The sequence below is a fragment of the Stegodyphus dumicola genome, chromosome X1, assembly GCF_044657685.1.
Source record: "Stegodyphus dumicola isolate Sdum_Otavi_A_Nest chromosome X1, ASM4465768v1".
Classification (NCBI taxonomy): domain Eukaryota; kingdom Metazoa; phylum Arthropoda; class Arachnida; order Araneae; family Eresidae; genus Stegodyphus; species Stegodyphus dumicola.
Genome location: NC_140780.1, coordinates 246424242 through 246568420, shown reverse-complemented (window position 1 = coordinate 246568420; position 144179 = coordinate 246424242). Strand labels below are relative to the sequence as shown.

The following is a 144179-nucleotide window of genomic DNA, read 5'->3' as shown; positions in this document are numbered from 1 at the left end:
AATCAATACTAAAAACTACATTGCAAATTAATACAATACATGACGCAAACATATATATATATATATAACTTTAAACTTCAAAAGGATAGATCAATTGCACGGGTCTTCGATAAAGTCCTTGAGAAGTACGAATCAAACATGAACGCACATACCCATCCCTACCTTTATAAACTTCTTCTATAATTCCAATAGGCCATAAAAATTTTGATTTCGTCGACCCCTCTAGCAATACAACCTCACCCTTTTTAAGATTCCTTTCAGGAGATGGATTGAGAAAAGTATGCGCAGACCGTAATTCGAGGAGATAATTCTCCTTCCACTTTTTCCAAATTTGTTTCAAAAGATTAGTTTGATACAGTTTTCTCCTAGTCAAAGTCTGCCTGTTCAATGGTTCATTCCTAAAAAGGTCGGCGAAATGCACAGGATAAGAAATATTTTCTTGCCCTGGAAACAAAAAATGGGCAGGTGTAAGAGCTTCTGGCTCTTTTATTTCATTGTGGACATAAGTAAGAGGTCTATGATTTAGCACTAACTCAATTTCTGATAGAATAGTCATCATTTCTTCAAAATTAAGAAGAGCCCTTCCGAGAACCTTTCTCAAAGGATCTTTGATATTTTTCATAAGCCTTTCATAAAAACCACCCCACCAAGGCGCGTGAGGCGCAATATATTGCTAAGTTATGCCGTTTATTGATATGAAATCTTTCAATTTTGAATCTATTATAATTTTTGCTAATTCTTTAAGAATTTCATTAGTGGCTCTAAAGCTCTTAGCATTGTCGGAAATGATAACTTTACAATTTCCTCTTCTAGCTAAAAATCTCCTTAATGACAAAATAAAAAATTTTTTGACATATTTGTGATTAATTCTATGTGCACAGCTCTAGTAACACTGCATGTAAATAATGTTGTATAAGCCTTTTGAGGCGTATCCTTTCCTGATTTTATTAAAACTGGGCTAGTGTAATCTGTGCCAGTTACAGTAAAAGGAGGGTTTTCAGTAATTCTACTTTTAGGTAGTTGACTAGTTATTTGTTTAGCTGGTTTCAACTTATACATTTGACAAATTAAGCAGTTACTTAATACTCTTTTTATAATTTGTCTACCTCGAGGAATCCATAATCTATACCTAATTTTGGCTAGCGTAAATGTAACTCCACCATGAAAAATTTTATTATGTTCTCGAATAATAATTAACTCTGTAAATTTAGACTGCTTAGGAAGAAGTACAGGATGAGCTTCATCCTTTGTAAATGCTCCTTCTTCTAATCTTCCTTTTATGCGCAATACACCACAACTGTCGAGAAATGGGGCTAAATTTGAAAGTGGAGAGTTTTTAGGAATCGATTTACCATTTTTAAGGTTCTGCAATTCTAAGTTGAACTCTATGTTTTGCTCATGTTTTATCCAGTCAATTTCAGCATTTTGAAGTTCTTCTGCTGTGAGGTGACCTGCAATCGTTTGTCGTTTTTGAAGTTTATTAACAAACCGTTTAACTAGTGCAGTTACTCTTAGTACTTTTAACAAACAACTATATTTCCTTAAATCTAAAATAAATTTCGAATTTTCTACCAAGCAGTTATTTTGCACTGTACTTTCAAATTCTTTTTTTTTAGCTCTAAATCTACGTCTGTAGATTATAAGTTCTCTCTTTCAGTAGACCAGTATTCAGGTGATTGGCTTAGCCACAGTGGACCGTGCCACCAATGCTGGTTTGTAGCTAAATTTGCTGCAGAAATTCCTCTGTACAATATATCTGCAGGGTTATCCTGACCAGGGCAATGAGCCCAATTATTGGTATCTGATAAAGATTGAATTTCTTCTATTCTATTTTTTACAAAAGTTTTGTATTTACTAGCTTGTCCCTTAATCCAACATAATGTAATCATCGAGTCGGTCCAAAAATAACTAGAAGTATTAAATTTAAGACATTTACTTACTTGATGGACTAATCTTGCGGACAATAAAGCTCCCATTAATTCCAGTCTTGGTAATGTAAGACCTTTCAGAGAAGCTACACGACTTTTAGAACAAATAAAACTGATACTTATCCTCCCATCTTCAGATATAGCTCTTAAATACAACACAGTTCTATGGGCTAAAAGAGATGAATCTGAAAAAGAATGAATTTCAAATGAAATTAATTTACAGTTCAAATTTGAAAAATAACATCTAGGAATTTGGAGATCTTCTAAGTGTTCGATTTCACTGCACCACAACTGCCACATGTGATCCAGTGACGATGGAAGTTTGTCATCCCAGTCTATGTCATGAGTCCACAGTTCTTGTAGAATACACTTCAGCTTTATGATGAAAGGTCCAAGAAATCCGATAGGATCATAAATACGACCCACTACACGAAGAATAATTCTTTTCGAAGCAGTTCCGTTCTTGACAAACTTTGATAATTCTTTTACGTTGAAAGCTATACTGTCCGTATCTGGATCCCAAACTAAACCCAACACCTTGGATGGTGAATCAAGTCCCATACTTGAGCTCCTTTCCTCAGCGATGTCGAACTCAGCATCTTTCCACAGTTTCATGGAATTGGTTTCCCATTTCCGTAATATCATCTTTTGAGAATTTCTACACTTTCAGTCGTAATTTTCAAAGCCGCTTGCAAGTCTTCTTCGCCTCCAATCAAATCGTCGACATAAAACCATTCTGACAGTAATTTGCAAGTATCAGGAAATTCTTGTTTACATTTATCAAAATGATATTTCAGAGTTGCAGCTAATAAATATGGACTTGGTTTTAGTCCAAATAAAACTCTACTAAAGTTCATTTCTTAATATGAATTAGAACCGATATCATTAGTCCAGAAGAATCTAGTAAATTTTCTATCACTAGGATCGATCAAAATTTGTAGATACGCTTGCTTTATATCCGCTGTGAAGGCGATTGTATTTTGTCGAAACTTTAAAATGATTTCAAATAGATTTGGATACAAGTTTAGTCCTTTAAATAAACAGTCGTTAATCGAAAGTTGTCCTCCTTCATGAGAAGAACCATCAAACACGATTCGAAGTCGACTAGTAGATTTGTCCTCGCGAATGACCGCGTGGTGGGGTAAGTAGAATGACTGCTCAGAATATGACACTTCAATATCTGACGACGAATTCTCAATAATACCTTCCTTACGATAATCATCAATTACCCTTTTATAATCCTCATGAAAAGCTGTATCATTTCTAAATCTCCTAACCAGACCCTCGAAACGTTTCCGAGCTACTTCTCTATTATTTGCTAATTTCTCCTGCATACCTGGTTTCCACGGCAACTTTACACAATATCTTCCATCTACGAACCCAACAGAATTATTAAATTCATCAAGTATCTCCTGTTCCACGAAAGTCAAACACTCCGCTTCCTTGTTTTCAATACCTAAACTTTCCAGTTCCCAGAAACGCCAGAGTTCAGCTGATACAGTGCTTTGATCATCTAAAACTAAGTTTACAGCAGCCGTTTTACTCATATCACCACAATTTCCTTGCAAGGACCATCCAAGTTCTGTGTTTACAGCTACCAAAGACGTATTTAACCTTTCAAAACCTTTTGTCAAATTCCAATAAAAATCTATACCTATTAACAAGGAAATTTCATTATCATCTGACGCTTGATTATATCCCCACGTTAAAGTTAATCCCTTGGCTTCCATTTCAGCTCTTCTACTCTCATTCGGCAAATTAATCGCAGCCCTCGAAATTTCATTCTATTTCCAACGCCTGTATTACGACTTCTTTTCTATCTAAAATATTTCGCAATCTTACTTCAACTCTGCGACATGTTTGCAAGCAAGGATCCTTTGCTCCAAATGAATAAATCTTTAATGTTTCTGACTCTAGATATTTTAATCCCAATCTCATAGATACATTTCTTTTAATAAAACTCTTTTCACTACCGTTATCAAACATTGCAATAACTATACCTGACGATTTACGACAAACAATTTCTGTCCTAACACACTGCAATAAAATCACATTCCTATCATTTACAATTGAATTCGAAATAATAGGCTGAATTTCCATTTCCTTTGGTTTTTCTTCTTCCGGTTTTGAATTAGATTTACACTTGCTAGAATTTTCAAATTTAAAACAAATAGCTTCGTCGTGTCTACCAAAGCAGAATGAACACTGTTTAGCATTACATTTTTTCACAAAACAGTTTGTGTTACAACATAACAGACATCTCCTTTCCTTAATTAATTTATCCCTTTTTTCCTGTACAGTCATGTTTTCACATTCAGTCTTACAGTGACCTTGACCACAGAATAAACAAACTTGGGAAGTTTTCGCCATAAATTCTGTTACTGACGCGTGTTGATTATTACGACTCGGACGGAAGTTTCGTTTCTGATTTCGAAAATTGTTCTGTTTGTGTTGGTTAGAATCAAAATTATTATATGAAGATACATGATTAGACTTAATATGGAATTCTTTTTCTCTTGCACTAATAGCATTGTGTAAAATCTTCATCAATTCCTGTAAATCATGACAATTATTTATATTTTGCTTAGTAAATTCAAGAGTCAATTCTCCTGACAGATTTTTTAGTATTATGTTAGTCAGTATTGTTGTGTATGTTTCCGATTTGACATTTAATTCCTCTAAACATCTAATTTGAGTTTGGGCTTCAAAATAAAGGTTACGAAGAGCCTGAATGTTAGAAGCATTTTTTACAGGTGCCAGATTTAATAAATTTGACAAGTGAGCATTTATTAAAATGTCTCTTTGGCCAACTGTTTCAGGAATTAATTTAACAGCCTGTTTATAATTCTCTGGAGTAATTGAGAATCCTTTAATGCTAGCTAGGGCTTTACCACCTAATAACGACTTTAAATAGCAAAATTTGTCAACCTCAGTTAAATTAGAATTATTATGCACAGAATTCTCAAACTGATTCCAAAAATCTAAATATTCTGAAGGCTCACCATAGAATCGAGGAAGCGAAAGTTTAGGAAGTTTAGTTCTGTTTTCTAAATGCAAAGTTTTATTTTCTACGCGAACATTTTCTGGATTTCCTGTTTGTTCACCTGACTGATATGGAACCTTTCCAATTGATTTAATTTTGTTTTGCGACTTTACTTTAACTGGTATTATTTTTTCGTTATATTCATCTACTGTGTTAATTTCATCCTTAATTTCTTGTTCTTCTTTCAACAATTCATCAATGTCACTATTTAGTATGTTAATAACTTCAATTTTACTGTTCTAAATATGAATCACATACATTTATGTCAATATCTGATTCATTCAAATATCTGTTTATTTTTTCTACTAACTTTAAAGTTTGTTCACGATGTGTGTCACGCTTAGTTTGAAGCTTTAACAATTTAGCCATTTTCACAGTCTCTAGCAACAAATTTTACCCCTCAAATACTTTAACAATAAATTCTAATTCTAGAATTCTAAGAAAACAAACTGTAATTTTCAACAACAAATCACGCTTCAAGCATTAACAACAAATTATAATTCTAAGAAAGCACAACATTTTCTTACTTGCAAATACATTCGAACTTCCAAAAATCTATGCAAACATTCAGTAATGCGAAATAAAGTTGTAAATTTTTACCAAGTTGTAACAAGATAGATAATAATAACATAACTTTAATATGTTGGCATTAAAGTTTTACTATATGCATAAACATAGTCACATCTTCTTTCCAATATGTTATTTTGGTATTTTCTTTTTTTTTTTTTTTTTTTTTTTTTTTGGTTTTCTACCTTTGTAATCATTGTAAGGATCAATGAAATTATGCCTTGAGGCTAAGGGCCGAACAATATCATTTATTTATCAAGTTTTGAAAATATGTCTTGGAGTAATAAACACCGTTTATTTCAAAACGCTTGATACATTAATTTCAGAACTTTTTTTGTGTGTGAAATCCTAAAGTGGTTAGAAGTATCAAAATATTCCCAAATTCAGAAAAAGATCGAGAATAATGGATTTTACTATGCTAACTGACACTCACCAGTGGTCCATTACTGTTCTAGATGACTGCTTATATTAGCACCTTTTCGAACAATTTACAGTTATAAATTATTTTCTCAAATCCTTATGAAATCTATCATAAATTTTTTTGTCTTTGCAATAAGAAAATTTATTAATTAAAAAAATCTCTTGTTATACTAACCCTCTCATTTGTAGATTAAGGCCAGATGGCTTTAACATTTGTCGAGTTTGTGGAGCATTCTTTTATTATTATTATTATTATTTGTTCACTGGCCCAAGAGAGGGCGCTACCAGCTTTCTTCCTCTTCTCCACTAGGGAAAAATTCGAACTGGTTACTATATTCTTGGCTGCCGTCGGTGCAGCACGCGCTCACCTCTCTTCCGCTTCGTAGCTTCCGCTTCGTCTTCGTAGCTGTGATATGACTTTCATGATTTTTTACCTACTTAGACTTGCTCTCTATAAAAATGCTTATCGTGCGAACTGTAATCAATGTGACTGTGTATCAGTGAACGTTTATTGAGATACATATCTTTTTCTAGTGTTAAATAAAAATGTTAAAATCCTCGAGCCAAGCTATCATCATTTTATCTGCAGCAACTCAAAAATGGCATCCATAAACGAAAACCATAAGTTAAATACTGAGGTAAAAGTTTTATTACATTAAACACAAGGTGGCAGTATGATGTTTTTTTTTTTTATCTCTCTAATTGCTTACGCGCATAATTTTAGCCGCAACATTTTTATCCCACGTAGTTTCGGTACAGACATTCCTTATCAAAATTCTTTGACGAAAGAACTTGTTAGGAAAAATTAAACATGGAATCGATTCGAATGTGAAAGTTTTAAAAATAAGCGATGATTTATTAAACTCTCAAAATAAATATTTTAATATTATTTTAATCTTCAATAAAACCTCGAAGGATCTGTCTTTCGCTGAAGCACTACATCTTCTGAGCCATAGCACTGCAGTTTCCACTTAAATTTTAGCAGCAACATTAATGTTTTGATGAAGTTAGACTAATTTACAATGAAATCGCAATCAGCATTAAATTTTATGACTATTGCAACTAATTTTTGTGTAACTGTTACATTGTAAAAAGCTATCTTCCTCCTCATAATTTTCCCGCAATATTATTCTATTCACTTCTTCAGCTGTCTAAACTAAAAAAATATGGTCATTCGAGACTACTCATCCATTTATGAAACTAAAATATTGTTTCCAAAATTTTCTCATTTTTCTGAAACAATATATTATGATTTTCTCCTGACCGTAAGGAATTTGCCTTGGGTAAGTAACTGGAAAAGAAACAAATTAGCTAAGAAAGGTAAATCAGAAATCTATTCTAAAAATGAAATTTTGATTGTTAACATTCACCTCTGATTCACATCAAGACAACGTTTCAATATATCACACTTAAAGTGAAAAACGTATAATCGCTATTTGCAATAATTTAAAAGTATTATGATCTTGATACTGCTTTCATCTTCGGTGTCGTATGGCCGATTATTTTATTTCCATTAATCACGTTTCGTAATCATCTTCTTAGTCAGAATAGCGCCTTTTAGTTTAGTTAGACACAGCATAGAGTCAAAGTAACAAGCGACAAAGTCATTTAAATATGAATCAATTGATTTAATTAATTATTTTGCCGTAGTAAGGTTTCCTTAAGACATGCTTTACCTCCTGGTTTCCGTTGATTCCACTAAAGGGGTTGAACTGAATTTTGTTTTTATTATTTTGTAGAGACATTAAGTATTTTGGAAGCAGGAAAGATGAAAAATTAACAGCGCCTTCGCCGAAAATCGAACCACGGACCTCTGGAATACCGGCCCAGCGTGCAGAACCACTACACCACGAAGGCACGCTAGGAAGGCGGGAGAAATACCTTATTATACTCCCCCTTTTAAAGAGCGACTGGGGTTTTTAGCGGACCCAATCGCCAAATCCTGGGAGCGGAAAATCATCATCCAACACCCTTTTCGTTCGGGCGCCACTATAGAGACAATAGGTATTTCGGAAGCAAGGAAGATGAAAAATTAACAGCGCTTTCGCCAGGAATCGAAGCACAGACCTCTGGAATACCGCCCAGCGTGCAGAACCACGAAGGCACTCTAGGAAGGTGGGAGAAATACCTTATATTTTGTGTAGAATAATAAAATAATCAAATAAATAAAAAAGAAGGTTCAAAGTCCGTAAGAATTAAGCCGATTAATTAATCACAAAAGAAGGTAATTCCAAGAAAGGGTTTCAAAAGAATTTTTAGTCCAAAGGGGCAATTTTCCCAGAAGGGCTATTAATTTCGTTTTGGCATTTTGCGTTGATTCACTGTAAACGTCGGTTCACTTTTCAAATTCTTGCCACCAAATATTAGAGCCCCGTATTATATTTAAAGAAATTAAATAATGAAGAATCTGCATAAATGTATATATGTTTCTCGCATTGTGGTAAAACAACGGTACCTACAAATTTTCAATAACGTACTTCTCCAACCGAATATGGGCATCCGGAAGCCCAAATTTGGAATTTGGAATTGGTTTTATTATCTACGAGTATTTCATATTTTGTAAAACATTTATGAGTTTTCGATTGAGAAATTTCGAAAAATTATTTCCAGCGCGCGAGATTGCGTATCCGAAATTCTACAGACATGCTCTTTTAAATATTTTGTGATATTGCTGTTGAATTGAATTTTATGGTTTAAGTGCGAAGAACATGATATTTAATAAATAAAGGTAGCACACAAAACGTTAAAGAAACGCCCCTTTGAGAGTGCTATAAAATCTGAAAGCTTTCAGAATTTTTTTAATCATTTTTGTTTTATTATTATTTATGTAGAATAATAAAATAAAAAAAGCTTTGCATCAAATAAAGAACAAAAGAAGGTTTAAACTCCGTAAGAATTAAACCGTTTAGACCAATTCTTAGACAAGTGGTATTGATTGAATTAATTAAGTCATGGCAAAGCAGGGGAACGGAAGGCATGCGATCGTGGAGAATGTTTTAAGGAAAACTGGCTCGTATTCATGTTACACTTGGGAAAACCACGAAATCTCTCCTTCTTCCAGGTTGTTCGTCGAGACTTTAACCCGTGTTAAACACGTAGTCTTTAGAGATTTTACCGCTGAACAGTAGGTGGGCGTGATACCAATACAAAAGAACTCATTTAGTTTCATTTATTCTAAGGCAACATGTGTTTAAAAGAAATATATTTGTGTAAAAGAAATGCTAAGAAACACAGTTTAAGAAAAACTGAAATCCGAATGAATGAATTTTAAAAAAAAAGATAAAACGATTGTTTTTGAAAACTGAAACCAAAAACATCAAAAGTAATTACAGGTGTCTTTTCGTTGCTATTACAGAGGCTGTTCACACACTTTTTAGACGATGTCTATTGTACTCACAAAACTAAATTACATAAATTTCTTGTGTTTTAAATGTTCTATTTGACATTCCTTATTCTGAACTTCCTTATTTTCGACACCCTTTAATTGACATCCCTTATTTTCGACACCGCAATTTCCAGGATAATAATGCCTTTTGAAGTGGCAGAAGAGGTATTCCATCCCATTCCTCCCGAACAGCTTTCCAGAGTCCTGTTAGGGTTTTGGGACAACGTTTGGATAATGCAGTTTTTAAAAGTCCGTAAGCACAAAAATCCATAGGTAACACATCGGGAGATTTAGTAGAGATATCAGTGAAGGGTATGGCCTTGATACCAGTTTTTTGTTCCATTTCTTTTAGGAAATTTACAGTGGATTTTGATGTGTGACTGCTAGCTCTGTCCTGATGGAGTCTCACAGATTGATGGCACTGCGGGTAAAGCGATGGTATTTCATTCAGAAAAATTGGCGATAAAATATGTTCCTGATAGTATTTGGAGTTAATCTTAACATTTTTTTTGCACTCTCTTTATTTTTAACTTGCCCTTGTAAGAAAAACCAGCAACAATCATGAATCCCTTAGAAAAACTTTCTTTCGATTCTTTGAACCATGTACTTAAATTTTTTTCTCCCCTTTTATGATAATAAATGGCTCTTTTTTGTTACAATCATTTAAATGCCCCCATGCTTCATCTATTGTGACAATTGCTTTCCATTTTTCTTTGAATAATTGTTTCTCATATAGAATTCTGCAGCGTGTCCTGCGTTGAGCAATATGCTTTGGAAGAAGACGATGCACATTGCATTTTTTCGCTTTCTTAAGATTTAAATCAACGTTTATCATTTTGTTTACAGTGGACTCCGAGCATTGTAATGATTTTGCAACTGTCCTTTGACTAAAGGGATTTTCTTTTAACATTAAACAACGTACCTTTGCAATAGTCGAAGATGTCCGTTTTTTCCTTGGATACTTGTTTGGAATTTTTGTCCCACTTGAGGCTCCAATTTGACGTTTTTTTCCTTTCTTGTTGATGGTATTACCTATCGACGCTTTAGATATCACAAAACCATGACTCTCACATCGTTTTTGGATAACGGAGTATGCATATTTCTCCTTGGAAAGAGCGTAAATGTAGCCTTCGAACCACTGCTTTGTTAAATTCGCCATTTTGAATGAAAAAAAAAAAACTTTCAAGCCACAGGCGATAATTTTGACTTTTAAGAACATAGTACAATTGCAATTACTTCTTTTGCAGCAAACGATTTTTTATTACCGCTTACCAAAATCGTCTAAAAAATGTGCGAACAGCCTCTGTACTTATTCTTGCTACTACTGACAATTTATTCAAAAACATAAATGCTAAAATGTATCAAATTTACGAAATTAAAACATTGAAATTCTCTAATTTAATTCATAAAACCTGGAGATAATAATAAATAATTAATAAAAAGCAGAACGTAAAGATAATTGAAACCTAAGTAAATCTTATTAATTATGAAATTGTGCTCATATTTATATACTTGAAACTGTTATCTTTACTTACGTTTACTTGAAATTATTACTTGAAGTTGTTAACTACTTAAAATTGTTACTTTATATAAACTTTAATTTCTTAATGTTGATGAATAGAATAAATATTATATAAACACTTGACTTTCATTTAAACGGTCTCGATTGCCCTAGAGAACCTCAAACTAATAAAATCGCCGTACTGACATAGTATAGACAGCCGTATCGCCGTACTGACATAGTATAGACAGCCGTATCGCCGTACTGACATAACCGGCAACTGAAGAACTAACTAAACTAAAAGATGACTGGCAAAATAAACTGAAACGGACAGTTCGTCTCTCGATTCCTCCTCCGAGGAGATGTGTTGGCCTCTCTAACAGGGTCATCTCAACTCGTATTCAGAATAAAGAATTCTAAACATAAAATAATACATATTAATACAAAATATGCAATTTGTATCATAACGAATAACAAGAATATATTTCGTCTTTAAGCGATTATTCAGTAAGTTCAAGATCATTTTTTCATTTACATAGAATAGTTCCTTGAAGATCTTCAAGGAGATCCCATCTGGCCCCGGCGCTTTATTCTTTCTCGTGTCTTCAAAAGGTTGTTGAATTTCCCGAATGTTGAATAAAGAATCATTGTTTGAATCTGGAACCGTTTTTGCAATATTTCTAATTTCTCCGTGTGTATCCTTGTTCATTATATTCTTCATCTTTCATAAAGCGGAAATTCAAGATTTCTTCGGGAGCTTCCTTTATACTGTTCGTCATTGAGCCGTCATGTTTTCTTATTGCAGTGGGAGTTGTTAGATTTAACTACTTAAATGCGTGCCAAACTGACTTCACGCAGTTATAGTGTCCCATAATTTAGACCAATAATTTCCTTATGCATATCTGATATTACTTTTTAAATAGCCATATATTTGTTAAATAAACGTCTCTATTTAATTCTTTGAGGATCAACTGAACTTTTATATTTTCTTCTAAGCTCACGTTACAGTTCCATCATGAAGATAAATACATTTTTTAAATCCTCAAACTGGAACTGGAATTCAGAGATGCTTTTTCACAAATATCTATAATAATCGAGAATCTGTTGCTTATGCATATGTTTAATTCGTAAATTAAATGATTGACTATGAAAAATATTTTCCAAATCTCAAGATACCGTAATCCCTATTCAGCTGCATGTATTTTATTATTTTTAACGCAAAAGTAAAATGAAAGCAGTACATTATTCTGAATTTGCCTGTATTTTTTTTTTCATTGTTTCTATATTTTTCTGCAATTTTTTTCCTTTTGTTTTAAATTCAGGACTTTTGCATAAAGACACCCTTTCACAGTAGATATTATCGTAATTTCAGATAATTAATATCGTTATAATATTCAAAAAAACAATGTTAGTTCGTACTCTGTTTAAGCCAGCGTTTCATAATTCTCGTTTTTACTTTTTAAGTCACGAAATCCTTCATTAAAAAGAAACATTCTTGCGTAGATACTCTGCTGTGGAATAGGTTCAGGTATTTTGTAATTCAACTACTCAGTAATTTAGTTATTTATTTTATTTTATTTTTGTGACACAGAATGCAAAAATAAAATTGCTCACTTCAGATTTTGTACGTAGCAATGTTTTCGATGATCCTTTAAAAAACAAATTTAAAAAAATTATTTAAAAGAAAGGAAGAAACTTCGCTGCATACATACTTAGTGATTAGGAATTGATTCAGGTATTATTAATTATACAAAGTTATAAAAATCTTTCTTCTAATGCCCCTGTGATCTCTATGTAATAGAAAACTTATAGTTCTCTATTATTTAAATTCTTATTTTAGCTAGTTTTATTTATTTTCTCCTTTTCCTACCTAAAAGCATTTAAAGTGTATTTATTAGATCTTGCTTATAAACTTGCATTCGGAATTGCAAACTTTAAATTAATGAAATTACTTTTATTTAGCCCATCTCAAACTTAATTGAAGCAGAAAGAATGCAAAAGAGAAGTATTTATGCTACTTTAATTCCATATTTCATCTGAGTCTTATGGACTATATTTTCAGCTTTCTTCCAAAGAGAACGAAATTTCATTAGATCAGTTTAGTATTGATTCATCCATTTGATCGTTAGTTTACGGTTTTTCTAATTACATCTAGTACATCTGCAACTAATATATCTGAAAAATAGCCATACAGTAAATAGTAGTTAAATTTTGCAATTTCAAATATTTTCAGAATGCAAACGTCCCAGAAATGCTAGTGCTTGTTAGTTTTACACTTGAAGTGCCTTTTAGTACCGCACTTTCAAATTGTTTATCAAATCTACAGAAATAAGATAAACATGAATAATGGCTTGAAAAATAGAAAAGAGAAATCATTTGCTGGTCCCGTACCTTAGTCCTTTATTCCATTAAGATAGAAACTAGCCCAACAAAGTTCTTCAAACAAAACATCAGAAAAAGAAAAGTAACCACAAAAATAAACAAAGTAAACCTTGCAGGCACACAAAAAACAAAGAGTGGAGTAGACATTTTGATCATCTACGAAAATGTAATTAGCAACAAATACAATCAAGTTTTACATGAGAATAGAGCTGAAGAAGACAATGATAGATCGAATTTTATCCAGTACTGAGAAAGTAGGGAGAGGCTCTTAGCTCTTAAGAAAAATAAAATACATGGGTAGGAAGACTTTTCTTATTCTCCACTTTAGAGAAGACTTTTGATCTTTGTTCCTTAATGAAGTACATATTGCTTCTCTGATTTGAGATAAAATGCAGTTTAATTTCATAAATGTTCTTTTTTTGCAGTGAAACCAATTGCAGTCACTTAAATTTCCTTTGATTAAGAACTCGATTATCATTATTTTAATTAATTTTCTATTATTGTTTTTTTATATTACGCAATGTAATAATGCATTGCTTTTTGTATTACATTACTGTCTAAATTTTGCAAAAATCCTCTAACCCATGCTTTCTTTTCATGACTTTCCTCAATGAAAAACGCATTAAGAATCTTCATTTCTGTCAATATAGTCTTAAAATTTAAACTCTTATTAGCACAAATGTCTAGCCTAAATATTATGAGCTTTCAGTTTCCTGTCATCAGTGTAATTTCAATGTGATTAGATTAGATTTATGGATATAAAGTTTAGATTTATGGATAGATTAGATGTATGGATATTAGTTTGAAACTAACAAATATTAATATAAATATGTTGTCTGAGACAGGCAGTATTCATTTTTCAATATTTGTTTTATTCATACTTGAAAATTTAAGAATAATTTTCTCTTTCATTAGCAATTTTTATTTTAAATATGGCATTTTGTGTGCCACAATACATAATGCACAATGTTTTAAGACTTCCCTATACATAAATCTTTCTTTAAAATTTGTATCTTGATATCAAGCGCAAATGGTAAAAATATATCATTAAGATAGTTTTAGGCAATTTATGATACAGTTCCTTACGATTAATCTGGTTGTAGCAGGCAGTTATAATTCATAAAATAAATACGTAACCAAAAAGAGTTAAACAAGATTTTCTCGTAAAATGGAAATAAAATGGCACGCGGAATTTGTAAATATAATTCAAACGCAATAATATACGATCTTCAATTTACATCGTAACTGATTAAAACCGAGCTTTGTATTTTAAATTTACGCTGGTTATTTACATAATAACAACAATAGCACAGAGCATAGCTTAAGATTATACATTATTTTACACATTCTACTAACCATTCTGAGTCTAATTTGGTTTTCCATTAATGATTTTGGAGTTTATCGTACCTCACTGTCTTTAACTGTACTCTTTTTTTATATTCGCATTTTGGAAACAGGATTTATTATTGCGCATATTTCATCTTATTTGCTTAAAATGCCCTTACACATCAATTTTATTCTATGTTTATATTTATTGAGCTAATATTATATTATAGTGAGTGTCTCAGGATTGTTCTTTTCACACAAGAACAAATTTAGCATGCTCATAACCTGGTCGAAATTCAGCACGTTAAAACTTCATCTCCCGTCCGTTGATAGCATGGGAGAAACGCATATGGTGTGATTTTTCTTTATTAAATAAGGGAATTCGATCCATAAGAAAATGTGATGTTCAATTCTACTACCTGCACAAAACTTTCGTTACCAATACTAAAATTAATACATTATTCAATCTATTATATGTTTCTAATTTTTTTGTTTCCCTAATTTTTACAACTCATTTTATTTTCTGTTTCTCTCATTTTCTCGGTGTTTTTAAAAGGAACTAAAAGTGTTTTTGGCTAAACGCACAGATAAATAATATAGCTTTATTCATTTTGGTTTAAAATGCATTTCATATATATCCATGGCTGAAATTTTTGCTTTAGTTTTTCGGACATTACTTTTAAACGAGATTCCACAAAGATGATTTCTCACTACTTCCCCTTCGCCTTTCCCAGCCTCATACATGATCACTTCTGATCGACTATGGCATTTGTTCTTTTCACTTTATGCCCCTGATTTACCCTGCATAGCTCTTTGAAATTCGTATCAAAGCAGCAGCTCCTTTTCTTAGAACAGAAACAAGGTTTAACTACAACTAACCATTTACGAGTTTGATGATATGAAATCCCGATTTTACTTAGCATTTCATGAAAAATTACCACTGAATTAAACATTTTAGAAGTTTTGATATTTTTTAACTTATTATAATAATTTTACAATTGCCAAATATTTTACACAATAAATCTGAAAATATATAAGATAATACAATACAGACAAACTAAAAAACGAAAACTTTTCAACGCATTCTTTTTATAATGTAAACGTTCATTTTCCTTGCTTTTCACGTGACGCCTGTTACTTATTTAAAATTTTAACATTCTCCTATGTCTTAAAATTAGAAATTAAAGTTAATGACCTAAAACTGAAATAGTATATTACAATACAAGTGAAAAAATTGATAGTTTCGCTCACGCGTGTGTCGGATTTGCGCAATACTGATGGGGTTCCACAAAAGTGTTGTAAATATTATGGGGTCCTGGGGGTCGTGAAAAAATCTCAGTGATAAAAAGGGGTCGCCACTGAAAAAAGTTTAAGAAACCCTGGTCTAAAGAAAAATCCTCACCCCACACAGAAAGGAAAACTGAAAAATAATCTACCAGTAATGAACAAATTATATAACTATGAAGAATAGAATAAAATATGCTGTGCACAGTTTGAAGAAGCTATTGTCGTCCATTAAAATCTACATCAATGCCGGAAATTCAACACTAGAAGAGCCAATTTTCAGACTAACCGAAAACCGCCATTTGGGGTCAATTTGACCCTCATAAGAAATGTAAGTAGAAACACAGTAAATGATTGAAATGATGCTGAAATGAAAACATAAAAGAGTTTTTAGAGGTTTTTATTTATTTTTTATACTTTAGAATTTTTTTCGTGCAATTAGTGCAAATTAGCACACAATATCTTTCAATGTAAGATTACAAAAACAAAAACAAAATCTATGAAAAACAAACAAAAGATACAAATGCAAAAAGTGGAAAAAAGGACATATGCAAAAAATTACAAAAAAAACATAAATTGGGAATAAACACACAATGTTTTCTAAAGTTTGTTATACATTACAGCAGGTGATACAATATGAACGCTTGACAGTGACAGCAACACATTTACCACAGATTGGTTTCTGGCATCCCTCACAGCTGACAACAGTCTTGTTTTGTCCCTTGCAACTTAGAAATGCACATTTCTTTTGTTTAAGTGTGTGTATTTGAGCAGTTGGGGGGGCATCTTTTGTGTAGTGCACCAACTCCTAGTTCTTCCACGAGTGCAAGAATAAATTCTCGACGGGAAATAGAGGTGGCCAAGGATTCTTTGAATATAATCCAAGCATTGAGTGCAGCAATGTCAAGGACGTTGTAAAAACATGTACAGGCCACCTGCGACTTCCACTAATTGTACTATATTTCCTCAGCATCTGATCTGCGACATCAACGCCACATTTTGTACTGTTGTAGTAAGTGACAGTGTTCGGTTTTTTCTTTATTTTGTCGTCAACAAACACATTACTGTGCATCGTGCTCAGAATCACGACATTCGTTTTGTTCTTGCACCTATATATTGTGAGTGTTTTGTCTCCATTTTTCAGTGTAAAAGATGAATATCGTGACGAAGAAGTGTCACGAGCAATAGGGGATAATTCTCGCTTATTCAGACGTATCGTCCCGACAATTGCGGTTTTTTTTCGCAGAAGGTTCATCTGCAAGTTTCACAGAAGTAAAAGAATTGTCAGTTGTGACATTGAGTCCGGAGATTAGATGTGGTTGCATTAATTTGAGAACTACACTTTCCCCAAGTTGTAAATTAGTTGGTCGTTCTTCATCCTTGGCCAGATAAGTATAACCATTCAAAACATATTTGGATTTTACATCAGTTGCTAGCCAGAATTTGATGCCAAACTTGTCCGGTTTATTCGCCATGTACTGGATAAATCTACATCTTGATTTACAAGGCAACAATTGTTCATCAACGGTTATTTCTGGTCCAGGATTATAGCATAAATAACAGTTTTCCATTAGCTTGTACCAGGTTTCAGAAGCGAGAGCAAATCTGTTAGTGGCGAGACGATCAGCTCTGGTGCTTCGGCATCGAATCTGAGATACCACATTATTTCACGGAGCCGATTGCGTGACATTGTTTCTTTGAACACAGGTGGTCCCTAATTCTTGTTCCACAAATAATCTGCACAAAGTTTTGAATGGCTTAGTGCTCCACGGGCATACAGGAGTGCAAAAAAGGCATCAAGTTCTTCCAAAGTAACATGCCAGTTACTATCATCTCTAACTTGGCGTCGTGCCTCAGCAACTGCACATGATTGAATATGTTTCACCATTGATTCACTCACCATCAAACGCCACGCTGAAGCAGGATTTATTCTTATATTACGACGAGCAAACGATTTTGGCCCGCTTGCAGTGGTTACAATATTTCGAGCTGGCGTGCGACCTGAAGTGGAAGGGATGCTGCTAAGGTTCATAGGGGTCCAGAGAATACCACTGGATGAGGTATACTTCTCATTACTGCTGCCAGCAACATTGTTGCCTCGTCCTTGACCACGACCACGTCCGCGTCCACGTGAGCTTCCGGCTTCCCGCATAGGGATCACATTTCCAGAATATTCCTCGACATCGCTATCACTGCTTTCAGAGAGCGACGCATTCTAAGTTCACATCAACGTTAAAATCTTCATCACTGCTATCATCACCACTTAGTATATCTGATTCCAACTGTTCAAGGAGGGCAAGGCACTCTTGTGTACTCAATCCTCTTCCTCTCGGCATTGCGATGGAGAGAGAATATGCTCCGTTCTGGATTTTATTTTTCTCCCCTGAGTCATCGCGATAAGAGCTGCGTGTTTCCCAATGCGCAGAAAATGAAAGCTTGGCATCGGGAATTCGAAAACGGACATTCGCTTAAAAATATGTCGTTTTTCTTATGAGGGTCAAAATGACCCCAGTTGGCTGTTTTAGGTATATCTGCGATTATTTATTTAAATAATTAACGTAGAAATATGAAAAATTGGCATAGTATACTTGGAAATATTTTAGAAAAATTAAAAAAATATCAGCTTCGTAGCTCAACTGTATGTTAAAAAAAAACGCGGAAAATTGGAAAAAAAGGTTAAAATGACCCCAACGGCGCTTCTAGTGTTAAGAATGAACTGCAAAAAAAGTGCTTTATGATAACTCTGTAGAGTATTATTTAATTTTCTAACCCGTTATTTTCAGTTAAAGTACATTTCCTTTCAATTCTCATTTCATTTCTCTGCCAAACGCAAAATTCCAGCACGCTCAAATTAAGTAGAAGGAAGGTGTATTTAAAGGAAGGCTGTAGGGTTTTGATTTATTTTTCTAACAGTTATTTTTATTTTGGAACAATCCTTTCCTTTATCTTCTAGTTTCATACCTACATCTTCCTGTCAGAATGAGGTTTGAGGCTTAAGGTTTATGCAAATAAGGTATAAATGAGTATTTAAGCTAAGGTTTGAGTGACTTCAGTAGGAGAGCTTGTTCTACCTTTCGGCTGCGTTGTTGCTATTATCAGGCATTAAGTTCAAATTCTTCATAACAGATGGTACTAAATATCATATTTTATTCGCAAATGAATGAAATTTAAAAGAATTTATTTAATAGAAATCCGTTAAATATTTTTCTGACGTCTTAAATTTAGTTTTTTTTTTCAAAATGTTCATATTAATAAAAAATTGCTATTTTTGAAAATGGTAGTAATATTGTGATTAAAATGTTGAACTAAGAAGTCGTACTTTGACATTAAAAGTATAACAGCAGTCAAAGCGGCAGTTTTTAGACACAGCTTCCATGAATCGTTCACAGATTCAAGTCATTCATTAATCACATTCTTAAAATTACTCAATTATACAGTATATTCATAAATTTCATTTCTAAAAATCCTTCATACATTTATTAATTATTCTTTAATTTCATGCATTTATTAATTACATTGTTGAAATTACTCAAATATGCAGCCTGTAAAATGTCAGAACTAGTAATGCTGTAATTTCAAATTTTTACACCTTTCTATCCTGCACCGCGACGACGGCCAATCTGACCACCCTATCAATATAACAGAATAAAAAAAGCTTGCGAAGAAAAAAAAAGACCTTTTTTTATATCATACAATTTTTTTAATAAGAAAAGAACATTTTTTAACTAAAGTATCTTTACAAACATGCGGCTAATATATTATTTTTTCGAGTAATAGTTGAAGGATGCTGTAAATAGATCTTTCTATACTGGGAAAGAAGTCTTCTGTATTTGAATTTGACATTTCTGAAGCATAAATGAAATATAAACAAATGGTTACCTAGTTGATGAGTTAGTTGGCTCCAAAGATGCAGTTCATTCAACATGGTTGTTAGTATACAATTTACGTTAACATCCTCTTGATGCTACTCATCTAGGAAACCGTCATGGAAAAATAAACACGGTTTCTATTCTCAGTAGTTGCTAGCCAGTTTAAAAGTTCCTTGAAAACAAATGTACATTAAAGCGATGAAGTTTCTCATACAGACTGCTAACCCTGTTTTTAAAAGTCATCTAAAGAACGTTATACGCAGACATCACGTCTCTACCATTCGAGAAGTTAACACGGAAAAAGCTCTGAAAATATCACAAATTTTTCCAGAAAGTGAATCAGAAGACGAATAAAACATAAATGCATTATTTTATCCTCCATCAAAAGAAAATGTTTTATTTCTGCGTGAAAAGGGTGTGGTGCATTTAATTATGGCAAAGCACACTAGGGCTATCTGCCTAAGGGGAGGGATGCCTTCGCGGAGGACTTTCTAAGGGAAACTGGCTCGTATACACGTTACACATGGGGAAAACCACGAAAACACCCATGCAGCCAGCCCGTTCGCGGGATTCGAACCTCAGACCGAACTACCAGTGTTTAGCGACTTTACCGCTCGGCCGCTGGTGGGCCTGCGTGAAAAGGGAAATTATGTTTTACATTTCTTTTTGGATCAGAGTGGTCTGTTTTTATATCGGTGGCAAAAAAACTTTCAGTGAATCAAATGCTTTTCTTACATATCAATTACAATCTTTAGAATTCTTCTGGAATGATAGTTTTGAAACATAAAGGTATGTTTATACTATTTTAGTATTTTTGAGCTAAATAACTACATTCTTAATTGTGAGAAACGTTTGAATAAGTGTTCTGTTATATGTATCGTAATATATATTGGCATTTTGAAATAGGACCGAATCGGGACATTTTTCAATACTTTCTTCAGGCAGAACACGAAATAAGAGTGGAAAAACGCTCGTATAAACTGTGGAATTTCCACAAACAGGCTAGAGAAAAGCTCATATCTGCTTTATTCAAGTCTAAAGCCAAGTCAAAGTTCTCAAAAGTTCATCATTCTATTCATAAAACTAGTATGAAATTAGTATGTTTCAAATTTGTAAAAATGTGCGAGAATAAAACATATAGCAACAACCTCGATTTGAGATTTGTCACATTAAATTATAATCTGATTTGAGATAACCGTCACATAAAATCGCGAAACAAGGAAAGTGACAGAAAATTTTCAAGGCCAGAAAATGTATTGATTCAATTAATGGGCTGGGCTGGGCTGCAAGAACTTTAAAATTTTACAAGAAATTTATCTTTATTTAAAAACGCATTTTCCAGTTAGAGTTTGATTTCTAGTCGGACCAAAATAGCAACGAAAAAGTAATGAAAAACGTGAACAGACGGCATTATCTTCAATGGAAAACAACTTTGACATCTTGTTTAAAATCCATTTATATATTTAAAGAAATTATAATCGGTATCAATCTAAAAAGTAAGTACTTTCAAATTTGCTTCGTGAAATTTATTCAATTTTCTTGCTTATTTGTGCAATTCAAATACGCTTATTTTTACAGTCAACGAGCTTCCACCGCCTAAAATCCCTCTTAGACGAAATTCAAAATAATGTTTATGCTGTTTTAATGCTGAAAGAGGCTTAGTATTTGTTTCTAAGAAATAGTCTTTCAGTTTCTATATTAGTTTTAAGGATTCAATGTAGTAAGTTTTCGTATTTACCCCCACGCAATTTTTTGTCCAGTGAACGGTGAATTTAAAATCTGCCATTGTCAATCCCACGTTTCCGTATTTCTTTCCGCTTCGAATTCTATCGCCTTCTATCAATTTTATCTTCTCTCCAGGCCAATATTTTCCACTACAATCCCACACGCTATGCATCAAATCAAAATGGATATATAAATATCTCCCTATGATATATATATATATACATGATGAAAGAAAAATGAAAGACTGTACATAAAAAAAAAGTAAACCACTCCTACCAATTTCAAAACCGACTTCTTCAAAACTAACAATGTAGTTGGAAATAAGAAAAATACGAAAGCTGCGGGGCAAAAATTGAGGGTTTTCGGATATTAAATAGCGCAGTGAGAAAATATTTCCACTTTGAAATTGCAGTAAGGGTAAGGAAATAAGCAGCATATGTTTTGTATGAAAAGATCTTGGCTTAAGTTGTAATTCATAATCGGGAGAGGATTTTGATTAAGAGAAAAGAAACCTAAAATTTTTGTAATCAAAACTACAGCTTGATACGAAAGTCAATAAACTTTTTAAAAGCATTTTTCATTGACTTTGCGATATATAATAACGCAATTATCACAAAAATAAATGAAAGTGCTTGAAGTTTTATTAAAGCATATTTTACATAAGCTTCTCAATCACAATTACACGTACCAGATGACGATACACATATCTTGGGTTTTACCTGACTATATTTTTAACTGACATTTTCTCAGATCAACATTGCGATTTGTTAGGAATTTCAGTCACAACCTGGATACAGATAAGAGATGCATTTGAGGTGTGATATACAAGACAGATAATCACTCCTCATTGACCTTCAATCTCCAGTAACTCAGACCTTCCTTCTCCTGTAAAACCTCTTATTCTCAGTTTCTTAAGACGTAATTTTAAAGACTGAATGACCACCCAGGTTTCTATATCTATAACTCTGTGATTTTTGTACCTGAAGCTACCTGGACACGCGCGTATACAGAGATTACACATTGTCTCTCGAAATCTTTCGAAACGCTGCCCAGGGGCATATAGTAAATATCTCTTAAGAAATATTATTTCTGTTTTCCATATGTTTAACTCATTTTCACATAGTGCTCAATATGGATGGTTGCCACATTCAGTGTTCTTATTTTGTTATTTAACTTTCACTTTCATTTGCGGATAAAAGTTAATCTATTACTTTATCTGCAATTAAAAGGTTTTAGCAATAAAATTCATTTCGGTTATATTCACTTCTGTACCAACTGAATTACTATGCACTGTATCTGAATTAATTGCGTTGCAACTGAATTTCTATGCAAATTGCTGGAAATATAAAATTTTACACTTTTATTGATTTTTATATGGCCCTGTATGCAGAGTTAAAGAAATGTTACACTGAATACTTAGTATTTAATGGGAATAAAAGGTATTACATATTAGTTCGAAATGCAGAATTTCAGTCACTCGGTAAAAACTAGCGGGCAAGATCTTCAGATGAGAGGCTGCGGTCAAAGCAAAATATGTATGTTCTATGTACACCTGAAAAGAAAATGTATAAAAACATTTCAATATGAATGAAATCAGTTTTATATGCTTTAATAATAATAAATGGGCTTTGTATGTTTTAATAATCATAAATCTTGATTCCATGAAGCATTTTATTTTGCCTCTGTTTAGAAAAGACGGATGGAAATTTTAAAATTCCGCCTCGTACGCACTACGACGCAGCATGCCGAACAACAATAAAGTTCAGCAATAGAATCAACCTGCAGGTGCTAAAATTATCTATTTCAGAGATTTTAATTAATACCTCGGCAGATTCATACGAAGTCAGTAATACGAAGGTCTTGTTTCACTTAGTTTTATCCGTAAATAAGGATTCCACTTTCAATTTTGTTCTGTATTTATTTTTCAAGTATATCATAGAAGAAAATCCTTGTTCACACAAATAGGTTTTGCAAACAGGCAATAAAAATTTAACACCTTTATTTGAAATGCCTTTAAATTATTTTTTCTAGAATCTAGAATTTCTAGAATCGCTGTTCTAGAGCATTACGAACTTTAAACAACTGTTCGAAATATCTTCAAAACAAGATAATGTAAGCTTTCCTTCAACAGATGAGCAATTTTAATTATATTCTGTGTGTCACTATTGGCATAGCAATACATTAAAAAGTATACTCAACTATATTCTCTTACTTGCGAGCAATGGCTTTGTCGCAATGTTTCAGCATATGGTAATATCAAATGGAGTAAAAAATAACTAATTGGCGTATTAACATGTGGCTTGCCCAATTAGTGTTCGTTAAAGATTTTCTTCCTATTTCGTACAGCAAATAAAGAATAAGGTAAAAAGCTATGGCGAAAGCATAAAAATGAAAAAAAAAAAATCATTCCTTCCCTAATGAATGCTAATTGAGGAAGCTGACTGTCCATTTTTTCTCACTTCTTTTGACGCTCGTTTTAGCAAAAAGTGGTATAACTAAAATCATTATAATCAGAAAGAATGTAAAATTAGAGAACACGTAATATAAAAATGCTTATAATTCGGATGGAATGCGATGTTAAATAAGAAAGCATCAATCGCCGCTAAAAATTCTGCATGGATAAAATACCCGTTATTTATTAGATATTGTAATATCTAGGAACAAGACGGTAAGAAACCAGAACTTACTACGTTGATAAAAAAAAAGTAATTCGTTTTGATGAACAATTAAGCTAATTCCATAGACAGTGTGCATAGACAGCACTATAGAAGTCGCTGAGGTCTGAAGGATACCTGTAGGAAAACCTTAAATGAGAAAGCATTAAATTAAAATTATAAAAAGTAGCTCTTTTTAATGCGTATAAATCTACTACTCACGAAAAATTAGTAATGAAAGTGTAAAAGTATATGATTAATAAGTAGTATCTGATAGCGTTTAATTTAATGCCTACCTGATTCAAAGCAATGTACATCCTGTTTAAAAAAAAATGGGACGTTTTTATGTCTTCTGTTCTACTGAGACGATTGGCGAGATTTAACTTGCATTTTTCATGTCTCGAAAGCATGACTTGTGATATTCATAGCGTTGTTTTAACATAGGTATTCTGACACAAATCTTTTACTGAAATATACTGGTTTTGTTTTCTTTATTTCGACTCTACAACTCAAATTATGTCAAAGTGCCAAGTTTTGTAAAAAGCAGGAGTATTTTTTAAAAAATTAGCTCTCAAAATTTTAGCTCCTCAGTGTTAGTTGAATTTGGTATATATTTTTTTAATATCTCTTTTTTATTAAACTTACTTGATTTCTTCTTTCACAGTTCGAAATTTAAACTCAATCCAAACAAAATTCGTATCTATTTTATATTTGTTTTAAAAATCTGTATTTTTTAGTAATTTTTTATAAATTTTTCCAAATTTTTTGAATCATAAACTATCAAATTTGTACCATCATCTTAAAATAGATGTATTTTTAAGGCATTCCTGCAAAACATTTGAGGTTTTTATTCAAAATTTCCCAAGCTGTATGTGTTTATATACTAGCACGTTCTGAAATTTGGCGTATTTGTTATCAACGATAATAACGACAGATATGCTTTACGCATGTTAATTAAATTATTTGAAAGTATGAAAGATGCACCTTTTTTCAGCTAGTGCACAATGAAACACGCGAAAGGAAAATCTGTTGCCATAAGTTAAAAATTTCACTAAGTGAATTACTCTCGGTGCAAACTGAAAAAAAGTGCGCCAATATAAATTTTTTTTAATTTAATATTTGGACATCATTTGTGTTGTAGAATCGAAATATGGAAAAGATTCGGTATGCCATTTCAGAAAAGTTCGATTTTATGTCAAAATACCTATGTTAGAACATTGTTATATATAAATCTATATATTCTAAGACATGAAAAACGCAAGTTAAATTTCGTCAACCGGCCGGGTAAAACGGGAGATACAGCAGTGTATTTTTTGGCAAGGCATACTTATAAAGGTACACATAAGCAATAATATTCATAAAGCGAGAGAAAGTTGAAAACTTTAGCTACGGTTTGCGTACCCAGTGCAACAATCAAGAGCCCATTCATAATGGTGTATGAATATTATGAAATGTTCAAAATATAGAATTCGTAAGTTGCATAACTTGCAAATACTAATATCAAAGGCAAAAATCTTATTTCGAGAATATCTAGATAGCTTCGGATTCCATATTATATTTAAAGTGCAATTATTTAAATGTTATAGAAAAATATTTATTTTATCTTGCATTTTTCTCTTCGCAGATTTGGCCATGAATAAATAATTAATTTATATTTATTAGGCAAGTTTGAGAGTTAAACTGTTACTTTATGTTTCTTAATTGCCATTCTGTAATAAACTATCCATTATGGCACAAAAATTGACACATCAAGAAGGAATTATTAGACTACAACGAAATTTTATAAGGGTAACATGTAACATGCTTCTTTCTATGTAACATGCAAATGATTAAATTTTAGAGGCCAATCATTGCTATACAGTATGTCAGATCAGCATCCTCAAGGCTTATAAAAGAGGCGATACAGCAATTCTAGGATTTTTTTCCCAATGGCGGCCCCTCTGCCGACTTCGGCTTGACCACTACAAAGGCCAAAAGTGGCAATTATGGAGGCACATAATAGGTGGGCCACCTTCGCCTCATATGAAGGGGTGGACAGTTACAACCATGCCTTCTCCAGCATTCGAACCCGGGCCCTTTTGTATCGCAGTCAACTTCCCTAACTACTATATCGTCTGGGCGGCAATTGGAGAATATACTTCCGCTGATTTCGTCTGCGAATACAACAACGGCTTGCAAACGGATTCGTGTGAAATATGAGCGTATATTACTGGCTCAGAAAGTGATTGAACCATGTCAAAGAACTGCGTGAAGATAGCAGCTGTTGATCTGTAGAAACGACAGAATGTGAGGACAGAGCGATCGTCAAAGTGACTCTCTCAGCACTTGATTCTTCATCATCAACGATCCGATGTGTAACCGGGCCACCAGTAGCTTTAAGTTAGGCAACTCGGAGAAAGGATTCTGCACTCCCGAAGCGCATTGCACTGACTACCTCTCACTTATGCACACCTACAAATTAGTCTACAGTGGTGCCGTGCTTCTTCGCCTGGAATCTCCCTGATTAAAGTAGTAGTCTACCCAGCGAAGGCGGGTTTGGATATGTCCAGGATAACGGACGTATAGTTACCTGATTTTCGCTTTTCAAACAGTTTGAGAATAGGAAATAGGGTTTAGCAGTTTTATCTCTTCCGCCACTGGTTGGATGTCACCTATAAGAAAGAAAAATTATTCTGTTTATAAAAGAAGTAAAGAAAATTTGTATAGCCAAAATGAAGGGAAACTTAAATGCAATTTTATTTTTCAGAAAACACGTTTGAGTGTTGATCATGATTCCAAAAGTCAGATAAATTAAAACTAGAGACAGGATCATCTCTATGAAATAAGTTTTTGATAGTAATCGCAAAGTCTCGTGGCAGTTAATCTATCTTGAGTATTTTAGTAAAGTATAATTATTTGCAACGAAAAAATTTTAATTTAAATAGTCTAATGGCTGTTAAATTTTTATAATTCATATATAAAACGTTTGCATTCATTTATCTTAAGATATAAATACGTATAATTAAATTACATACCAGAAAGTCCCACTCAATGAGATCGCATTTCTTTGTCTTGAATAGTCAGGTGAGAGACTTATCGGTTTGGTAATGTCGGTTTCGCATTAAACAATATTTCGGAAATTTAAAACATTATACCTCATATTTTACTCACTATCCTAGAGATTGTCTTTATCCTTTAATTGTTTTAATAATGCTGAATAGATAGAAAATTTGAAAATTATTTAAAATTTAACAGAAAATGTAGCGATGAAATATAATTAAGCAATGATGAATATACGTATAAAATGCCTTCACTAACGTACAATGTTATATGCTGTTTAAATTTTTATTGGCTAGCTGTAAGCCTAAACTAAAGAATAAGGCATAAAATTAAATCTCTTTGGAATCTTAGCAGAGCATGGAAACTCATAGAAAAAAATTATTTCTTTCGAAGCATTATCTGTTGATGCTACTCAAAGAAATGCAATATTTTCTATGAAAAACACATAATGCTTTATTATTAGATATTTTTTAAAGACTCTTATACCGAGGCCATAGATTATTGGTTCTGCAGTAATTTTCTTAATTCCGTGAGACAAAAGCATCCGTGAAATTAGAAAAAAGAATTTTCAATTTTCTATTGTGAGTTTAATCCATTAACCCAAGATTACATGAAGCTTCTCATCCTTTCCTCTCTTCGGGTCTCGAAAGTAGACTAACATCGTAACGTCCATATTCATAGTTTTAGAGCTTTTAAAATCTTCAATCAAAAATTACGAGGTAATACTTTGGGAATGTAACATTCCATTGCTTAGGTACTGGCATCTGAATTGCGAGAATATTTAGTACTAAATCAACCTTGAAGCTAAATATTCAACTTCCTTCTTGCTTCATGATAATTCTTGTTAGTATCTTGTATCCAAGTGTTATTGTAGAAAGTTTATATATGCAGCTTTGTCACCAAATGAAGTAAACCTGTATATTTTTCCACACAATGAATTCCAAAATTAAGTTTAATTCTGAATTTCAGGCAAGTATTCCACAAATATTTACGTTTTCTCTACAACTCACCCACTTGTAGCCCACTTAAAAAGAATGAAAATTGAACTTCAGTATACGGTTTAGTTTTTCTCGCACAATGACATGTTATAATTTAAATTTCTTGCGCAAATTTTGCATTGCTTGAAAAAAGCTCTAAGCAGAAAATCAAGATTCCAACTTCTTTAATCAAAATGTAATTCCTCATTTTCATTAATATTACAAAAAAATTGTAGCAAAAGAAAAATAATTTCTCCCTTTATTTTTAATTGATTTAAAATTAATTGACCAAGATGAAATATATGAAAACATTAAGCTGTGAACAAGAGTCAAACGAAATGCAGTTATATATAGCACAAAAGCAAAATTTGTATGGTACTTTCTAAAAATTTCGGATCTTGTGAATAATTTCAATTAGTATCTGTAAATAAGCTCGTTGTATCAAATCTTCTCCTCATGTCTCATAATATTTGTCAAAATAGTTTGTTTTGATATCATAGCTACATGTAAGAATACCCGAGGATTCAGAGGTAGAAGAATTATAGTATATTTCGAAAGATGTAAAGGTCCTTATTTGATTTTTGTTTAAAGTTTTCATCTTTACAAGCGCTAGCCAGATTTCATAATTAGCTTATTTGTGTCTTAGTTTATTTACATAATTTTTTTCTCTTAATTCATACAATTTATGAATTACTAGTGTGGGGACAATTAATAAATTACTAATATGATTTATGAATCTTTTTCAAAAAATAATATTCCAAAACAAGTTTCTTAAAGTGTGAGATAAAATGCGTGCTTTTTGTTGGTCATAAAACTCATGAAATTTGAGATGTCATTGATGATCGTGATTCCAGTTCAAGAAAATGCATTCTGAAAAACTATTATGATTGTATCAAATATATATTTAAGCAGTTAAATATATATTTAATAGTAAGTTTTACATTTTGGAAACTGTGTATCACATACTCCTTTCTTTCAAGTGCTATGGTACTTTTACATTTGTGCTATAATTTCATAAATTTCCTTTAGACAGCGATTCGCTGTACATTCCAAGATTTCTTAGGATATTTTCCTATTTCTGAACTAAAGATGAATAATTATATTAAAATTTCAATTAATCATCATTTGTTTCCTCAAGTTCATTTGCTTAGTTTCTGGGCTCTTAAAGTTATACTTAATGTTTGAAAATAAGAATTTAAAGAAGTAATTACTAAAGCATTTTAGCATTTTCAAAAACTGTTTTGATAATAATTTGTCCTTCTTCTTCTGTTTGATTTACGACTAGCGTGTAGGTTGTTTGGGGCTTTCGTGTTTCTCTAAGTGTGTACCGTGAATGTGAACCACTTTATCTTAAAATCTCCTCCTTGAAGTCATTCCTTTTATAGGCATATAACTCTTATGTGCTTTAAGATAACCCGTTAACTAACCAAATGACGTTTGTCTTATGTTTCAAATAATTTTAACAAAAGAAAAGAAATTTACATGCTGCTGCAAAATAAAAACCTAAAACCTTCCTTTCTTATTCTGATAATGCTAAAAATAATATCGGATCGCATTCCAAAAAGCCTTTATTTAACTCTTGTCAAATAATTAAAAAATCCATATTGTGCATGAAATTAACCTATTATTAAATTCTAACTTAAACTATTGGTACTCCCCTCCATTTTAGCTTTCAAATTATTTAAAAAATCTTTTAGACCTTTAAATTAAATGTATGTATGTATTTAAATATGGCAAAGCACACGAGGGCTATCTGCCTAAGGGGAGGGATGCCTTTCGTGGAGGACTTTCTAAGGGAAACTGGCTCGTATACACGTTACACTTGGGGAAAACCACGAAAACGCCCATGCAGCCAGCCCGTTCGCGGGATTCGAACTACCAGTGTTCAGCGACTTTACCGCTCGGCCGCTGGTGGGCCCTTTAAATTAAATAAATTAGTTTTATTTCCATAAAGTAGTAAATTTCTTAATTTTCATTCATTATGAGAGTAACTATGATAAAAAAAATAGATTGCTAATACATACTTGAAATCTTTTACTGCATTTTCCTTCGCAATTACCAGAAGAGAAACAAATTATTTTTCAGGAATATGGTTTTACAATTGGATTTAAACATGTAAATTTAAATAGGACTAATAAACTTCTCTAGCAAAATTTGCAATAAGCATTCGTGTGGTCGATTGACTGTTACTTTAATTAGTTCAAGCTTACTCCACAAAGGAAGCTCGGATTTGTTATGACTCTATGTCTTAATGGAGAGTAAAAAGTGTTAGACATTATAGTACTCGTATATATATGGATAAAACTTAAAGAAAGATATTAAATGACTCGCGTTGAATCTTCTGTGTTCTACGAAGATCTGCTACTTCAAACCAGAAATTCTTTATTCACAACAGCATTTGCATTATATATAGGATGTAATGGAATAGTTCTTTGTTCAATAATTAAGTCTACTGAAACGTAATTTTGTAAATCCTACTGATTTCCAGTAACTGAATCTTCTTCATGTGTTAGTTCCACAAATGATAAAAATCTTCAAATAAAACAAAAAATTTAAAATATTATGGTTTTAATTTCAAATTTTAAAATGCAGTAGATATCAAGTTTTATATTCAATTTTCTGTATTGTAACAGTAAATTTTAACTATAAATTTCAGTATTATTTTCGATTTATTTCTAAACAAAAAAGGAGTTGCATTATGTTTCCTATTTCTAATTTCTATGCCTCTTGAATAATTTTATTTTATTTTATCTTGTAGCACTTAATTTCTGTATCATATAACAATCAGTTATTATTTGTTTTATTTCATTTTTTCAAGTACAGTGATGTGTAATTTCGTATATGTTCTTTTAAAAAACATACCATTATAATACGTATCTACATACATCAAAATATTGAAATTCAACCGACAAAGCGATGGATATGAATAAAACAATAATTATAATTAATTTACTACTTATTTCGTGACATGTATAACGCTAAATAATTTATCGTAAGATTAACATAAACTCCTTAAATATGCATTAATAACACTTAACTTTGATGTTTCATTTATATATTAATTAAATCTTATGCAGATTATTTTCATTTATCTCAGTTCGTAAAAAGACTTTTGAGTCTAGTGTAAAAAATACTTAAAATGTGTATCTCATGTATCTTATATTGGGGCCATGATTAATTGAAAACTAATACGAAGAGATCTACGTATTGTTTGATATGAGTATGAAAAAAAATATTAAAGTGTATTTTATTGCGCTCAAAGCTCTCTACTTGAACCATTAATCTCTATTCTGTCATTTGGTTAAACAGTTTTGTTAATTTTGCATTATTTAACATTTTTTTTCTTCTTTTCAACAGAAATCAAACACGTTTCTTGTTTTTATTTTTATTGTCTTTATCACGTCAAAATGTAAGAAATAATTCATCGCAAAAGTAAAATTTCTCTTTTACCTTTCTTTCAGAAACAATTACCGGTAGGTTAAACCCATAAACAGTTCAAAGAATTCATACCATCTACTGTTCTGAATTTTGCAAATAAATGCTTAAAAATTTCAAGATGATAGTGTTTTCGATGAATATTAAATTAGTACACAAAAAGGGAATTTCTCAATTTTCGATAGTTTGCAATAAAGCTTTATAAACTTGAAATTCAAGTGCAAAAATACACTCTGTTGCAATATATATGTGTGTGTGTTTGTGTGTCCCCAGAAAGAACTGACCCCCAGCTACGAAACTCAGCAGTAATAAATTGTTAAAGTAGATAAACAAGTGTTAAAAAATTGAGGCGAAAAAAGTGTTTTATTTATTAGTAAGCAAAATCAGTAGGTGTTAAAGCCACCCCTAGCAGCTATGTAAGCCGATACTCGGTTGGGAATACAGTCAATTAAGTTTCCAATGACCCTCTGCGGTAGACTGTGCTACAAACGGAGCAACTGGTCAGCGAGATGGGACGTATTTGTACAAGACTGAATCTGCCTCCGCAGCATGCCCAAACATGTTCAATAGGCGACAGGTCTGGAGAACTAGCAGGTCAGTCGAGGAAATCACCGCGTGGTAGATATTTTGGGGGAAGTCGTGCTGTATGCTGCCGAGAGTTGTCCTGCTGGGAAACAGAGCCTGGAAGACCTGCTAGCATATTCAGAACAATCCGCTACAAAATACTACTTCCTGAGAGCGGTCAGAGTACCTCGCAGCACGACTATTGGTGAATGGATGTCCCGCCTGATGGCTCCGCAGACTGTCACGCCTGTGTTCTGGCTGTGTACCGCTCGGTAACAAATTGTACATTGGACCACTCACCTCTCCGTCTCCAAACACGTACGCGGCGGTCATCAGCGTTGAGAGAAAAGCATGCTTCGTCGCAGAAGATCACATTTCTCCAATCAGACACTGTCCACCTCAAGAGAGAGCAGCACCATACAAAACAAATCTGCCTTATGATGGAGTGTTAACGGCAAGCGGTCTTAATGGAAGACGAGATCTGAACTCCGCGTAAACTAGTTTCCTGCGAATCGTATCCCTAAATATCCCAGGATCCCTGCGAGTTTGCAAATGGCGTTGAATCGATGATAGCGTGACTATTGGTACAGATGTGGCAGCTCTTCTAATTGTGCGTTTATCTCGCGCATCGGTAGCCCGGGGACATCTCGAGTCACTTCGGCGCTTGACTATGCCTTTTATTGAACCACTGATTCCACCAACGGACAACGGCCATATTGCTTCGACCAATATGCCGGTCGATCTGCCTGTTTGACCATACGGCCTCTTTTAACCCTATAATGCGACCCTTCTCAATGTCTGATAACTGTTCGTACCGCCGTTGACTACGTCTTAAAGACATCTTTCTTTACAATGTCTTGTATTCAAACCGTCAGCGCCGTTGCAAATGCTCGCACTCGCCGCACCTGCCCTTTCACATTCCCTCCTTTAGCCATGCCTTCGTGGTGTGACAGTAGCACCCTCGGAGCGTATTCGACAGGTCCAGGTTAGATTCCCGGCGGGAACATTGCTTCTTTTTCACTTCTCCAGCATAAAAAAAACCTAATGACTCTACACTCAGTGCCGCCCTAACCACAGGGCTAAATGGGCTATAGCCCCAGGGTGCAAGCCTTTTGAGGCGGCAATTTTTTATTTGCAATATAGTAAAAATTTATTTTTCATTTTATTAGTTTTTACTTATTTTTAAATTAAAACACTTCTTAAAATATTAAACTGATTTTTATTTCTTCCAAATGTGCTGAAAAACGATAGATAGAGAAGGGCAGCGCGAAATAGGAGTAACACCCTACCGATCGTACTTTTGTTTCAGTCGCATTTGAACTGTCGGAGCTGTACTGGAGTTAATATAAGACCACCTACGTATACTCACCGCGTCGCCACGGCATATTCATTTATCTAAACGTAAATTGTATTATTTTAACAATCCTGATAAAAGATAGGAACATAAAGGGGTCACTGATGCGTACCTTAATATAGATTGCACGACAAAAGTAAAATTGATATAATTTTAGTATTTGTCTACTGAATAAGGTGAATTAAAAATTGAAAATTAAGTGGAAATTATTAAATTATATTATTATCTTCCTAAGGTAAGTGCTTTTCCTTTTACATACACTAGTGGACAAAAAAAAATGCATAATCAAAAAAATGGCATTTAGCAAGATAATATTTATTAATTTTAAAAGGTTAAAAAAATAAATTGGTTTTTTTTCCTCATTTTATATTTAAAAATATATTTACTTTAAGGTATAAAGAAATTAGGTAGTATATTGAACGGTTTATAAAAATCAAAGTGGACAAAAAAAATGCATACTGAAAAAAATTGCCTTTTCCCGCCAAAAAACATAAAAAAATTCTATGATTCAGTGCATCCATGTCAAAGCAATTATCAATTGAAGACAAGGCTCAAATTGTAGCTTTCCACGAGTCTGGAATGAGCCAAATGGAGTTAGCAAAAAAATACTCCGTAAATCAATCAACAATTTCCAGAATTGTTAAAAAATATATTATAAGAGGGTCTTCATCTCGAAAACCGGGATCTGGCCGAAAGTTGTCACTTTCATCAGGTGATTTAACTTTTTTGAAGCAAAATATCTCAAAAGATCCTAAATTAGGATCAAATAAATTGAAAAATATATTAAATGACAGAAAATGTGTTTCATCTAGAACTATTCGTCGTGGATTGTGTTCTATATGTTTGCCTGGTTGTTCTAAACCATATTTAAGTCCTGAAAATGTTTTAAGCAGATATGAGCATGCTAAGAAATGAGTTTATTACACTCAAGAGCATTGGAATAGCATAATCTGGTCAGATGAGACCAAGATAAACTTGTTTGGATCAGATGGACGAAGATATGTGCGTCGTAAGGTAGGGGAAAGATATAATTTGAAAAATTTAAAGCCTACTTTTAAACATGGTGGAGGGCATATTATGGTTTGGGGTTGTTTTAGCTCTAATGGCACTGGAATGTTAACGATCATTGAGGGAAATATGGATTTTTTAACCTTTTAAAATTAATAAATATTATCTTGCTAAATGCCATTTTTTTATTATGCGTTTTTTTTTGTCCACTAGTGTATATGTTAGCTAAAAATTAATTAATAATGATATATACATATTTAACAATTTTATAACAATTTTTTATTCCATTATGTAGGAAGACTAACCATGGAACATAAACGAAAAAAATTATCTGGTTCCGCCAACCGTAAATTAAAAGAAGAGAAAGAGGCGAGGCAAAAAGCTCTCTTGGAAAAAATGCCTACATTAACAAATTTCTTTAAAAAAGGCGAAACACGTTCTATGGATATTACAGAGGATGAGCAACACAAAGAGGGAAAAGAAAAAAATCAACAACAGTATGACAATTATGCCCAGCAATCAAATGTGAAAGAAAAAGAAGAGGACCCGAAACAACAAAACATGGAACAGCCACAGCCAGAAGATCAAGAAAGAGAATATTTAGATGAAGATGAACTTAGTAATATGTTGAGTGTTAATTATACTGATCCAGCATTATGGGGAAGATTAAGCGAAGATAAAATTATAGATATAATGAAGAACATATCTAACGTAGAGGTAGATATTCAAGAACTAGACTTTTCTGCATCTAAAGTGGTCTACAAATCACAGAGCAGGTATGCTACAAAAATGATATTTTATAGACGTTTACAAAACGGAAAACAACAAAAAAGAAACTGGCTTTTATACTCAAATACTTCAGGAAAAGTATATTGCATCCCTTGCAAACTGTTTGGTAGTGCCAATAATCCATTTAGTGCAGGTTTTAACGATTGGAAACACAGTGAAAAAATTTCGGACCATGAAAATTCAGCCCTTCATAAAGAAAACACCCGTATAATTGTAAACAGATCTACAGAAAAATGGGAATATTTCAAAAATTATTCTATTATATCAATGGAAAAAAATACGAATTACTGGAAAAATATTTTAGAACGTATCATCGAAGTCATAAAATTTTTAAGTTCAAGGGGTTTGGCTTTTAGGGGAGAAAATCAAACTATTGGTGATAAACATAATGGGAATTATTTAGGGTGCTTAGAACTTTTAGCAAAATTTGACCCTATTTTGCAACAACATATATTTAATTTTGCAAATAAAGGTACTGGGAATATTTCTTATTTATCTGCAAATATTTGTGATGAGTTTCTAAAAATATTGGGCAGAAATGTTAGATGTTTTATTATCACGGAACTAAAAGAGGCAAAATATTACTCTATAGTAGATTCGACGCCCGATATTTCCCATATGGATCAATTAACCATTGTCGTAAGATATGTCAATAAAAATGGAACACCCGTTGAAAGGTTTTTAAAATTTTTGGAGAACACTGGCCATAAGAGCTCAGAAATGCAAGACTGTATTTTAAAGCTATTATCTGATTTAGATATTAGTCTTGAAGATTGTAGAGGACAATCTTATGATAATGCCTCTAATATGTCGGGTATATATAACGGCCTCCAAGCACGCATTAAATCTAGAAATAATCTTGCCATTTACGTGCCCTGTGCGGCACATTCTTTAAATTTAATTGGACAATCGGCAGCTGAATGCTGCATACAAGCAACTAAATTGTTTTTGTTTCTACAAAACTTATACAATTTCCTTGTCGCATCAACATCAAGATGGGAAATTTTAAAAAAATACGCTAACAGCAAAAAATAAAGTTCCCAAAAAATTAAGCGACACTCGTTGGTCAGCAAGAGCTGATTCAGTGAAAGTAGTGGTTTCGGGCTATGAAAATTTTTAAAATGCTTTAACTAAACTTTACGAAGATAATTTTCAAAAGCCTGCAACAAAAGTTGAAGCCCAGGGGTTGTTAAATGAGTTCAACTCATTGGAAACTGCTATTATGATAGCATTTTGGAGTGAAATATTGGAAACCATCGATAAAACTAATATATCACTTGAAAAAGTTGATATTACAATTGAATGCATTGTTTCATTATATGCTTCTTTAGAAAAATTTGTACAATCGAAACGAAATATAGATTCGTTTAACCTTTACAAATCAGAAGGTATAAAATTATCTGGCTGTTATGAATACAAACAGTTACGGAAAAGAAAAAGACAGTTCGACGAAAATACGTCGGAAGAAGTGCAACTTGATGCAAATGACGAATTCCGCATAAAAACATATTATGCTATTATTGATAAAATTCTAGCAGAAGTACAAAAGAGAAAATGTGCATATGTTGACATTTATTCAACATTTGGGTTTCTAGTTAATTTAAAAAATATAAATGAAGACATAATTAGAAATAATGCTGCAAAGTTGTGCGAAATATATCAGAATGATTTAGAAAACAACTTTATTGAAGAATGCCTACATTTTAAACATGTGAATTTATTGGAAAATACCGAAAATATATCTATCGCAGAACTAAGTTTAAAGACAATAATCGAGTTAAAAATTGAATCTACATTTCCAAACGTAACCACAGCACTGCGCATATTTTTAAGTATCGCCACAACAAACTGCAGTGGCGAAAGATCATTTTCAGCAATCAAAAGAATAAAAAATTACTTACGATCTTCTTTGGGACAGAGTAAACTCAATGATTTAAGTATTTTGTCTATTGAAAGAGATTTATTTGAAAATTTAAATACTAGTGATATTATTGATCAGTTTGCCAAAGAAAAAGCTAGGAAAGTAAATATATAAGTTACATTTGTTTAGATTAAGGTGTGTTTTTGTTCTTAAATGGTTTTTTATTTAATTAAATTTTATTTTTGTTTATGTTATGCACTGATGGAGAATCATATAATAGTTCCGATCAAGTTCTAAGGATTAGACTAAAAACTGATCGGAACTGTCATTATTGAGATAATCCCCTCAAATCTGGGTAAACATTTATACCCATCTTTTAAATAAGTGACTTTAAAGAAAAGTTACAATAAAGATAACAGTTTATTATAAAAGTAATAAATAGTTTTTTTCTAGTTCTGATACTTTTGTTTTGTATAACTTTTCCGACTCCCATTTGCCATTCTGTGTATTTTCTTAGGAAGAAGGGCGCATTATTTTTAGTAGCCCATGGGCGCCGAATTCCTTAAGACGGCCCTGTCTACACTACCAGCTGCGCTCCTAAGCTGCGTTTTATCGCTCCACAATGCTGATTGGTGCTGCAAGTTTAATCACTTACACAGCTCGTCAAACCACATGTGCATGCTGTGTTGCGTAGTTGCGGCTCTCTTTTTTCTGGGTACATACAATTTTGCAACAGATAGTGACTTGAAAGATCTGGCAGTTTGTCTCTGTCTCAGTTCCCGGCAAATAGGCCGGCTTCAGAGAACTTGCTTAGTTTGTAAGAACTTTTTTTCCTTCCTCACTGCATTTTTAGTGTAAATAGTAGTACGTCGGCTATCATCACGAGATTCTGAGTTCGAAACCCGGATTAATCAGATATTTTAATTTGAATTTAATACATGTCACTTAAAATTTGGCCGAAGAATAATCCTGAAAATCGTGTACATAGACATAAAGGATGTAATTTATGTAATGCCTTTTATGAGGTACAAAATAAATCATACAGAATTAAATAATTACGCATATTCATTTAAATTTTCTAAATATTATTTTGTAGCTTTCAATATGAGTTCTTTATAGAAAAACAAATATTTTTGCAACAATTTTATACAAGCTGATTTACTTTAGAAAAATTCCCTAAATAAAATTCTGATAAACCTAACAAGAACATAAAGGATTATGAGACTAGCTTTAAATAAAATTTTGAACTGCTTCGAAAACAGCATTTTAATATATAATGGTGTAGCCAATTAGTGCAACTTCATAATTTAAAATTTAACCTTAACATTTAAAAATCAATGCTTTTAAAATAGAATCTCGTTTATTTATTTATATAATATAGTTCAATCATAAAGGAGCAATAGATATTATATTTGTTGCATTGACAATGTGTAGTCAAAATAGGCGATGGCAGCTTCGGAATGAAAAATGTAGTTCAATTTAGGCGATGGAAACTTCTTTTCTATTCGATTTTCTTTGGACCGTAAAACAGAAACTTTTCGCTAGCGAAGGCGATCGAATACTGAAATCTTACATCTTGGAACTCAAAAGGACATTTGGTCACGCTCCAGATGGATCATTTTCGAATTTTACGTGTAATTTAACTTGACATGATTTTCACATTCATATTGCGAAGTAAGCTGGAAAACATATGAGGTAAAAATTTTGAAAACCGGGCGCCAAAATGTTGAATAACAGTTCCCAAAAAGTGGATAATTCAATTCTGATTGCCGATGGACATTATAAATCAAACGGAACTCTTTAATCTCACAAAAGCTGTCACAGCCGCATGGTATTATGATATATGGTTCTTAGAAATGGTGATTGATGACATAATAGATGACACAGTCGCCTTGAGCTCATGGAGCTAGCTGGCCACTTTGTTAGAGTTTAGATACTTTTTCCTTTCTTACGTCACATCCGTTATGCCTTACATATTTTTTCCAAATGCCGTTTTTTCTTAAGAATAGTGATGTAAGTGTACGCTTATTGTTTTATGCATAGCTGATCTTATACCACTGTTCTCTATCACAAAGCATTAAGTAAGAATCGGTGATTTATCAAACACTTTGTAGCTTTGGTCACCTATGAGTAATTTACAGTGGATTCTGCCAAAGCTCCACGGGCATACAGGCTAAAGAGAATTTAAGTATAACAAATGGAGCTGAAAAAAGTGTAACACTTCCGATTGGAAGTATTCAGCAATGCATCATATCTCATAAATAAAATTTTCATTTTTTCATCTCTAGGAAAATAATATTACTATTTTTTATGCAATTCAGATTCGCCTGCTTTGTCAACAATCAAATTTAAAAACAAGAAAGAATAAACTTTTAAAGCAAAGCACGCCAGACTTTTAATCATTTAGTTATTTCTATATTTCAGTTTCTTAGAATGTATTTGATAGATTCTGCAAAAATGAATAGATATTATACTTTTCATTTTTTTGCTTCAGAACAAATCTGAAAAATGGGTATTTATTAAATATTTACACTCATTTCGGTTATGTTTACTAATCATGTTTTTATCCCTTTACATTGAGATTGCTTACATTATATAGTTTAGTTTACATGTTATTTTTGAATTTTATAACATTGAAATCATTTTAAGAAAATATAGGAAACTTATATTTTTGTATTAATTTGATTTTTGAAGGAAAAATTTCGGCAGTCGATAATCGTTGCCCAGGTCTAGGTAATAACACAATTTTGCAAATTTAATGACAAAAATAGGTGCTTTTGCTGTAGATAATGTGTATAATTAGACATTTAAACATATGTTTAAATCACTGCTTCCGATTTACAAAATGATCGAGTCCATATATTTTTCGATAAGAAACTTCTTTTAATTATTAGAACTTTTTCTTCTAGTTTGTCTTTCATGATTAAAATATAGAAGAAAACTTTTACATGCATTAACATTTACTTATTTTTAACTTATTTTGTATTGCTTATTATGAAAAATAAGAGAGGAATATCAGAAAATTAGAGCACGCAAATCATATTAACTTGAAAACTAATTAGTGTATTTGTAAGGTTTATGTTAATGAATTCATTTTCTTATTTTTTTACTAACACTGTCCCTTGTGTGTCCCTTGTTTTGTCAATTCGTTTAAACCTTCTTCTGAGTTGCTTTGATAGACCGGTTCATAAGTCGCCTTACAGTCTCACTAGAAACCAAGTTTAGGGAAATCAATGAGTGAGTTCCCTACATATTAAATATTGTTTAACTTGGAAATGATTACAACGATATTCTGAAGAGAACGCGTATACATTTACCGTAAAATTATAGAAGTCAGAACGCAATTTCGAAACTTTTTTACTAAAAACATTCATAGTACATGAAATAAACATCTATAAATTAAAAATTAATTAACCTTTTATCGTGATTGTAGCCTATTCTCTTTCCACATCTGTTAAATGTGATCTACGAAATTTCACGGTATTTTAGATTTAAACACTGATTTATACGCTAAAAATCACAAAAATATTTATTTTAAGAAAAAGAAAATAATAAATTTCAACCAAAATCTATACATTACGGAAGCATTAAAATGTTTCGATTAAAAAAAATTCCATCTACTTTTCTATAAAAAAACAGTTTTTTCTGCGGCTGTGGTAAACACATTCACTACAGAAAATTTAAGTGCATTACGATGAGTTTAATAGCGATTAAGTGCTATTACACTTTATTTACTGCGATTACTCTATTTCATTTGCAATAATTATAAATTATATTTCTGATCAACTCAAACCATAGGGTTGTCCGATTCTGAAAGATGTAAAATGAATTATATATATATTAATAGTAGAAAAAGGCTTTTGTATAGATATTAATAGTGGAAAAAGGCTTCGAAATAAAGACTTGCATATAAAAACTATTTCTCTGATTTACATTGTAGAGTCATTAGGAATTTTTTGAAGCAGGAGTCATGAAAAATGAGCAATGCCATCGTCGGGACTCGAACCTCGGACCTCTCGAATACGCGTCGAGTGTGCTGACCATTCCATCACGAAGGCATGCTAAGAAGGCGGGTAGACTTAAAACATAAATTCTCAAACTTAAATTGTCAACAATTTTCTGAACTTTTTAAAAATGATCAGACATTTAAAATAATAAACTTAAAATTTCAAGATTTAGAGGCAAAATTTAAAAGCTATATGCTTCTAATTAGCTTAAGTAATGCTGCTAAGCTTAATGCTGACTTTAAATAATTAACCAGGGTAATCATTTATTTCTAATTTGTAAACATGGGAATATACAAATTAGAATTAGAAGTTCGAAAACAAAGAAATTCGTAAAGTAATCAAAAACGTGAAAGTAGGAAGGGAAAAAAGAAATTAACCACACTTATTAAATTAATTAATTAAGTCGGAAAGTAATACCTAGATTAATTTAGAACTTGGAAAAGAATTCGGGTAGGACAAAATAAAACCTAAAAATAATGAGTGAATTAAATAGACTGTCTGCTTACTTTACGAATTGAAGAAGTATAAGGGAGAATGCAATAAATTAAACAAAAACCGATTACGTTAAAAAAAATGGTACAAAACACCACTTATGTTTGTCCCCACTTTACTGATGAATTTATAACCAACGTATTTAAAGAGATCTAAATCTTGAAGCAAAAGGTAACCAGGCTTTGCTAAATCTCGCTGCGTTCAATTATTAATAAATAAGGTATTGCCTTTCTTTAAGTTATTTCTCTCTGTGAAGCATTTTAATGCATGGTTTTAGGTAATCTGAAACTGAGAAAAGTGCTGAAAACTTTCCTACACTTCTGAATTTCTCAGATTTGGAAACTTATTTTACTTTTTAATTCTTTTTAACTAAATAAAACTTTGTTAAAATGGTAAGCAAAGTTCTGAATTCCACTTTCACTACTTTTTTGAAGACGCACGAAGTTTCAAACTCCCTTTTAATATACACAAAAGATTCTAAATACTTTATTTTGATATAACTAAACTTATATCCAAATTAAAACTCATTTGATTTTTTATAGAAATCCCTAACTGAACTGAACAATTTAATATACTATCTAACTCAGATGAACACAAAAATGCTTTTGATGCATGTCTGAAATCAAGTAAACTCTGTTTCCAAATAAATTCATAAAGTTCTGACCTCTTAAATGACAATTTTGTATTAAATCATGGAAAGTTTTATTTTCTCAAAATGGGTCCACTTTTATAAAACGCACACATTGAATACGGCGGCTACATATTATACTGGGTAAAATATAACATAGACAATAACTGAATCTTCAGATAAAGGGAAGAAATTTTTGCCCTTTTATTTTAAATCACTGTTCTTCTCAAACTTCGTTTGGAGAATTTTTAGAGAATAGCAGCCAAAATTAGGAAGAAGGGTTGGTCGCGTTTCTAGCTTAGGGCGTGAAAAAGTAAAGATACGAACAACCCTCTTCTTCCATTAATAGAGCTTCTTTTCCCCTGTTTCTGTCAAAGTTCCTAGCGTCCTTAATTTGAATAATAATGAAAAGGGACTCTCACGTTCTATCATTTTAAAGGCTTTATCATGAAGTCGGGCTTAAATGGTGGATTTCCGCCAAACTTTTCTTTTTATGGTTATGCTGCTTTTCCTGTTTCTTGAGAAGGATATGAAATGGATTTTTATCTTAAAAGAAGCACATTATTTTAAAAAAACACCGTAGTCGTGTCGAGACAGAGCGACGTTTCTAAAAGTTTCCTTTGATCAAAGTAACTTGAGATATGTTTCAGATGAGAAAAATAAACAATATACTTCGCTTCTTAATCATTATTTACCATCACATTTTGATGTACTTAAAAAAAACGTTTTGCTCTGAATTAAAAGTAAAGAATTGAGACAATCTAAATCACTTTGTGAAAGGCGCACCTAGTCAGATCTTGGACAAATTATAGTTGTAAAATATAATAATCAGAATCCTCATATTGCATGTAAATTAGAAGAAAATTCGGGTTCTTATAGGCAAAGCTGCATGTGGACCAGTGGGCAGGATGTTTGGGGTTCGAGCCTTCAAAGACCAAGCTTTACAACATAACAAGAATAAGATAGCATGGATTTAAGGCAAATTTAAGGAGCGTAGATATCAATCAGATAATAAGGACCATCTGTGTGAACATAATGTAATTAATGAGAAGTTCAACAAATTATTGAACCTGTTTTTAACTTTTTTGTTTTATTTTAAGGTGACAATATAAGCATGTATTCAGTTTAACACAACAGAAGTATTTTATCCAAAATATGATAGTTATTTCATATTAAAAATCTCGCAAGATCAGTTAAACTTATTTTAACGTTTATCGTACCAATTTTAAAGTAATTCCGAGCAAAATTCTGTCATTGTACAGAATGTATTTATGTTATAAATTTTTGTTACTCGTATGTGCTCGTATTACAAGTTATTCATTATTCTTGATAATCTCATATTACAGAAGTAGTCAACGAGTTGAGTAGGAAGTACGCTTCTCCTTTTCAACTTTTATGTTATCTAATTTGTTGCTTAATTTTTTAAATGATTTTTTCCTAAGAAATAATTCTGCAAGTTTTAGCCCCGCCTTTGGTCTCTTATTCTCGGAGTTTACGGGTATGACCGCAGTCCTTTGTGGTCGCATGCAAAATCATTTTTGCATTTTGCAATTTTTAGAGGAGCACACATTAACTATTTTTTAGAGTTATTAATTATCTGATTTTGTATACAGTGTATAGTTAAATCAAGTTTGTAATATCTACTTGTTTATCTTATGGTGTGACGTGTACGTGTAGGAACCGCACAGAAGAAGGGTTGAAAGAACCCTTTATTAAAACTATTTACAACTCACAATGCGTCGACTTGACGCTAACAAACTACGCCTCGCTCGGCCGGTAACTCAAATAACAAGAAATAAGCTAAAACTTCAATGATATTAACAAACAGTAGAATTACTCTACTGGGCTCAGATGACCCTGTTACTTAAAACTGCGTCGAAGTCTGGTAGCAGCAAAGTAATAGCTGTTAAGCCACTTTAAACAATAAATGCAGAATCAGAAGCTCACGCCACAAAGGTACAGTGCTTGCCCATACTCTCTAACTTTCCATTCCGTTCCTTTTGCCGATGTCACCGTGTCTAGCTTACAAAGCTGCAAGTTGTATACCAGCTACCTTCATTTGGTTTCTTCATGTAGCGACGGCTAAGTGACAGGGACAGAAATGTCTAAGTGAGTCCTGGAGACAAGATTTAATACATAAAATAAACATTTTACTCATAAACTGGAAGACTATATACACAATATTTACAACCATTTTCTTTGCATTAAATGAGAGATTAGGACGAAATTAAAATCATGCTATAAACACATATTAGCTAAGCTATTGAACAGAGCTGATGCTAAAGCACATTTAAGCTTTATATAGGAAAATTTTGGTTATCGCTGAGCGTGAAAGACGCAAAAGGGCGAAGATGATGGTCCTAATGAAGAATATGAGGAATCTCGTAGCTGAAAAGTTCAAAGGGGTTCATTATATAGCATTCTTGTGCTTCCTGATAGAAGCGTTCATTAAGTTAGAGAAGCTTCGCCAACGGTTCGATTTTAAGGTTACATTGAAGACATTTGTTACACACATAAAAATTGGCATTTGTAATAATGCGAAGATATCTGCTTTGCACCACTTGAAGCTTCTTAAGTTCCTTATCGGAGATAGTTGCCCATGCCGGCGAAGTGTAAATCATGACTGGCCAGATAACGGAGAGGTAAATAAGTCTCTTCTTGTTCAGTTCCAGTGAAGAGAATTTCCCAATAACTGAGAATAAGCATTTGATTATTTTAAGTGTCCTGCCACGCATATTATTAACGTGATGTGTCCAAGTAAGGCGGTTGTTAAATAAAAAGCCAAGATATTTGGCCTGGGAAACCTCCAGAACAATTTCGTTGAATAAAGAAAGTTGTTTTTAAATCGGAGCGTTTCCAAATGATCAAGAGCTGCAACTTTGAGTCATTAGTTTGGATTTTCCATTGTGCACACCACTGTTCAATTGGAAGGACCAATAAGATCTTGCAGTTTTTTGACTGCGTGATTTATATTTGCAGATTTTCGCGGTGTCATCTGCATAGCAAGCAAAAATAGAGTTGTTCTGTGGTACTTCCGGAAAATCTGCAGCATAAAATAAATAAAATATCTGTCCTAGGACCGAGTCTTGAGGAATACCACTACGAATATTCTTTTTGTAGGAGACACCACCATTTACACAAGCATAAAAGGTTCTGTTCGTGATGAAAGAATGTATCGTAAGTAATAGCTCTCGATCAATGTGACAGGAAATCAATTTTGAGATAATTTCCTCATGCCAGGCACGGTTTAAAGCTTTCGCCATGTCTAGCATGAGGATAGCAACACACTGTTTGTTATGGAGCGCTGAGCCAGCAAACTCCTTAATCCGTACTAATTGCTTGGTCGTCGAAAGCTTTGATCAAAAACCAAATTGTTCAGGCGCTAGTAAATTAAGATAAGGTTGCATCGGTGATAAAATAATCCGTTCATAGATTTTTCCTAGAACTGGTAGCAAACTGATCGTCCGATAACCTTCAGGTTTATTGTGATCCTTACCAGGCTTCGGAATCAATATAACTTTTGTACATTTCCATAAGATAGGAAAATAGTTGTGGTACAACCATGCATTTAAAATGCTGGTGAGTTTACAAATAATGTTGTGGGGCTGGTTTTTGATAGCAGCATTTGTGATGCCATCATTACCGGGCGCTTTCAGCTGTTTAAGTTTTTAATAGTATTCACAACTTCCACAGGAGTGGCAAATTTCGGGATATTTTTGACAGATGGTGCACAGATCCAGTCATGTACTTGAAGTAACGTAGATGATTCTCTCTAACTTTCCCTTCTAGAACCTTTTAAAAAAATCTTAAACCTTTTCTCCTCAAGGTAGGATTTGCACTACTTTACGCGTGTTAACAAATTTAAATATTCTGGCATTGACAATTAGGGAAATGAAGGCTTATATGAAAGCGTAAACTTAAATTCAACTGGTTATTCAAAATAAATATAAATCCCTACAAGTTCTTAGAACAATATTCTTCTAGCAATGTTAATGAACAATAAAATGCTAACATCAAACTTCCTTCAGGGAAAACCATAAATTTCACTTGAACCCATGCGCAGATAGAAATATTTATACTATACAGCCTTTATAAATTTGAGCTAACACTCAATCACTACCAAATAATAAATAAATAATACAATTGCTACGTATTTTAACTCCCCTTATAAGAATGGAAGTAATGCATTGAATTCATTATACAAACTCGCAAATTAAAGAGTTCTGCGAATGTTTCCGAAACAAGATATTAACTCCAAATTATGAAAGCATATTTTTATGACTATGAAGTAGGGAATTCAATAAATAGGTTTAAAAAAGCTGCAGAAATGAAAATGCTTGGCAACCAGTTTTATTTCTCCGCATGACGACACGGACACCAAGACTGCTGTCCCATCGGTCTATAGAGTCTCAGTACGTATTGCAGTACTGCTGCAGCTGCATACGAAACTTCCCCTGCGTCAGCGTCCGTATCATTCGTGAAAATGTGTACCACTAAGGCTGCTATTACACGTCGGTTTGTTTCGAAAGAACAATTGTTTGAAACAATTTTTCTGCTTTGTCACAACAGCCAATCACCATACATCGCTTTGGGTTTAACACAGGGCAAATTGTTTCCGCATTACAAACAAGCTGATAGCCTAAGGGTGAGCTTCTATGGAATCAAACAAGTGAAAATCACTTTGGACTAAGCTGAGGTTGAACGAAGGCTGCTGAAGGCATACCAGTCAATCCTCATTTATTTCATCGGCCCATTTTCTTCGTTAAGAATAGAGGTAACAAGCATAATTCTTAATTTATTGCTATTAAAAACTACGTTTTTGCATTCTAATACAAATGTAAATATTTATCTGTATGATTTATTTTTATTGCATTAATATTAATGCATTACAACAAATATGCCAGTCTTACAGCGTAACATAGTGTTACGTTTCGATTCTAAGACTATATTCGATTTGAACGGAAGTTTAAAAAGGAGAGGAGGAGCAGGAAAAGAATTCAAATTTCATTTTATATGAGCATAAGATGCAAAACATTTAAGAGAGATAAGTGTTTAATTTTAATCAAGTTAAGAATTTCTAATATTTGCTTAGGTAAGTCAAATTTATACATAAAATTACTATGAAAAAAATATTTTTCTGAATGATTAGCTCTTCTATCAGCTGATTTTTGAATATCTAATTTATTAACCTTCCCTCCCTTACCCTCGAACTATTTTAATTTAATCCTCGAACTATTTTAAAGTTAAATTTAAAAACTTCACAATATTTTTTTTAATTATTCATTCAATTATATTTGCTTCTTTAATTTAATATCGAAAAGCATTTGCGAGCTAATTGCCTCGAATGCATGAAAGAATATCTTCGAGATTCGACAAGGGGAAAATGGTTCGTGTTATTTCGTTACACGTCGAGAAAACAATGAAAACACATGTGGCCGGCCAGGACTCGAAGCAAAGTTAAGCCTCATATTATGGATGCAGCTTTATATACAGTTGCAGTTTTTAATAACAAGACTAATTACTAACTTTATCTTTTCTACTTTTTGCAGTAATAAATTCCATGCAAATAGCATGCATAAAATTTTTAATTAATTTGCTTCAAGAGGCTATTATCTTCATCCCATTAGAACGATTTATTATTTGATGCAGATAATTTTGATATATTATATAAATATGGACCAATAAATGTAATATTAAAGCTAAATATTATACGAAGTATGAGATAATGTTTTTTTTGCCTCACTTTAAATATTAATCAGTATTAAACGGTTGATAATTAACTATTTTAAGCGGTTTAGATAATTGTTTAAGAAGAAGCACATAGACAGACTTATGTATCCAGATGAAGTGATGACTACCTGGAGGGCTTTCTAGCAAGGAAGATCTCCCAGCTTTGAATTCTTAATTTTTTACTGGAAAATATCTGTGAGCGTTCTCTTCAAGGCATAGTATATGATAGGTAAAAACAACTAGCTGTTTATAGTCTACAGGTAGTTCCAAAAACTATTAAATATCAAGTTTTCGATTGCGAATGGCGAAATTTCTGAAGAAATTTGGCATAGTTATAAAATTTCATAATTTTTCCAGAACTGCTGCATTGTTAAATATAGTTAAATTTCTATGTTCCGAATTTCCTGTTTACGTCGATTTAGTCGTTATTTTTTTAACATTAGGTGTTTTTAAGTGTGCAAAAATAGTCAGAAACTCAGATAGTCAGAGTCAGAAACGTATGTATGTATGTATGCACGTGTATTTGTATGTGTGTATGTATAAACACACATACATACGTAAATACATACGCACATACATATATGAACGCATACGTTCATTCGTGCACTTTACATATATACATACCTTTCTGAATCCGGTCCTGATAACTGAATATTGATACACTACTAATTCAGAGTACAGAGTTGCTGTGCCTAAAATTAGGAAGGAGGAATACTAGTACAGAGTTGCTGTGCCTAAAAGTAGGAAGGAGGAGTAGAGGCAGTCTCAAAACTTTTTATTCAGGTAATGCACTACACAGAAAATATTTTACTCATTTAAATTTAGATCTTATTGTAAGTTCATTGTGCACTTTTTAAACTTCTAAACGGCTTCAGGTGCTCTAAGCTCTTTGATTAGTGCTTAAGAACCTTTTTTGAGATCTCGTGGCCCCATGCTCATAAACTTTTCAATGATTATAATCATAGCGTCAAAAATTAGTCCATATTCACTCTTCGCGCTCACAGCTTTTAACTTCATAGTCAAACTTTGAAAGCTCCCCTCACTATTCTCTCAGTGATTTATTTGCCAGCTGCTTCGACTTCACGGTGTAACGGTTTCCTTTAGTGCATTGCCCATGTCTCCATTCAACTACAGATACTAGAATGATAAAGGGGCACATTAGTTTACAGAATATGCAGTGAAAACGAAAGGATATAATAAACGTTAAAGAACAGTAAGTTGCAATTACATAAATTGTCTGTTTCTAGATGGCTTCACAATTTGCTACAATTGAACTCAATTTCATTTTTAGAGCAACAAGTAAATGAAAGAGAATTCAAATGCTGTGAAACTTGACATTTTACTTAAAGTCGAAAAAAGGTAATTAACCGTTTAAAAGCCAGAAAAAAACGTTTCCTTTTCTTTATTAATTATGAACAGTCTGCTCTCAATTTTCAGTACAGTATCAGAATAGAATATAATAGAAATTCTTATATAAAAATAATTATAAATATGCAGCGCTATTAGGAACAGTTTCCACAGAACATAAAATGTTGTTTATCAGAGTTTGATCTATTGGCTTTATTATCCAAGTAGCCATAAATTATTTCATCTTTGATAGTTTACAGAACTTTAAGTTTTTAGTGCAAGAAATGGGAAACATCAACTGTTCTGTTACCGAGAACTGAACCACAAATCTTTCATTGCTAGTTAGCTGTCCTAACCACATGCTCAAGGATGTGAGGGTGCTCAAAGGTTTTCTATATAAATATCTATTTTATATAGAAATTTCTATTTTATTCTAGGATAAAGAAAAAGAAAACATATCTTTATGAGGAAATAAAAACTTGTAGGGTTTATATTTATTTTAATTAACATTGATTTGAAGTTTAAACTATCTTTCCTGTCAAGCCTTACTTTCCCCTGGAATTGCCAATGCCAGAGTATGTAAATTTTAGTAGAACGCGCGAAGTATTCAAATTGTCAGCGGAAGTAATCTGAGTTAAATAGAAGGGAAACGAGTCCGATAGTGTGGTTTCTTGCTTCACGAGCGTGAAGGTGGCTAGGTAGAAATTGAAGAACCGCGCGTTTCGACCTGTGTGCTTGCCTCGGCAGATAGTTGAATCTTTGAACTTAATATTCAGAAGTTTGCTGAAATATCAGCTGTAACTCAGAACGCGGTTAGGTTAGTTACGTTTAGAGAGCCTCGTAGGTAGTAACTTGTTATTATTCAGTTTTAGTTTCTTATTTTTATTTTACCGCCGGGTCGGCGTAGTTTGTGAGCGTCAAGAGCACGTACGAATACACTCCTTATTCCAGAAGTTATCAAATACAGCATACACTCCTTATTCCAGAAGTTATCAAATACACAAAAGAGAAGAAAGTTATCAAATACAGCATTGTACTGTGTGATTTAGTTGCAATGAAGCAACATTCAGATATTTTTTACTGTTCAGTAACTGCTAGTTAAGGGTCATTGAGCATAAAAGGGTTACAGGATGATTTTCTAAAGCGCAGATATAGTTACAGACAACGTCCTGCCATGTATAGTGTCTGCGTGTCATGGTGACACTTAAATTTCTGGCCATCCAGACTCCTCTCGAATCGCTTGGTGACAGTGGAAAAGTAGTAGGAGACAATCAAACCATCAGGGTCGGGGTGTTCTTCACCAAACTTGGAGCGGAGTTGCGCAATTAGCGGTGAGGCTACACCTGTACTACCAACGGGGAATTTCTGTTAAATCCCACCCAGCCTGTGCCTATCACATAATGCACAAAAAAATTAACGTATGTATTGAGCTGCTGATGAAGGTGCATGGATCATCGCCTCTGTGCTCACAAGTATAAGGCACAAGCACATCACAAGATAAAAGCGTGTGAAACTACTTTCACTGGTGGCTGAGTGGTTAAGATGCTGAATGGCTGATAGTTCGATTCCTGATGCTGGCGTGCTGGTTACTTGGTTGGTTTTCGTGGTTCCCTCCATGTGTAATGCGAATACGAGTTTATTTTTTCCAAACTCGTTTTCCACGAAGACGTCCCTCCGCTTAGGCAGATAGCTCTCGTGCTCTTTTGAATATAACAAAGAGCACGAGAGCTATTTTGTTATATTCTATTTGAATATAACAAAGAGCATTACAAACAAACAAAACTTGAATTACTCGAATACCGAGAATCTCGAATTCCTGTAACGAGGGCGTAATACTTAGCTATTCGTTTCTTTGAGGCGGTGAAATGCACTGGAAATGGTATTGTCAGTTGCTATTCGAATAGTAACTGAATAGTTAACGCTCAGCATACCGCCTACAAACGTCTCATACATAACGATTACAGATGCTACAAAATATTACGATCTCACTCTACTGATTAAATGAATAACCAGTCAGAAATTTTGAAAGGATTTAGATATGCAACAGATGGCCACAATGCCTTCAGTTTAGAAGATGGCTTAAATGCTTGAATATTCAAGGTGACTTAAGTCTCTAGGTCTTGGAATGTGCTTTTGCTGTTCTAAACACACATACAAAATTTGTGAGAAAGGCATTGTCAGCGTACATGCGAATTTTGCGCAAGCCTGGTATTTATCACTTAAAGAGTGATATCATCAAACGTAACTGAAGTTCGTTTATAAATATGTTTGTTTCAATGCACTCTGTATAAATGCACTCTATTCAATGCGCTCTGTTCAGTGTACTTTGTATTTATATTCAGTGATGACACCGAAAATAAATCACTCAGCATGTTAATTATGCATATCTTAACGCCGATTCAAGGTATTAAGGTGATCCCGCGCAACTTTATATACTGCCATCTCCTTTTACCTTACTTTACTTTTTATTTATGAATTACTTTCGCTGCATAATTAAATTTCATAATTTCCTTAACTTTTAACTACACACGGCAACAATCGCATTTCTGATTTAGAAAAGATAAACCTTACCCTTCATTTCAATATACTACATAGGGTACTTATGAGCTTTTGATCCTATGCAGAGTGCTCATAAAGTCAGGTTCTTTTATTTCAAGAATGAATTACTCGCATGATATATATAAATCCAATTACGTTTCATCGATGTTCGTTTTATAAGAACATTGACCTAAAAAAGTGGAGATTGTGTCTTTTTTCAAGAACTAGGGTCCCCCAGATGTCCCGAACATTTTTCTGTGTCTAAGTCTGAATTCAACTGAGTTCTCTTTCTGTTGGAATATTTAGAAGATCAATTGTACAAGAATAATACAGTAGCTGTAAAACACTTAGAGACCAATACAATTCACGCTATTAAATAAATTCCGCGTACAATGTTTACGACAGGTAGCATCTAATTTTAACTTCAAACATTACCTTTTCTATCTACTTGCTCAAAATATGTTAAGTAAAAAAAATTTTTTTTCATCACCAGTTGTTCCTAAACTCCTGTACACAATATTAAATTATGAACAATATTGAAGCGTCGCAATATTGAAGTATGAATTGCAACTATTATCGAAGTTGATGAATTAAAACAAAATGAGCTGAAGGTGGAATTTTCTGAATTGCGAGTGATATATTAGTCTTTAGGTCTTCATAATTCTCAGATTACTGTAGTACACATATTGATTTTCCTAATTTTTAGAACAGAATGCCACCGAATTTGCGAATAACTTTTACTTATCTATTTCTCTTTCGATATAGTGGCATAAAACCAAAAACATTTTTAAAGTAAATTGATAAAACCAAAAACATTTTTAAAGTAAAAAGAAAGTAAATTGGTGGCTCATGTTCAGAGACACTTTACTTTAGCTTCCACTGACAAGCAGAATCGTACAAGGTCATAATGAAAGCTGGAAGTTATACAAAGGACATAGTCTTGGCCTGTTAAGCGCTTTTTTGATTCTTGATAATAGCATTCATTATATATGCATGCTTAACTATTGCGAGACGAGTGCCTTGTATTCCTTAATTATTAGCTTACTTATTACTTACTTTCACATATTCACAGACGTGTAATTAGCGACAAAAAAAGAAGCGACGGAGAATATGTTGGCAGTACAGAGAAGCATGAGATTTACGATATAGATATGAACCACTTTACTAGTTATAACCACTTTATTTCTATTAGTCGGTTGAAAATATTTGATTTGCAGATTTTCCATTCCGATTAGGTAAACGTATGTATCCCTTCAGCCGTTCTCTTAAACGTTATATGAGAATCATGTGATATGGTCTTTTTGAAATAAGTCATTTCGGAAAGATTTATTATAAGTATAATACTGTTTTTAAGTTAGAAACAAAAAATAACTAGTTGAAAACGAAATTTATGTAGCTGTTACAAAACTAAATTTTATCTTACATAATACACTTTTCAGAAAGAGTAATGCTTAGAAAACGAAAAGCTTCGGGGTAAAAAAAAGCGTTCAAGCAGAATAAAATAAAGAAAAATATTATCATATGGAAATATCAAAACTTGAACTGAATAATAATTTCTAAAAATGCATAATATAAATTTTCAGCATTACACTTTTTGAAAATAAATGCAATTCTTAGAGAAATTTCTATCGTCAGTGCAATTAGTTTACAAATTTTCTTATTTATGCAAACTTTATCTTAGTTATGAAGATTCTCCAGGGAAAGCTCTCTGATTTTCCTAATTTTTAGAACAGAATGCCACCGAATTTGCGAATAACTTTTACTTATCTATTTCTCTTTCGATATAGTGGCATAAAACCAAAAACATTTTTAACATTTTATTTTTCACATTTACTATACTCTGCTTTTAAATATAATATGCTATTAAAATTACGGTTCTTTTTTATTTACATAGACTTTCAAGTCTTATTTTTATATTAAATGTAGGCTCCTGAATTCACTAATCACAAATATTTCAAGATAAACCTCTTATTTCCCTGGAATTTATTGATAAATTCACTAATTAAGCAGTGTTTACGCAGTTACTTGATAAGAGCTTCTTTATTTGCATGAGGTAATTAGCCCTCTGAGAACTGCATTAAATCAAAGCAAAAATTAAATTTGTAAAATGTACATTCACTAATATTAGTGATAGACCTCACGTTTTTTTAATTTAAGGTTACATGACGCACTACTAATTCTTAACCTTCAGCAAGAAAAACCTAAGTTTTAGAAAATTTTGGAAAAAAGGTAAGATGTTATTTTTATATATTTAAAATTGGGAGTTTGAAGATTCCGATAATACAATCAAAAGGATTTGTAAGCTTTATTATTATAATCTAATTTTACGATTTTCCCTCTGCGAACTGTTTTAATGTTAACTTTTAAGATATAATGAGATTCATGAGATTTAAGGCACGAGTTGTCTGCTTTAGTTATTATTCCTAGCATTAGCTTTTACATCAGCATTTCGGCAGAGTTTCATGACTTTCCTTATCCAATACGTTAGAAAATGGGAACCTAGCTAGTTCCGTTTTGAACGCTTTTTCTAGTTCTTTTTGAAGGCCATGGTGACTTTTTTCAATTTGAAAAACTGGCTGCTGCAGATCTGCAATTTCTGGAGACTTTCAAATTGTGATGAATTTTTTATTGTCGTAAATGATGGCGGTGGAAGCTAAAATGCTGTGCAAAGGAGGCGGTCTTGGGAAAAAGATGAACACTTTATTATTATTATTATTATTATTATTATTATTATTATTATTATTGGCATAACTTTCCTTAGATATACACAGGTTAAATAGCGCAAGACTCTTACCGTATGTTCCATAATTGTTATCTGACATTTTACACTGCCGCAAAAATGTAGTTTGTAACAGACGAATAGAGATGGACAACATCATAAGGCACAGAAAAGCGTGAGAATTATGATATTGATGCTATCTTTAAGAAATATGAAATTATGGTTCCACTTTTCCAGTACAGATTGGTTAAAGTCTTTGGTTTGCAAATTTTTCATTGCGACTGATCAGAAATCTTAACGTTCCTTTTTGCCTCTATGCTTCATGAGCATGATATGAATTTTTGAATGATGCACATCAAATGACTTATCATAAGGTCATTACTATTATTAGGCTAGAAAAGGGAAATTTAAAAGGAGACTTTAGTAGGTATTGTCTTCCATATATATTCTGTATAGGCTCCTCAGTTTTCTCTCCCCTTTTTTTTGGTAAGAGGGGACTTCGAAGTAGATAAAATCTTATGACCTATGGCATACATGTAAACTTTAGAATATATGCAATATACAGTACTTACGTACTAACATTCATCCGTGTATTTTTTTTTTTTATATTTTCATTTCATTACGCAGTTTGATATTTGAAAGTATAGTAAGCTATACTTTAGCAAATAATTGTGTAATATCTTAGCTAAATTAGATTTCCTTGACAGCTAGAATATTAAAGAGCTGCGTAGCGACTATTCACTGAATTCTTGTAAGTAACAAAGAAGGGTTAAATTTACCCTTTATTCCAACTCGAAATAAATGAACAGATGGCCCCTTCTCAGGCTTACAATAAGACTCCACATGAGCTTCAGCTTAAGATAGAAAATATAAAACTAATCTAATGCTAAATATAATTAACCAAAGTAGCTCAGAATCAACCAACAGAATTGGCCCTCATGTAATATCACCGGCGTAAACTAGTAGGCACGTAGCAGTACAACCCTATTACGCTAAGTTTAAATTATCAGCAGCATCGCGACCGAAAGGCGGAACACGCTCTCTTATCGAACTGAGACCCAAACTTCATCTTAAATATTCTTTTCTACCTCATTTACATAAATTAATTTACATAAACCTGAAAATACTTTCTGGCAGGGAAACGTGGGTGGGAAATAAGAAGGTAAGAAAAGGCTTGTTTTAAAATAAAAAGAACTATTAGAAAATTAAAGTAAAAACAACAACTATGTATCTCTTTCAAAAGTCAGTAAGGATGAAATTTCAGTTAACTATTTTTGTCAGACGAAAATAGCATGATGCTTTCAATAAATACCTTTTACATGGGGCAAGATCTGTTAGTAACGAATAGCAGTAATGGTCTTGTAGAAGCGACGCCAAAGTTGGTGTGAAGATTGTGACTGATTCGGCCAGCAAAATGTTAGAAATACTAAGCGGCATCTCGAGATGTAGATGTTGCATTTAGCGCCAAAAAGCCTAGCGCCAAACTTTCGGTCTTGTGTAAGCAGATCATCTAGTTCTCCACATGCACTGATATTCTTTTTCACCACCTTTCTGTAGCTGAAGTATAAATAAATACAAATGGAAGGGAATGTTACCACCTCTACATTGATGGAGGAAAATATTGCCATAGAATTTTAATTCATGAGCAGTAGGAATCAGGTTGCGGCTTCTTTTCCCTTGATTTTTCTGTTTTCCCACATGGGATTTATTATTTAAATAATTTTTGAGTTTCAGTATTGACTTTTCCTCTTTTTTTTTTTTTTTCAATCTGTGACTCTACGTGCTCTTTGCACTTAGAACTAGTGAATCGGAGTGTGTATTTCCTTCATGCCCAGTGTGTGTCTGAATTCAAATAGGTAAAATTCTGTTTGCATGTTGTTGCATAATGGATTATATAACTCTTTCATAGTATGTGAAAGATGTCTTGTGTTCTTGACGACATGAATAGCGGATAAACTTTAAAAAAGAATAGTTTAGCTGGTCGCCTTATTTTTAAATGTTATATTAATTGTTTCTTTTGTCTCCAAAAGTTCCACCTGAATAACTCTGTTGTTCTGGATTAGGTGGCCTTTCTATTTCTGCCGAATAATGTTATTGCTATAATCTTATAAGCTACAAATTCTGTTCTAACTGTTTAGATTTTATTTGCGTTCATTCATTCCTCGCTTTTTTTTATACAGTATTATCGTACCTCTTTCAGCCCATCAGCAGCCGAGTAGTAAAGTCGCTGAATACTGGTAATTCAGTCCTAAGTTTGAAGCCCGGGGAAGAGGGCTAGCTGCATGGGCATTTTAGTCGTTTTCCCTATGTGTAACGTCTTATGCGAACCAATTTCCCTTAAAAAAGGCCTCCACGAAGACATATCAGCCGTTAAAGAGTTAGCCTTCGAGTGACAAACCAAACTAATCTATCTCTTTCATCTTATTAAATATTTTATTGCAGTCTTCTGCAAATTTGTTGAACAGCGAAAACGTATATTTATGTATAAATGAGTATATGAAGTAGAGTGCGTTCCACATTCATCTGTAAAAAAATGAGAGTGAAGAAAATGTTCACCGAAACAATTCACTCGGTTTTTATACCACTAAAATTCCCTTAAAACATTTTTTCCTTCTATTCTGGTACCATTCTGTAGAAAGGTTTTTATTATATTTCAAACTAACATCAGTTTTACTTTGAAAACAACATTTCTTAGCATTTGATCTGCCTTAAATACCAATTAAATTGAGAGCTAATGTCACTCGGAAAACAGACATTTTACAGTCAGGGCTTGATTTACAAAACTAGAGGTCAGGACGAAAACGGTTCGGTAGCATCCCTTCCCTCCGCGTCCTAACTTGTCAAAGCAGTCGATGTCACTGATTTAAATTTCATTTATTGCCAAGTACATTTCATATAAAGTGTTCCCTGAAATAACCTTACAATTAAATATGTGTAATTCAAAACAGCTTAAGCTTTCACATACTATAAATAAGAAAGGGTTTTTCCCATTTTTGTTTGTTTGCTTCAGTTTAACAAGTTTTGTATAAAATATAAGCTTATATATTTTAAACCAAGATCTTGTTTATCTGAAAGAAACTACAAAAAAGTGAACTGCCTAAATAATTCTGCTTGATTTTGCTACAAACTTTAATTGAATTATACAGATAAAACCGAATTAATACAATTAAAGCATTTATCGATCAAATAATCAAGTAAAGTGTAAAATTGTAAACCATTCGGTTCTTTCAAAATATATTATTGCTTTTTATGTGCCATACCGTGATATTTACGGCCTCACCATCGTAATTTTAGAAGCGTTCAAAAAATCAGGTCATTAACTTATTATGAATCCCAAAATTTTAAATGAAAAAAAAATGTACTTCCTTTTCTATTATTTCTCAGCAATTTCAAAGGCCTTCCGATTTTTAAAGAAAGCCATAATAATAATAACGACACCAGGTTTAAAATTTTATTTTTTGTTCTAATTATATATTTCTAAAGCCTACAACTGCAAGGAAGATAATAACAATAATAATGATAATTTACATGTTTTAAATACTAAAGGAGGATTTAGAGCTTCCCTTGAAAGAGGAGAATCGGGAACACGTGATCCATTTACACCTCTGAAAAATTAGCTCCTGTTTAAAATATAAGAAGCAGTTTTAGTTGTATTTTTTTAGCCTAAAGGACGTTAGCCCAAAAGGGCTATTGATTTCGTTTTGGCATTTTGCGTTGATAAATGTCGATTCAATTTTCAAATTGTTGCCACCAAATATTAGAGCCCTGTATTAAAGAAATTAAATACGGAAGAATCTGCATAAATTTATGTATGTTATTTTGATAAAACAACGGTTCCTAGAGCCGTCAAATTTTTAATAACCTACGTTTTCACCCGAATATGAGCATTTGGAATCCCAAATTTGGAATTTGTTTTATTATCTATTTCATATTTTGTAAAACTTTAAGGAATTTTTGATTAAGAAACGCAACGATTTCAAAGCGAGCAATAGCAACACTGTACGGGGGAAAAAAAAAAAAAAAAATTCGTGCTCCAGCGCACGAATTCTAAAGATTCTAAAGAATATCAGAAATTCTAATGATATGTTCATTTTAAAATTATTTTGCGATATTGCTGTTGTAGTGCGAAGAACATGATATTTAACAAATAAAAGTAGCACACAAAACGTTAAAATAACGCCCCTAGGGCGTAATGTAAAGTCTGAAAGCTTTTAGACTTTTATATTTTTATAAACTATTCATTCATTTATTTATTTAGTTTGTTAATTTTATTTTGTAAGCTTTCAATCATATATAAACTGGAAATTACAGAATTCTTTTAACATAATCACTTTAAATAAAGGCAGAAAACTGTAAACTGTAACAAATAATATATTCCAACAGAATTTTTAGTCATTGCTAATGCTGAACTGCTGCTTTGATCCCTCAAACAAGATGAAAAGTGTACGTTAGTAATCGGAAAAAAACATTTGGGCGAAAAAAGTTTTTCGATTTGCCGGTCTCCAAGTTTGCTCCTTGAAAGTGCTGCCATCTAGTATACTACACAGTAACTAAATATTTAATTATACAGAAATGATTTCAAAAGGATTCATTCTTCTGAGAAGTTTACATGAAACAGTTTTTAAACAGACAAGCATACCATTGCATTAAAAAAACAGGAAGCTTCGCGTAACTGCTCTCCACTTTAGACATGAATACTGTAGTAAATTAATCCTTCTTTTCTTGAAGATCTGATATGGTTTGAGAATCTGTAAAATATTAATACGATGTATTATCAGTAATCCTGCCTTAAAATGTTTAATAATTTTAATTACACATTGAACAGAAATAAACATAGAATGCAAAGTTAAGTCAGGAAATAGCTAGGAAGGATTAACTTAGCATAGGTTTTATATAAAACTCTACTTATTTCCAGCACAACTATTATAGGGCTATTCGAGGGAGATTAGGTCTGCGTTTTTCAACAGTAAAAACTTGTAACGAAGGTGTTTAGATAAAAATCTACTATAGTGTAAAGGATTTTCTTATACTTGATTTTTTTGTTTCTTTATTTCCCAGATTTAAATTTTAATCTATTTTCAATATGTGGAAGTATATAACAGTAGTTTAGAACTCCAGATATCCGGACTAACTGGGATCATAGCCCATTCGAATATTTGAAAAATCGAATTAACTAAGTTTTTTTTTTTTTTTTTTTTTTTTTTTTCTATAGGTCAAACATACATAATAATATAATGCTAGTGACTGAAATGTATGGGCTTAATAATATTATTTTATTTGTTTTATTTTACCAAAATTTAAACATTAGAAAATAATAATAATAATTTTATTTTTACATAAAAGAATTCAAAAATTAGCTTTTCCTACCAATATTAGTGAAATTATTATTTATCTGGCTAAGTGCAGATTCGAATTAAAATAAAAATTAGTTTTTGTTTACGTAAACCCTGAAACTAAATGCATAATCTTGTTTTTATTTTTGCAATCCCAGAATTAAGCTAAAAATTATTTTTATCTACATAAAATTAAATTTACAACTTATGTCTCTACAGCTAAAATTCAGTTAAAGGCTTTTTTTTGTTGTCATCGTCATCAACTTAAAATGATGAAATAATACGATTAACAACATATTATTATAAGTTATTAAATTTTTGCATTGACGGTTTGTACTTAAAATTATGATTTTAATGAAAAACATTTTAAAATATTGTGTGTATGTTACAGGCAGTAAAGTTATACTAAGCGTATAATTCACAGCAGAATATTTTATCTGGTGTTCTAATCAGACAAAAATTGACAGAACTGCCTTACTCGGAGAAGGAAATTGATATATTGTTCCTGCGTTTGCTAACGGCTAGGCAGTACGTAACTTGCTATACGCTTCCAGGCAGTACGTAACTGCTTTTCTATAAATGTCCATAATCTACGTTAGCCGCCGAACCAGTTCTATGCATCAATCTAATTTATATTAATAAACCTCTTAAAATACGCATTTTATTAATATTTACATTATTTAAATTTTAAAAAAATCAGAAGCATGTGAAAATTAATAGCTATCGTAATTTTGCTTGGCCCAGAAAGATAAACAAACAAAAAACAATAAACAGAATTCCGGACATCCAGTTAAGTGGACTTGTAAGAAATGGCAGACAAGTAAGATTTCAAAAGTGTTTTCCGCATATCATTCTTCCGGTAAAACGGTGAAATGAGTCCTAACTAGAAGATTTACTTTAACAATAGTTTTACGTAACCAGTACTGTTTAAAAGTAATAAAATATGCTAATAGTCAACATTGTTCCCATTTTCAATCACTTGATTTTACTTTATATATTTTTTTGCATTTTCTGAAAAATTACTTATTTGTACTCGTGTTATTTTCTTCAGAGCAAGGATGCTGCTATGAATTTTAAATTGCTTATGTATTATATTTCATGTATAATACATAAGCAACATAAGTATATTCAACATGTAATAAGCATGCATCAGATACATACTTATTACAATTTATTCATTGTTTCCTTCAGAGTTCCTTTACTAGTGTTATTTTATACGTATTTATCCGTCTTTGTCTGAACGCACATTTGATTCAATATACAAATGGAATCGAAGTTAATTTTTAACTTCAAGCACGTTAAATATTGAACTGTGCTTGATACTTTGACCTTTCTTTTCCCTCTTAAGAGGATTTAATGTTCACAAGAGTTTTTACGATGCGATATTATTGTGTACTTGTGATATATTTCGCGTGCTTTCTGATTAGATGATTTTTCAAAACGAAATATGAAAGCATAAGAAATCTAGAGGTTTTAGACTCATAGCCTGACCAGGTGTGAAAGAGAGGTGGAAAGTCAGCTAATTATATCAAAGAAAATAGAAACACCAACAAATTCCCTATAATAAAATATTTCACACGATTGTGACCAGACGATTTAATTTTAATACCAAACGGGGATTTGCACCCTGCTGAGCTATTCCAAGTGTTTCCTTCAGATACAGTCTCCGGATAAGCTTAAATAGGGCAAAAGCTGAATCACATATCCTTTCTTATAGCCCATTTCTAGAAAAAAGAAAAAAAAAAAATCATACATTCTCGCACCTCCTTTATACAGCATTGTCAGGGCAATAAGAGGTGCGAAAAGTATATATATACATATATATATATATATATACATACATATATGAGAAAGAGAAAAAGAAAGAAAAGTGTGAGGTGGCAAGTCGAAGGTGGATTCCGAAGTACTCTTGCTGCAGGCTTAGAAATAATGAGTTTCTGATCCTTTTCTTAGGTATGAAGCTTACGATGATCTGAATAGCGTCTTATCCTTTCCTTAATAGCATTGGGATGCTTTCTTGGCGACTTATCACCTTCTGATACAAGTTGTCATCTTTTTGTGCCTAAAGGGCTGTAGTGAATAGTATGAAAATAAGAAACACTTCAGAAAATAATCCGTGTGCTGAAATAATAAAAAAAAGAACAGTTCTTATAAGTAAACAAAACGAAACTTTAGTTATAGGACTAAGAACAACGTTGTCAGAGAACTTGGTTTAATATTTTAAACTCCAATACACATATTTCAGAATTTAAAAAAATTACGCAGATTTTTAAGTCGTTTGTTTCAACTTTTGTGGGACAAAGAAGTTCTGTCATCAGTTCTAGTGTAACAAAATATTTAACAAGCTTTATTAAATTCCCATGTAAAAGAAGAAGTGTATAGTTACAGTTTCTTTCGCAAATTTCTTCAAATGTTTAAATATAAAGTGATTTTTGTAAGCATAAAAAAAGAACTATCTAGAGATATTTTTATGGAAAACAACGAATTCCTTTATTCAGTTTGGAGCAGAAGAGAACTAATATAATTTTTAACATGAATTTTTATTTCTTATTAGCCTGCTTCTTTTTTAAGCTTTTTAAGCTTCTTTTTTAATTTTTCTCAAATAAAATTATGCTTGTAACTTTCTTACCTAATTTGATACTAACATTAAAAGGCTCATGTAAGCAGTAAAATGTTCTTTGTAGCAGAAGGAAAGAATTTTTCTGAAATGTAACGGGAATAAACTTCCAAAAAACCATATTATCTTCATAGTTTAAAGCTGATAAGATTTGAAAATTCCTTATGTCTTTGATTTCATGAAAAAGAGAACGTTTGAGATGCTAGGCTGAACAAAATATTGATCTTACTAAACATACGTGACTGAACGTCTTACGGAAACGGAAAAGCGTCAAGAACGGAAAAGCGGCTTATTAAAACAGCTGAGTCGTCTTTTAATACAAATGAATACATAATTTCGATAAAAATGCTTTTCCCTTGCCATTTGGAGTGGCATACATTTCTGGCAGAATGTATTTCTCCCGCCTTCTTAGCATGCCTTCGTGGTGTAGTGATCAACACCTCGGCGCGTATTCAAGAGTTCCGTGGTTTGAGTACTGGCGAGGGCATTGCTCATTTTTTATCTCTCCTGCTTCGAAATAACCTAGTGTCTCTACAGTGGCGACCGAACTAAAAAAGGGGTGGCTGATTATTCTCCACCACCAGAATTTGGCGCCTGGGTCCCCTAATCCCCAGTCACCCTTTAAAAGGGGCAGTAAATAAGGTATTTGTCATGTATTCTTAACATGCTTTCCTGGTGTAATGGTGAGCGCGCTCGGCGCGCATTCGAAAGGTCCGTGGTTCGAGTCCATGTGAGGGCATTGTTCATTTTTCATCTCTCTTGCTTTCAAAAAATACCTAATGTCTCTACAAATGTACAATCAAAATCAATGCAAATTCGAAAATGTTTTAAATACATTTTCACAAATATTTATTCGCACTCTTTATGAAGCTGCTATTTTTCGTTTAATTGATCTCTTTCCATAACAATCCTCTCTGTACATAAAATTAACGAACCAAACGTCGTAAGTCAATTTATTCTTCATCTAACATTTTTTGGTATTTAAATTAACATTAGAATTTCAACTATTAACGAACACTTAACTTTTCCAAAACGGTAAAAATTGCTAAATAATTAAAAATAAATTCACTGAGACAAAATTTATTTATCTAAGTTTTAATAGAAATTTTTAATAAAATGTAGTTTTAATATAAATTATTTACCATATCTGTACTGTATGTTTTACCACAATTTAAAATCTATCATTTCAAGAACTACAGTGATGGGAGGAATATTTAATACCACGAGAATTCATTGCCTACTACTAAATTTTCGGTCTTTTTAAAGTACGGAAAGTTATCGATTATAGTTATCGATTGTTTCATGATAAAAAAATTATAAATGATACTAGTAATGTTTTTATCTTGTTTTACAGAAGTATGAAGCTATGATTTACAGAAATTTCTGTTAAGCTTTCAGAGACATGAAATTACCAATGACAGAAATTTGTTTTGTAATAAAAATTTTAAATGATGGTAACAATATTTTTGTCAAACATTTCGGAAGTAGGAAGTTCATTCCAATAAGGAATAAAGCGACCATACTGCTGCACGCAACTTAATGAGCAGCTTTTTTTCTCTATTCTTTCAGTCATTTCATCTCGACGCCATTATTTCTGGGCCTTTTTTTACGGTAAATGGTCAACTTTCTTCTAAAGAAATGCACATCAATTACCTTTAGCTCTTAATTTTTTCTTCTTCAAGAGTTTTCCCGGCTCTTAAATCGATGTAGTTTATCACACTTTTCGATACCGAGTGATTCTGTCCTTTTTTCCCTTCGATCATCAAAGGCATCCCAGTTAATCCCTATTTATTTCCTTCATCCACTTTCTTCTTTAAGATTGGAGTTAACAAGTATAATTCTTAATATTTTTATATTGTAAACTACGTTTTTGTATTCTAATACAAATATAAATATTTATTTGTATGTTTTATTTTTATTGCATTAATATTATTGCACAACAAAAAATATGCTGGTCTTAGAGCGCAACATAATGCTACTTTTCGATTCTTAGACTATATTCGATTTGAGACAGAATGTTAAAAAGGGGGAGGAGAAGGAAAAGAATTCAAGCTTTATTTTATACGAGCATATGATGCAAAACATTTAAGAGAAATAAATATTAAATTTTAATTAAATTAAGTATTATTAATATTTGCCTAGATAAGTCAAACTTATGTATAAATTTTGGAAATCGTAAATGTGAAATTTATATTTTATTAAACATTATGTGTGCCAGATAAAGTTTTGTTAAACAATAACATTAAATAATTAATGGTTTTTATTCTTTATTTGTTAAAAGTTCTATCAATGAATAATTCAGTCTGATCAAGGCTAGATCATTTATTGCATGAAAGCCGATATTAAAAGAAATATCCTAAAAGATAACGGAAAGTTATTAAAAACCATAAAATTTTCAAAATACGTTGCGAAATTTTATAATCCAAATGACTCTACTGATTTACAAAATAAATTCTTATTATAGGCTTAAAGAGTAACTAAGTAACACAGAAATAAAAATGAACAACTTTACGAAAGTTGTTTGAGACAGGCTTAGTAAATAATTGTCACGTTTCATCATTCGTCGAGCTAACTGATTTGAAGAAACTCTCTTCAAGACTATACTGGAGTTAATTTCTTTCGTTATTAAGTAACAGAAATGCCTCTATTATTCTTAACATGTTGATACATATTCGTATCTATTTTTCTTTTCATGCGTAATGTCATCTTTATTAAATGTCCTTTCACATCTTTTTTTTTTTCCAGTCGTCTTTGTCTTTATCTCTTTAAATAAAATTCAGCGCTGATGTTGGTCTGTGTAGAACTTCCGGTTTCATTTTAAATTTAACAGTCTGAACCATCTTTGTCCTCCTCTCTCCACAGTTCAACGTCTCTTTATGATAGTCCTTTGCCTCCTTGATACGGTTCTTCATGAAAATTCTTGCGATTACGCACAATTATTATTTGAGGATCTTTTTTTTTTTTTTCCATTTTTAAGGAATTTTGCATGAAGCTGGAAATTTAGTATCCTCTGCAGCAACCGAAAAACTTAAAATCATTGATCTCAGTTTCTAAATTTTGTAATATTTGCTGAGTTCATTTGTTTTACACTCTAAAGGTCAGCTTTTTGTTTTCTAAAAGTTTAATCAGTAAAATTTTTTATGAAGACATTTATCTTGGTCCATTGACTGAAAAGAAATATTACATTGGCTGACGTAATTCTCTCATAATTACTGTTGATATAATATAGCGCCATCTGTCTGTGCAAATTTAATCTAAATATTTATCCTTTGACGAAAAAAATGGATCCTTGTGATTTATTTTGGTACAAGTCGCATTTCTTTAGAGCCAACTATTCAATCTTCATTAGTTTTTGAAATCCTTTTGAACTTTTGTGCGATTCTGTATAAATATTTGTATGCAGTAAATTTTCTAACGAATTTCTAAACGTAATGAAAATATTATGTATGATCTCTTAGTACTCTATTATACTGAGATCATTATACATTCGGAGATTGTGACTCATCTAAATGCATTTTCAAGAAAAGAGAAAGTCTTCCTGAAATATCCTGAAAATAGAAAAAAGGTTATAAAATCTTTTTTAAGTGTGTGATTGAAATATTAGAATGACTATAATGTTTGGATGTGCGATAAAAAGGCTTTCGTGTAATCAAATTGTGTGTTTGAAATAAATTGCCTTACAAAGAGAACAATAAACTTAATATCATTCACCGAAATCCTGTTTTACAGGTAATGAATGCGTAGAAAATTTGAAAAAAAAAGTTAATAAATATTTGTCTTTTGTGCTAGAATGTCCCCGGATTATTGGAAGCTATTAAATTGTGGAATGTGTTACAACTATAATAAGCACCTCTTTATGCTGGAAATTCATAAAAGAATATTGTGGTTTAACCGTTCCTCTTGCTGGTATATAACAGGAAGAAACAGTAATGTAACATGTAATTTTAGGTGTCCTGTACCAGTGACAACATGAAGCATTATCAAACCGGTTTTGGAGAAGCACATCCATTAACCAAAAACAATAAATATTAGGCCTGCATGAGTATCGAGAAAAAAAAAGCAAATCCAACCTTATCTCTGTCATCAATAGAGAGAGAAAAAAAGAATTGTAACCATCTTCATTGTTAAAATAAATAAGAAGTAGAACAAGTGATACAGTACGATTCTAGATCTTTGCTTTAGGCTATTAATGATATACTTTGCTATTTTAATTATACATGTATAATTTTTTTAAATATTTTAATTAAGTTAACATTTTTTATCAGGAGTAAATTTAGTCATAAGTTTTCACATTACATTTGCTTCGATTAGGATTTAAATGCCAAATTATAATTTTATTTAACATCTTCTTCAGAAAAATGAAAATATATTTTCTAAAATATATTGAATTGACGGCATTTTTATACACTTTTTTATGCTACTCAGCTTGTTTATCTAACGAAGTAGAAAACATTAGTAATATTATCTAAATTTGCGATTATACCATGGCTTTCATCTAAATTTCTACCATGGCTTGCACCTAGGCTTTCATCTAAATTTGCGATTCTACCATGATATTAACACTTTCAAGTAATTCTTGAATTCCTGCCTCTTAAAACGAAACATTAAGCTTTCCATGTTCAGCTAACAGCGAACATACTTTGGGCTGAATATCTCAAAAAAAAATAATAATAATAATGCAATTTACAGTTTTATATTACTGATCTATTATAAATTCACAGAATGAAATCAAATGTTACTCCTCTTTATAGTGATTTTTTCTGTATAATTTTTAAAGAAAAAAGGAATATTTGTGTCATATAAGCATATAAAAAAGATATATTATGTCGTAAGAAAAGAAATAAAATAATTGCTCTCCTGCTGTTCATAATTATGAGGAATTTTTAGTTACACATTAAAACCTCCTAATCTCTGCACACCCTTTATTTCATTTCTTTATAATTTTAAGGGTGTTGGAACCCCAAAATCTTCAAAAAATTGTGATTTCGGATTTTGGCATTCTCAAATTCTCTACACTTTTATCTTTCTAAAAATACCATTCTTTAATCTCTATGAAAATTAGAACTGTAAAAAAAATCTAGTTTTAATTTGTCATCTACTGCTTTGATCAATGAGGAATTTTACATAAAAACGCGTTTTCTCCAAACGTGATTTTTTTATACTCGATGTACCTTTTCTCAGGAACTACTACTCACAGGTATCTAAACATTTTATGGCTTATTTATTAGGTTCCGTAATATTTAATGAAATAAACTTTTTGTAATAAACTTAGAAAAAAATAATTTTTTTGTGTGTGTGAGAAAAGTGCTAAATTTTACTGTGCCTAACAAAATAGTCTAATTTACTCTAAAATTCAAAATGCTTCAAAAGCTCATTTCAGTATAATCAGATAGGTATACTTTAATTGCAGGAAACATTTCAAGCTTGTATCTACAGCAGATTTTGAGAAAAGGTACATCGAAATTGGCCAATTTAACATTGTCGATATAGGGGTTTCTGATACCCCTTTAATGATATATTTCTATATAAATCTCTTCTTTCACAGTTTTTCTCTTCTTCATTGGAATTTCAAAGTACCATATTTTACGCAGAGTTTAAAAATCAAATCAAGTATCAGATACCGAGATTAAGTTAACAGACAGAAAATTAAACATCGAAATTAGAGTAGAAATTATTTGTAAACCTAAACACTTCTCCTACTGTTAGTAGATAAATGGTGCATTGAAAGAGAAAAAATGTTAAAACAAGAACGATTTACATGCTTGTCGTTCAAAATTAGGAATAAAAAGTAAAAAATTTGAGTATTATATTACGAAAAAAATTAAACAATATAACTCAGAAAAACATCTTACATTTTCATGACGCGCTGAACTATTCTTTATTATAATAAAAATAAAATTTGTATGAAGCTTTAAGGTTAGAATGCCTATTTGTAAAAAAAAGTCAAGAATGCTGTTTAAATTGAAGTATAACAGTTCGGTGACAAAGATGCTTTGAAATGACATATTGCAGAAGAAGTGCCTTTGCCCGGAGTCCAACTTTAGATCTCTGAAATACAGTATTTTTGTACCACAAATGCACTAGATGCCGTAGAAAAGTACTTTTAATTCCTTGTAGTATTAAGAAGTGTTTGGTTTCCTCTAGACAACAAATATATGACCTAAAATGATATATATTCTATTATGCCTTGTTGGAGTGAAATTCCATAAAACATTATGGAAAAAAGGAGTATTTTTACAAAATTTTTGTAACAAGAGGAGGGAATTTCAGCGCTAGTAAAATATACGTTTTGATTCACTAAATTACGACAAGGACACTAAGACTATTTGCCTAAAGAGATGAATGTTTTCATAGGGGACTGCGTAAGGGAAATTGGTTTATGTTCATATTACATGGTAAAAGCTATGAAACGTCCATGTGACTAGCCTATTCGTGGGAATGTGAAGACGGATCGCACTACCAAAGCCCAGCAATTTTATATGTTCGGCCGCTGGTAGGTTCGCTATTAAAATGCACCAGAATGTTACTGTAATGCTAATCAAAGGATATCTCTAGCACTGAGAGAAATGTTAGCAATAAGAATATCAAATAGCAATGCAAATTAGAGCGTGAGATGTGTACTATGCCAAATTTGACTTTTCGGTCCCGTGCACTCAATAGACCCATACATATACAATATAGTAAAGCAAACAAATATATAGCCATGTTAAGGCATGTCCTTTCTCATTACTTTCTGAATCACAGTGACTAACACGAAATCTCATGGTTTGCATAAGAAATTTTAGTTGAAAATATATTTACTTATGATTTTCATTTACAACAAAATACATCTGCAGAAATGAGTAGCATCAGCACAATTTATGATTCCAAATCTGCTGGTGTGGGGGGGGAATCTTCTGTTACTGATATTTTCAACTTAGTATCATAATTTATGCAAAACCAAAAAGGCAGCACGGGTAAGAAACCAAATACGTTCATTCTTTAAATAACTAATGTATCTTTGTACACGTGTATTGAAGCCCACCAGCGGCCGAGCGGTAAAGTCGCTGAACACTGGTAGTTCGGTCCGAGGTTTGAATCCCGCGAACGGGCTGGCCGCATGGGTGTTTTCGTGGTTTTCCCCATGTGTAACGTTTATACGAGCCAGTTTTCCTTAGAAAGTCCTCCACGAAGGCATCCCTCCCCTTAGGCAGGTAGCCCTCGTGTGCTTTGCCATAATTAAATTAAATACACACATACACGTGTATTGAATGTTTATGATCCTTAAATTTAAACTAATAACATTTCTTTCATTTTAATTTACCGCATTTTCATTGAAAAATAAAATGATACGACGCAATACCTTATATTTATAGAAGAAATAATATGATTCTAAATAAAGGGAGTTAATAATGGAATTCGTATTTCGCTGTGAAGCATCTGTTCAGCTGCAGTACGAAAATTAAACACTCGGCAATTGTAAAAGATTAAACACGTATCAGAAACTTAAGAGTTCGAGTTACAGGGAGGTTCCTCTGATCTAAAACTACAAACGAAACGTATATACCCCAGCAATCGCTGCCGTAGGGAGAAAATACTTTCAAACAGGTCGATAACAAGTCTCTGAACTTTAAAAATAGCACTCATACAGCAGGTCAAGGATAACTAATTCCAATGTTGTGATCTTAATATAATAAACGTTTCTACTATGAAGAATTTTCGTAAACAAGGCAGCATAAATTCTGTTTTCTGCAAGGAAATTATTAAAGATCTGAACTAATATTAATGCTTAGAAATGCAAGTAGTTCACTCCCAAAATGCGGAACTAAAAATGAAATGCAAATTTTCCAAGGAAGAATAAACGAAATCTCTGCGAATAGCAAGCAATTATTTTTTTGTAAACAGATTCTTTTTTTTCCCTGTATTTTACAAAAGGCAGTTTGTAGTCTTTTTTTTAAACCGGAAAGGAAACTTTTTGAGATGTTTATTGATTTCATTTCGCGGATTTCTCTTCCTGTCAATATGTGAAGTATCAGTTGAAAAAAAATATCGGTTAAGCTTCGGGAGCAGTCGTTCCAGTAGAATAAATGCACAATTAAGTCTTATGTTAAGTTAAATGTTTTCTTTATTAAATAAGAGCATATGTTTCCAGTGGCATTCATTTACGATGGACTAATATAACAGCAATTTTTATCGTCCATTTAGTTTTGCCATTTTAAACAGCTCATTTTTAAGCAGAAAATTTTACGCTTTGTTACCTTTAATTTCCCTGGTATTCATTCTTTAACTAATAAGCCTAACGAAGTTGCTTAGTTAAAAAAAACTGTTCCAAGAGTTAAGCTGAAGTCATTATAGCAAGATCATATAGAAATTGCCTTTTTATTCTTACGATTTTCATTTTTTTTTCCTATTTTATTTCAACTCTTTGAGTATATTCTTTGAAATGTCACCTTGCAACTGAATCTTTTTTTGATTCAGTTTCTTATTCAGAGCACGAAAGTATTTTAAGGAACGCTCTTTAGTTTCCTATAATTAATGCTAGCACCTAAATAGAAAATAATTCAGCAAGAGTACAATTCAATACTCTTTGACAAAATGTAGGAACCAGCAAAAGCTGGTCTCTTGAAAATTAATCTTTTCGTATTCTTTCAAAAATCACCGTTAAACTGGTAGTTGGTAGTGAGAAAATGTTACCTATATATAACTCTATCTTCTGCATGGAAACGTTGAGAATATTTAGTAATACAAAAGAATTATTCATGTTTATTATTTAAGTATTATTCATTATTTCATGTTTAGGAGAGAAAAACGCAGAGCCTTAAATTATCTCAGATTTAAAGTAACACTTTTTAAAATATGAATTCGAGTCAAAATTAATCTCATTCTCATCTTTCGTAAAAATTAAAACTAAAATTATTTTTGCGATAGAAATCCCAGTTGAGTTCTTTGCTGAAAACTGTTTTACATTCTAATGTTTAAATTAATAAATGTAAATATAAGTAATTTTAAAATTAAAAAATCTTTTACAAGTCCAATAATCTGTGTTGAGCTTTTTTTCGTGATAGCAAAGAACTCTGCAAAAAGTGTCAAAATTCTATTGTATTTACCGAAGTATATTGCGAATGATTGACAAAAATTGATTTTTCCGTTTCTTTTATTCTAAAAAGGCACCGATGAAAATTTCGAACACTTTCTGCAACTTCATCTGTTCCTCGATATAAACATAAAGTAGGTAAATAAAAATTTAAGTCTGAAAATAAAACTTAGTAACAATAACTCAGTCAAAAAATGTTAAAGATGAGTTTCCAAGAGTAGACCCTCGGGACTTACCACACAGCAAAATCTTACGCCTGAATGTTTCTTGAGCGAAATATTAAAATCGTTCTCTTGTCGAGTAAATGATTTCCATCTCCTTGAGCTGATGCGTATAGACATGTTTTCAAAACACGTAATTGAATCATAAAATTCAACTTATGTTATATGTTATTACTGATCTTGGTAAACCTGCGCAAACTCGATTAAAACAAACGATATACATCTTCAATCTGTGCCTCTTCTTAAATTTTCTTATTATGTCTAAAAGAAACAAAGAGAGATATCACGAAATTTCTTTAACTTAATGCTAAATATAAAGTTTAGGATAATTAAGTTTCCTACCTTCTATGAAATTTTATGTTCCAGATGAAACAACAGTTTTATGGACGGCATTTTCTAACTTAACCACAGCTGTTGTAAAGCATCACGCAATTCGCATTTTATTCGTGTGGATGTCTGTTTGCTATTTCTTTCCTATTCTATATTGCCTGATTTTCTTTGAAGTGTAAACAAAAGAATTCCTTGAGTTCGTTGGTGTATTTATTAAAAAGATATATTTCGGCATGGTTGAATCCAGAATTTACTGTAATGGAAGAAAAATTACAACTAGTTTTCAATTTTAAATTAATTCTGCCAAGAGATTGCTTAAGAGAATTTCAGTAATTATCTAGAGCTAATTAAATCTAGATATAAAACATTTCACACATAATGTCATAAATTATCGCTTAACATATTCCCAAAAAGTAGATTATTTTAGGAATGAAACTTAAATAAGACCAATGAATTTTAAGAAATGTCCTTTAAGACCAACGAATTTTAAGAAAACTGCACTGACTACTCTTGTGCATTTTTCGCAGACTGCAAAAAACTTTTAATTTAAACATGAATAATTATTTTGCAGTTGCTAACGAAAATAAGTCGTTGTGCAAGGTTATTAAATTATTATCATTCAACACATGCGACAACTTATAGCGCCTAAAGATACGGGTTTTCACAATTTTCCACATTAGTAGAAATGAATGATACTCATAAGCTGAAGATCGTCATCTAATAATATTGATTTCCAAAGCGATCCAGAGGATAGCACTTTTCTATTTAACTCATTACCACATTGATATTTTTTTTTTCGCATTAAACTTTCTTGTCTCCTGTTACGACGGTAAGCATAACTCTGTTGGATAATACAGATATTGGTTCTAATGTGAAAAATAAACTTGACATCTTCACACATATGTAGGAATTCTAGGACATCCTGACACTCATATTGTATAGCATTTTTCTTGTTTTGTACTTTGCCATACGGCACGCTAACAACCATGACTTTTTTTTTTCTTTTTGTATAAGGAGGCATAAAACTTTTTACATTTTATAACGTACATACCTTACAAAAAGTGGTTCCGCGCGTGCAACGTCGATATGAGTCAGTTTCCCTTAAAAAGTCCTCCCCGAAGGCACACCTTTCATAGGTACATGCTTCCTAGTTGCTTTGTTTTAATCAATTAATTAATCTAATCTTCGCCTGTCACTGTCACAAAGAAAGCCACCGCTTTTTACATTATTCCACAGACGGTTTTATCAGCTATTAGACATGGTATGCCTTCTCTTGCTAAATCTTTCAAATTAGTAAAAGTAAATTAGTAAATTAGTTAAAGTAAATTAGTAATTAGTGAATTCACCGGAGGAAGGGGCTCCCAGGCCTAGCTAGTAAAACGAAATAACTACAATGTCTCACACAACTAGACTGGCTAGTGTAAATGCCAAGGCGTTATAATCGCATCTGTTACTCGTTTTGCTGAAAATCGGCCAATGCTGCTTTCTGAACTCATTTCCTCAACGGATTCTGAAATTATTTGAATTTATTCTAGAATTTGGACCTAATAAGCATATTTTTACTCTTCGTCCGAAAACCTAAGTACTATGCTCTTCGAAGAGCCGATCAGGGGAAAAATTATATATATTAAGCGCTAATAAATACCATGATACTGATTGTACCGGTTTATCAACTACTATAACTTGGGAAAAGGTACTGTTTTCTTTTAACTTTTAAACGATTTTGCAAATTTTCTTAACGTAACAATTTTTCGTTTAAAGCTTTTATGTAAAACTAAAAACCGTTCATCAATCAGCAAAAAGCGTGCAAAATTTCTCGGTCTACCGTTGAATTATTAAGTTCCTTAAAAACCTCAACATATGCCATAGGACGCCTTTTGTATCAGATCAATGGAGATTACTGGCGCGTCAAAATAAATTGGAAATGGTTCACGTGGTTCAAGTAATTTCAATGTAAAAATTGAGAAATGAGCAATAGCTTGAAACATGATCAAAATATTTCTGTTTTTGAAGAAGAAGATCTATATCCCTTTTTCTGAAACTGCATAGGGTGGGGAGAAAGACCTTTTAAAGCCCATGTCAAATTAATGCTGAATTTTCCTTAGAGTTCAAACGCTTGTTTCCTTTTTATTCATTAACATTGAAAATATTTTGAAGTAATTCATTCTTAGGCAATGAAAATAAGGTAAAATCCCAAAATACGTCGTAGTGCAGTACTACTTACTGTTAAGGGAAGCAACAAATGTAGATAGACCAATTTAGAATGCGCAAACAATAAAAATAAGTTAAAAAAATAAGTTTGAGCGTTGAAGTGAAAATTTTTCGATATCATTTGTTATCTTAATATCAGTCAGAAATTTTAGTAAACAATGCAATTTTTATCAGTTTAAAACTTCTAAAAGCTCATTGACGAGAAGAGGAAATTTTTCAAGCTTAGAATCGAGAGCTGGTCTACTTGTGGATCTTACCACGAGTATTTCAGTTGTACGTTTAAATACAAGTAACGTTTTTGTATAGTATATTTTAAGGGACCTTGGAACAATTAAAATTTCAAAATATGATCATATAATGAATTAAATCTTTTCATCTCTCTCCCAGTTGGCATTATTGGTTACGTTTTGCTCTCGAGTACTGTAGAGATGTGATTCAATTTCATTTTTTTTTTTTTTTTTTTTTTTTTTTTTTTTTTCCCCTCTTTCTGGTACTTTTTGTTTTCTGTAAAATGCAATGCCTTTGTGAAGCTTCTGAAAATACGTTTTTCCGTGTATTCGCGCAGATATCTTTATAGAAATGGAATAATATTGAATTATGTTGAAGGATTGTGTAATGGAAGACAACCATTTTTTACTAATTTTGATCAGAGCTCAAAACCGTCGATTTAAATTGCTTATTAGCTCAAGTTGTTGGGAATTTTCTCCTTCCTTACGGCTTGCTTTCATGGTGTAATTGGAAGCACGTTCGGCTTGCAGTCCGGCTTTGGCATTCCGCAGAGCGCATTGCTGATTTGTCCTGTTTCCCTCTCGGGAATAAAGCTTATAAATCTACAAATCTTCTGGAGATCCACAAAAATGTGCCTTATTAGATTGACTCTGCGATGGAAAGTGAATAGTTTGCTGATTATACAGCGGAAATATTAATTTTATTGTGCAAATATCTATTGTTGCATATTTAAGTTTTATCATAACTTATATTGTAAATAATCTAAATATGCCATTATATATTTATTTCTTCTTATCTGTTTTCTAATTTCATGACAAGTAGTTTTTGAAACATGTTAAAATGTTAATTAGATATGGAAGTCCTCAAATCCTTCTGGTAACCAAATTTGAAAGGAAATTATGTCTCTCAAAGAGAAGTCTTAAATAATTAATTAAATAGATTCAGTTTAAGTACTTTCAAAATCTGCCGTTTTAAATAAGTTACAGTTCTCAAGTTATTTAAAAATTCAATCCAGAAATTTAGATTTACATAACTTGAAAATTGTATCTAAACTTTTAACTTCATTGTTATTTCCCTGCTTAGTAGCAGGCAAGATATGACCGAGTGGCAAAATCACTGGAAACTGGAAATTAGACTCGGGTTGAAATCCCGGCAAACGCAATGACGGAGAAATGTTCGCAACTTTGTTCACGTGTATCGTGAAGTCAAGACAGATTCCAGCAAAGGGATTCTTTCCTTTAGGACTTAGCCCTTGTGTGCTTTGCCGGAACCCAATCCAATCCTTTCTAAAGACAAATTGGAGAAGAAAATGCATTTGGCTTCAATCATGTTAAAATTTGTTTTTCAGAAATACTTTAACGGGTTTCTTTGTACTGTCCGTTTGATGCGACATTCTCATGCAATTAACGTTAGTTAATGAAATGTTAATTTGATGTATTTATTCTACATTATAATGTTTTTCAATGCTGCATGTTTAGTGTGAAAAGAATGATTGTCTCGCTATTGTAAAATTACCGAGTATTGCGACGCCTTTTAAAAATTGGATTTAAATTCAGTTTGAAGAAAATAACCAGAGTGTAATACTAACAGCCCAGGAAATACATTTCTGCTAAAACATCATGAAATGATTTCAGAAAATTTAGATACATTAGTGTTTTGAAAGAACAAAGAAACTGAATAAAATGTATTTCAATTTTTAAAAAAATAAAAATATAAAATTTAGCTATGCAGTATTTGAATGAACGCCAGTTCTAACCAGATTAACTTGCAAAATTAGTATTTTCAGGTACTTAAGTGTTTGTTTTTGAAAAAAAGATGTGACAAATCTAATGAAGAGAATAAATATTGAAAAATCTTATTCTGGTGCTATTCCTTTAAAAGAGATGAAAATGTAAAAGCAGTTAGGCAATTATTTTCCCGAAAATATCCAAAGTGGAAAGTTAAAACCCTTAAAACCAAAGTAAAATAGGGCGAGATAGTTTTTGTGAATCTTTCAAGATAGTTTCAATATCCTATTGAAATAGCATCGAAATATGATGGTGAAACTTCCAAGCCTTCTGTCAAAGTATCTTTGAAGTGCTTAATAGTTTTTGAGAAAAACAAAACCAAAGTAAAATAGCGCGAGACAGTTTTTGTGAATTTTCAAGATAGTTTCAATATCCTATTGAAATAGCATCGAAATATGATGGTGAAACTTCCAAGTCTTCTGTCAAAGTATCTTTGAAGTGCTTAATAGTTTTTGAGAAAACCATACAGAAAAATTACCAAATTAGTCAAAAAGATGAACCAAAGAAAATTCTTCAGTTCGCACAGACATTCCAAAAAGAGGTTGGAAAACAAAAGCCATCTCTGAAATCATTAGGAATTTTTGATAGACACCAGGTTAGCTTTATTTGTGAAATTATTTCGTCTAGAATATTCATTACCTCTAACGAAAAAAATTATTCTGATTTTGCAAAGTCTCCAACATATACTTTTATCCATTTATAAACAGTTCAAATATAGTGTAACAGATAGAGATGGTAATATGGTGATATCGTGGTGAATGTATTCATATGCCTTTACTTTAAGGAGAACTTAACATATTTAATTAATTATTTTACTTTAAGGAAGTCTTTAAGGAGCATTAGTAAAATTTCGGTTTCTTAGTTCAAAATAATCTATTCATAGTTCCAGATATAACTAATACCTGAAATATATCAGGAAAGCTAGCATTCCTATCTGGATACTTTCTTGATACCACGTTGGTCCCAGTTGTGAAAGACTTGGTATAACTGATCCTATTTCAAACCAAAGAAGCTAAAATATACGAGATTCGGAAATGAAGTTAAGGTTAATGGAGATAGAAATGCAATCTCTATGAGTTTTAATAGTCATTCTTAGAAATTACTTCTTTAGTTCAGCTTATGAATATATATTTTAAAGAGGCAACTAAAAGCGTATTTTTACACGTTATTTATGACTTTAAAAATTCTCAGTCGTGGCAAAATTGATGAAATATACGCAAGAAATAGTATTACTTATATTTATTCCTCATTCAGAGATGCTTTTTCGTCTCCCATGTGTCTTCGTGGAGCAAATGGAAATACATCGGATTGGCTAGAATTCGAATCTAGGTGAAGGTATAGCTCGATTTTCATATTATCCTACTTTGAAAGTCTAACAGACTCTACACATTCACTGACTAATCATTTAGAAATTAGTTGATTTGACTGAAGAAACCAAACTATTCTTTAGTATTAAACAAACAAATTTCAAGCTAAGAGACCCAGTTTACCAACAGTTTTTAAATGATGGTCAAACGGAAAACAGGTGAATTGTATTTTCATTCAATATTCTTATTGTAGTCTTTCCATGCGTTTTCCGTATTTATATAATTTTTTCAATTCGAAGAACGAACGCGAATTCAAACATAATCTGTACTTTGTTGCATAACTGTTTCATCTAAAATAAATGATTGAATATAATAACAACTACTGTAGTTTTAAAAAAGAGTAATTAATATGTATGTAGAATTGCAACATAATGTCGAAAAGAAATATTTCATAATGAACCTATTTTTGCTTATATTTTAGCTTGTAATGGGATGTTTAAAAAAACGGAATGGGACCACATTGCTAGAGATATTTTTGAGATATTTGCTTCGAATACTATATCAGTAGTTTTATTAACTTTAATAAATTTAACTAATTAATAATTTTTCATTTCTCAATAAAATTACGCATCCATCTTGAAGCATACGTTTAAAAAACATTTTCACAGACCTTTGCCCCCACTGAAGTAGTTATTGGAATATTTGTATCACACAAAGATAGGGACTACCATTTTTGTGGGAAAAACAGGCGTACGAAAGAAAAGTTTATTTCAAATCAATAAATGAAGGGCAACAATTGTTCATAAGTATATAAGTATTCCTGGGTGTATGAGTCAATAAAAAGGGTTTGAGAAATTTTGGAAAGTAAATAAATTAAAACAGAAACAAAAATTAAAAACTAAAAAAAAAAATTGAAATATTATGGAGTAGGTACGCGCGTACGAAGCTTGTCCTTACACGCGTACGAAGCTTGTCCGAGAAGGACAAATCGTTTGCATGGACTTCTTTCGCCAATTCACATCCTGGGGGCAATATCTTAAAAACTTGTACTAATGAATAATTTCCAGTGCCATGTCCGTATTTAGAGAACTAAAACTGATAGCTTTATTTGCTGATAGCTTTGATAGCTACCAAATGAGTATTTTTCACGCTAATTTAATATTATATAATTAGCATAAAGAATGCGTATATGAATTTTGTTACATAGGAAACAAAATATCTTCAAAAGTTCATAAAATATACAGAAAATTGCAATAAAAGAAAAGGTACGAGATGAAGGCTGAGAAAGAAAAGGGTGAAAAATTGAAAAATGTAGGAGACTTAAGGAATTGAATCTCTAGTAAGAGAAAAAGACATGCTACTCATTGTACGGAACTGGCTACAATGAAATGGTTTTGAAAATTTACTAGCTTCTAAAAGCTTCCATAGAAGGTCTCATTTTGAAATGTTACTTGTAGGTATGAAGGACTCATTTGAAACGTTACTTGTATGCTCCTTAATAAAAGCTGCTAGCAGCTATTGCTCTAGACCCTTAACTCGCTATATGTGAAGTAAACCCCCCCCCCAAAAAAAAATTTTAAAAACAGGTAGCTGTAAACGAATTGTAGAGAAAAACAGGGATACCATGGTTCATATGTCAGATATACAGTTTATCAGATGGATTCTCTCAAGTAGTCCAACAGGAAAAGCGAAGAAGCAAGAAATAAGTGCAATTCTAGAAATTTCAACTGAACTTTTGCAATTAGTGCGTGAATAATTCTACTAGATTTTAACTCGTTATTTTTTTAAGTAAGATTTTACTATACATTATTAGTCTGCATAACAATAAGGTGAAACTATTGTAAATACTCACAATATATAAGCATTCACTTTCGATTACGTTTCAACGGAAGAAATAATAAAAACGTTAACACAAATGGCGAATTATATTATATACGTATTCACTTACACAGGAAAGAAGCCAGCCTATTTTTAGATATATTTCATAATAATTTAATGAAACGTACTTCTCTTTCCGTTTTTACTTATAGTATTATTTCTTATCATAGAAATAAAGAACCTTTCCAGGACAGATATAAAATTAGGAAGTCTGAAAAAAAATTCTTTATTTCTTTGAAAGAAACATAATGCACTTTTCAGGATATACAACTACATATTATATCTTGAGATAATATGTATCTACGAAAATAGCGTAATAAATTAAAATAACAATCCCCTAACAAAACAAAATAAAATCACCTGGTCACTTCTAGTATCGTAATTCAATATCAAGATAAAATATTTATGAGACATATAAAAGGAAATAAACTAAACAGATTTTTACGAAAGTATTTTTCCAAGATCAAAGCATTATGCCAACTGTTTACAAATTCTAAATATAAATTCATCAAAACCAAATCAAACATTAATTTCCATTCATGGATTAATTCAATATTTGTGCTTATAATAAAGTAAGATTTCCCTTTGTTTATACTACGTTCCACATTCATTTTCTACCATGAAAATTTAATCTATGTTCAGTCAGTATTTGCTTACTTCATAAAAAATAATAGGTTTAATTCGATATTCTATTTTTCATGATTAATGCAAGTCATCTCTATATAAAAGGAGAAGCAATGAACACTCGCAGTGCATTTTCTTCATTACCTTTATTTACAGCCATGGATTGGTCAACACAGCTCTGCTTAGCTTTTATTATGATGATCTATAGCTGCCCTTTTATTCACAGCAGAGGTATTCAGAATAATCCATTTGCAAATCATGATACCGCAACAGCTTTTGTACATTCTTTTGTTAGATATGTGTCATCATCAGAAGCATTTGGTAATCAAGGCAATGAAGACTTCGAGGAGATTCTAGAAACACTGCTAACAGCTATGCAACAGTCAACTTACAACAAAAAAGAATCATCAGCTAGAATAAAAACTATGACAATGGCATTTGCATCATCTATCGCCGAACTCATAGTTGTAGAAGATAGTCAAGAAGACGAATTAGATAAAAAGACGAAGATTATAACCGACGCATTAGAATTCGCGTTTTACGAAGTAATGGGAAAAGTTAACATACATTTCATTGAAGAAATCAAAATTCTTGTTAAACTTTTTGCAGAAGAACAGATACAAGATATAGAGAATAGGCAAAGCGGACACAACTACGGAGGCTACGAAGGAGAGGACACAATCGTCACCAAACAACAAAGGGACAACTTGAAAGATCAAGCTCTCTCCACTGCAGATATAGACCATATGAAGACACGATATCAACCGCAATATTCCGGTCTTAGGCAAAGCAACGCCTTACCGCAATATGGGCCGAAGGATGGCGCAAATGGTATAGGTGGAAAACAATCACCAGACTCGCAAACTCGATCGCCTGTTTCTCCCACTTATGAAGCAAAGAAAAGTGTCCCTCTTGCAGCTCTTGACTTGTCTTCGCAGCTCCATCCGGATACGGAATCAGTAGGACCGAGTGATGGACCACAAAGTGGATCTCCTTGGCCGCCTACAGGACCTGGGGCTCCAGAAAATTTACTACCCAGTATATTATTCGATGAACCTTACGCAAGCCCCTCGGAAGGAAAGCCAACGGACAGCGGTGAAGGAGGCAAGCAACCTGATGGTGAATCCTCTTCTCCTGGGTACGGCAGTGACAGTGAATCCCCTGACAAAGAGACACTGCCATTATTGCTTGTGGATATTGATATATCTTCACTTTTACCTTCAAGTGCAAATCGAGCGGGCCCTTCAGATGACAGTCTGGAAGGACCGGAGGGTCCTACCGGCCCTGATAATGCATCGAAATCGAAACCTGTCTCCGATGCACCAAGTGGTGATTTGCCGGATTCAGCGACCATACAATCACTGTACGATCTTCTGTCGAAATTGCCGATACCATTGTCGGACCAATCGGTTCCTAGTGACCAAAACAAGGGACCTTCGGATCAGGATGCCGAGACACCTGAAAGCGGCACGGGTCCAGATGGCAAAGGGCCGTATGGAGGGCAAGGCTCAGAATCTCCTGAAGCTGGAGATGGTACTGAAATTTCAAGCAAGGAACCTGCGTTGGCCGCAATAATAAATAGCCTGCTCGATGATATACCCTCAGGGGATCAACCGCAATATCCCGGTCCGTGGCAAAGCGACTCCTCACCGCAATATGGGCCGAAGGATGGCGCAAATGGTATAGGTGGAAAACAATCACCAGACTCGCAAACTGGATCGCCTGTTTCTCCCACTTATGAAGCAAAGAAAAGTGTCCCTCTTGCAGCTCTTGACTTGACTTCGCAGCTCCATCCGGATACGGAATCAGCAGGACCGAGTGATGGACCACAAAGTGGATCTCCTTGGTCGAATACAGGACCTGGAGCTCCAGAAAATTTACTACCCAGTATATTATTCGATGAACCATACGCAAGCCCCTCGGAAGGAAAGCCATCGGACAGCAGTGAAGGAGGCAAGCAACCTGATGGTGAACACTCTTCTCCTGGGTACGGCAGTCATAGTGAATCCCCTGACAAAGAGACATTGCCATTATTGCTTGTGGATATTGATATACCTTCACTTTTACCTTCAAGTGAAAATGGAGCGGGCCCTTCAGATGACAGTCTGGGAGGACCGGAGGGTCCTACCGGCCCTGATAATGCATCGAAATCGAAACCTGTCTCCGATGCACCAAGTGGTGATTTGCTGGATTCAACGGCCATACAATCACTGTACGATCTTCTGTCGAAATTGCCGATACCATTGTCGGACCAATCGGTTCCTAGTGACCAAAACAAGAGACCTTCGGATCAGGATGCCGAGACACCTGAAAGCGGCACGGGTCCAGATGGCAAAGGGCCGTATGGAGGGCAAGGCTCAGAATCTCCTGAAGCTGGAGATGGTAGTGAAATTTCAAGCAAGGAACCTGCGTTGGCCGCAATAATAAATAGCCTGCTCGATGATATACCCTCAGGGGATCAACCGCAATATCCCGGTCCGTGGCAAAGCGACTCCTCACCGCAATATGGGCCGAAGGATGGCGCAAATGGTATAGGTGGAAAACAATCACCAGACTCGCAAACTGGATCGCCTGTTTCTCCCAGTTATGAAGCAAAGAAAAGCGTCCCTCTTGCAGCTCTTGACTTGTCTTCGCAGCTCCATCCGGATACGGAATCAGCAGGACCGAGTGATGGACCACAAAGTGGATCTCCTTGGTGGAATACAGGATCTGGGGCTCCAGAAAATTTATTACCCAGTATATTATTCGATGAACCATACGCAAGCCCCTCGGAAGGAAAGCCATCGGACAGCAGTGAAGGAGGCAAGCAACCTGATGGTGAATACTCTTCTCCTGGGTACGGCAGTGATAGTGAATCCCCTGACAAAGAGACATTGCCATTATTGCTTGTGGATATTGATATATCTTCACATTTACCTTCAAGTGCAAATGGAGCGAGCCCTTCAGATGACAGTCTGGAAGGACCAGAGGGTCCTACCGGCCCTGATAATGCATCGAAATCGAAACCTGTCTCCGATGCACCAAGTGGTGATTTGCCGGATTCAGCGACCATACAATCACTGTACGATCTTCTGTCGAAATTCCCGATACCATTGTCGGACCAATCGGTTCCTACTGACCAAAACAAGGGACCTTCGGATCAGGATGCCGAGACACCTGAAAGCGTCACGGGTCCTAATGGCAAAGGGCCGTATGGAGGGCAAGGCTCAGAATCTCCTGAAGCTGGAGATGGTAGTGAATTTTCAAGCAAGGAACCTGCGTTGGCCGCAATAATAAATAGCCTGCTCGATGATATACCCTCAGAGGATCAACCGCAATATCCCGGTGCGTGGCAAAGCGACTCCTCACCGCAATATGGGCCGAAGGATGGCGCAAATGGTATAGGTGGAAAACAATCACCAGACTCGCAAACTGGATCGCCTGTTTCTCCCACTTATGAAGCAAAGAAAAGTGTCCCTCTTGCAGCTCTTGACTTGACTTCGCAGCTCCATCCGGATACGGAATCAGCAGGACCGAGTGATGGACCACAAAGTGGATCTCCTTGGTCGAATACAGGACCTGGAGCTCCAGAAAATTTACTACCCAGTATATTATTCGATGAACCATACGCAAGCCCCTCGGAAGGAAAGCCAACGGACAGCGGTGAAGGAGGCAAGCAACCTGATGGTGAATCCTCTTCTCCTGGGTACGGCAGTGATAGTGAATCCCCTGAAAAAGAGACACTGCCATTATTGCTTGTGGATATTGATATATCTTCACTTTTACCTTCAAGTGCAAATCGAGCGGGCCCTTCAGATGACAGTCTGGAAGGACCGGAGGGTCCTACCGGCCCTGATAATGCATCGAAATCGAAACCTGTCTCCGATGCACCAAGTGGTGATTTGCCGGATTCAGCGACCATACAATCACTGTACGATCTTCTGTCGAAATTGCCAATACCATTGTCGGACCAATCGGTTCCTAGTGACCAAAACAAGGGACCTTCGGATCAGGATGCCGAGACACCTGAAAGCGGCACGGGTCCAGATGGCAAAGTGCCGTATGGAGGGCAAGGCTCAGAATCTCCTGAAGCTGGAGATGGTACTGAAATTTCAAGCAAGGAACCTGCGTTGGCCGCAATAATAAATAGCCTGCTCGATGATATACCCTCAGGGGCTCAACCGCAATATCCCGGTGCGTGGCAAAGCGACTCCTCACCGCAATATGGGCCGAAGGATGGCGCAAATGGTATAGGTGGAAAACAATCACCAGACTCGCAAACTGGATCGCCTGTTTCTCCCACTTATGAAGCAAAGAAAAGTGTCCCTCTTGCAGCTCTTGACTTGACTTCGCAGCTCCATCCGGATACGGAATCAGCAGGACCGAGTGATGGACCACAAAGTGGATCTCCTTGGTCGAATACAGGACCTGGAGCTCCAGAAAATTTACTACCCAGTATATTATTCGATGAACCATACGCAAGCCCCTCGGAAGGAAAGCCATCGGACAGCAGTGAAGGAGGCAAGCAACCTGATGGTGAATACTCTTCTCCTGGGTACGGCAGTGATAGTGAATCCCCTGACAAAGAGACATTGCCATTATTGCTTGTGGATATTGATATATCTTCACTTTTACCTTCAAGTGAAAATGGAGCGGGCCCTTCAGATGACAGTCTGGGAGGACCGGAGGGTCCTACCGGCCCTGATAATGCATCGAAATCGAAACCTGTCTCCGATGCACCAAGTGGTGATTTGGCGGATTCAACGGCCATACAATCACTGTACGATCTTCTGTCGAAATTGCCGATACCATTGTCGGACCAATCGGTTCCTAGTGACCAAAACAAGGGACCTTCGGATCAGGATGCCGAGACACCTGAAAGCGGCACGGGTCCAGATAGCAAAGGGCCGTATGGAGGGCAAGGCTCAGAATCTCCTGAAACTGGAGATGGTAGTGAAATTTCAAGCAAGGAACCTGCGTTGGCCGCAATAATAAAGAGCCTGCTCGATGATATACACTCAGGGGATCAACCGCAATATCCCGGTCCGTGGCAAAGCGACTCCTCACCGCAATATGGGCCGAAGGATGGCGCAAATGGTATAGGTGGAAAACAATCACCAGACTCGCAAACTGGATCGCCTGTTTCTCCCAGTTATGAAGCAAAGAAAAGCGTCCCTCTTGCAGCTCTTGACTTGTCTTCGCAGCTCCATCCGGATACGGAATCAGCAGGACCGAGTGATGGACCACAAAGTGGATCTCCTTGGTCGAATACAGGACCTGGGGCTCCAGAAAATTTATTACCCAGTATATTATTAGATGAACCATACGCAAGCCCCTCGGAAGGAAAGCCATCGGACAGCAGTGAAGGAGGCAAGCAACCTGATGGTGAATCCTCTTCTCCTGGGTACGGCAGTGATAGTGAATCCCCTGACAAAGAGACACTGCCATTATTGCTTGTGGATATTGATATATCTTCACTTTTACCTTCAAGTTCAAATGGAGCGGGCCCTTCAGATGACAGTCTGGAAGGACCGGAGGGTCCTACCGGCCCTGATAATGCATCGAAATCGAAACCTGTCTCCGATGCACCAAGTGGTGATTTGCCGGATTCAGCGACCATACAATCACTGTACGATCTTCTGTCGAAATTGCCGATACCATTGTCGGACCAATCGGTTCCTAGTGACCAAAACAAGGGACCTTCGGATCAGGATGCCGAGACACCTGAAAGCGGAACGGGTCCAGATGGCAAAGGGCCGTATGGAGGGCAAGGCTCAGAATCTCCTGAAGCTGGAGATGGTAGTGAAATTTCAAGCAAGGAACCTGCGTTGGCCGCAATAATAAATAGCCTGCTCGATGATATACCCTCAGGGGATCAACCGCAATATCCCGGTCCGTGGCAAAGCGACTCCTCACCGCAATATGGGCCGAAGGATGGCGCAAATGGTATAGGTGGAAAACAATCACCAGACTCGCAAACTGGATCGCCTGTTTCTCCCAGTTATGAAGCAAAGAAAAGCGTCCCTCTTGCAGCTCTTGACTTGTCTTCGCAGCTCCATCCGGATACGGAATCAGCAGGACCGAGTGATGGACCACAAAGTGGATCTCCTTGGTGGAATACAGGATCTGGGGCTCCAGAAAATTTATTACCCAGTATATTATTCGATGAACCATACGCAAGCCCCTCGGAAGGAAAGCCATCGGACAGCAGTGAAGGAGGCAAGCAACCTGATGGTGAATACTCTTCTCCTGGGTACGGCAGTGATAGTGAATCCCCTGACAAAGAGACATTGCCATTATTGCTTGTGGATATTGATATATCTTCACATTTACCTTCAAGTGCAAATGGAGCGAGCCCTTCAGATGACAGTCTGGAAGGACCAGAGGGTCCTACCGGCCCTGATAATGCATCGAAATCGAAACCTGTCTCCGATGCACCAAGTGGTGATTTGCCGGATTCAGCGACCATACAATCACTGTACGATCTTCTGTCGAAATTCCCGATACCATTGTCGGACCAATCGGTTCCTACTGACCAAAACAAGGGACCTTCGGATCAGGATGCCGAGACACCTGAAAGCGTCACGGGTCCTAATGGCAAAGGGCCGTATGGAGGGCAAGGCTCAGAATCTCCTGAAGCTGGAGATGGTAGTGAATTTTCAAGCAAGGAACCTGCGTTGGCCGCAATAATAAATAGCCTGCTCGATGATATACCCTCAGAGGATCAACCGCAATATCCCGGTGCGTGGCAAAGCGACTCCTCACCGCAATATGGGCCGAAGGATGGCGCAAATGGTATAGGTGGAAAACAATCACCAGACTCGCAAACTGGATCGCCTGTTTCTCCCACTTATGAAGCAAAGAAAAGTGTCCCTCTTGCAGCTCTTGACTTGACTTCGCAGCTCCATCCGGATACGGAATCAGCAGGACCGAGTGATGGACCACAAAGTGGATCTCCTTGGTCGAATACAGGACCTGGAGCTCCAGAAAATTTACTACCCAGTATATTATTCGATGAACCATACGCAAGCCCCTCGGAAGGAAAGCCAACGGACAGCGGTGAAGGAGGCAAGCAACCTGATGGTGAATCCTCTTCTCCTGGGTACGGCAGTGATAGTGAATCCCCTGAAAAAGAGACACTGCCATTATTGCTTGTGGATATTGATATATCTTCACTTTTACCTTCAAGTGCAAATCGAGCGGGCCCTTCAGATGACAGTCTGGAAGGACCGGAGGGTCCTACCGGCCCTGATAATGCATCGAAATCGAAACCTGTCTCCGATGCACCAAGTGGTGATTTGCCGGATTCAGCGACCATACAATCACTGTACGATCTTCTGTCGAAATTGCCAATACCATTGTCGGACCAATCGGTTCCTAGTGACCAAAACAAGGGACCTTCGGATCAGGATGCCGAGACACCTGAAAGCGGCACGGGTCCAGATGGCAAAGTGCCGTATGGAGGGCAAGGCTCAGAATCTCCTGAAGCTGGAGATGGTACTGAAATTTCAAGCAAGGAACCTGCGTTGGCCGCAATAATAAATAGCCTGCTCGATGATATACCCTCAGGGGCTCAACCGCAATATCCCGGTGCGTGGCAAAGCGACTCCTCACCGCAATATGGGCCGAAGGATGGCGCAAATGGTATAGGTGGAAAACAATCACCAGACTCGCAAACTGGATCGCCTGTTTCTCCCACTTATGAAGCAAAGAAAAGTGTCCCTCTTGCAGCTCTTGACTTGACTTCGCAGCTCCATCCGGATACGGAATCAGCAGGACCGAGTGATGGACCACAAAGTGGATCTCCTTGGTCGAATACAGGACCTGGAGCTCCAGAAAATTTACTACCCAGTATATTATTCGATGAACCATACGCAAGCCCCTCGGAAGGAAAGCCATCGGACAGCAGTGAAGGAGGCAAGCAACCTGATGGTGAATACTCTTCTCCTGGGTACGGCAGTGATAGTGAATCCCCTGACAAAGAGACATTGCCATTATTGCTTGTGGATATTGATATATCTTCACTTTTACCTTCAAGTGAAAATGGAGCGGGCCCTTCAGATGACAGTCTGGGAGGACCGGAGGGTCCTACCGGCCCTGATAATGCATCGAAATCGAAACCTGTCTCCGATGCACCAAGTGGTGATTTGGCGGATTCAACGGCCATACAATCACTGTACGATCTTCTGTCGAAATTGCCGATACCATTGTCGGACCAATCGGTTCCTAGTGACCAAAACAAGGGACCTTCGGATCAGGATGCCGAGACACCTGAAAGCGGCACGGGTCCAGATAGCAAAGGGCCGTATGGAGGGCAAGGCTCAGAATCTCCTGAAACTGGAGATGGTAGTGAAATTTCAAGCAAGGAACCTGCGTTGGCCGCAATAATAAAGAGCCTGCTCGATGATATACACTCAGGGGATCAACCGCAATATCCCGGTCCGTGGCAAAGCGACTCCTCACCGCAATATGGGCCGAAGGATGGCGCAAATGGTATAGGTGGAAAACAATCACCAGACTCGCAAACTGGATCGCCTGTTTCTCCCAGTTATGAAGCAAAGAAAAGCGTCCCTCTTGCAGCTCTTGACTTGTCTTCGCAGCTCCATCCGGATACGGAATCAGCAGGACCGAGTGATGGACCACAAAGTGGATCTCCTTGGTCGAATACAGGACCTGGGGCTCCAGAAAATTTATTACCCAGTATATTATTAGATGAACCATACGCAAGCCCCTCGGAAGGAAAGCCATCGGACAGCAGTGAAGGAGGCAAGCAACCTGATGGTGAATCCTCTTCTCCTGGGTACGGCAGTGATAGTGAATCCCCTGACAAAGAGACATTGCCATTATTGCTTGTGGATATTGATATATCTTCACTTTTACCTTCAAGTGAAAATGGAGCGGGCCCTTCAGATGACAGTCTGGGAGGACCGGAGGGTCCTACCGGCCCTGATAATGCATCGAAATCGAAACCTGTCTCCGATGCACCAAGTGGTGATTTGGCGGATTCAACGGCCATACAATCACTGTACGATCTTCTGTCGAAATTGCCGATACCATTGTCGGACCAATCGGTTCCTAGTGACCAAAACAAGGGACCTTCGGATCAGGATGCCGAGACACCTGAAAGCGGCACGGGTCCAGATAGCAAAGGGCCGTATGGAGGGCAAGGCTCAGAATCTCCTGAAACTGGAGATCGTAGTGAAATTTCAAGCAAGGAACCTGCGTTGGCCGCAATAATAAAGAGCCTGCTCGATGATATACACTCAGGGGATCAACCGCAATATCCCGGTCCGTGGCAAAGCGACTCCTCACCGCAATATGGGCCGAAGGATGGCGCAAATGGTATAGGTGGAAAACAATCACCAGACTCGCAAACTGGATCGCCTGTTTCTCCCAGTTATGAAGCAAAGAAAAGCGTCCCTCTTGCAGCTCTTGACTTGTCTTCGCAGCTCCATCCGGATACGGAATCAGCAGGACCGAGTGATGGACCACAAAGTGGATCTCCTTGGTCGAATACAGGACCTGGGGCTCCAGAAAATTTATTACCCAGTATATTATTAGATGAACCATACGCAAGCCCCTCGGAAGGAAAGCCATCGGACAGCAGTGAAGGAGGCAAGCAACCTGATGGTGAATCCTCTTCTCCTGGGTACGGCAGTGATAGTGAATCCCCTGACAAAGAGACACTGCCATTATTGCTTGTGGATATTGATATATCTTCACTTTTACCTTCAAGTGCAAATGGAGCGGGCCCTTCAGATGACAGTCTGGAAGGACCGGAGGGTCCTACCGGCCCTGATAATGCATCGAAATCGAAACCTGTCTCCGATGCACCAAGTGGTGATTTGCCGGATTCAGCGACCATACAATCACTGTACGATCTTCTGTCGAAATTGCCGATACCATTGTCGGACCAATCGGTTCCTAGTGACCAAAACAAGGGACCTTCGGATCAGGATGCCGAGACACCTGAAAGCGGAACGGGTCCAGATGGCAAAGGGCCGTATGGAGGGCAAGGCTCAGAATCTCCTGAAGCTGGAGATGGTACTGAAATTTCAAGCAAGGAACCTGCGTTGGCCGCAATAATAAATAGCCTGCTCGATGATATACCCTCAGGGGCTCAACCGCAGTATCCCGGTGCGTGGCAAAGCGACTCCTCACCGCAATATGGGCCGAAGGATGGCGCAAATGGTATAGGTGGAAAACAATCACCAGACTCGCAAACTGGATCGCCTGTTTCTCCCACTTATGAAGCAAAGAAAAGTGTCCCTCTTGCAGCTCTTGACTTGACTTCGCAGCTCCATCCGGATACGGAATCAGCAGGACCGAGTGATGGACCACAAAGTGGATCTCCTTGGTCGAATACAGGACCTGGATCTCCAGAAAATTTACTACCCAGTATATTATTCGATGAACCATACGCAAGCCCCTCGGAAGGAAAGCCATCGGACAGCAGTGAAGGAGGCAAGCAACCTGATGGTGAATACTCTTCTCCTGGGTACGGCAGTGATAGTGAATCCCCTGACAAAGAGACATTGCCATTATTGCTTGTGGATATTGATATATCTTCGCTTTTACCTTTAAGTGAAAATGGAGCGGGCCCTTCAGATGACAGTCTGGGAGGACCGGAGGGTCCTACCGGCCCTGAAAATGCATCGAAATCGAAACCTGTCTCCGATGCACCAAGTGGTGATTTGCCGGATTCAACGGCCATACAATCACTGTACGATCTTCTGTCGAAATTGCCGATACCATTGTCGGACCAATCGGTTCCTAGTGACCAAAATAAGGGACCTTCGGATCAGGATGCCGAGACACCTGAAAGCGTCACGGGTCCTAATGGCAAAGGGCCGTATGGAGGGCAAGGCTCAGAATCTCCTGAAGCTGGAGATGGTAGTGAATTTTCAAGCAAGGAACCTGCGTTGGCCGCAATAATAAATAGCCTGCTCGATGATATACCCTCAGAGGATCAACCGCAATATCCCGGTGCGTGGCAAAGCGACTCCTCACCGCAATATGGGCCGAAGGATGGCGCAAATGGTATAGGTGGAAAACAATCACCAGACTCGCAAACTGAATCGCCTGTTTCTCCCACTTATGAAGCAAAGAAAAGTGTCCCTCTTGCAGCTCTTGACTTGACTTCGCAGCTCCATCCGGATACGGAATCAGCAGGACCGAGTGATGGACCACAAAGTGGATCTCCTTGGTCGAATACAGGACCTGGAGCTCCAGAAAATTTACTACCCAGTATATTATTCGATGAACCATACGCAAGCCCCTCGGAAGGAATGCCAACGGACAGCAGTGAAGGAGGCAAGCAACCTGATGGTGAATACTCTTCTCCTGGGTACGGCAGTGATAGTGAATCCCCTGACAAAGAGACATTGCCATTATTGCTTGTGGATATTGATATATCTTCACTTTTACCTTCAAGTGAAAATGGAGCGGGCCCTTCAGATGACAGTCTGGGAAGACCGGAGGGTCCTACCGGCCCTGATAATGCATCGAAATCGAAACCTGTCTCCGATGCACCAAGTGGTGATTTGCCGGATTCAACGGCCATACAATCACTGTACGATCTTCTGTCGAAATTGCAGATACCATTGTCGGACCAATCGGTTCCTAGTGACCAAAACAAGGGAGCTTCGGATCAGGATGCCGAGACACCTGAAAGCGGCACGGGTCCAGATGGCAAAGGGCCGTATGGAGGGCAAGGCTCAGAATCTCCTGAAACTGGAGATGGTAGTGAAATTTCAAGCAAGGAACCTGCGTTGGCCGCAATAATAAATAGCCTGCTCGATGATATACCCTCAGGGGATCAACCGCAATATCCCGGTCCGTGGCAAAGCGACTCCTCTCCGCAATATGGGCCGAAGGATGGCGCAAATGGTATAGGTGGAAAACAATCACCAGACTCGCAAACTGGATCGCCTGTTTCTCCCACTTATGAAGCAAAGAAAAGTGTCCCCCTTGCAGCTCTTGACTTGACTTCGCAGCTCCATCCGGATACGGAATCAGCAGGACCGAGTGATGGACCACAAAGTGGATCTCCTTGGTCGAATACAGGACCTGGATCTCCAGAAAATTTACTACCCAGTATATTATTCGATGAACCATACGCAAGCCCCTCGGAAGGAAAGCCATCGGACAGCAGTGAAGGAGGCAAGCAACCTGATGGTGAATACTCTTCTCCTGGGTACGGCAGTGATAATGAATCCCCTAACAAAGAGACATTGCCATTATTGCTTGTGGATATTGATATATCTTCACTTTTACCTTCAAGTGAAAATGGAGCGGGCCCTTCAGATGACAGTCTGGGAGGACCGGAGGGTCCTACCGGCCCTGATAATGCATCGAAATCGAAACCTGTCTCCGATGCACCAAGTGGTGATTTGCCGGATTCAACGGCCATACAATCACTGTACGATCTTCTGTCGAAATTGCCGATACCAATGTCGGACCAATCGGTTCCTAGTGACCAAAACAAGGGACCTTCGGATCAGGATGCCGAGACACCCGAAAGCGGCACGGGTCCAGATGGCAAAGGGCCGTATGGAGGGCAAGGCTCAGAATCTCCTGAAGCTGGAGATGGTAGTGAAATTTCAAGCAAGGAACCTGCGTTGGCCGCAATAATAAATAACCTGCTCGATGATACACCCTCAGGGGATCAACCGCAATATCCTGGTCCGTGGCAAAGTGACTCCTCACCGCAATATGGGCCGAAGGATGGCGCAAATGGTATAGGTGGAAAACAATCACCAGACTCGCAAACTGGATCGCCTGTTTCTCCCAGTTATGAAGCAAAGAAAAGTGTCCCTCTTGCAGCTCTTGACTTGTCTTCGCAGCTCTATCCGGATACGGAATCACCAGGACCGAGTGATGGACCACAAATTGGATCTCCTTGGTCGAATACAGGACCTGGGGCTCCAGAAAATTTATTACCCAGTATATTATTAGATGAACCATACGCAAGCCCCTCGGAAGGAAAGCCATCGGACAGCAGTGAAGGAGGCAAGCAACCTGATGGTAAATCCTCTTCTCCTGGGTACGGCAGTGATAGTGAATCCCCTGACAAAGAGACATTGCCATTATTGCTTGTGGATATTGATATATCTTCACTTTTACCTTCAAGTGCAAATGGAGCGGGCCCTTCAGATGACAGTCTGGAAGGACCGGAGGGTCCTACCGGCCCTGACAATGCATCGAAATCGAAACCTGTCTCCGATGCACCAAGTGGTGATTTGCCGGATTCAGCGACCATACAATCACTGTACGATCTTCTATCGAAATTGCCGATACCATTGTCGGACCAATCGGTTCCTAGTGACCAAAACAAGGGACCTTCGGATCAGGATGCCAAGACACCTGAAAGCGGCACAGGTCCACATGGCAAAGGGCCGTATGGAGGGCAAGGCTCAGAATCTCCTGAAGCTGGAGATGGTAGTGAAATTTCAAGCAAGGAACCTGCGTTGGCCGCAATAATAAATAGCCTGCTCGATGATATACCTTCACGGGATCAACCGCAATATCCCGGTCCGTGGCAAAGCGAATCCTCACCGCAATATGGGCCGAAGGATGGCGCAAATGGTATAGGTGGAAAACAATCACCAGACTCGCAAACTGGATCGCCTGTTTCTCCCAGTTATGAAGCAAAGAAAAGTGTCCCTCTTGCAGCTCTTGACTTGTCTTCGCAGCTCTATCCGGATACGGAATCACCAGGACCGAGTGATGGACCACAAAGTGGATCTCCTTGGTCGAATACAGGACCTGAGGCTCCAGAAAAATTACTACCCAGTATATTATTCGATGAACCATACGCAAGCCCCTCGGAAGGAAAGCCATCGGACAGCGGTGAAGGAAGCAAGCAACCTGATGGTGAATCCTCTTCTCCTGCGTACGGCAGTGTTAGTGAATCCCCTGACAAAGAGACATTGCCATTATTGCTTGTGGATATTGATATATCTTCACTTTTACCTTCAAGTGCAAATGGAGCGGGCCCTTCAGATGACAGTCTGGAAGGACCGGAGGGTCCTACCGGCCCTGATAATGCATCGAAATCGAAACCTGTCTCCGATACACCAAGTGGTGATTTGCCGGCTTCAGCGACCATACAATCACTGTACGATCTTCTGTCGAAATTGCAGATACCATTGTCGGACCAATCGGTTCCTAGTGGCCAAAACAAGGGACCTTCGGATCAGGATGCCGAGACACCTGAAAGCGGCACGGGTCCACATGGCAAAGGGCCGTATGGAGGACAAGGCTCAGAATCTCCTGAAGCTGGAGATGGTAGTGAAATTTCAAGCAAGGAACCTGCGTTGGCCGCAATAATAAATAGCCTGCTCGATGATATACCCTCAGGGGATCAACCACAATATCCCGGTCCGTGGCAAAGCGACTCCTCACCGCAATATGGGCCGAAGGATGGCGCAAATGGTATAGGTGGAAAACAATCACCAGACTCGCAAACTGGATTGCCTGTTTCTCCCAGTTATGAAGCAAAGAAAAGTGTCCCTCTTGCAGCTCTTGACTTGTCTTCGCAGCTCCATCCGGATACGGAATCGGCAGGACCGAGTGATGGACCGCAAAGTGGATCTCCTTGGTCGAATACAGGACCTGGGGCTTCAGAAAATTTACTACCCAGTATATTATTCGATGAACCATACGCAAGCCCCTCGGAAGGAAAGCCATCGGACAGCGGTGAAGGAGGCAAGCAACCTGATGGTGAATCCTCTTCTCCTGCGTACGGCAGTGATAGTGAATCCCCTGACAAAGAGACATTGCCATTATTGCTTGTGGATATTGATATATCTTCACTTTTACCTTCAAGTGCAAATGGAGCGGGCCCTTCAGATGACAGTCTGGGAGGACCGGAGGGTCGTACCGGCCCTGATAATGCATCGAAATCGAAACCTGTCTCCGATGCGCCACGTGGTGATTTGCCGGTTTCAGCGACCATACAATCACTGTACGATCTTCTGTCGAAATTGCCGAAACCGTTATCGGACCAATCGGTTCCTAGTGACAAAAACAAGGGACCTTCGAATGAGGATGCCGAGAAACCTGAAAGCGGCACGGGTCCAGATGGCAAAGGGCCGTATGGAGGGCAAGGCTCAGAATCTCCTGAAGCTGGAGATGGTACTGAAATTTTAAGCAAGGAACCTGCGTTGGCCGCAATAATAAATAACCTTCTCGATGATATACCCTCAGAGGATCAGCCGCAATATCCCGGTCCGGGGCAAAGCGACTCCTCACCGCAATATGGGCCGAAGGTCGGCGCAGATGGTATAGGTGGAAAACAATCACCAGACTCGCAAATTGGATCGCCTGTTTCTCCCAGTTATGAAGCAAAGAAAAGTGTCCCTCTTGCAGCTCTTGACTTGTCTTCGCAGCTCCATCCGGATACGGAATCAGCAGGACCGAGTGATGGACCACAAAGTGGATCTCCTTGGTCGAATACAGGACCTGGAGCTCCAGAATATTTACTACCCAGTATATTATTCGATGAACCATACGCAAGCCCCTCGGAAGGAAAGCCATCGGACAGCGGTGAAGGAGTCAAGCAACCTGATGGTGAATCCTCTTCTCCTGGGTACGGCAGTGATAGTGCATCCTCTGATAAAGACACATCGCCATTATTGGATTTTGATATATCTTCACTTTTATCTTCAAGTGCAAATGGAGCGGGCCCTTCAGATGACAGTCTGGGAGGACCGGAGGGTCCTACCGGCCGTGATAATGCATCGAAATCGAAACCTGTCTCCGATGCACCAAGTGGTGATTTGCCGGATTCAGCTACCATACAATCACTGTACGATCTTCTGTCGAAATTGCCGATACCATTGCCAGACCAATCTGTTCCTAGTAACCAAAACAAGGGGCTTCCCGTTCAAGACGCCGGGACATCAGAAAGCGGATCGATTCCGGAAGATAATGGGCCGTTCGGAAGGCCAGACGACACATATCCTGAATTAATTTCAAAATATGCGCAAGCGTCTTTAATGTCTAAAATATCAAAATCTCGAATATCTGCGCTAATGAAAATTATTAATTTGTCGGTCGATTCAAAAGAATTTTATTTCAATGTTGAGTTGTTTTTCGGCGGTGTCAAAAATTTGTATGATGAGTTACTTCTTGAAAATGACAACGAAACTTCCTGCCACAATTCAATTATTATCCTCCTCGAATCTATAGTATCTTTAATCCAATATATAAAATACTCATCTATAGTTATATCTCCTCCTATTCCGATTAACTCTGAAATTTTGCTTTTTGAGCCGCTGCATAACTTGCTTTGGCAGTAAATGTTTTTATTTTTGTTATTGATTTTTTGATATTCATCATAATTTAAGTTTTCGTAAAACCGAGTAAGGAATTTTCTTGAAATGTATGTTTCCTTTTTTGCCTTTAATTTTGGAATAAAGTATTCTGTTTTACTTTAAACTTGAACTTTATTTTATGTAATGTGGTCTTAGAGCGGACATATATAAGGTCATTTTGGGCTATAAATATATGCATTTTTTATTTTGTATGAAGTATACTTTATTATGTTATATAATCTAGCTTTTTGTTTCACAGAACAAGCACATCCGGGAATTTAAAGTTTAGGAACAATGTTTTCAATATATCAACATATTACTACACAATGTGTGACTGGTTTCTATGTATAGTGCAGATCTTTAAACTAGAACTGAAAACAATAATAATGAACAGAAGAAATAAATAATTCATTTTTAAGTACAGGAAACACGTTTAGAAAAATGTGAAAAGCTAGTGATGAATAAAAATTCTCAGAAGTGGAAAAAATAACCTTTAATTAAAGAGGTTAGTGGAAGGTTCTAACTCACAGCATTTCTCTTTCCAGCTAAATGGTCCGTCGTTCTGACTATTTAGCTTACTGTAACGATCCTGGGAAGAAATGTAATGACACAAGTAGAAATCACTGCAGCGGTAATTTATATTCAATAAATGGGTGTCATATCGTCCTTGTTCTAGCTGTCTTTGAAAATTTGTTAGCTGCATTTTACTGAATACTCTTTCACAATCAACTGTTTTATGGTAGAAGTTGTTATTTGTTGAAAAAGTTAATTTTACATGTGTTTGATAATGAGATACTTTTAGAACTTCTTGTTGTTTATGAAGTAAAGAGCATTTATGACAATTAAGGAGAATTTTGTAAAGTAGAGAATTTGATTTCGTAGAAAATATAAGTTATTTAGATTCCTGTTGCTTACGGGGTTCCATACAGGTGAACCACATGAATGAATACACTGGTCAGATGATTGCTTTCTAAAATTGCAATTTTTTTTTTTTTTTTTTTTTTTTTTTTTTGCTTAATGAGGATTTGAAATTTCGGTACTTATTTGTTATAGCGGCCTTCGAGACTGAGTCGCCAGTCAACACAGGTATTTGGTGGTCGTGTGCTTAATGCATGATATAATTAAAGAAAATAGTAGACAATCTCCTATAACAAAAGAATATATTAAGTACTAAATTACAAAATTTAAATTACATTGCAGAGATCAACACAGACCTCGGAACACATTTCATCCTACCGTCGCGTACAGTTGTTTTGGGAGAAGTCTGAGTGAGTAATGACGTCGCTTTGCTGCTCCGATTAAGAACTGGATTTTACACGTGGCGCCATCTCATGAATAGAAGTTGAAGTATCTGTCGGAACGCCACAGATATATCGGCGATGTCTGACTTCGTATTCTTACACCTCGCCTCGTGATCGTATATTAGCACCGCATTGCATTTTTGCTATCGCCGCGTGTTCTTATATTATTCATTTTAGATGAGGTTTTCGAATTCGCATTATTTATTTTAAAATATAATGGTTGATTCTTTTTTGCGAATATGACGTTAACAATTTTTAATTTATCAAGTAATGACGTGGAAAATATTATTATCATTTTAAGGGCACAGCCCCCAATCCTCTTAGCCGGCACAAGCCGGCCGTATGATCAAAACGTGGGACTGACCAGAAAAAAACAAATATAAGAAAAAACCTATAAAGTCCAAAATTTGAGTCTCAGTGTGCCGAATTCTAATTCTATCTTTATTCGTATTTGTAATCGTCATTATTGTCACTATAAAATCTTTCAAATTCGAATAGTTCCTTTTAAAATCGTCCTTAAAATTCTTTCTATATTTCTCTCTTGCACTCCGGGTAAGCGTACATTCATCGACGAAGTGCCTGGCGTCCCCAAACTTATCACATATTAAGCATTTATGATTGTTATATGGATAGAACCGATCAAAATAAGCCGGGAAACGCCCATGATTAGTCAGTACCTAATTTATATCAACATTATTTATAGTATTCATCTTCTTGTTTAACTTTATATTTTTCATTAACTCTTTTTTTCTTATTAGACGACTCTCAGCAAAAAATCCATTCTGTATAAATCTAGTTTTCTGTTTCAGCAATGGTAATTTTTTTAAAATCTTTTATATCAAAATTATCGGTCCCATCCTCAAGTACCGCTATTTTAGCAAGGGTGTCCACCATTTCATTTCCGACAATTCCACTGTGTGCTTTTACCCAGTGTAATTTAACAATATGTTTTCTTTCAGCCTTATTAAACAAGTCTTTTATTTCATTAATTAGTCGATTTTTATGATCTAGTTGGGAGAATGTCTCTAGCGCAGATAGGGCATCAGTATAAATATTTATAAAACATCGAACTGTTAATTTTTTATTAATCCAATTCAAATCCTCTGTCAGTGCGTATAGTACCGACAAACCGAATTTATTGGTTTAAGTTTTAGTCTCGCATTGTCTATCTCCACTCCCATGTAAATAAATTACCGCAGTGCTACCCACTTCCCCATCAATTCCGGAACCATCTGTAAAAACATCTATTTCGCCACCAGAAGGAAAAATCAAGATCATAAAATAATCCAAATCGTGTCATTGGGTGAATAATATCCTTATTCTCTTCTCGAAAGGCCTTACTCGAGAGTACATTTTGTCTAATTTCAATATCTATACTAATTTTTTAGCTAATAGAAAATTTTGTAACACAATTTATATAAAATCGAGAGGGGCGGAACTTCCTCAAGGACGCAGGCAACTTCAGTCTAAACGGTTCAGAAAGCTCTTGTAATGGCAAGCATCCATTACATCCATCCAAGCAAGGTGGATAATATATCATTGTTTAAAGAAAGACGTCTTTTACATGACAAACAAGTGTGCGAAAACGATCAGAACATGAAACTTTATGTTAAGAACGAAACCAACGGGAGGTGCAGTGTTAAAAACTGCAAAAAGAAGAAGGGCATTCGTGTTGGTAATTGGTTCAGCGGTTCCAGAATATCACTGTTATTAGATTTATATATTTTTGAGCAGAGGAGTTGACGTCCATGAAATGGTGTAATAAACAGCTGCAGTTATCTGTAACAATTATATGCGGTAAAATAATAAGAATCCTTAAAATTATTCTTAGGAAACGACATATGAGTATTATTGTTATTATTATATAATGAATTGTTTACTTTTACATTCGCGCTTCACGAGCTTGGCGAAATTATAGCTGAGATCTTGGCGCAAATCTAAAATCACCAAATATGATTCGGGCTGCTATAACAAAGAAATACCAAAATTTCTACCAATATATGGTTTCAGAGAACCGAGGATGCTGTAAACAATGTTGAGGATTGTATTGATGTGAGCAATTATGATCTCTTTAAATAAACACTCATCGGTATGTCGTTCAGATTCCAAATAAGTTCTTTCAGATTATGACATGGGATACTAATTCAGTCAGTTACTGGCTATTCGTTCACGTCCAAAAACTTAACACGAGAAAACTCGGATTTATTTCCTTTGTGTAATGGGAATTTATGCTGTCGAAAAAAAAAAGAATAGCGGCAACCACGTTGCGAGCGTACTTGTGTCGGCGTGCTTTTAGAAAGATGGCATGTCGCACATTTCTGCTGCATCCAGGTCGTCTTGTTTATAGACTTCAATATCTGAAAGTTACATTTAATATTTAATGGTTAACACATTTTCTTAGCTCAGCCGAAAATCTGCCATTTTGATTGTTTCACAGTTGCGGAGAAATCAGTTAATTTCTATTTCCTGATACATTATAAGGTATTTCTACCGCCTTCTTAGCCTGCCTTCGTGGTGTGGTGGTCTACACGCTGGGCGCGTATTCCAGAGGTCCGTGGTTCGATTCCCGGCGAAGGCAATGCTCATTTTACATCTTTCCTGCTTCCAAAATATCTAATGTCTCTACAGTATCCTTGTTCGCGCGCCACTACATTAGACATTAGGTATGTATTAGAGACATTAGGTAGGTATTTTGAAAGCAGAAGTGATGAAAAATGAGCAACGCCTTCGCCGGGAATCGAACCACGGACCTCTGGAATACGCGTCCAGCGGGCAGACCACCACACCAAGAAGGCACGATAAGAAGGCGGGAGGAATACCTTATAACATGATGTTATTGAATTTTATTTACTGATTCATTGAGAGTCTGGTGATTCAATAAGGTTCCTGTAGTTGTAGCTCTTTCACAACTCCCTTGAAGGAGACGCATTTTTTCTTCTTGTAGCGTTTTACAGTTTGAAATGGTGTAATAAACAGCTGCAGTTGTCTGTAACAATTACATGCGGTAAAATAATAAGGATCCTTAAAAATATTCTTAGGAAACGACATATGAGTATTATTGTTATTATTATATAATGAATTGTTTACTTTTACATTCGCGCTTCACGAGCTTGGCGAAATTATAAGTTCTGCTCAAACAACAGGCTTTAACTGCTATGGGCACATATATGCGTCAGCAAAAACCATGATTATACCTATGGGCACATATATGCGTCAGCAAAAACCATGATTATACCTATGGGCGCATAGGGGGTCAAAGGGTTAAATGTCGCAATCACCCCTAAGTTCATTTTTTGGATCGACGACATTGTATTTGGTGGAAGAAATGTTATTCTTATATTTTCATTTCATTATAGAGGCCAATCAGATGATCTGGGATTCTAAGAACAACAAAGTTTTAAAAATCTATTCCAGTTTCTCTTCAGTGTGAGTGTGCTTCTGTCAAACGGCAAATATAGTTGGTGGAACTATCTTGAAGTAACGCTTTTGTGACCAATACTTTCTTATTTGTGCGCCACAACATAGGGAGGTTATTTTTTATGTAATTTTTAACTTGAATAATCAGTTCTTTTACGATTTGAATCTGTACTGTTACTTCTCTCTTTCCGTTTTCCCCCAGAATGCAGACCAAACAGCGGCCGAGCGGTAAAGTCGCTGAACACTGGTAGTTCGGTCCGAGGTTCGAATCCCGCGAACGGGCTGGCTGCATGGGCGTTTTTGTGGTTTTCCCCATGTGTAACGCGTATACGAGCCAGTTTCCGTTAGAAAGTTCTCCACGAAGGCATCCATCCCCTTAGGCAGGTAGCTCTAGTGTGCTTTGTCATAATTAAATAAACCAAAACCAAACCCCCCAGAATGCAAATTATTTCCCGAGTACTTAAATTAGGTTTTGAGACTGTTAAGACAGAGCGTGTACTGCCACTCGTCGCCACGTTACTAGGTTCGCTGCTTTAGGTAAATGTTTTGTGCCTTGCATTATAATCGTCCATAGTTAAAATTCACGCCGGGGAAGTTAGGAGCCAACTTCGAGGTAAATTGTTCTGCGTAGCCTTTTGCTGTTATTCTGTTTAAATTTAAGCTTTACATCTGACTTACCAAATTTTAGTTTCCAGATATAAATGCTGGCGGAATTGTAAGCACCAGGAATGCCTTCTGTTCATCTATTTTAGTTTTAAATAAAGATTCTTTTACACCCTTCTGATGTCTCTGTGGTACTTTTAGACTTAGCAATAAGTCGCTTAATGTCTACATAGAATTTAACAGGGGATGAAAGCCAAGAGAATGAAACTTAGCAAAAACTGTACTATATTCTCCATTGTATACAAGCTTTAGCTTTATTTTTAAATCTCCTGCTACATTCTCACCTAATAACAGCGTAATATAGTATTTTGAACTTTTATGTTCAGGGCACGCATATTCATCAGCTGCTCCGAAAGCTCGTAAGAGCAATTTTTTCCATAATAAACAAATTTCATCAATGTTGAATATTTGTTCCTCTTTGTACACTCATTTGTTTTTTGACCTCAATTAATTCCCTCGAATGTCTTGAAGCAAACTGTTTAACTGGACCAGCAGATTCACCAACAATACACTCACTGAGAACACCAGTTAATTGTTTTGGAGGAAAAAATATCTACGTATTCCTATAAAAATTATCTCTACGTCCCCCACCGACGTTTTCTGTGTCATTAGTCGTATTCAAATAATGGTAAAAATCTAATTCTATGATTTTTCATTTACTCGGTGAAAATCCTTTTTGATTCCAGATTTATCTATTTTATTATTCCGTATGGTTAATAGCCTATTTATGTTTTCTATACGAGCACTTCGTTTCTATACATTCTGTTTGATAAATAAGAATTCTTAAACATGCTTTGCAATTTTTATTAATCTTTTTTTTTTTTTTTTTGTTTGTTTGTTTGTTTGTTTCTTGGATAAGTTTTCGAACTGATGTGCGTCCATTCCTTTCCCACAAAATTAATTTCGCTTCTTGAAGTCGCATCTCGTTCGCAAAGCATTCAAACAAATAATTCAAACAAATAAATTAAATCACATTACTGCGTGTGTGAACGTTAGAATATGTGCAACAAAGCTTCCGTATAAATTGGGACAAATGCATAAATGAGTTAGCGGGTAATCTATGCATAAATCTAATAAACACATATGCATCTGGAAAACATCGCGAATACTAACAAGAAGGGTAATGCAGTTCTTGGAGGATGCAAATTTATAATGTCTTTATATAAACCTTTCTTCTTAACTAAACCATGGAGCAAGAGTTAAATTCGAATGATTATGTTAGGTTATTCGAATATGGCAAAAATATTAGGGCTATCTGCCTAAAAGAATGAGTGCCTTCTTGGAGGACTTTCTAAGGGAAACTGACTTGCATTCGTGTTACACAAGATGAAAACCTCGAAAACAAATCGTACAATCCGACCATTCGACTGGTATGGATTCGGAATCGTACTTAAGGAACCACTCGGCCACTGGTGGGTCTCAAACTGAATGACACAGAGGAAACATAGGTTGTTATTATATGGCAAAGCATATGTGGGCTGTCATAATAAGGGGAGGAAAGCCTTTGTGTAGGATTTTTATATGGGAAACTGGCCACGGAAAGTTACCAAACTTACCACTACTTAAACCACAGAAAACACCCCTACATCCAGGGCATTCGTCTGGGTTCGAGTCAGGGTCAGTCTCCCAGCAGGTCTTAACCGCTCGAACGCTGAAAGGAAGGATTGTAAATGAAAGCGGTCTGCTTATGGAGGTAGTCATCATGAGATGGTTACGTATAGAATACAGAGAGAGAGCTATAGAAACAGATCTAGAAATGTTCAACAATATTTAAAGAAGTTACCCCGTAAGAGATGATGTAGGTCAGAATTGAAGAGATTTCCTTCCAACAAAACTCAGTCGTGGTACGTTTACCATTTTTATATAATCATAATTTGTAGAATAAATATAATGACACTGTCTGAACACTGTTATGACGCAGTCTAAACGTTATTGTGCAATTGCGAGTCTGCATTTACATACTGACTTCATTATAGTTAGTGCTAGAACAAAGGTGATACTGTAGACGGCATTACAGAAGCATCATGTGACAGATATTAGTTTTGAAATAACTCACTTCAGAAATATTTATTATAAGTATTTTACAATTTCAAAAGCATTTGGGGGATATCTTAAGCTGTTGAAAGATATCCCGGCAAATATTTTTGCAGACCGTTCAGGATCTGAAAAGTGCACTTTCAGAAGAATGATGTCCATTTCCATAAGATTCGATCAACAGTTTGGTAAATTCTATGAAATCAAGATATGAGCTTTGCATTTCTATCACAAATGACCATATACCATACAAAAAGGAAGGTGTTTTTTGCAGAAAAGTAGGAGATTGTTTTTTCTATCATTTTTAAAACTTCCACAAATTTAACTTCAAATTCAGTACTTTTAAATTAATTAATTGGCAGGCATGATAATTTATGTTAAATAATGCTTTTGTATAAATTGGCTTCTATCATTTTTCAATAAGTAATAGTTAAGATTTGTTTCTGTAAGTATCCTTTAATTTTGACCACAAGTGTCATAAAATGTGTACTTACAAAAGGATATTGCTGTCATTTAAACATCGATTTCTAAATACTATATACTTACGAGTGTTTTAATGGTGTTTACTTCAAGGCACAAAAGTCCAAATATATATTTTTGCCTCCTCATTTCTTTTAAAGTCATTGCCTTAACAATAATCTCACATCCAAAATATTCAAACAGAATACATAAGGCCACAAAATACATAAAGTACAAAACATTTAGTTATAAGAAAGTTAAAATTTTTCTGGTGTTTATTGGTAAACTCGCTTTCTAATGACGCTCCCTGAACAATGAACTGTGGCAAAGTTGTCTCAGGAACAGCAACTACTTCAGGTAATTGGACATTTGGTCTTCCATCTGTTTGATTTGTTTACCTGTTTAATTGTTAATAATTCACTTCATTTTTATGTTACTGCAGTAGATTATTGATAAATTAAATGTGTTGACATCTTTCATTTCATCTAAGTTTCAAAGTAAGTATTTTGCTTAATAACTTCTGTTACGCATAGGAATCTTTGGAGTCCTTGTGTGGGTTTAATATGCACCCTTGAAAATAATAACTTGTAAATGTCTATAATTATAGGTTTTAATAACAATTTCAGCTACTTTCAAAATAGATAAAAATAGATCATGTAAATCGATATGCAACCAAAATTGAAAATGGAGATATGAAGAAAGAGATTCTTCGTACATGAAACCGTACGCCTAGAACGAAATAAAATATTTATAGTAGCTTTGTACGCTTACTATTATTTTTAATTAAACAGTTATTTATAATTTAAGCCTTTAATTTCTTTTTCTCTTTCCGTTTCCGTTTTGCATTAACCAGTATAATTTCAGCCTTTACTATTACTTTTTTCCGTTTCCTCACCAGAATGCAAATCGCTTAGAGAGTATTTAAATCGAGTATTTGGGATTGTAAAACAGAGCGTGTTTCTGCCTCTGAAGGCTACATTTCTAGGTTTCGCCAGCTATGATAAGATTGAGATTTTCGGTTTTGAGTTATAGGGGCCATCATTTAAATTTTCACGTTTACGTGAACTTTTGAACCAACTTAGTTTTAAATTAAATTGTGTGGTCTTCCACTACTAGGCTTAGATTTTATTCTAAAATTTATTGTTCTTTACGCTGCCTCGCCACAGGTCGTGGCTGATCTTTTAAAGTAAGAGACGTGCATTTACTGTTCAAGTTCTGATTTAATAAAACAAAAACGTTATTTTAACCTTCTAAAGTCGTTGAAGTTAACTTCAAACCAAACGCTGATTCGCTCTAAGTATGTTAGGGTTTTATACTAGTTTATGCTACCAAAGAAAGTCGAACTCTGTAGCCTTTTGGATAAATTGAAAAGAAGGGTTATTTATTTTGCGACATTAATTTTTCCGATCTTTTATTATTTTACCCTCAATAAACTTTAGTCACTGTTTGGTTTCCACTTTCTTCTTAAGAGAATGCAACAACTTTCTGTTCTTCGTAAAGATCTCCGCATCCTGCCGCATTTAGACCGAGACTGTTTTAAAAACGCCCTTCACTAGCATACAAGTTTCAGATGTCAAATCCTAAATGAAGAATTCTTCATATCGTGCGGTAGGCCAAGCGAAAATTAGCCTTCTTTTTTGGCAATGAAGTTGAACCACTCAACTCAACTGTGCACTTTCTATCAAATAAAAAGTACAGTTGATGTAGCATTTAGGACGCTTACTATTCCCACCCGATGAAAATATGTTTGACGTAACTACTAGTAGCTGAACAATACAATATCCTTTGCCGGTTTCGAGGTATAAAAGTTTTGAAATGAAGCTATCTCATCACTAGTAAGAACATTATTGTGAGAAAATCACATCTTAGGATTTACTGGATTACTCTTATAAGGTATGTAAATAAACTTTCTTCTTTCGCATCCCAGAATCTTAATAATCGTCAGATACAGCACTAGCTAAAATCGGAACTGTAATTTCTTAGCTATCAAAAGGCTGATAATAGTGTTTTGATTAAACAATTAGCATCTTTCAAAAGTCATTCGATTCGATTAACTTTGGTCATAGATATCAGATAAGATTATAATGTTTTACGTAAGTGCAAAAATAAAGCTGTGAAAAAATAGAAATTACTTGGAAAAATGAAATGTGACGTACATAAATATACAAGCAACAAATATCGTGATGAAGCAGCTTATGTTATGAAGAATTATTTCTTAAAATATAGACAAGAGGCAGATAGGCTTTGGAGGCCAACGTTATATTTGCTCTAATATTAATGCCAAAAATACCACACGCGTTTCTACTGAACACTGACACCTTTCATCAGTATAAAAGCATTTTTGCAAGAGCACACTCCACCGGATACCGTAAGATAATGCAAGCAGTATTAAATATAAGATAATGCAAGCAGTATTTAATATAAGATAATGCAAGCAGTATTAAATATAAGATATTGCAAGCAGTATTAAATATAAGATAACACAAGCAGTATTAAATATAAGATAATGCAAGCAGTATTAAATACTGTCTGCTGATTTGGAATTAAAGAGTAAACCTTTCATAATAAAGTGAAAATAAATAAAAAAGTAACGGAATGTCTCAATACATTATAGGAAACAGTTTTAGACTTTTGTTTAGTGCTGTGGTTTAAAAGAAATCTAATTCCTCAGTTAAAGGAAAACTTGGAATATTTAAGAAATCAGAATTAGTAGTATTTTACAGGGATATGAAATACCATCTATTGGTCAAGCGACTAGCAATTTGAGTAGTAGAACTTCAGAGAGAAATCAAGTGTAACTATGATAGTTAATATAATGTCAATTTGATAAAACCAAGTCCCATGATCTCTGAAGATACCACACCAAACGAACCAAAATTTGTTATAAACAATTTATTCTCCCAATATTCCTTTTCCCTTTATGTAGTTGATTTGTTTCCGATAATCGTAGTTTTATGTCACTCCGCCATCATTATTCGACATGATTTATAACATCAGCAGGTTGCTACAATTCACATTTAATTCGTTACTTATTCAGATTAAATTTATTGCCTAGTTTATTTTATATTCTTAACCTTCATTATTCCATATAAAATATCACCATAAAAGATTTTATAAAAGTATTCCTCATTTTTGACAGTATGTTAGTATGTTTTTAAGCTTCAGATTCATTTAATGTCATTTCAAATTGCAAAAACGTTTGTAATTAATTATTTTTTTTGACATCAAAAATTTCTTATAGCTTTATCTTTAGCAATAGGAATAACGACTATAAATAAATTTCGTTTCTATATTATCCTGTAGTATTAAAAGAATTTCAGAGCAAAACTTTCTGAAAAGAAAGTATTTCAGAGAAAGATTTAACAAGTGAACAGAGTTGAGGAAGTGAATATCCTGTTCACTCTAACATTGAGAAATAAAATTGTAAAGTTAATTGAGTTGGAATACGTATTTGATTACTACTAGTGCCAGAAATCGTAATGGATATTTATGATTGAAAAAGAATATAATTAAAATTAGATTCTGTTTTAAAAATTCAAGCTTTTGAATTACATTTATGTACTCCCTGGTTACAAGCACATATTCTTTCAATGTAAAGGCAAGAGATAATTTCAGACTGCCATACTTCAACCCAGTTTCAGAAAATTCCGTTAATAATGAGTTATATTTTTAACTTTCGTAATCTAGTTCAAAGTCTAGATTCAGTTTAGTTTATCGAATTTTTTTCATTTGTTGACGATATTATTAAATGTGTTTTTCACTTTTTTAATTTGATTTTGGGAATAAACTAACTCATATTGAAAGATTTTCGATTCCTCTATCATTAGTAATAGGTAGCTTATAATATAAAGTGCTAAGAAATATTTGATTTAAGCCAGTTCGGAAACATTACGTCTAAAACATAAAATACGTCTTTCATTTTGTAGGGTTTATATTTATTTTAACTAACATTTATTTTAAGTTTAAACTATCTTTCCTGTCAATCCTTACTTTCCCCTGGAACTGCCAATGCCAGAATATGTAAATTTGAGTAGAACGCGCAAGCATTCAAATTATCAGCGGAAGTAGTATGATTTAAATAGAAGGAAACGAGTTCGGTGAGAGAGTTATTCTTACTTAGCGAGCGCGGAGGTAGTTATCGAGAATTGAAGAACCCCGCGTTGCGGCCTATGTGCTTGGCGGGAAGTACGTGAGCTTCAAGTCTGCTGAATTAGCTGCGGTATTTGTAAAACACGGTGAGTTAGTTATTTTAGAGAGCCTCGTAGTTAGAATATTGTCTTTACTTTCTTTTCAGGTTCTTATTTTTATTTGACTGCCTAGTGGGCACAGTCTGTAAGCGTCAAGAGGACGCCATTGTAATTTATTACGTTGAATAAAAAGGGACTTAAACCCTTTATAAGTCTCTGTGGTTTATACAAGCTTTCACAGTCACCTCTTGGTTGCGTGCTAGTTAGAGGCGCGCAACGTTATAATTTCTTAAAAACCTAACTATTTTTAATAAGACAAAAGCAATAGTCTTCCTGATATGAAATTATAACAAAGTTATTCATCTATCATCAAAACTCATACTGTTAGTGAAATTAATATTTTTATGCTTGACAGTGACAGATTGGAAAGTAGTTTAATTGAGGACAGAAAAGCGCTATCTGCCAAGCATTTAAAGTAAAAGACAGCTAGATTTATCTAGTAGCCACACTATGAGAAAAATTAGAGCTATTAATCTGTTTTACATGAGCTCAATGGAAGTGTTTAAGTCCCTTTTGTAATCGTATACTGAAACAGAAATGATCAAAATAAATCGGTCCATGGTTGAAAAAGTAGTCATAAAATATTTTCTTGAACATTGCCTCAACATTTCCTTAAATGACTTCTTTCTTTTAAACTGCACTTGAGAAACAAAATAATAAGTACGTTTTCCAAGAAATTCTTGTTATCTTCGTTATCGTTTTGATTTTCTACGGCGAAATATTTAAATAACATTTTTTAATAATAAAATAAAAGCTTCATGTTTTACTACTTTCTTGTTAAAAGTAAAGTAGTTTTATAACCATATATCGGATTAACATCTAATTAAGCTCTTATGTAGGTAAAGGCTGATTATTTATGATTTGTTTGCATGCGTTATCATAAAACTTCCCTGATGTAAGCATAACAGTAGTCATTGAGGAGCATGGAATATTAGATGAACCTATAGAATTATAATAGCTCTTTCCTGGTATTTTATTAAAATTTTAATTCTGTCAATTTTAAATACAATCATATTCGATGAAAAACGAGATTTAAACCAGATACATTTCCACCTTTTAGTCACAGAACAAGGGGGAAAAGTGTGTGATATTATAGGATCTTATTCTCTTTGGCCATATAATCTCTACTAGATCCTACTAAGGAACCGTGAAATAATACAGCACAGAAGAAGGGTGAAAGTAGTTATTTATTATTTTTAAGTATGAGCAGAAAGACGTGTACTTCGTGCTTTACAATAACACCGACAACTTGCGGTGGAACTTAAAGAGTTGTTACACAAATCATTTCAAGTCTAAAGAGTAGTGCTGGACTAACATTTTAAGTTAAGGCTAACTACGTTGACTCGACAACCTACCCGACGTGATAATTATTTAAATGGTCAAAAAGCGTATCAGCAGCTCGGCGTAACAGCAAGGTCAGAATCCTAACGTGCGCTGGATAGCGAAAACACGCCCTGAATAAACTCCAGAATTCACTCGTTTAAATACTCCCTTCACTCAACTTTAAATTCGCAACCTGGCGAGGAAATGCAAGATGAAGTTGAGAAGTTCAGAAAAGATAACAAAAATTTGAAAAATTGGGTATATTGAACTAAGGGAAACCCTACAATACAATGAACTTAACTTTTGAAGGCGAAAGTCTTTACTTACGAGACTGGATACGGCAGCAAGAAATGATTTTATAATCTTAACTGTGTACATTGTTCTGTTTAATCTAATTATAGTTTCAAAGTTACATTAAAATAATGTAAATTTTTAGATTAAAAATTATAAATTTTATTATCTACTAATTGCATCTTATCTTACCTCGCATTTATTCTACCTAAAACTCACTTTTAAAGCAGACTTAGGTCTTTTCTGAGTTTGTGTTTATATGTTTAAATTTGATAAAATACGCCAGGAAAGAAGGAAAAAAATTTGGTATCATTGGTAATAACTTTATAAGCAGTAAAAATGACATGTTTGGAGTTTCCGCTGATGATACACAGAATAACATTTTAGTTGAGTAAAATTTTTTAAGAGTATTGGTGATGACATATGATAACTGTTAAATAACTCATCATAATCAATATAAGAATAGGCGAATACTCCTTTTTGGATCTATTAGGTTTTTCAGCTAGAAAAAATGACACTTCAACTGCCTATTCATCCAGATCTGAATGACAGTTTTTCCAATGCTAGCTGGAAGTGCTACCACTGACATCATGCACGGAGGAATGTGATTATTTCTTATACATTTGTCCCAATTGTAGGGAGATTAATATTAAATCAATGCAGTGAATGGAAATGGAGGGTAAGATGATGCAATAGAAACCTAGAAAATTTCACAAGCTACACAATTTTTCAAGTGGCAAATTCTATAATTGTACAAAAAAAAAGGTACAACTTTTCAAGCTGTTCTTTGAAAATGAACTTATAGATAGCATAATGAAAGAAACCAAAGACTGCGCTAAAAGTTAAGTTAAAAAAAATATATATATCTATTAGATCAACAAGGTATGCACTAAAAATTCTGGGAAGGAAGAATTTTCCTTTAAAATCAAAATGTAAGTCTCTGTAACCGATCTTATTTAATATATCCTAAACTTGAAGATCTTATTTAAGAACTATTAAACTACAAGTTGTTCTTATTTATTTAAAAATGTAATTTCTACTTCGTAGCATTTGATCTTAGAATTTACAGTAATTTTTAAAAATAATCAATTTAGGCATCTTTCTGATAAAAAATAACTTAGTTATCCAAGCAAGTAGGTTTGTCCTTTTCCTCGCGATTATTTGTGTAAGCTTAAAATTCTTATCTCAAAATACGTTCTTTGGCTCCTAAATTAACTTCTGTAAGAGTATCTAACGTCCCTGATATCAATGAAATATTTCCTTATCTTTGAAATATGAACGCGTTACTATTTTTAGTGAATGCCCACAAAACCATTCTTAGAACTCAAGCAATGGCATATGCCTTTTTAATTCAAATTTTGCGCTGGATTTAAAATATCAATTCCTAATTTAGAGTGCGAATTTTTATCTGAAAACTGCTGGAACATTTTGTTAATTACGATGTTGTATTTGTTAATTAGGACTTCATTCATCATTCGCTATTAAAAAAGTATTGCACCAAGAAAGAAAGCGTTTAGCCAGAATCATATTTATTATATTATATTAGATATATATATGTATATATATTGTATTTTATTATATACAAGATATATATACATATATATTTATGTTATTATTCATTTTTATTATGTCCATTATAATGTAAGGATGAATTGATTAGAACACGCATAAATCAGTCTCTGGCGACAATAGTATCTGTTGGGCATGGAGTCAAACAGACTTAAAATGATAATTGCTAATATTATAGTCGATGCGGCTCCTTTTCTGTTCCATACTAGCTGACACGTATCATACAAGCTGTATTGTATTATTCTGCACCATACCAGCATACAGTGTCATACGCTGACATACCGTTTGGCAGGTCTTGTCGTAATCTCTTAGCAAACATTGACCCAACGTTTTCTGTTGTTGAGAGATTTGGAAAACACATCAGGCGGATAGTAACCCTGCATATTGTGTAAATATAGGACAGCTTGGATAAGTTGAATTTTTGCATTGTTCTGTTTAAAAATGTGCTACCTAGACTCCTTAGGTTATAACACAGCCACTGGCATTAAAACCTGAGTAATGTAATCGTACCTAGTCAAAGTAAGGCCACAGATTGAGTACGTGAACCACATGTATACGCAATGGCACCCCATACCATCAATTCAGGTACTTTTTCGAAAAATAAAAGCTTCCAACGTTTGTTTCTCTCGGTTCTACCATGCTGGATAAGTTCATTAAAATGTTATCAGAAGCAACTGGATTGGTCAGAAAAAATGAAGTCACGCCATTGGTGCGTCCTATGTGCTGTGGAATACACCACTGCATGCTCTGCTTCCTGTGCTGCGATGTCAAAGAAAGTCGAAGCAATGATTCCCTTGCTGATAATTCCCGCAAATGCAACCGTCGTAGCTTCTTACGTACAGGTATTTGGGGTTATATAATTTCCAGATACAGAATATGTAATGTAACTATAGAGTCTCTAAGAGTGGATGCGAACAATATGTCTATCATCTCAGTCATTGGTGAATGGAGGTCCCTGATATCCCACACCTCCTTCTGTGTAGGACCCTCCGATTGCAAATCCTCATTCGATCGCGAGCAATGAGAGCAACGATCCGCAGTTTCGGTAGTCTACAATTTCCACGATCGAATTATGAGACTTGCTGATATGTTTTTTGCATATGGTATTACATGATCTCGAACATAAAAAGCGATAAATAAATGCGGTTCCCGAATGAAAAATCGATTTTTCAATCTGCCCTTTTTATACTGCTTCAAGGTGTCAGTACTATATAATCAAAATCGCCTTTAACGTGCGCACTTTGGGACGTGTGAAGCATTTGCGTACCGTAGTATGTTCTTTTTTCACAATTTGTTTAGACAAAACCTTAAGCAGGTCACGCATTTTCTGTGCTTTGTACACTGCACCTTTTGTAATGCAATGGAATGTAACCTTATAAATCTATGAAGAAGAATAGTTGTCTCATACACACATGCATAAAGTTTTTACAATAAGATATTTTAAACGCAAAACAGGGTAAAATTTACGTTTAGAATTCATGAAAAATGATGCTATTTCCGTTTATTCATTTTTTAAGTGTTTTAAAATGTTTTTGATGCACTGGATGTTTTTTTTTTCAAGTAGGTGATCGAGATGTTTGCAAAGGTACTTCTTCTAGCTTCACTGTCTGTTGCAATGTTCTACAACGTCGCTAGTGAAGCTTCGGTGAAGCCAATATCCCAAAAATCAGAACGACAAATAGCTACTTCCCCACCTCTACTGCCTCCAAGCATCGGTAGTGGAATCGGAGGACTAGCTGGTATCATACCTGCAGTTTTACCCATAATTTTTATACTCGGTATTGGAGCTTTCTTACTTCCAGCAATTGGTCTTCTGTTGTTCGGAAGCTCAGGCGGATTTGGTGGATTTTTTGACGGCTTCAGCAAGAAAAGATCTTCAAACCTGGGAGTTGATCATCCTCTTTTCTCCACAGAAAAACTTATTGAGCTGATTCAAACAGTCACGAAAGCTTTGGAAGAAGCGTCAAAAGAAGGATAAACTGAATATTTTTCACATCTAATGGTCAGTATTTACATTTCATTTTGTAGCGCTCTTTAACTAGGTATTGCCTTAGAAGGAAGGAAATTACTAAAACTTAATAATACTTAAACAAAAATACTAAAGAAGGAATAATACTCTGAATTAAGATGATTAAAATGAATACTCGTATTAAGCTGAACCTTAACACTCTCAGTAAGTACTAGACAGCACTCAGACTATAAACGCAAATGAGTCAAAATCGTTTACCATGTTTTAAAGGATGGAAGTGCATTTTTATTGCTTTCTGTGTTAATTTTAAGGTGTTAAAATTTACGATTTTTAGGTAATGGAAGGAGAAAAGAAAAAGAAAGTTAAACTACTAGCTATTAATAATTTTCAGTATGGCTGTGTCTGCAAAATTATGGTATAACTATAACCTAATCTGAATATTTCTTTTAATATGGCGCCCGGATTCCTTGTTATACGTAAATATCCTTCTCACCAAAATAAGAACTTATACTTTTATAGTTAAAATATCACCACCAAAGGGTGTAATGTTAATCCTTCTTTTGCCTCTATAAATTTAGTGATTACTTACGTTAAATACTATTTCACTGTGGCCTTCAGGTGCACAAATAACAGACGCTAGTGAAGTTAATACGATAATATTACTTGAAACTTGAATTGGAGAGATCTTTTTCCCCAAACGTAATTATATGAAGCGGAAAGTAAAGAATTGTGCCCTTCCTAGGTAAGTGAAGCTGTTTTTAAATTCATTAAATGTAGAAAAATGGTGAAATGGCATTACTATAAATAGGAACATCAAAAGATTTGTTTTTTAAAATGAGTATTTTTTCAACCAGAAACCAAGTAAGTTATTCCTAAAGTACTTTTTTTTTAATTTATACTTAAATATAAGTTTACTACTTAATTTATGGTAATAAGATATTCCAGACATAGCTGATACAGGATAAAGAAAAATAAGAATACTCTGAAAAAGATATATAAACTAGGCATTATCGCGGGTTAGCCGTACTTGTCTTAAATAATGCAATACATGTGTGTCATATGTTTTCGCTTTTTCTGATTTTGGCATAGAATTTGGTGTTCTTTCAGATACTATTTCTAAATTCCAAGAAATAATAAAGATATTATCCCGTTCCGAGATATCCGAGTTCTGATTTTATAGCCAAATTTGACAGCCTTTGTCTATTCATTTCAAGAATTCATCATTTCTCAGTTCAGGTGCTCTTATTAAATGGATAATGCGAATGGATGTTTTCATGGTTTTGCCTGTGCATAATATAAATGCCAGCTGGTCTCCTTTAAAAAGCTTTCCACAAATGCCTTCCTAAGGCAAGTAGTCCTTGAGTGTTTTGTCATAACCTAAATAATCTGAACCGTAATCCTTACTTCCTGATTCCTTTGCTTTTCAGTACCTGATAAATGCAATCCTTATATTACAATTATGAGGTAAAAACGACAATTAAGACGATACGGCAAACAAATCTCTTTCGGGAGTTTAAAGACAGCTTTAAAAATTCAAACTACATATAGATCATAAAGAACCAGTAAAACGCCTATAGAAAAATATTGCTTTTTAGAGGTTGATTTAAAATTATTAGAAGCGTACTCTATAATTCTGACTGTGTAAACTGTTTTGAAGGGTAAAAGAAAGCATTTCGTCCAAACATAACTTCGTGAATGGATAAAAAAATCAAGTAAAATTAAAGTGAATAAAATAGTATGTTTGTATGTGTTTAATCAGTTCTAGTATGAATACTAGAACTGATTAAACATTCTTTTCCATATTTAACTGCAGATATATTGCATATTTTTTATACTTGTAAGCACACTTAGAATCAGCTTGAGTTTGTAAAAAATAAACGCTTAAATATGAAAAAAAAATTATTCATGAAACCTGGATTTTGGGACTTGCTAACGTACCATATACTTTCATGTAGAATTTTAAGAAGCGTTATTTTATTAGTTGAAAATATCCTCGGTATTAGAAGAAGCTCCTATTTTGGTCGTTGAAAGTCTCAGGTACCATCTATGTCATTGACGATATTCTGAGACCACAAGTGGCCACATGGCTAAGACTGACACATGCTTGATTCCAGGCGAATGGTTGGGATAGCTACCTGGTTGATTTTCATGTATTTATCCATGTGTAATGTGAACACGAGCCCGTTTTCCTTAAAAGTCCTCCACGAAGGCATGCTTCATCTTCGGCAAATAGCCCTTATCTGCTTTGCCATATTCCAGTAACTATAACCTTGAATCTGATAAAGCAGTCTCTCAGATACCATTATTCTCTTCAAGCCTAACTATATTCCGTTATAGAGAAAAGCATTTTCAAAGAAATAAATATGTTATATACCGTAGATGTCGATCACAAATTTATTTCAACAAAATATTTTCCTATTTGACTTCCGTTTTTCAACAAGATTGGGTCAGATATGATGACATTTTGAAGATCATGATTTAAGTTTTATTAATAAGATTTTTCGAAACTTATAACCAAACAAATTTTCCTTTAATGAAGAAAATGTAAGAACATAAATGGTTCTGATACATCCAGCACGGCATAATTATGTTTAATTTCTAAGTTTGGTTTTGGTTTATTTGAATTATGATAAAACTCCGGAGGGCTATCTGCCTAAGAGGATGGATGTCTTCGTAAAGGTCTTTCTAAGGGAAACCAGTAAGAAAGTTACTCATGGGGGAAAACCCGAAAAGCCCATGCAGCCAGCCAGTTTGCCGAGATTTTAATTTCATAGAAGTCACTAATTATTCTAATTTTTTGCGATGTTATATCATTATATTTAGCAGTTTATGTAAATTACCATCTGCAGAAGTTTAGTACTTGCTTTTAATTATTGCGCTTACCTAAATCAAAGCAGTTACACATTATTAAGTTTTTATTTATTTTTTTTGTCATTATATTCCATTTGTATGCGCTTTAGTGCTTTAAGTAATAGTCTCAGAATCATAATTAGAGCATCGATTTACAAAGTGAATTTTGAATTTAAGAGGCAGTTTTAATGTAATTTTATTTTTTTTTGATGCAACATATCTTTCTAAATTTCGATACTCATCTATGCATGCTTCTCATTAATTATCAAACTCTTCATAATCTAATACGTAACTGAAAATAATAGATGGATAAATTGTAATTATACATTTTATTTAACATTACATGCCTAAATTATTCTTGCTAGATTTTTTACGTACCATTCCTCTTATTCAGACGCTTTCTTTCAAATCAGTTTCTGATCATTAAAACTGTTATACTGTGTTAAAAGCAGTTAGCAAAATCATACTTATTTTACAAATACATCATAATGAAAAATAAATGCTGAAAAATTTAGTAATTTTGAGTACAGAACAGGCAGAAACTGTATTGAATATATAACGTATAACTCTTTCTTGACATGTATAAAAATTATTTTAAAACGTATAACTCATCCTTGACTTTTTAATGTCATCATTTACTTAATGTGAATTCCAAATTAAATTAAAAATGTTATAATAATAAATTCACTAAGGAAGAATGTTTTATTTCTCAAGACATACAAAAATGTGGATAAGGTTTTATTTGCCAAACCACGAAATTAACTTTACTATAACGAATTTTCTTGCAATAAAGAAGAAAAGCTCTACTTTTAAACCTTTCGAAAAATTGCTGTAAACATATACGAATTATATGTATAATTAGGGTTTTTGATATTACGTCATATTGTCTCACAACGGTATACATGAGTTCATGTCTGCATATTATATGTATTTAAGTTTTAATTGTATAATATGAATACTTATGAATAAATTTTTACTTAACAGGTTCTGAAATTAAGATTTTGGATCTTTTAATGCACAAACCTAACAAAGTTGAAAATATGGAATATGGAATTCACAACTATGAAAAAAAACATCGTACAAAGATTAGAACTTCGTTACAGTCGAATGAAGGAAAACGAAAGTTGTATAAATAAATATTTTCTCTAAATCTGTTTGATATTCTTTACGTTTTCTGCACACTTTGTTACAAATACGTTAATACTCCTCGAATACATTTCATAAATATACAGAAATATGTGCAGCTTCTTTCATTCCTAGTCTTTGACTGAGAATAAGGAACTATCCGTAAAAGAACTTATATGCTTTAAGTATAAACTTGAAATTCAGATATAAAAGGTTATTTACAATACTTTTAATACCTGTTTGCTCCAAGCAGTTTTCAAAATACGAAACTTAATCTCAAGAAACCATGGTAATAAAAAGTACAAAACATTTTAAGTATCATGATTCTGAGAAAGTAATTTACAGTGCAAAAATAAATAAATAAAAAGTCTGAAAGCTTTCAGATTTTATATTACGCCCAAAGGGGCGTTTTTTTTAAACATTTTGTGTGTTACCTTTATTAATTAAATATCATGTTCTTCGCACTTAAAACATAAAATTCAATTTAACAGCAATATCGCAATTAAATGAGCATATCTTTAGAATTTCAGATACAAAATTTCGCGCGCTGGAGATAAAAATGCTTTTTTTTTTTTTTTTTTTTTTTTTTTTTTGGTACAGTGTTGCCACTGCTTACTCGTTGCGTTGTAAATCGTTGCGTTTATTAATCAAAAATCTTTAATGTTTGACAAAATATGAAATAGATAATGATGCAAATTCCAAATTAGGGCTTCCAGATCCCCATATTCGGTAGAGGATTATGTTATTTAAAATTTGATGGCTCTATTTACCGTTGTTTTATCACAATGTGAGAAACATACATGCATTTATGCAGATTCTTCATTATTTAATTTCTTTAATTATCAGGGCTATAATCTATAAGGCTATAATATTTGGTGGCAACAGTCTGAAAAGTGAATCAATGCAGAAAGTGAATCAACTCAAAATGCCAAAACGAAATTAATAGCCCTTCTGGGTTAACGCCCTTTGGGATAAAAAAAATCTGAAAGCGATCTAATTTTACATTACGCCCAAAGCGGCGTTTTATTAAGGTTTTGTGTATTACCCGTATTTATTAAATACCATGTTCTTCGTACTTAAACCATAAAATTCAATCCAACAGCAATATCACAAAATATTTAAAAGAGCATATCTTTAGAATTCCCGATACACAGTCTCGCGCGCTGGAGATTTTTTTTTTTGGGGGGGAGGGTACAGTGTTGCTATTTCTCTCTTTAAAATTGTTCACTTTCTTAATCAAAAACTCATAAATGCTCTACAAAATATGAAGTATATAATAAAACAAATTCCAAATTTGGGCTTCCAGATGCCGTATTCGTGTGGAGACGTACATTATTCAAAATTTGATGGCTCTGGGTATACCTTTTTTTATCACAGTGCGAGAAACGTACATATTTTGATGTAGATTCTTCATTATTTAATTTCTTTAAATATAATACAGGGCTCTAATATTTGATGAAAACAACTTAAAAAGTGATTCGCCGTTTATAGTGAATCAACGCAAAATGAAAGTAATAGCCCTTCTATGCAAATTACCCCTTTGGGCTAATAAATAATCCCTCATATGGTAGTAGGTAATTCATGTTTCGATCTCAAACTATTTCTAATCGTTTTGTCGAAAAAGAAGTGCGTTTCGTATAATTTAATTTTCATTGCAAATCTTTATAATCAGCTTTACGCGCGACTTGTAGAGATAGAATTCCAGGGTTCACTATACTAAGTAACACAAGCTTTATGAAATCCTGTAAATTCAAATACAAATGGTTATTTCAAATGCTTTTTATATATTTTAGGTTCAAGCTGTTTTCAAAATTCGAAATACTGAAATACGAGATATAATTCTCATACAACTGCGGTAATAATAAATACAAAATATGTTGGACGTCTGGAAGAGTAATTTTTGTACCCAAAAAAAAAAATAATCCCTTATATGATAGTAATTAATTCAGGTTTTGATCTCAAACTATTTGTAAGCTTTTCAAACACTTTTTCGGAAAAAAGTGCTAGTGTCATAGTAAATCTTTATAATCAGGTTATTCAGATTGATGATACACGTGGCCTATTTACTTCTACAAAGCAAAATTTCACAGTTCACTAAAAATTATTGAAATGGCATTCTAATTCACAATAAAATTCCCAAAAATTAATTCAAGTCACGTATTCGACACAATACCCGATTTAAATATTTGCAATGCTTCTGAATTAATGCTACGTTTATTAGAAGCACATTGATTACGTAAAATAAAATAAATATTGATTTATAGGTAAACTTAATAAATATCATACGTTTTCCTGTTAATAGTTGAAAACTGATGCCTATATATTTCACAAAACCTAAATATATAAAAACACATACTTAGGAAAAGTTAAAAGAAATTTCTCTAAACAATCCTTACATTTCCTGTTACTTATGTAAGAATATAACATTAACAGGAATATTTTTATTTAATCTCACTTTTTTACATGAACGTTAAAGCAAATACAGATAGAAATATTAAATTCTCAAGTATCACAAAACTTAAAAATCTTTTTCAAGTACGTTTTTCGCATGAATTTAGTTATTCAAGAATTGAGTTTTTGTTTTTAATCTGTTTACATGCTGCTGTAATAAAAAGTACTCTGAAACATGTTATTTTAAATTGTAAATAAACAATGTTTTTCTTAGAGCTTTCAAAAAGCGATGAAATGCCTAATAGTTGGAACGGATCACTAAACCGCCTAAGAGCAGATAATCTTTTGAACGGAAATAAAACTCGGAAATGTCACCGAATTTCCATTTTTACGGTTCACCTTCACTGATGGGATCTATCAGGCAATCAGAAGATTACGAAGTGAAGGTTGAATTGCTTAATGGGCTTACCCGCTTGACAGTGAAACCTGTATCAGTTGTAAACATCTTCCACTATAGGAAGAGACTCTAGAAAACGAAACTTTTTCCCCACAAACGTACTTTGTGAAAGGTAAGAATAAACTATAGTTAAAAATACGACCAGGTTATTTAATTGTAGTTTAGCTCATGCATATACATTCAATTAGTTCTTGGGAGTATAATTTTTAATGACTACTCTGGTTATTAAATAACATAAAGAAATATCGAAGACGCTCCCATTAATTTGAAGTGACATGTTTTATGCTGAAAAGCGGGGATTTTAAACTATAATTATGAGGAAGTAGAATTTAAATTCCCTGTACTGTTATTGTAGCAGAAAAAAGAAACTTTGCAGATGGAAGCTATTTATCACCTTAAAAACTTGCTCCGCAATTAACTGGCCAACCACTGGCCGATTGGTAAAGACCGCTGAACACTGGCAGCTCAACACAGTTTCGAAACCTAGACAATGAACTTACTCTATGGATATTCTCGTGGATTTCCGCAAACGTAATGTGAACCATTTTCTCTTGGATAGTTCTCCATAAAGACATGCCTTCCCACATGCTAATTACTCCTGCGTGAAAAGCAAATGAATTAATGGATTTAGGGTAAACAACACATCCAAAGCTATTCACACAAGTAAATACGCACTTGATGCACAGAATACATTTAGATCAGCATTATAAATATAAATTTTACTATAAAACTGTTTGCTTATTTACTACTTTTCTTAATAATATTTAGAGTATTTTACGAGGGATAAATTTTAAAACAGAACGGAAACATTTATTCCCGCAAGAATTCCCGATACACGATTTAATACCTTATTATATTCTCTGTACTTTATTATTTCTTTAAAATTGTCGTGATGACTTTTCTAGGTAAGCAAAGAGACATAAAGTTACAAATTAATACGTACTTGGAAAAAAATATAAAACACTGATGTGTATATGTCTCTTAAGATTCGTTTTCCTATACTATATCTTGAGTTCCTCTCCCCCCCACCCAATTACCTAGAACTAGTAAGTAAGGAATATGAAAAACATTTCTATCAGGGTATATGCGTAACATAAACATGCTATAAAGGAAAATGAAACCCTGATTATGCTTTATTTTATAACGAAGTGTACCAAAGGCAAAAAAACCGAAAACGTCAATTAAAGTTACACTTTAAGACAGTGTACTAACTGTCTGATCTATTAGCAGCTGTCAGATATAACCGTCAGATCTATACGAGTAAAATAATGTCAACTTTGTAAGAAAGCTTTGTAAGAAAATTAAACTCCTCCTGTGTCAACTTTGTAAGAAAGTTTTAAAAAAAAGCCAGAATAGTAAAGTTTAAGAAACAGATTAGAAATCAGAATGAAACAATTTTCAAATTGCAGCAAAAAATGTTAAATTTTGGTCTTTAGTGCTTTTAGTCGCTTTCGTTTCTATCACGGTCATCCTAGATTTAAAATGTTGCTGCCAACCACCAATATCTAACACTGGATAAAAATATGATATGCTAGTAAATTTATTTCCGGATTATTTGTATTGCCACCGTTACTACTCAATATAGACCTAAAACTGAAAAAAAAAACCTTCTGTAAAAATATCATTTATCTCCTGTAACACAATAGAATGTCGCTTGCTAACTGAGCAGAAAGCTCAAACGCCCGTACGAGTTCAGAGGTTTTAGTAAAGCTAATTTTGAATATCAAGACAACTCAAATTACAAATTATACATATAGTATAAAAACTTGAGACAATTAATAATCTATTGCGCAAATTGGTTGTTAAATAACTGTTCGGAATTATGAGGAACGTCACAATATATAACAATAAGAAGTTCTTACGCATATCACTGGAAAGCGCCTAAAATTCTGTAACAACGGACGTTTTGTTTAGAGCTTCGTGCAAGAAAGAAAAAATGTAAATCTCTGCTAATTATTGTTCTTTTCGGCATTGTGATAGGGAAACCGGCTACCATAACTTTGAGCCTAGGTTCAAATCCCGTAATTATCTATCCCCTCTTCTTGTAGATGTAAAATGGGTCACCTGTTGCTCCGGGAAATGCTCTCGGCGATGAGATGGTAAATGATGATTTCGGCCACTCCCGAAGATTGTTTAAAATAGCAACTGCCCGTCTATTAATTATAAGAAAATCTGCAAATTTAGGCTGTATCGGTGAAGACATAAACAGAGCGGATTTAAAATGCAGTATTTGTTTAATAAGAAATATAAAAAGCTAACAGAATCTTTTAAAAAAAGAAAAAAAAAATTACAAAGTCCATAAATCATGGCAAGCTTGCGTTTAGAATGAACTATTTTCAGCAGGCCAAAGGCCCAATTGTTCATACATGAAATGCTAGGATAATTATACTAGCGAGCTGTTTTCTCCAATACAGTAGTAGCTCAAATAATGAAATGCAGGAATGTATCGAAAAGAAATACATGCAATATACGCTAGCAGACATCCTTTGGCCCAGTTCCAAGGTATGTAGCAGCAGCTTTCGAAGTGCGACTGGTGGCTCTGTCTTGGAAGCAGTTTTACCCCCTGAAAGTATGTTGGAATAAAGAAAGGTGTATTTTGGTGTATTTAATTATGGCAACAAAGCACACTGGGGCTATCTGCCTAAGGGGAGGGATGCCTTCGTGGAGGACTTTCTAAGGGAAACTGGCTCGTATACACGTTACACATGGGGAAAACCACGAAAACACCCATGCAGCCAGCCCGTTCGCGGGATTCGAACCTCGGACCGAACTACCAGTGTTCAGCGACTTTACCGCTCGGCCGCTGGTGGGCCGGAATAAAGAAAGGAATTTCTCCTGAGAATATCGGACTTAAAACGTTATCCTAGAAGTATGATAACTGGTTTTAACATTTCTCTACTACGTTTTTCAATTTATAAGAGAAACCTATAATAATCCCTAAATGAAACTTTCTGCGTATTACCTGAACCAGATTTGCATATCGTTTTCTCTTTGTTATCGATAATAAATAGATATTTTGTGATTTAATTAATTTTAGACAACCCATGCTTTATCAAGGGTCACAATGTATTTCCATTTATCTCCTGATAAATGGTGTCCGTACAGGATTCAACAACATTTATGTAAAGTTAATTGCTTTTCAAGAGCAGCTGAATATTCGTCTTTTTAACTTTTACAAGCTAGACATTATTTATTTATTATTTTATTTATATTCGTTGCATATGTATTTAAAGATTATACAATTGATTTATAGTTATGCGTTGGTGAATTTCTGTTATTATCAGATATTTATCTCTAGAAAGTGTCTGAATCTTTCCCGGGGTTTAGTTTGGAGACTTCTTTCCATATGCAAGTAATAATAGATGGTGTTTCACTTTCCGATTAATAATGTTACTTACATTACATATAGAAATTCTAATAATGCGTTTTACAATGTTTTTGAATTGATGTATTAAGATATATAACTTCGCAATGGACAAAAACATATCTTCCGATCAACTGCTTGTTTACATTACATTTTACACTGAGAAGGAAGAATAAGTCAAACGATGTTTCTCATTTCAGATTTAGCGTTGTTGCGAGAACGTTTTATTCTACGTATAATATTTACATTTCTTTGATCATTTATCTAAACCGTACTAAAAATGTGTGAACATCCTCCCATGTTTAAAAGCTTTTACAAGATTTATCAAAACTTTTTAAGGCGAAAAATTACAGATCATTAAAACATTGACAGCAAGAAAATATTTTAAATATATTGCAAGACATTTTAAGTGCAAGATAGATTTAAATACACATACACGCATGAGAAAGAAAGAGAAATTTGAGCTTGCCTTCAAAAGCTGAAAGAGGGATTTAATAATATGAGTTTCCTTCTTCCGGTATCAGTTGACAAGTTATTAAAGTCTGTAAACACCAGAACAAAAAGTATCATAAGAAAAACTGAAGTATATTTTAATATATGGAGTATTTCTGATGTACTAAAGTTAAAATAACACAGCAACAACAAAAGATGACACATATCACAGCACTAAACAAAAAAGGCCGCTAATTTTCTCCCTAATTTAAAGTATATAAGAGAAAAACAGTTCGAGAAAGTAATAAAAATAATATAATCACAAGCAACGGGCAATGAAGTTATGCATACATTTCATTCGAAGGCAGCATAAGTATAATTTACATTATTTGCTTTCTGATCTCGTTACTACATTCCCAAAACAGAATTTTTAAGTATTAAAAGAGATGATGATTTCAGGAATGATGCACACAAATTTTAAAAGTGATGAATATATACAAGATGAGTAAGTATTACATTAAAAGACGTAAACGTTTGTCTTCCACCGTTCCTCGCCTTCTCACATCTTCTCTCATTCTAATCTGTCTTGGTATGATCAAAACGAAGCGTCATCTATAATCGAAGATGCAATCATACAATAAGTTAAATTAAATAAAAATTTAATATAAAATAAAAAATACATGAAGAGAAATCTGAAGACAATATTAAAATTAACTAATTAATTAAGAACTAATAACTTGTCGTTCACCTTTTCTGTGTCTAAAAACACAGAGATTAGATGGTTTCTTTTGAAAAAGGCTTTACAAAAGGAGCATATTATCAATAGTCGTTCTGCCTCTATGGAAACCACTCTTATATGGTGAAATTAAGTTGTACTTTTCTAAATAATAGATTAAGCGGCAGTTGACCATTTTTTCAAAAAGCTTGCAAACGCAACTCTTAAGGGCGATGGGTTCTGTAAACGGTGCGATTCTTTGAATCTTTTACTGGCTTAGGTATGGGAATGACAACAGCTTTCTTCCATGCATTGGAAAAGTTATGCTCCTTTCATATCCGATTATACAAAGTGAGAAGGGCATTTAGTGACTTACAGGAAAGATGCTTCAGCATTTCGTAACTGTTGCCATCTGGACCGGGGCAAACCTAGTATATGTCTATAGTAAAGCTCTTCTTAACTCAAACAGAGAAAATTCACAATTTTTAGGCTCCGAGTTGGCAAAGTTGAACTTAATGGGAATATTTTCAACGTGTAGCTTATCAGGCAGAAATGTTGGGGGATAACTGTTGGGGAATTAGAAATGGTTGCAAAAGTTTCACCAAGAGTGTTAGCAATTTCTTCCGCGTGCTGATCGCTCGGCCGTGTTTTTCCAAGATGAAAAGTGAGTGGTATCGGTATATTCCACGTGCTTTCCTAACTCTTTTCCATGCTCGTTTACTGGAGGTTGAGGGTGTCATTCCAGACACATAGGATATTTAGGAATCCCTCTTACTTCTGCCGTCGTATTTTTCGTATGTTTGTTTCAACTTTTTTGAAAGCAATAAGATTTGTTAGAATGGAATATCCTCGAAAACGTCCCCAGGCTTTTTTTTTTTTCTGTCTCAGAGTTTTCTGGCATTCGTGGTTATTATTCATAGAATCTTATATAATTCCTATTCTGGACATCCTTAGCACACAGTCAACTTGTAGAGACATTGGGATTTTTTTGGAAGCAGGACAGATTGAAAAATTAGCAACACCTTCGCCGGAAATCCAACCACAGACCTTTGAAATACCGGCTCAATGTGCTGACCACTACACCACGAAGGCACAACAAGAAAGTGGGAGAAATACCTTATATACTCTTAATATTATTTGTAAAATTAAAACCGAAAACCACTTCTAGTTTAATGAATTACTTGTAGCATTCTTAGATTATAATTCTAAAGTAATAAACTGTAGTAAAACTTCAATAAATATTAATAAAGAATAAATAATCAAACATGTATTAAATCTTCATGAGAATATTAATAAAGTATTTTAAGGGCATGTAAATATACGACTTACTTGTGAGAAGATTCTTTCAGAATGCCATTTTTAACCAACGTGAGAAGAATGTTACATATTATTTAATCATAAAGGGATATCATTTAAATATATTGCAAGAACGCCGTATCATTTTTTTAGTAAGGAATATAAAATGTTCCTAAATGAACTACAGGGACCAGAAGACTAGTAAAAAGTTAGATTTCCTAATTTTTAAAAAACTGATTTTTTAATTTTAAAATGCAAAAATATAAATACTTGCGCCGTTTAAAATAGTTTTGCAACTGTAAATATATGTCTCTCACCTACGGTTGCAAAAATAAATTTTTATTGCGACTGTGCACGTGTGCGTGTGTGTGTATCGACATAGAAAATGCAACGCCATGAAGATTCGACCGTGTTAATATGCAAATTTCGGGTAACACGTAACGTAGTAAGTCATATGCAGATGATGTAAGATGCAAGTTGGCCACGTGATTATAGCGCAAGATAAAAAGAAAAGAGATAGTGGACGAACCAACACTTATTGACTTGCTTTTTCATACACACTCCAGTTCTTCCGTATTTGCGATGTCGGGTCATTTTTATTGATCCTCTTAACCTCTTTGCCTTCATTCACCACTACTCCCTTCCAGGTCGTATTTATCATAACTACATTTATGTTATGTGCCTCTTTGGCAATATGCGTCATCGATCCGGACGTCATCGATCCGGAAGGTTCGATTCGATTTGATTCTACGAACCAACAGCGGCTACTGTCTGTTGCTTATGGAATACAGAATTTTGAGAAGTTCAACGTTCCAGAAAACACGTGTGAATAAAAAGGTACCTGAACAATGACACTATAAGCAGTTCTGGAAAACGGACGATTTTAGGAAGAGTCAAATTGTAGGCTTATGCACGACTGACCGTCATATCGCTGCTAAAACGTATGTAGACGTATCCACTATTCATGCAATTTGATCTAGATGAATCAATGAAGGACATGTAAGTAGTCTATGAAGGAAATATAATTTAAAAGGCCAGGTTCATCTAGACATGCTACAGAACGCACAGATCAACGCATACGAAGAGAACCAGTGGTGGCCCCACAATCAGCTACTATGGACATTTTACGGTATATGCAGAGAGCTTTGGATACTCTAATACCTGTGAGAGTTGTTTCCAATCATCTGGCTGAAAGCGGTTTGCTCACGAGCCGCCCCTTGCAAAGATTGCCATTAACGCCAAACCATCGACACGAAAGAATGCGATAGTGTTGTCAACGGGCCACGTGGACATTTGTAGGCCACGAGTCTTGGTTGAATGGCACAGCGACGAGTCTCGGTTTTGTTTGTCTGATGATAGTCCCCGGTTAAGAATCTGGAGGAGTCAGGGACATAGAGTTAATCCGACCACTATTGCTGAGGGATCCACAGTGAAATAATGGTCTATAATGCCATCAGTAATGATATCAGGTCATCCCTGTTACTCATCAGAGGCACATTGACAGCATGACGATATGTTGATGAGGGGCTGCAGCCATTGAGCTACCTTACCTTCAGTGACTGCAAATTGATATTTTCCAGGAAGATAACGCGACACCACACTTCGCATTCATTAGCTACAAACCTTGCAATGTCCCCTGACCTTTCGCCGATCGAGCATATTTGGAACGTGAACGGTCGTCGTTTGTCTGCTCTGTCCCAGCCGTTATTGGACGACGAACGTTCAGAGCATATGGGCTTTCACCCCTGAGGACACTATCAGCACAGTAACTGAATCTGTACCTTGCATAGCCGCGAAAGTTGATCATACATCTGATAGGTTCCTGTATATTTCAGCACTGTATAAATTTATCTTTCTATAAATAACATCACTTATATACGTAGCACGCTTACAGTCTCTCTTTCATACGCGCACACACACACACAATGTGATATATATATATCATATTCCAAATCTCACAATTTCAAATACCTTAAAAAAGCTGGCCTTAATTTTATCTTTTAGATAGACTATATAATTTTGCTGTCTTAAGGGTTGCGAATGCAAGTAGGGAAAGTTACTTCAAATTGAAAATTTATTTCGAAAATTACGGACTTTAATCTCAAATGTCTCAGAGGAACGAAACTTGTATTAGGAACTCATTGATCAACTTGGTTTTCGCTTCAAAACACTTTTGCCTTGATAAGTTCTGTTTGAAGCGTTGTACTGAGGAAATAAATATTTAATTTTTAATTTCTTAGTTATTATATAATGCTTTCAGTATTGTTTCAATATTTGTAATTTTTACTTGTACTACATTTAGGTACGACTTTCTTCGAAATACAAAATGGTTAGAACCTTCATAGGGAACAATACAGTAAACTTGCATTTAAGCTCCAACTATTTCCTTTTTGTTTAATTAGATATATATATAGATAGATAGATATATACGTGATTTTTAATGGAATGTAAATCATGATGAAAATGTCTTGATTTTTGATTAGTAAACTTGTTAAAAGCTTAAAATTAATTATGTTATAGGTAAAGTTAGACAACGCGAATATACGAATGTATTCTCTGTTAATGTCATGGAATTTTTTGAAATATTCGCACACTGTTCAGAGCAACCTTACTTAAATACAAAATATGATAAATTGCCTCTGCTGTTAATTTAAAGCCTTTACAAGATTACTGCAATATTAATAATTCTAAAAATAAGAAATAGTCTTCTGTAGCTATACTAATTAGAGATAAATATTAACACAAACTGTGAAAAAAGCGGTGACACTAGCAGCAGCTCTTTTGAATTAACAATATGGCATTTAAATACACTGCTAAATGCAGCGCTGAAATTTTAACGAGTTTTAGAGGAACCAAAAGGAAGCATACTATCTGTTCATTTTTAGCATACTTTGTAACGTCTAAAAGTAAATTTTAAGACAGGAAAATGCAAATAATTAAGGAAATACATAATAAGATAATTTTTATCTAACGAATAGAAAATATTTCTTATTTAAATCGTAATTAGGAGCAATAACGTATGGAATTAATTTTGCTTTATACTGTATAGACATCATAAATCGAATTTTATTCATTTCAATTATTAGAATATTAAGATATCGCTACACCATTAACAAAATTTTAAAGAATTCCTTAAAGGATTTTCTGAGGCAGACATTCTCGCAACAAGTAATTGATTGAGTCTCAGATATTTCTCACCTATTTTAGCAGTAGTACTTTTTTTTTTTCTGTAGTCGGACTAAATGCTTCAGCAGTCTTTTATTTTGTGTTTCCTTTTTTTGGCTTACAAAACCGATGCATTGATGAAACCGGTTTGTAGAGACATTAGATACTTTGGAAGCAGGCAAGATGAAAAATAGAAACGCCTTCACCGGGAATCGAGCCACGAACCTCTGGAAATACCGTGCAGAACCACTACACCATGAAGGCACGCTAGGAAGGCGAGAGAAATACCTTATATACTCCCCCTTTTTAAAGGGCGACTGTTGGGTTTTAGGGGACCCAGTCGCTAAATCCTGGGTGCGGAGAATCATCATCCAACACCCTTTTAGTTCGGGCGCCACTGTAGAGATATTAGGTATTTTGGAAGCAGGCAAGATGAAAAATAGCAAACGCTTTCGCCGAGAAAGGAACCATGGACCTCTGGAAATACCGGCTCAGCGTGCAGAATCACTACACCAGGAAGGCACGCTAGGCAGGCGGGAGAAATACCTTATAAGTTTTAACATAAAACTTAAACAACATTTGGAAAAAAATTAAATAATGTAGATGTTCAGGTTTTTGGGGTTATGCAAAGGGTTTCAAGTTTAAAGCTTATCATTATTGTGCTGAGAATGTCTGATCTAATCATCTGATCTACGAATAATTTTTTTCACTCTCTTATAGTGATTGTTGATAATTCTAATCATGCTAACGACTGTAATAACTGAAGCGTTTCGTACCTTGGTATATTATTCCACTACTGCCAATGCAAATATAATTTTTTATTAAACCACAGGCGAAGTAATGGCTAGTTTTCATAATGATTGCTGATAATGTCTAAACATGATAATGAGAATCACACTTCAAACGTCATTTAAGTTATTCTACTATTATTAAACTACAAGAGCTAGCTTACAAAAAATACTGACTCACCGCAATATTAATTTCTTGAAACATATATATTATAGTACATAGTACTTCAAAGTGCATTTTTATAATGTATTCTGGGTAATAATGTGTTATAAAACAAGAATTATTTTCAATTAAAGAGAAATTTTAATTAACTGATTTAAATGTGCAGGCCAATTTAAATTATGTATTATTTTTTCCCTCAACTTATTTTCCTACTGTTTACGTGAAAGGAAATATCAAATATATATTTATCAGTTTTCTTTTAGACGTGAATTTGAAAATTAGGTAATTTTATACGGCTTTAAACAATGATATTCTTTTAAAATTGGAAATAATGATCAAAGAAAGAAATACATGAGTTTTGATTTTCCCCACAAAGTAAAAGAATGCACTTTAGTATCACTAAATTTCATAACACATCCATTACTATTTATTCTGATGCGCGAAAGGCGCCTTTAAGCATCTAGTGCGTATTGCTTGAGGCCTTTCCGGCAGAGACCTACTACCTGACTGACCACAACCGCAGGTCACGGTCAGTGTCGTAATACATCGAACTCGCGGCATTAACGCAGCGAATAGGGAGAAACTATGTTTTAGGTGTTCTAAATGAAATAACGTTTACAGACACAGCTCTAACAACCCTTTTCGACTGTACAAGCGCGTATATCATTCAGCAAACTCAGTTCTCTTAACCTACGGGTTTTCAAAAGTGGATTGATTGATACTTTGCTTTGATAAAGCTTTGAAATACTGACAGCTATAAAGTAAAGAGCTCGCAATTATTGTGTCATTTATAATTTTTTCAGGCTCTCGAGTACCCGTTTACTTCTAATTCTGCTCCCACTATAGAAAGTGCTTTTTTATTGCATTGTTTCTTTCCGAAAAGGTTTTTAATGACCAGAAGATGTAAACGATTCTGACGGTTTAAAAAAACTTGCTAAATTCAAACAAGAAATATTTAAAAAAGAAAACTTGGCAGGATTAAGATTTGACTCTCGCACCAGAGAATATGTTAAGGTTTTCATGCTTTGGTTGAGCTCCCAGTTTACCTATCTGCTCATGGACTCGCTCTCTCTGACACACGTTTTTTGTTTGTTTGTTTTGGTTATTTTAACTTAATTATCAACCATGCCTTTCTTCGCGCCTACGCCATATAAAATTCAACAGTAAAATCACAAAATTTTATAAAATAGCACTAGAATTCCCTATATAGTGTCAAGTGTTACCATACACTTTTCAGCGCAGAAAGGCTATTGTCTTCGAATCTTGCTTTAGTTGTTAGTTTCATTTTTTAAATAACGAGTGGCTGCCAGTGCTAGCCGCCTAAAATAATTACTATAAAAAAGAAAAAATATATATAGGTAGTGTAATTTCACGACTCCAGCTGGTAATGAAAGCGACAAAGATATACGTTTATTGCCTTTAAATTGCTTAGTTTGCTAATCCTTAACAGAAAGATTAAATTTAAAAGAATTAAATATCTTACACCTCGCCAAATGGAAACAAACTGGCCCTTGGAAGTTAAAAATACTTCATATCATACATTTTTATAATTCACTTTAAAATGTTAAAGGCTGCCATAATTTTTTTTCATATTCTCCATATTATTTCTTTAAAAATAATAATAATTCTCTAAATATGTCAGATAAGTTCTGAATTCATAAAAGATGAGAAAAGGCAGTCGACTCTATTGTGGAATTAGAAAATTCATGATCATCCAAAATCTTCTCAGCTCGAGATGAAGATATCTTCAATGAAAGTTTGTATACGTTTGTAAAATTTCAGCACTGTGGGGAAGCTATATAGTAGCTTAGAAATGAGTAGGAGGGACTTAAACCTCAACGGCGTCAGTAGAAAACTAGTTAACCCGCATACAGATAAATTAAAAATTCTTACTTGAAATTACTCTCATCATGGCTCGTATTCATCACCTTTTATCATCCTTTTTGCAAAGCAATTTGTTGAATTCTTAACAGTATACATCATCCTATCATTAAATAGCCATTCCAATGGATTTCTTTTCTATTGTATAAAATTTTAATATTGCACTGTGTACTGCGCTTGATATGTCTTTATTTTATAATGAAAGGATTTTTATTCTATAGGGTATAAATGATATAACTCCCTACTAACTTTTAACATGCAGCAACTGCATACGTCCTTTGTGGCAGCAGGTTTATAATTAAATATTGCTTGCTGCACTGTAGGATCATTTTAATAACCGTTTTTCTGTATATTGCTGTATTTTCTATCGTTATCTGTCCCTTTTATTCCAGAAAGCAAGGATGTTCTGTATTTAAAATTTCGAAGTTTATTTTTTGCTCAAAACTCCCAGTTGTAAATAAAAACTAAATGATTATTTTTTCATGATCTAATTAAATTTTATATATGAAAAATAATATGATCTGGCAATATGCAGTAAATTATTTATGTAACTCTAAGTATATTTGGTTAAATGAAAGTTGCTGTTTAAAAGTTCTCCTTAATGGTATCCCTACCTTCAAACTGTCTTGAATACTTCACAATAACTGAAAATCAAGCCTAAACTATATGCCTACCTAAATTTTCGATACCCAAGTCCTCCGGATACATTTGCAGATTTAAAATTGATAACAAAGCTTTAATGATGTGTTAAAAAGACTTGAAACTTCTTGCAGTTCTTCTCGCACATTGCGGATTTATAAGAAAGTTAAATAAAGTAAATTAATAAAATAATGACTTAATATCAAGATTAACGCTTTCAAAAATAATTTTGAAATATTTCCAGTAATCATCAAAATGCCATAAAAAGCGAATTAGTAAAAGTAACCGAACAATTCAATTTTGGCAGTTTATGTCATAGAATTAGCAAAGGTAAATCAGTAAGTTGTTATATTTAATAACCATTAGTATGTTTCACTTTTACTTCTGAAGAGAACAAAGTTACTGTTTAAACAAAACTACTCACGCGGAGAATCGCCTTTCGTCTTCTAAAATTTTACGATGAAAGTGCGCGATAAGAGGAAAAGTCACTAACAGCACCTCCCTTTTCCAAAAGCATTACCCAGTTTTTTCCCATCCACAATGGATGAGTCTGAAACGAAACAAAGAATTTTTCTTCGGTAACTGGTCGCTAAAAAGTATACGGAATCTTCTTTAATGTAAACAATTGGATAACAGCTCCACTCAACACTCCTATTTAAAATTTAATGGTCTGTTTAAGTTACATAAAAGACAGAATAAAACGGAATTTGCTCTTCCAAATTGCGTGAAGATGGCCAAGACGTTTGTTGCTGTGAGGAGAAGGTCATGTAACGGCAAAGCCAATTCCCCGCCTTCTATTGCTCGAAATTATGCTAGATACAATGTACACAAAAAATGTCCTACATAATATTGTCTAATGTGATATCTAAGAATCTAGAGCATCAAAATATTTTAAAGATAGTTCCACTGATGAAATTCTGTCCACTATTTAATACATGATGGAACAGCGCTCAAGAGCATTCACGAGGATACTTCCAGTCATATAAACATAAGTTTTTCTAGTCTAGAATTCCTCAGTGTTTTAACTTATTTCTGTGCTGTGCTCCGCTGATAAATTACATTAATTGTGCTTCAAGTTGGATTCATTTCAAAGTAAGTGTATATGGATAATTTGAACATGTTCAGCTGTAAAATAAGAAAGAGTGAATTGCATTTTACCTTAGACTCCGGCGATCAAATTTTGCTGTACAAATTTTTCATGGATTAAACAAATAGTCCTTTAATAATTAAAACTTAGAAGGAAATAGCTGGGAAAGAGAAAAAGATTCTGTTGGAAACAACTTTGTGAACGTCCAGCGATTTTATTTATAAACTAACACATATCCTTTATTACAATTTATTAATTATTATACACGAATTACGTTTCTTAACTCTTTATGTAGCAAACCCAGTTTGCAAACTGCTTTCTTTGTCCACTGATTTTTCTTTTAAGAAAATATGTAATATTTTCATTTGAAGAATATAATTGGAAAAAAAACTTTGCACATTCTAAATGGAGAAATATTCATAATATGTCTTCGAGATGAAATCTATCTTCGAAGTGTCGACATAATCTGTTTTCGAAGTGTCTTCGAGTATCTTCGAGGCGAAAGAATACAAGTTTGGTTAGTAAGAAATAATTTATAACTAGCACATTTGTTTTAATTAGATTAGAACTCAAGCTCTGCATGTGAAAATCTGGAAGAAAGAGAATTTCATTTTGTAATTATGCTTGAACTGTTACATTTTCTCTGATACTGCAATTCATAAATTATCCTTAACCCAATGACTATAGCTAAGTGAATTAGCCCTCTTATCTTTCACACTGCAGGTCTTGTCTCTGTTGAAAGCCTGAATGTGCACTGCGACTCATTCATCCGAAGATCCTGATCATGCTATTTGATCAGCATGCGAAATTATGACCACAGTGACAAATTTTTGGGACTATGTACCAATAATGAGCATTTTAAGAGTTTGTTGATCGTTTTATTGAGAAAAGTTAGGAGTACTTTCAGATAACACCAACAGACATCTTTTTTAATTCCACATTATTCTGATTAGAAAAATTAACAATAATTATTCAAGGAAGTGATAAAATGATGAAACAGTCACAAGAAGCATCACACTTAGTGTAAGAATGAAATTTGCATGTCTTAAATATTTTAGATCTAATTAATGTAACTAGACAGTTTGGTCTACACAAAGGGATATTTTGGTCGGATATTAATTAGTTATTTTAATTTAGTTTTATATGATGCATACGATAAAACTCCACCCATAATGATACGCATTTGTATTTGTAAATAAATTACAGGCTGTGTAGTCTTAAAACAAAAATCATAGTTACATATTTAGTGCTCTTATATATTAGTATGAACTAATGTTATGAAACCGTTAAATATACAAATTTTAAAAAATAAAAATCCTTTCCTAAAACTGGACCTGCTTTCACCTGTATAATGAAGATATAAGAATAATGTTTGAAACGAAAATCTCAAAGTATTCTTGCAATTTTTAATCCAAAATTTAATATAAAGACAGTATATCATAGATCGTAGCAGAGTTTTGCATTTACTATTTCATTGATAAGCTTGTTATTATTGACTGAAATATATTGATATGTGCGTGTGTATTATTTATGTATTAAATGCATCAAATTGTTTGCACGGCTAAATATCTTTAGAAAAGTTTGCCATATGTCTATATTCCAATTTAATAAATTAGTCGAATAAGATAGGCCTTAAGATAATTCAACTCATGCGGCATCTTTCAATAAAAAATGTCAGAAACTTTTATACGATTTACTAAAGAAACAAATTTCGATAAAAAATGTAATTCCATTCTCGTGCGCTGAAAATTGCACCAGGTACATTAATTAAAATTTTAGAAACAGCCTACAAATGTTACTAAAATTTAGCTATGCATATTAAATTTTCGAGTCAAATTTCTGTAAATAACAGATCTTGTAGATTTACGCCACAGAAACATTAACTTACTAGGTCTGATTTCAAACGTTTGTTTTTTAATATTTGTAGAAATGCTACAAAATGGAAATTTGTATTTAGCAATCTTTTTTAATTCCATCCCTAATCCATCCCTTTAGTTGCTTTCAACTAAAGTCGGATAGTTTTGTTCAGCTCTGCAATGTCAGTTTCGCATATTACTGGCGATTTCTTCCACCTAAACTAACTTCAGTGATGTCAGGAATGACTTATTAATAACAGCATTTTTCTTACAGGGTAGAGAGAAAAAGTAAAATTCCAGCATTTCTCGTAAAAGGCAGCGAGTGAATAGATTGTTGCAATCTTTTTTTTAAACGCCCGGCGTGAGTGCTAGTGTTCATATTAATAACTGATTAGAAATAGGATAATTTAAGATCTCGATTAATTTAAGAGAGAGCTGAAGATCGGAAAATTTCAAACGAGAAAATCCCGAAATACGATATAAATATTCGAACTCCTGATAGTATTAAAAGCAATTCTGGTAGTTTATAGAATTCCAATTAATGAAAATCCACCATAGATACGTATTAGCAAATAAAAGCGAAAAACGAAACTCAAAATATGATAAGCAACTAAAATATGCATAAAGCTGAGGTAAGATAAAGTAGTTAATAAAGAGTTCCGTTTGCTTTAAATAAACTAAGAGAAGCTATTTAATAATGTGAGCTTCCCACAGTCAGTCTGGTAAATGTAAAACTGCGTAAACACAAAAATAAAAGAAGTAATAATGCTTAAATGAGCAAATAAAAAGTAAAATAACTTACAAAATGGGAAAATTTTAAATAGAAAATAGAAAAGCAAGAAGAATATTTACACAGGAATTGCAAACATGTGAATTTCATTTAAAAAATGTGCTTAATCAACTTTAATGTTCTTACGATTTCAAAAGCCGTATCTTGAAATCCTGAAAACGTTCAGATATTTTGTTAGCTAAGTATTTCCCATTTTCGTAACACTGACATGTATCACTTTTAAGACCTTATAATAATTACGATATAATTAACATTCTTTTTGTAAAAGTTGGAAAGCTTGCCTCTACAAAGCTTATTATAGGCAACATTTATAGCAAAGCTGCATGACTTCATGAGTTTGAAAAACATGCCACTTTTTCACTTTTTCAGTTCTGGATTAAAAGCAGAATACTGCCTATTTATTTTAACATCTGAAAACTATCATGCGATTAAGATGTACAGACTTCTGTAAAGAAAATTTGAAAAGAAGAAAAAATGGTTATAATTAATTATTCCATTACTTTATAAATCATTTACTCTTCGCATTTTAAAACAATTCTGCACTTAACTATGGTTCCAGTTTTATGAAACTCAAATATAAATTTCGAAATCAGGTCGATTATGAACAAACAAGCAGTTGGTCAACAAATTAACTCCGACAACCAGTTGGTCAACAAATTAACTCATGATTTCTCCAACACGTGGTTCCAACTGGTCAAAATATGTTTGTTCAAATCTGAGTGATATAAAAGTGATCAGTTAATATCTGCCTTGTCTTTTGGCTGCTGACTGAAGAAATTTGTCAAACAGGATTCTGTGAGGACTTTTTGTTTTAAAAGATGGAAGCCTAAATTTAGTATGCATGACTATTTATTTTTAAAGCTGCATCTGGATCTATTCTAATGATCATGTCACCAATTCAAATCTTGTTCTCGCGAAGTTACTATAAAAAGAATTTTTGTTAAAACAATATACTTACTAAGAGGAACTAGTGGTAAACACAGTCACGGTCCAAATTCCCTCTGATCACAATAACAACGAAGTATGTGACATCATCTTTTTCTTTGTCTATTTGTGTATGAGGGGTTACATTCTGTTCATTAAAATCTTTCTTTAATATGTTTTGATTTAAAAGATCGTCATTGTTAGCAACCCATCAATCAATGATGAAAAATCACAAAAAGGTCAGTAAATTAAGTTAGAGATTCAGAACAGATTTATTTCGGAAAATAAATGTTTTGCTCTATATAGTGCAATAAAAATCAAAATTCTTCAGTAATTAGTTCGATCGTTAAAAGGATGTACGAGCGGAATGTCCTAGTAATACCGAATGTTAAGAAAAGAAAGACGCTTAGTTTACATTATCATCGCAAATATGTATGTAAACAAAATTTCAAGACAATCGGTTCTGTAGAATTCAGTCAGAAATGTATTTCAAGATTTGAACCAAATTAACAAACAAATTATTCAAACTAAATACAACGAAGCAATTTCAATCTTCATGATAAAATTGGCAATTTTTGTGTGCAAACAAGGCATACTAAAAGCAGAAAATGCTGATTAAATCCAATTAATAACTCAACTCTCTGATTAAGAGTTTCATAATAATACGGTATACATTTTTAAAGAGCCATTTCAAGAAATAATAATAAGCCTCTCATTAAAATCTATCTTCTTGTTTTTCCAAATTTCTAATACTAAAATACGTGTATATAGATTTCACTAACATTTAAGTTATTTTTCTCGCTCTGGTCTTACCTTATTACAACCTTTGCTAATTCCTTTATAATTTCCTTGCGGATAAATTTAGAGAGGCGCACATGATCACGTAACGGCCAAAATACAGGTCAAAGAACAAATTCATTCGATTCAAAGCGAATTGCACATAAAAAGTTGTAAGAACTTAACTTAAGGCTTTAACAACGTACAAAAGGAGATTTATGACTCAAATCTCGTTTTTTGAGCTTAATTTATCAATTTGCAACGTTTTTTGGAAGATAACATTGCAATTTGTGTATGTTTAACAACGCTTCCTTTTGGTGATTTGAGGAATGGCTGATAATGTCAGGATTTCTAATTACTTTATTAAATGAAATGTAATTAAAGATAAATGAAAAACTCATTTCCTTTCAAGAGCGCAGACCTCTTAGCCATCAAGAAACGAGATTTTATGACAGAAAGGGTAAACATTAATAGAAAGGTTAAGTTTAGAAAGATACATGTTTGTTATTTATCTATTTCTCTCTACTAAGATAGCAGTGAAAATGCTACGGCTAATCTATTTCGGCTACTAATACTACGGCTAACAATCGAGATAAGGTTCATCTCTTCAACAAACTTAAACACTTACGAATATAATTTATAATTTCAGATAAGATGGAATTTGCGTCAAACTTTTTAATTGAGAATAAGATGAAAGTTTTAAATCATAAAATTCACTTTATAAAATTTCATATTTGCTGCATCATGCAAACTACATTAAGATGGAAAAATTATGCAACTGTAATAAAGTAATATTATGTTAATAATATCTCTTTGAATGAATACTGAAATTTTCGTGAATGACAAATCATACGCTGATCCGAAGCATTTTACCTCATTTCGGTTTGAAAGCTCCATGTACATATTTTTTATAATAATGATGTAAATATTAAAATTCAGATTTGTTCTTCATTTAGATACAGTACTGTTAAAATGTGTATAATACTGCTTTAAGAAGAAATACATTGACTGATTTACATCTAGTTTACAATCACAGATAATTTTATAACAGATGTTACAAAAAAGTCTGAGTAGAATGAAAGGAGGAAAATTTGCATTTGCATCAGACCTTGAAGGTTTAAGCAAAGCAAAAAAAAATATATATATATATATAGGCCAGTGGTATCCAACTGCAAGTCAACTGGCCACATACGACCTGAGATCTTTATCCGTGGCCCTTGGCAAGGATGATACAGAGTGTTAATTAGTATTACTACTATAACAATGACTTAGACGTACAATGACCCGCACATTAGCCACAAATTTTGCCGGACTTATCAGTTGTTACAATGTTATTATTTTACAACAGTACACAATGTTTATCAGTTACTTCAGTTCGCAAGCTTAATTGCAGTCTTCCTCCTTGAACAGAACTTCTAACAGCGTACAACTGAAAACTGTACTAGAAGGATCTCGTTCCTTTCATGTTTTTTCATTGGCATGTATTAAGTATATTTTTAGATTTAAGGTCATGAGCATTATGTATTCAAAATGGTATTTTAATATGTGCAAACTTATATTAAGTTTCATTATTCCTCAAAATTGCTTCAATTGAAAATGAATTATAGCCCTTATTCTGAAATAACCTGCACTTATTTATCCTGAATGTACTCCTAAATATTGGGTAAAACATTGAGTATGGCCCATGGCTCCAAAGCACGTCTCAAATTGATCCTGGTACGTACAGAAGTTGGCCATTGCCAATGTAGGCCATTGAGGTCAAGTATCCCTAGACCCAGAGGGGTGGTATTATTTTTGTTATTAAATTTAGGTTAACGAGCCTTGTCTGGCTCCAGCAGTGTAGGCCCTGGAGCAAAAATTCGTGGCATTCCAATAAGTGAACAAGAACATAAGTGAATTCTCTGTTTTAGAAACTGTGAATATAATTTTCGTGTTTTCTTAGTAAATTTACATAAATTATTCCAAACCATATTTAGGGCAGCCTTACATATTTTAAACTCACTGTATTTTTTAAAACATTTTTACATTGGGAATTTAAATTTCATTGTGAAAAACATATGTAATATTTGAAAAACTGAAAAATGAATATTTTAACGAAATCCGAGTTTTAACGTTGCAGAATGAATAAATGTTTAAGCAGTTTGAAAGCTGTGTTATAAAGGATTTGTATCTTTCAAATTTATTTTATTCCCTACGATTACGGAACCGCATTTTGAGTGAATATAATTTTTTATCACGCGCTTCACCTTCTGGCAGTAGGAAAGGGAGGGATGCTCCGTGGAGAACTTAAGCGAAACTAGCTTGCATCGAAGGGAAACCTCGAGAACGTCCATGTAAACCAGTTTGGTTGCAAGAACTCTAACCCAGGCCGACTACCGAATGAGTGAAAATAAATTCCTTCTGAGTTTTAAATTAAAATAATTTTAATTGTGCTTTGTTTAATCACTTTGTATGTTTAAAAATCACTAAGTAAAGCATAAATACTTAGTAAAGATTGAATATAAAATAAATTTATTGAAGAGAAAATATTTAGCCGTGAGAAATGAATGAGTAACTACAAAATGTTATTTAAGAATAACAAGAGGTTTTGCTCTAAGTGAATGTAAAACAAATTAGTAATTACTTCAAAAATTGGAAACTAGCGCAAATTTAATTGTATTTAGCTAAAAAAACAAATCTGACGACAATTTAAAGAAACGGCAATAAGCTGATAATTTAATGCAATACAAAACTCTTAAGCGTATAATAAGCAGAAGTTCTTACCCAAAATTAGAATAAGAATAATATCTTAAATATAAATAGAAAAATCAGCAAAACTCATATTTTATGCTAAAAGTAATGCTTTCATAATTTCCATAATAAAAGTAGAGTTTTTCATATTGGAATATAATACAATTAAGTTTCTTCGCCGCAGTGTTTAGATGCACTTTTTCTGTTTTAAGATTTACAGGTATCTTGAAAACTTATAAGGTATTTCTCCCACCTTCCTAACGGGCCTTCGTGGTGTAGCGGTCAGCACACTGAGGCGGTATTTCAGAGGTCCGTGGTTCGATTCCTGGCAAAGGCGATGCTAATTTTTCACCTCTTCTGCTTCCAATTAACCTAATGTCTCTACAGTGGCGCCCGAACTGAACGGGTGTTGGATGATGATTCTCCTCACCCAGGATTTGGCGATTGGATCTCCTAAAAATCCCAGTCGCCCTTTAAAAGTGGGTTGTATATAAGGTATTTCTCTCGCCTTCCTAGCGTGCCTTTGTGGTGTAATGGTTCTACACGCTGGGCCGGTATTCCAGAGGTCCATGGCTCGATTCCTGGAGAAGGCGTTGTTAATTTTTCATCTTTCCTGCTTCCAAAAATATAATGTCTCTACAAACTAATACGTTGTAGCGCATTTATTTATTTTTTTATTTTTGTATTGCTACTGAATGACTAAAAGATAAGTAAAGTGCCTACACATTACTTTTAAACTTCTATATCATTATCAAAATATATGTAATCTCACCAAAATTTTCTCATTTAGAGGTTGCATTACTCATTTAGACCTTTGCGTCTTACCTCATTAACGGCTGAAAAATAGGCAAAGGTAAAAGTAAATTCTCAAGAAAAAACATCAGAAGAATACAAATTAAAAACAACCTTCTAGTTAGAGACAAAAATTAAGTTTTATAACTTTCACGTGGTACGTCAGGTGTTTGATTGAAACTTCACATTTGAATCTGAATCTGTGCAAGTAGCACAGCTAATGCAGCTTCCAATGCAAATTGTAGTACATATCTAGGGAAATAAAGTAGTTAAATGATTTTTTAAACCTTATAGAAATTTTAAATTTTGACGGTTTGTGTCTAATAAAATATCGTATTTTCTTATAGATGTATTATACTGTGAAGAATTGTATTTTCACTCTGTGCCTGGTTAGCATCTTAGTTTCTGCTCATAAGTATTCGACACCTGTGACTAAGCCTCCTAGTAGTCCAGCTAAAGTTACTCATCCGCCTTCATCGACAAATACTCATAAAAAGTACGTTGACTTTGACCTAAAATCTCAGAGCAGCAGGTATGGAAAAGGAGATCCTTACTTTTACCAGCACTACGGCCCCGAGCACAAGAGCTACTACGACCACTGGTACAGTCATTATGGAGAGCATTATCCGTACTACTATAGCAAAAGTTATGATTATCACCACATGATCCCTTACGTCTTGGCTGGTTTAGGAATGCTGCTACTTCCTCTCTTAACTCTAATGCTTACTTTAGCCGTTAATATTGCACCTGCTAGTAATATTCCAACAGCAGTAACAACAGCAACGGGCAAGCTCCTTGGATCCCTCAATTCTACTAAAGTCATCGGAGAAATATGGGATAAGCTGGATTCGGCGATCAGCAAGTATGGAAAACTGAATGATCTTTAAAGAATTTGTGTAAAAAATACTTTTCATATTCTGTGTAATGCTTTGTAATAAAAATATATTTTCATTATGTGATTGAGATGTAATGCTTCCCAGTTTATGTTCAAATAAATATGCATACTTTTTAATACTTTTTTTATATTCCATTCTAACATTTTAAAGAAGTTAATCGTCTGAAGCAAAAAAGATAAAACAATATCACTTTTATTGTATATATTATATTACATTACAAAAAGTATTACTTTATTACATTACAAGGATAACATCACCCATTTGAATTATCTTTTACTGTATTAAAAAACCTAATGGAACAATAATGTCTCTTTGACAAATAGTTGTGATGTGTTTTATTATAAAACCTTTCTTCCCGAGCACTGAGAAATATTTTTATATGAACAAAATGCTCTAACTTCAAATATTTAAATGAAGATCCATTGATACACGGAGAAAATAGTTTATATTTTACAAGTTTTACTTTAAAAAGTTTCTTAGATGCGAGACAGCTAAAATTAAACTTAATAAAATTTAAATCGTCAAATATCTAACAAAAAGGAGTCGGATAGAAAGATTTCACTCTTCACTTTCACTCTGAAGGTTCACAATCAGATAAGGAATTTACAGAAGAACCTTCCAAATGTAAATATAAAGTAATAGTATTATTGAAAGTTTAGAACTATGAAAACATCATGAATAAAATGTTTATTTGAAGTGAATAACATTTTATTTAAAACAATATTTGTTGAACTGAGCAACCCTTGGGAAATCTGAGTTATATTTAAGGAAATTCGGCATTAATAGGGAACTAGAGGAGCTTCAGGGTTTAAGGAAGTAGAAATTGGCGGTAATCTTAAACACCGTGTTTCTTCGATTATTTTCCTATGTAAACGTATCTAAAAACGAGGTGCACATTAGAACTGATGAAATTTTTAAATCGCAAGTTTTTCCGTAATACTAATTGTTCCGAAGTAATTACTTTTATAAATTACTAATTTAAATAAATATATTATTATTATTGTTATTATTATTATTACAAATAAAAGTTGTTTAATAAATATGTATTTGCTAGACGCATTTTAGCATTTCATTTCAATTATTTTATTTGCTTCGATTCAAAATCCATTTCTTTCCCCCTTTTGGTGATATTAAAATTGAGGGATTTGTCTGAGTAACAACAGCATTTAGAATTGAAGCAATGCGACAGAAATAATGCAACAAGTTTAGACGCAATTTGTTCAACAACTTGAATGTATTACATACATGCTTGGCACATCTTCTTGCAAATAAAACCATTCTCAATTATTATATTAAGAGAAATGACATT

At 34.2% G+C, this 144179-nt stretch overlaps 3 protein-coding genes and 1 long non-coding RNA gene across 6 annotated transcripts; 3 read left to right on the top strand and 1 right to left on the bottom strand.

Annotated features, from left to right (window-relative positions):
- Positions 1–48726: 48726 nt before the first annotated feature.
- On the bottom strand, positions 48727–72016 carry LOC118182748 (uncharacterized). The gene is made up of 3 exons (XR_004757108.2): positions 71832–72016; positions 59212–59320; positions 48727–49105 (listed from the first exon to the last, which is right to left on the bottom strand). It is a non-coding gene; the product is annotated as an uncharacterized LOC118182748 (long non-coding RNA).
- An 8299-nt stretch (positions 72017–80315) lies between these two features.
- LOC146993462 (uncharacterized) lies at positions 80316–101977 on the top strand. Its single transcript, XM_085807403.1, has one exon. It carries the CDS (start codon positions 80340–80342, stop codon positions 96462–96464), a length of 16125 nt encoding a protein of 5374 aa, XP_085663529.1. The 5' UTR covers positions 80316–80339; the 3' UTR covers positions 96465–101977.
- Positions 101978–106103: 4126 nt separating this feature from the next.
- LOC118182749 (uncharacterized) lies at positions 106104–117752 on the top strand. 3 transcript variants are annotated; one of them, XM_085807400.1, is made up of 3 exons: positions 106104–106246; positions 113348–113785; positions 117587–117752. In XM_085807400.1, exon 2 carries the CDS (start codon positions 113357–113359, stop codon positions 113759–113761), a length of 405 nt encoding a protein of 134 aa, XP_085663526.1. In that variant the 5' UTR covers positions 106104–106246; positions 113348–113356; the 3' UTR covers positions 113762–113785; positions 117587–117752. The 3 variants fall into 3 exon arrangements, with proteins under 3 accessions (XP_085663526.1, XP_085663528.1, XP_085663527.1); XM_085807402.1 differs by having other exon boundaries at positions 106110–106246; positions 113345–113785; XM_085807401.1 differs by lacking the exon at positions 106104–106246 and adding an exon at positions 108462–108588.
- A 16227-nt stretch (positions 117753–133979) lies between these two features.
- Positions 133980–142978, top strand: LOC118182750 (uncharacterized). Its single transcript, XM_035352135.2, has 2 exons — positions 133980–134110; positions 142322–142978. The coding sequence occupies exon 2, from the start codon at positions 142322–142324 to the stop codon at positions 142859–142861; it is 540 nt and encodes a 179-aa protein (XP_035208026.1). The 5' UTR covers positions 133980–134110; the 3' UTR covers positions 142862–142978.
- Positions 142979–144179: the final 1201 nt, after the last annotated feature.

Excerpts from the sequence above, each read along its gene's own strand:
- LOC146993462 (XM_085807403.1), top strand. The coding sequence starts at position 80,340 with ATGGATTGGTCAACACAGCTCTGCTTAGCTTTTATTATGATGATCTAT.
- LOC118182749 (XM_085807400.1), top strand. The coding sequence starts at position 113,357 with ATGTTTGCAAAGGTACTTCTTCTAGCTTCACTGTCTGTTGCAATGTTC.
- LOC118182750 (XM_035352135.2), top strand. The coding sequence starts at position 142,322 with ATGTATTATACTGTGAAGAATTGTATTTTCACTCTGTGCCTGGTTAGC.